The 139208-nt window shown below is 42.2% G+C and overlaps 1 protein-coding gene across 1 annotated transcript; it reads left to right on the forward strand.

The window, feature by feature from the left end:
• Positions 1-27793: 27793 nt before the first annotated feature.
• On the forward strand, positions 27794-115699 carry QSER1 (glutamine and serine rich 1). Its single transcript, XM_065403330.1, has 13 exons — positions 27794-27918; positions 58645-58757; positions 59740-59901; positions 74590-78297; positions 84537-84826; positions 86715-86831; positions 87676-87809; positions 94773-94984; positions 97239-97376; positions 99327-99424; positions 109109-109261; positions 112137-112232; positions 114578-115699. Exons 1-13 carry the CDS (start codon positions 27794-27796, stop codon positions 114716-114718), a joined length of 5487 nt encoding a protein of 1828 aa, XP_065259402.1. The 3' UTR covers positions 114719-115699.
• Positions 115700-139208: the final 23509 nt, after the last annotated feature.

Genomic DNA, 139208 nt, shown 5'->3' on the forward strand with positions numbered 1-139208 from the left:
AGAGAGGTTTGGGGGTTTTGGATATTGATCTGAATTGTTGTATCTTGTACATTTGCCAAAAACATTGCATCATATTTTTTAAAAATATAAATAAAACACTATATGAAATAAGGCCAGAATATTCACTTGAATGTAGAATCTGACTCTTAATTCATAAAAGGAGGAAGTAATTACAAATGGGTGATTGCTGACAACGAAGAAAAAAAGTTGACATAAGCAAATTACAATTTTGAAATATTGTGGGTATTGGTCTACCTACTTTCGTCAACTAATGGATGTCCATCAGTTTCTGCCAGAGTCAATACACCTGGCTTCAGTATAGGTGCCTTCTGTAAATCCATGCTTTTTCAATTATTATACTAAAACTGGATGGAGCATAAACTCGGATTTGGAAAAGAAAAGTTAATACAAGGAAGATGACTCTTGATATGATAAATTCATCCTGAATTCGAAGAGCACCAATTGGTGCAACAGAGATTATAGTTTTGTAAAGTACCACCCTACAGTCTAAAAGGTGAACCACTCTTTTGTCAAACTTCATATGATGGGATTATTAATGAAGTCACTTCAACAATGGGAAGTGATGAGAAGATGTAATTGCTTCTCTAAATCACCTGTTCAACTATTACTGGAAAACAGGCTTAACCCCCCCCCCAAAAAATCTAGTTAAAAGTAGGGCTGTCAAGCGATTAAAAAAATTAATCGGAATTAATCATGCAATTAAATAATTGCGATTATTTGCACAATTAATTGCACTAATGGAATACCATTTATTTAAATATTTTTGGATGTTTACTACATTTTCAAATACTGATTTAAACTACAACACAATACAAAGTGTACAGTCTTCACTTTATATTTATTTTTGATTAAATATTTGCACTGTAAAAAAATAGTATTTTTCAATTCACTTAATACAAGTACTTTAGTGAAATCTCTATCATGAAATCTCTATCATGAACTTACAAATGTAGAATTATGTCCAAAAAAACCTGCGTTCAAAAATAAAACAATGTAAAACTTTAGTGCCTACAAGTCCACTGAGTCCTACTTCAGCCAATCGCTCAGACAAACAAGTTTGGTTCCAATCTGCAGGAAGATAATGCTGCCCGCTTCTTGTTTACAATGTCATCTGAAAGTGAGAACAGGCATTCACATGGCACTGTTGTAGCCGGCATTGCAAGATATTTACGTGCCAGATGCCCTAAAGATTCATATGACCCTTCATGCTTCAACCACCATTACAGAGGACATGCGTCCATGGTGATGACAGGTTCTGCTCAATAACAATCCAAAGCAGAGCAGACCGACGCATGTTCATTTTCATCATCTGAGTCGGATGCCACCAGCAGAAGTTTGATATTCTTTTTTTGGTGGTTCGGGTTCTATAGTTTCCGCATCTGAGTGTTGCTTTAAGACTTTTGAAAGCAAGCTCCACACCTCGTCCCTCTCAGATTTTGGATGGCACCTTAGATTCTTAAACCTTGGGTTGAGTGCTGCAGCTATTTTTACAAATCTCACAAGGTACCTTCTTTGCATTTTGTCAAATCTGCTGTGAAAGTGTTCTTAAAATGAACATGTGCTGGGTCATCATCCGAGATGCTATAACATCAAATATGTCAGAATGTGGGTAAACAGTACAGGAGCCTTAAAATTCTCCCCCAAGAGTTCAGTCACAAATTTAATTAATGGATTATTTTTTTTAAACGAGCATGAAGGGGCATACGAATGTTAAGCATATCTGGCATGTAAATACTTTGCAACGCCAGCTACAAAAGTGCCATGCGAATGCCTGTTCTCACTTTCAGGTGACATTGTAATTAAGAAGTGGGCATTATCTCCCGTAAATGTAAGCAAACTTGTTTCTCTTAGCAATTGGCTGAACAAGTAGGACTGAGTGGACTTCTAGGCTCTAAAGTTTTACATTGTTTTGTTTTTGAGTACAGTTATGTAACAAACAAAAAAAATCTACATTTGTAAGTTACACTTTCACAATAAAGAGATTGCACTACAGTACTTATATGAGGTGAATTGAAAATTATTCTTTTGTTTGTCATTTTTACAGTGCAAATATTTGTAATCAAAATAATAAAAAGTGAGCACTGTGCACTTTGTATTCTGTGTTGTAATAGAAATCAATATATTTGAAAATGTAGAAAAACATCCAAAAATATTTAATAAACAATAGAATACCAATTGAAATTTAACAGTGAGATTAATCATGATTAATTTGAGTTAATCGCGTGAGTTAACTGCAATTAATCGACAGCCCTAGTTAAAAGTTTAAGATGTGCACTGCCTGGTTAAACACAATTTGTCTAAACTTTGTAAAGCCAAACTATTTTTTAAAATTGATTAAAAATGTTTACAGATTACTTCTTTAAAATAAAATACTTAGGGTAATATAACCTTGTTTAAAATACATTACAGGTTATTTTGGACTAAGTAGCAGCTCGTGTAATTTTACAGTTTGTTTAAAGGATCAACACTTATTTGGACTATGAAATATGAAGACACTAGTTACTAATGCTAATTTTTGAATTAGTCACTAGATATTTCAATTGATAGCTGTTGATCTTTCATTTATAATTTGTCAGTTTACAAAACACTAAACTAGTCTCATTCTTTAAATGTTTGCATAGTTGTAGACAATGTAATCAAACTATTGCAAAATTAAAGTTTTTAAAGTAAGAAGTGGGTGGGGAAAATTACTCTAAAAAGGAAGAATTTTTCAAAGTTGATTCTCTCATGCCCCAAGCTTTCCTTACCTTCAGTCCTATCCCCCTCTGATCTTCTGTTTAGGGATATTCATTTAAACATAGATACTATGGGAAACATTTTAAAATATAACTGATACACTAAGGGGGTGGGGGGAAGGGCTCATGTATTCAGAACTATCATCATATTTGTAATTTTACCTGCTCTGCTCTTTAGAAGTACAATTATTATTAGAGGGTGAGAGACTAAATTTTTATTGGAGAGCATTTTTGAAATGGGGTTTGGAGGAGTAGGGGAAATAAAATGCATTGTTGATATTCAATATTATAAGTGCATCTGATTTTTGTCTTTTGGAATAGGCATGTGTGGGGTGGAGGGGGTGATATTTTAAAAGTGAACAGAGTGAGGGTTTGTTAAGAGCTATAAACTCAAGTCCTCATTTCTTACATTAAATTGTATTTGTTGATACTGTGCTTTTACTTCTGTTTTCACAGAACAGATCTATGATGACAATGATACATCACTTCTGTACCCATTGCCTTTAATGTTTCCTTTCAATTGTAAGGCTTTAAACCAACCCAACTTCAAAATCCTTCACCCATCCCTGGAGAGTGATTTATAAAATTGTATTGCTACGCTGTATGAAATATTGGTTGGAGCAAGTTCTCTCAGTTCAGGGCAAGTACACCTGTATTCCCTTTCTGTGGTCCCTCAAGGGCACCTGCTCTAGGCTCCTCAGCCATCACTTCTCTTGTGAGAGAGACATGTCTTTACCCTTCTCACTGGTGTTTTCCCAAGCTGCATAGTTCCCTGCTTACACTCTAATATTCCCAGCAAACCAGACTGCCTAAACAGGCCCCCGTCTGAGTGTTGCTTTCTCTTTGAAAGCTAGGAACAGCTGTAATTGACAGCAGTCACAAGTTACCACACAGCTCTTTAGATAAGCACGCACACTTAAGGTGAAATTACAGAGAAAACATATTAAGAATAAAAACCTACACACATGCAAATAAGCTTATCAGAGGTCACCCATTAATCGTATGGGTGTCTTAGTAGGTCAAGTTCTTCCAACCCTTCCCTAAGGATTGAGGTCCCCCTCCGTTGGATAGAAAGGTTCTGTATGTTTGCTGGATCAGAAAGAAAGCCTTAAGTCAGTTTAATCTCAGACTATCCAAAAGTCCTTTCTTTGTCTGTTGGTCTCTAGAGAATCTGGTTTGATTTAATATATGTGAGCCTCCCCAGGAGGTGATACCTCTCTGAGGTGGTTACAAACTGGCTGATTTGCCTTAATCACCACCCACTGTTTTTAGTTCCTGGATGAGCTTTGGTAATCCTCCCATCTGGAATAACACAATCATACATAAACCATTCATTTTAAACAATGGATCCCAAAGATACTGCATGATGTTACAATCTCTGTCACACTTCCCCCATAAAGAAATTACATACAATCCCGGTACACAATAATACATAAACTTAATACTATAACGTATTTTAAGGACATTGCAGGATATTGCCATATCCGTCACACAAATGGCTGGATATCAGCATTTCTAGGTTCTTTTTCCAATTCTGCCAACTGAATATGTTGGACAAATCCCTTGACTGCTCTTTAGTTGGGTAAAGTGAGGATATCTACCTTTTCATAATGCATTTTGAGATCTAATGAAAGATACTATAAATGTTAAATTATTCACTTTTTTATGGGCATAATGAAGGAGCAAAACCTTAAGTACTGTGTGAAAAGTGAGTCAGAGAAATACCCTCTGACTCATGAGGGGCTTGAGGGGTTAGATCCTGCTCCCATTGAAGTCAATGGCAAATTTCTCATTGACTTCAAGGAGAGTAGTATTGAATGCAAAATGAAATGACTTATCAAAATTTACTGGGTACTTTGAATATGCCTACAACCATGCTGCTGTCAAAATTGCTTAGGGAAGATTGCATGTTTTAATAACTAACTGTGCATGTAAAATTAACTAGAGTTTATTTTAATGGGATAGCTCTTTCCTGAAACAAAGCCCAGCCCTAGCTAGTGCAGCACAGAAGAATTTTACCTTTGGTTAGATTAGTACCACCAGTCTTGGGGGGAAAAAGAGGGAACACTTGTAAGCAAATAATGAAACCACTATATTATTGTGATCAGTAGTTCTTTTAAAACCATGATTATCAACCTTTTTCATATTGTGACCCCATATAACAACAGAAAAGTTTTGGGGCCCCTCCATCTAGCCATAAAAAAGGGATGGGTGAGTTGTGAACCTGATGTTGAGAACCTATGCTTTAAAACATTCTGCCTCATTTGAAGTTATTTCTGTATTCATGTCTGTAACAGATTTATCAGCTATAAAATTTTCATAGCAAGAAAATCCATTTATTAACCTTTCTTCAGAACCTGCACACATTCCCCAAATGTACTGGCTGTTCTAGCTGTAATTTTAACTGTAACTCCTGACTGCTTTGTAATATGTATAATAAATCTGTTTCCAAAACAGTGTTACTCTAGTATGTTTTTATTGCCTAATCTTACTAGAACATTTCACTCTGCCCTCAAACCCTCTGCCATAATAGGAAACTGTACAGCATATTTGACACTGAGTGCTTGCTTTTTTCCCCCCTCATGTAATGCTGAAGATGTGCCAGTCTCCATATTAACAGGAAAAGTAATCTCTCAAAGTAAATGCTTTCAAAACCCAACCACAACAGAAAGGAGAAATACTTATTCACCCTGCAACAGAAACTTTAAGCACAACTGAAAATAAATACACATAAAAGATCTAAGGGCCAAAAATTGCTGTTAATTATAAAGAGTGTTCTAGTGTGTTAACTACCTAATCTCTTCATTCAAGGGATTATTCTGTGACTGCCTAACAGAACAGCTCTCGCTTGGGGGTGATCTGCAGAAAGGTGGTAGGTCACAGGTCGCAAGTTCCATTTCCTTAGTCAAGAAGTTTATATAGCCCTGGTCTACACTGGGGGGAGGGGGTGATCAATCTAAGTTACGCAACTTCAGCTACGTGAATAACGTAGCTGAAGTCGACGTACTTAGATCAACTTACCGTGTTGTCTTCACCGCGGTGAGTCGACTGCTGCCGCTCCCCTGTCGACTCTGCCTGCGCCTCTCACGGCACTGGAGTACAGGAGTTGATGGGAGAGCACTTGGGGGTCGATTTATCGCGTCTAGACTAGTCGATCCTTGCTGCCTCCAGTAGGGATCAGTTATTGCACCAACGAAGGGAACACAGGGAACAGCAAGACAGAAGCTGCTAGCCAACACCAAGAGCTATCAGAGACGGGAGCCAGAAGCAGCAGAGAAAAGTCTACAGATGAGAACTAGCTGGCCCATTTGAGAAAAATGAACAAAGCAGTTGAGGTAACACGTAGAGGAAAAAGAAAAGGATGTCCAGGAGCAAAAGGGAGTAGAAGCTAAGCAGGACACTGCTATCATTTGAGAAGTAGGGGGTATAGCCAGGCTGAGAAACAGAGCAGACCAGGAGGAAATTTAACAAAGATGGACGAGAAAAATGTTTTTCCTTCCTGACACAAGCATACCATGAGAAAAGTTTCAACACATGAAAATATATTTTCTTTATATTAATTTCCATGTAGGTATTTGCTGTATTTGTGACTTCCCTGATATAGTTATGAATGGGATGGAAAAGTGGGAGGGAACAAGGTCCATGCTATGAAAAGCTCAGCACCACTGTCGCTCAGGCCTCCTCTTAGCAATGTATTTTTCACCACTCTAAGGGTATGTCTACACTACAAGAGTAGTTCGATTTCACTTAAATCGAATATGTGGAATCGATATTACAAAGTCGAACGTGTGTGTCCACACTAAGGACAGTAATTCGACTTTGTGAGACTTTGTGAGTCCACACTAACGGGGCAAGCGTCGACATTGGAAGCGGTGCACTGTGGGCAGCTATCCCACAGTTCCCGCAGTCCCCGCTGCCCATTGGAATTCTGGGTCGAGCCCCAAATGCCTTCTGGGTAAAAAAATGTGTCGAGGGTGCTTTTGGGTACCTGTCGTCATCCATCCGTCACTCCCGCCCTCCCTCCCTCCCTGAAAGCGCCGGCGGGAAATCAGTTCGCGCACTTTTCTGATCAGTGACAGCGCGGACGCCACAGCAGTGCGAGCATGGATCCCGCTGCGACCATCGCTGCAGTTGTGGCCGTTCTCAATGCCTCGCAGCTTCTCATCCACCTTTACCAGAGGCAGCTGCAGAGAAATCAGGAGAGGAGGCTACGGCACCACCGTGAGGGCCTGAAGTCGGAGAGTAGCTCAGAGCTCTCAGAAACCACGAGACCCTGCGCCCAGGACATCACGGTGGCAATGGGTCTTGTGGATATTGTGGAACGGCGATTCTGGGCCCTGGAAACAAGCACGGACTGGTGGGACCGCATAGTGCTTCAGGTCTGGGATGAATCCCAGTGGCTGCGAAACTTTCGCATGCGGAAGGGGACTTTCATCGAACTTTGTGATTTGCTGTCCCCTGCCCTGAAGCGCAAGGACACCTGGATGCGAGCAGCCCTGACTGTCCAGAAGCGAGTGGCCATAGCCCTCTGGAAGCTTGCAACGCCAGACAGCTACCGGTCAGTCGCGAACCACTTTGGTGTGGGCAAGTCTACCGTGGGGGTTGTTGTCATGCAAGTAGCCAAGGCAATCGTCAAGGTACTGCTATCAAAGGTAGTGACCCTGGGAAACGTGGAGCTCATCATAGATGGCTTTGCCGAGATGGGATTCCCAAACTGCGGTGGGGCTATAGATGGGACTCACATCCCTATCCTGGGACCGGACCACCAGGCCAGCCAGTACATTAACAGAAAGGGCTACTTTTCAATGGTGCTGCAAACACTGGTGGACCACAGGGGACGTTTTACAAACATCAACGTCGGCTGGCCGGGCAAGGTTCATGACGCTCGCGTGTTCAGGAACTCTGGTCTGTTTAGACGGCTGCAGGAAGGTCTTTACTTCCCGGAGCACAAAATAAGTCTTGGGGATGTGGAGATGCCTACAGTGATCCTCGGGGACCCTGCATACCCGCTAATGCCCTGGCTCATGAAGCCCTATACTGGCGCCCTGGACTCACAGAAAGAACTGTTCAACTACCGTTTGAGCAAGTGCAGAATGGTGGTGGAGTGTGCTTTTGGCCGTCTCAAGGGGAGATGGAGAAGCTTACTCACTCGCTGTGATCTCAGCGAAACCAATATCCCCATTGTGATAGCTGCTTGCTGTGTGCTCCACAATCTGTGTGAGAGCAAGGGGGAGACCTTTATGGCGGGGTGGGAGGTTGAGGCAAATAGCCTGGCTGCTGATTACGCCCAGACAGACAGCCGGGCGATTAGAAGATCCCAGCGGGACGCGCTGTGCATCAGGGAGGCTTTGAAAGCTAGGTTCCTGACTGAGCAGGGTCTCCAGTGACTGTTTAGTTTGTGGACACAGATGCTGAACCTGCCCCCGTTTCTTTACCCAGTTACTGTTGACTATCCTTCCAAGTGACATACCCCCTTCACCACCTTCCCAACAAATAAAATCTGTTCCGTTTTGTTAATGAACAACGTTGTCTTTCTTACTGTTTTCGCGGGAATGTTTTAAACCGGGGACGCAGACTGTGGCGGGGGGCGGGTTTAGTGTTCTGATGCAAATGATGCTTCTAAACTCCGGGAATGACAGGCTCCGCAGTGGTGGATTGGTTGTTTCAACGGAGCCTGCCAGCAGACCTGGGCGGGACTGCGTGTATATGTTGGCCAAGTGACTTTCTGGCAGGGGGCGGAGGGTTACAGACCCCCTGCTGCGTGGCTCTGTGATCCAGGATAAGGACCGCGGCATAAGATCTCTAACTGCCCTCCCCCGACACAAAGTCACAGAACAACCCCCCCGCCCCCCAGAACATGAAAACCACCTCCCAGACTGACCAGGGTAACTGGTGACTGCACTGTGTATGTGTCCTGATGCTGGACCTGCCCCCGCCTCTGTAGCCTGCTAAAGGTGACTGTCCTGTCCAATTACCAAACCCCTTCCCCCCCTTCAGACAGAATCTCCTCTAAAATAAAATCTTGGAAACAGTACTTAACAGAAACAAATATTTTATTATGAACCGCACATGAAAAGGGGGGGGGGGGGGGGGACTTGGACGGGGCCTTCTGTGAGATGGGTAGGAAAGGACTTTTCAAACTTTGTGGAACGAGAGCCTTCTAGTGCTACAGCAGTCTGCAGGGGTTGACTGAAAGTTTTAACGGCCCTTGCCGCCCCTCCTTCTTTGGACTTTGGGTGAGGGGGGTGTGGGACTTTGTGGCGGGGGAGGGCGGTTAGAGATAGACTGCAGCGGGGCTCTGTCCTCCTGCCTCCGGTCTTGCAGAACATCCACAAGGCGCCGGAGCGTCTCCGTTTGCTCCCTCATTAGTCCAAGCAGGGTTTGAGTAGCCTGCTGGTCTTCCTGACGCCACCTCTCCTCCCGTTCCATGACTGCTCGGTGCATTTGTGACAAGTTCTCCCTCCACTGTGTCTGCTGGGCTGCCTGCGCTCGTGAGCAGTCCATTAGTTCATAGAACATGTCCTCACGCGTCTTCTTCTTCCTCCTCCTAATCTGCGCTAGCCTCTGGGAGTGTGATGCCAGGCTGGGTTGGGAGACAGTCGCAGATGTGTCTGTGGGAATGGGAAAAAGGGAGTGAATTCCTGAGACAGATAAATGAAGTTGCTAACAAAGAACATAGTCTTTCTCTGTGAACAACACCATGCACTGCACCTTTCACATGCGCACTCAGGACAAGGTCGAATTTTCGGCCCTCGCCTTCAGTGCCTGGGGTCTTGCAGTTGCGATCTGAGAAGCGTGGCAGGACACCTCAACTTTTGTAGCAGGAAAACATGGTAAGCCGTAGACTTGTGGCTGCTTAAAACTTTAATAGTAGCACTGGGCTCCTTTCGCATTGAAAGCAATGCCACTCTCTGCTGGCAGCAATCAGGGAAGCATGAGCTCTGCCCCTGTCCCACCACCTCGCGGCTGTCCCAGGGAAAGATCCCTGTATGCTGCCCCTCTGCCGCCTCCACCGCGTGGCTGTAAAGCAGTCCCAATACTAACATTCCCCTCCCTAATTCAAAGCAGGGCGTCATGTGCGACATCACGCTGATGAGGATCTCGGAGAGCGACAGGGGACGGATGCTTCGGGAGAGCATGCAGAAACCAGGGCCGTATGCCGCCATGCTCTGCCGTGCTATAATCCCGGACTACTTGATAGAGTCATGGCGTGGGAACGTGTCGTACCACGGTGGACCTAACAAGATCGCCCTGCCAAGGAACCTGATGCACAGGCTTGAGCAGTACCTCCAGGAGAGCTATGCTGAGCTCTCCCATGAGGACTTTGTGTCAATTCCAGGACATATAGACCGTATTTTGGTGTAGCTGTACTGCAAGGGACTACAGAGTGGAGCGTCCTGTGGTTGCCTAATCATGAAAATCCGGACATTATTTGATTTTTTTTACATAGTTGGGACTAAATAGTTGCCTAAGGCAAAGAAATCATGAACACCCAATTGCTGATATTATTAATATTCCTGTTGTGTTATAAATAAAAGTTTATATGTTTAAATGAGTGAATGAAAACCCCATTGTTAACAATATAAATATTCCACTTATGTTAAAAATAAATGTTTAGATGTTTAAAGCACTCACTGCTTGATCCTTCCCCTGATTCGGTGTCCGGGGTAACGGATGGGGACGGTTGGTAGGGGATCTCGGTAAGGGTGATGAAGAGCTCCTGGCTGTCGGGGAAATCAGCGGTGCAAGCGCTGTCGACTGCCTCGTCCTCCTCATCTCCTTCCTCATCTTCCCCGTCTGCTAACATTTCCGACGAGGAACCGGCCGTGGACAATATCCCATCCTCAGAGTCCACGGTCAGTGGTGGGGTAGTGGTGGCGGCCGCACCTAGGATGGAATGCAGTGCCTCGTAGAAACGGGATGTGTGGGGCTGGGATCCGGAGCGTCGGTTTGCCTCTTTGGTTTTTTGGTAGCCTTGTCTCAGCTCCTTGATTTTCACGCGGCACTGCGTTGCATCCCGGCTGTATCCTCTCTCTGCCATGGCTTTAGAGATCTTCTCGTAGATCTTTGCATTCCTTCTTTTGGAGCGCAGCTCTGAAAGCAGGGACTCATCGCCCCACACAGCGATGAGATCCAAGACTTCCCGATCAGTCCATGCTGGGGCCCTCTTTCTATTAGATTGCACGGCCATCTCTGCTGGAGAGCTCTGCATCGTTGCCAGTGCTGCTGAGCTCGCCACGCTGTCCAAACAGGAAATGAGATTCAAACTGCCCAGACAGGAAAAGGAATTCAAATTTTCCCGGGGCTTTTCCTATGTGGCTGGTCAGAGCATCCGAGCTCGAACTGCTGTCCAGAGCGTCAACAGAGTGGTGCACTGTGGGATAGCTCCCGGAGCTATTACCGTCGATTTCCATCCACACCTAGCCTAATTCGATATTGCCATTTCGAATTTAGCGCTACTCCTCTCGTTGGGGAGGAGTACAGAAGTCGAATTTAAGAGAGCTCTATGTCGAACTAACTAGCTTCGTGGTGTGGACGGGTGCAGGGTTAATTCGATTTAACGCTGCTAAATTCGACATAAACTCCTAGTGTAGACCAGGCCTAAGGGTACGTCTATACTTACCTCCGGGTTCGGCGGTAGGCAATCGATGTTCTGGGATCGATTTATCGCGTCTTGTCTAGACGCGATAAATCGATCCCGGAAGTGCTCGCCGTCGACGCCGGTACTCCTGCTCCGCGAGAGGAGTACGCGGAGTCGACGGGGGAGCCTGCCTGCCGTGTGTGGACCCGCGGTAAGTACTTTGTAGTTCGAACTAAGGTACTTTGACTTCAGCTACGTTATTCACGTAGCTGAAGTTGCGTATCTTAGTTCGAACTGGGGGGTTAGTGTGGACCAGCCCTTAGGGAGACTAAATTAAAAAAAAAAATACTATTTTCTATGCCTATTCCAGGTAACGTGTTTAATTCAGCTTTGCTTCAGCTATTCATAGCCCTGCTTTCTAACCTGAGGGTTATCATTCAAACCATGCAAAATCCACTCTGCATGTAATTTGTCAATTCTTCGCATTTTGGTCCCCACGCAACCTTTAATATTCAGAGTTTCAAGTTCAAACAAATCAGAAAACTCAAAGTGAAACCCTGCAGAATCTGACATATTTTGCTTGGTTTTGGGTTACAACTATAAGAAACCTTAGTGTTCTGCATGGTTTTGAACAAAACCATAAATTCCTTCCTAGAATAAACCCACTCCCTGCTCATCTTCTGAAGGACTGTGACCATGTGGGCATCAATTTGGCTTTATAACTAGAAAAGTTTAATCTGCTTTATCCCAAAGGTTTTGCCCAGCTGTTGTTTTTAAAGTCCTAGATCTGTTGGAGACATTACACAGTAATATACTGACCTGTCCTCTGCACATGATGATGAACAAAGGAATTAAAACAATAATATAATCTGTTTATGATACTCAAATTTGCTACTGGCATAAACAGGTTCAAATTAATTTCAAATAAATGAAGATATCAATATATGATAAAGATTCTACAAACAAATTCTGACCTCAGAGCTATAAAACCAAGTGCAGAATTTGTGGAAAATGAGATAGCATTAATGTAACTAATGGCAAAATTCGGCTTGCAGAAAGAACCCAGTTTAATTTTGAAATCCCAGGCATTGTGTTCAGGGCCAGTGTGGAAAAAAATATTAATAGTAAAGGGAGTGGATATGATTTCGAATCGCGGAGACATTAAACATGGAACCCTACAGCCCTATTTGCAGTCTATTTGACACAGAAAGTAACGTAAGTACCAAAGCCTTCACTATTGTCTACGTTTAACAACAAAATCCTATCCTAGCTTGGACACTACTACAATTTAGAACACCCCCTAATCGGCATGGAGTAAAAGCCTAAAAGGAAAAGTTAGCCAGAACTCAGATTAACGTCTTCCATGCAATTCATAACTTTTGTGCTAGTTCATTACAAATCCAATTTATTTTAGTTCAAACTGTAAATACAGTTTTATAGCCTTCACTATCTTCAATAGAATTGGCCTGAACAATTTGACAAAAACTGAAAAGTCAACATGAAACTAACTTCCATCCTGGGAATGGCAGTTCTTATAATGTATCAACAGTGGACCCAATCCTGTTCCCATTGAAGTGAGCTGGAGTTTGACTATTAATCTCAGATAAAGTAGGCCCAAGAAATTTAGATCAAAACATAGCATAGGCATTCTGAAACATTTTTAGTGTGTGGACACTTTTATAGAGAGGATGTCTTTATGTACCACCTACCCACTCCCTCTTTTCCCTGCAGTTCTGCACATGCTCTCTGTTACTTTGCTCCCTTTTCTTCCTCTCTCCTTCCTTGCTGCTTGGTCAGAATCACCTATTACACATGCTTCCCTCTTGCTTAATTTCATTATTTCCTAAACATGCAGCCCAGCCACCGGGTCTCCTCCCACTGCACCATTGGACACATCTTTTCTGATAGTGGACCCAGTGCTACTGATGACTTTGGTCCCTGAAAGCAGCTTGACCTAGAAAAGGCAGCTAAAGTAGCTCTTTTTCCTTATTTTCAGCTACTTTTATAGGCTTCCAGGCTCTTCTTTATGGGGCACCTTGATTACTGTAGAAGCAGCTGAAATAAGGAGAAGGAGCCAGCACCATGTGACCAGCCAGCTGTTTGCAGTCCACAACTTGGAAATCTCTAGAAAACAAATCCTAATTTTAGAGATAACAAAGGCTTGATCTACACTAGTCAGTTATTTCGGAATTAGCCGACTTAATTCAAAAAAAAAAAAAAAAGATTCCGTCCACACGACCAAACCGTTTTTTTCAATTTAAAGGGCTCTTTAATCCGATTTCTGTACTCTACCTCGGCAAGTGGAGTAGCACTTAAATTGAGATTGCAATCCCTGGTTAAAGGTATTGTGGACACAATTCGACGTTATTGGCCTCCGGGAGCTATCCCAGAATGCTCCCTTGTGACCGCTCTGCACAACACTCTCAACTCCGATGCACTAGCCAGGTGGGCAGAAAAAGCCCCGGGAACTTTTGAATTTCATTTCCTGTTTGGTCACCATCAGCACAGGTGACCATCAGCACAGTCCGCCATCACAGGCGACCATGCAGAGTCCACCATCACAAGAGATCACGCAGTCCCGGATTCGCAGACGAGCTCCAGCGTGGTCTGAACGGGAGGTACTGGATCTCATCGCATGTTGGGGAGACGAATCTGTTATGGCAGAACTATATTCCAAAAAAAGGAATGCAAATACGTACGCTAAAGTCTCCAGGGCCATGACGGAAAGAGGCTACTGTAGGGACACAGAGCAGTGTCGTACAAAAATCAAGGAGCTCAGGCAAGTGTACCAAAAAGCCAGGGAGGCGAACGGGCACTCTGGGTCACAGCCCCATACATTCCGCTTCTACCATGAGCTGCATGCAATTATGGGATGTGACGCCACCACTACTCCACCACTGTCTGTGGACACCTGCAAGGGGGGAGTTGCACAGAGCGAGGAGGATGAGTTATTGGAGGACGAAGAGGAGGAGGAGGAGGAGGACAGTGTACAGGCGGCAAGTGGGGAATCCGTTTTCCCCCCTAGCCAGGAACTATTCTTAACGCTGGAGCCAATAGCCTCCTCCCACTCCCAAGGCGGGCTCCCGGACCATGATCCTGGAGAAGGTACTTCTGGTCGTGAGAGCCTGATCGTAGCCACGTGGTGGAGGGTGGGGGGGAAACCCAGCCGCACTGGGCTGTTCGCGTTTAGTTTAAAGGGCTCATCCCTGCTCAGAGCCTCATCGGAGCCACGCGGTAGGTGCGGGGTGTGTGTGTTGTGTGAAGCGATCATCGCAGAGAGCCCGCAGGCCCTCCTTTTATATGGCAAACCCACCAGGCATTACTTGCTATGGGAAAGGGGGCCCAGCAGTTTGAAAGCATTGAAATTAATGTGGAAGAAGCAGAAACCCGCATGCCCCTAGGCTGCCTGAAAGCTGAATTCTGTTGCCCGTATGTGATGGCTTACTCACACCAAAGTGGCAGGCACTTCAGTATAAGAGGCAAAATGCTAACTTGTACAGAAAGAACATGTGCTGTGTACTATGAATTGCCTGTTTCACTGAGAAAGAGTGTTCCCTTTGTTCTCTGAAATGTATCTTTTAAAATACTACCCTCTCTTTTTCTCCTCCCGCAGGTGCAAATGTTTCAATGTGGTCCTTATCTACTCCGTCCCAGAGGCTAGTCCAGATTAGAAGGCGGAAAAAACGAACTCGGGACGACATGTTCGCCGAGCTCATACAGTCCTCCCGCACTGATAGGGCCCAGCTGAATGCGTGGAGGCAAACAATTGTGGAGTCCCGTAAAGCATTACAGGAACACGAAGAGAGGAGGGACGTGCGCGATGAGAACAGGCAGGACACTATGGTCAAGCTCAGGGGTCTCAAACACATGGCCCGCGGGGCTCTTGCGTGTGGCCCACCAAGCTCCCCGCGCGCCCCCCCCCCGCCTGCCCGCGGGATTGCCCCCTGTAGCGTTGCGAGCCCCGCGCCGCTCTCTGAAGCAGCTGGCAGCACGCCCCTTCAGGCCGCGGGGGAGGGGGAAGGAGGCAGAGGGCTCTTGCATTGCCTCCTTCCACGCACTGCCCCCCGCAGCTCCCATTGGCCGGGAACAGGGAACCGCGGCCAATGGGAGCTTCGTGGGAGGTACCTAGAGGAGCGGCAAGAGCAGCACACACACGGAACCCTGAGCCCCTCCCCCAGGGGCTGCAGGGACACGGTTCCATCTGCATCCTGGAGCAGAGCGGCGTGAGGCCGGGGGCCAGGGAGCCTGCCCTGGCCCCCGGTGCGCGCCGCTGCCACCCCAGAACCGCTTTAGGTAAGCAGCGCCGGGCTGGAGCTCGCACCCTGAACCCCTCCTGCACCCCAAGTCCCTGCCCTGAACCCCCTGCCACATCCCACACCCCTCCTGCACCCTAACCCCTTGCCCTGAGCCCCCTGCCACATCCCGCACCCCAACTCCCTGTGCTGAGCCCCCTGCCGCATCCCGCACCCCAACTCCCTGCGCTGAGCCCCCTGCCGCATCCCGCACCCCTCCTGCACTCCCTGCCGAGCCACCTGCTGCACCCTGCACCCCGACCCCCTGCCACACCCCTCAGCCTCTTGCACCCCACACACCAACTCCCTGCCCTGAGCCCCCTGCTGCACCCTGCACACCTCCTGCACCTCAACTCCCTGCCCTAAGCCCCCGCCGCACCCTGCACCCTTTCTGCACCCCCTGGGGGCAGCGTTAGGGTGGGGACTTTGGGGAAGGGGTTGGAATGGGGCAGGGAAGGGAGGGAAGAGGTGGGGCACGGGTGGGGCCTAATGGAAGGGGTGGAGTGGGGCGGAGCCAGAGGCAGTGAGGGGGGGTGTCAGTGATGCGGCCCTCGGGTCAATGCACTAGTCCTCATGTGGCCCTCGTGGTCATTTGAGTTTGAGAGCCCTGGTCAAGCTCATGGGGGAGCAAACGGACATGCTCCGCTGTATGGTGGATCTAATGCGGGAAAGGCAGCAAGACCACACACTGCCGCTGCAGCCCCTGTATAACTGGCCTCCCTCCTCCCCAAGTTCCATAGCCTCCTCACCCAGACGCCCAAGAACATGAGGGGGGAAGCTACAGGGACCCACACACTCAACCCCAGAGGATCGCCCAAGCAGCAGAAAGTTGGCATATGCGAACTTTTGATTTGGTTTCTGGACTTGTCCTTCCCTCCTCCTCCACCCCCCAACCCAATACACCTCCTCCCCCGGTCTACCTTCTGATTTCTCTCTATGTGTTGTGCAACAAATAATTAAAAACCCTTCTTTAACAATTGTGACTTTATTTCCTTTCTCGTTATAGATAGATAGATAGGGTGGGTAGCTTCAAGAGAAACAAACAAAACTGTCACACCGTACCTTGGCCAGTCATGAAACTGGCTTTCAAAGCTTCTCCGGTGCGCAGCGCGCCTTGCTGCGCTCTTCTAATCGCCTTTTGTCTGGTTGTGTGAAATTAGCTGCCAGGCGAGTTGCCTCAAACTCCCACCCCACCATAAACGTCTCCCCCTTACTCTCACAGATATTGTGGAGCACACAACAAGCAGCAATTACAATTGGAATACTGGTTGTGCTGAGATCTAACCAAGTCAGTAAACTGCGCCAGTGCGCTTTCAAATGTCCAAAAGCACATTCTACCACCATTCTGCACTTGCTCAGCCTATAGTTGAACTGCTCCTTACTATTGTCCAGGGTGCCTATGTACGGCTTCATGAGCCATGGCATTAAGGGGTAGGCTGGGTCCCCGCGGATAACTATAGGCATTTCAACATCCCCAACAGTAATTTTCTGATCTGGGAAGTAAGTCCCTTCCTGCAGCTGTTCAAACAGACCAGAGTTCCTGAAGATGCGAGCGTCATGCACCTTTCCCGGCCATCCCACGTTGATGTCAGTGAAACGTCCCTTGTGATCCACCAGTGCTTGCAGCACCATGGAAAAATACCCCTTGCAGTTTACATGCTGGCCACCCTGGTGTGCCGGGGCCAAGATAGACGGAACGCATATCCCTATCGCCCCGCCGCAGTTACGGAACCCCAGCACATTAAAGCCATCCACAGTGGTCTGCACATTTCCCAGAGTCACTACCCTTGATAGCAGCTGGTCAATGATTGCATTGGCTACTTGCAGCACAGCAGCCCCCACAGTAGATTTGCCCACTCCAAACTGATTCCTTACTGACTGGTAGCTGTCAGGTGTTGCAAGCTTCCACAGAGCTATGGCCACTCGCTTCTCAACTGTGACGGCTGCTCTCATTTTGGTGTCTTTGTGCTTCAGGGCAGGGGACAGCAAGTCACAAAGTTCCATGAAAGTGGCCTACGCATACGAAAGTTTCGCAGCCACTAGGAATCATCCCAGACCTTCAACACTATGCAGTCCCACCAGTCCGTGCTTGTTTCCTGGGCCCAGAATGGGCGTTCCATGGGATGAACCTGGCCCAACGCCACCATGATCTCCCAATCGCCACATGCCGTGCTTCTAGGAATGTCTGTGTCCATGTCATCATCAGTATAGTAATCGTGCTGTCGTCACTTCCTCGCCCGGTTTTGCAGGTACTGCACATACTGCTGGATAATGCGTGAGGTATTTACAATGGTCAAAACTGCAGCGGAAATCTGAGTGGGCTCCATGCTTGCTGTGCTATGGTGCCTGCACGGGTAATCCTGGAAAAAGGGTGTGAAACGTAGGAGAGCAGTTCAGTTCAAGATGGCTTATAAAAGGCGGTAAATGGTTGTCTTCTGTAGCTTTCATGGAGGCAGGAAGCTCGCTAGAGCTGCAAGAGCGGGAGAGCAGAGTTTGCAGCGGAAGCTGTGCGGCTCAGTTCACGATGGCCGAAAAAAGGCGGGAAATGCTTAGATAAAAGAGTAGATAGAAAGACGAGAGTACATGCAAGGTGGGTTCATAGTACCAGGAGACAGGCGGTGCACCATACTGCACCATCTGCTGGCAGGATGGCGTCTGCCGTAGCTTTCACAGAGGGAGGAGTGAGTGACAACACACACCCAGAAACACCTGCGAGAATGTTTTTGCCCCATCATGCACTGGGAGCTTAACCCAGAATTCCAATGGGCGGCGGGGACTGCGGGAACTGTGGGATAGCTTCCCACAGTGCACCGCTCCGACATTCGATGCTAGCCTCGGTACTGTGGACGCACTCCGCCGAATTCACACGCTTTAGTGGGGACACACAAAACAGAATGTATAAAATCGCTTCTGAAAATTCTAATAGAATAAGTTTGAATTAATTTTGTACCGTAGACATACCCAAAGATGTTTAATAAGATCAGGAAAAGTATTTTCTTCTGGATACCAGTCTGTTTCAATTACAGTTTAAAAATGGCATCATAGAAACACAAGGTCCCAAATTCTGGGAACAATATCTCCCAACTTCATTTGGGAAGTAACAACTGAGACTACTAAACATAACTTGGTAACAGAAAACCTTACTTGCAGATCTAGTTTAAAAGCCCTAAAGATCTATAAATCTTACTTTTAAATGGAGATTTATTATTACGTATCTAGTATTTGGATATTATACAAAGTATAACAGCTGATAAGTTTTAAAAAAATATTTTCCTTGTTAAACAATGAGCTAACTGCTTTTGGAGAAATGACATATTTCAGCAACTATGCATAAACTTTTGCTGTGAGGGCTACCATTGCTAACCTGGGAGGATTCACAAGGATCTACCTAATTTGTTTAATCAGCTAAATGTGTGTAAGTGCACATTTTACAAAATACACAGAAAGACAAAATCTGCTCCTTGGAAGAAAGACTCCAGGTGTCAGGTTCTTATTAATGGATTGCTAAGCAAAGGTAGACGCCTCTGTGCAGCCCAGATAAGGCGCTTAAATCCAAGAGGAGCAGGGCTTAGCTCATACCCCTCTCCTCCGCATTTCCCATTGGCTATTTTAGGAGGCACCACACCTAGAGCACAGGCTTTTGAGGATCACATTCTTAGGCACCCCTCTCTCCCTATTCATTGTGCCAGGAGCCGAGACTTTTTGGATTGCAGTTTTGTTCCTGTGATTTTTCTAGGCACCCAAAAATTAGGTGCTGCGATGCTCAGCATTACAATACCTAAGTGTCACATTGTTGACTTGAACTGGGACCATGTGGATCATTGTTGCAGCCGGGGTCCTGTGGTGGCACCGAGTCTTGTATAGAGGGGGTCAAATGAGGTATCTAAGACAAGGTTATGGTTTGCTGGTTAAGATTATGCTGTCTGTATGTGTGTGTCAGTTTTGTGGTTGAGGTTGTGAATGTTGGCTCTGTACTGTCTGTATTTCAAACTTGTGCTGTGCTTCTAGGAGACATCCCAGACGGGTTGGTGTTAGCTCTGCCTGGCCTGCTTGATGGCCCATTGGGGACCATCAGCTATGCAATTGACCCATTTGGAGAGGGCAGGTGCACCTTGTAGCTCAGCGGGGTGTGCGGGAACTTGCCCATGTGACTCCAGACTCCATTTTGCTGTGGTTTTCCACAGTGAGAGCAGGGAGGTGTTCTTGCACCTGGAGGGGACTATGGGGGGCTGATGCCTCGTCTCCATCTGGTCTTCAATCCTGCTTCTTACCTCTGGAGGGACTTTGCTACAAATGGAAGCTCTACACAAAGGACTGAATGACCCATCCCAGCTGTGGATGTACTCCAGAGACTTGATTTGAACCTGCAGTTTATTCTATCACTGCTAAAAGCCTGAACCAAGAACTTTGCCGTTACTGAATGTAATTGATTCCATTTAACCAATTCTAGCTCTCATCTCTATCTTTTTCCTTTTATGAATAAACCTTTAGATTTTAGATTCTAAAGGATTGGCAACAGTGGGATTTGTGGGAAAGATCTGATTTGTATATTGACCTGGGTCTGGGGCTTGGTCCTTTGGGATCGAGAGAACCTTTTTTCTTTTACTGGGGTATTGGTTTTCATAACCATTTGTCCCCATAACGAGTGGCACTGGTGGGGATATTGGGAAACTGGAGTGTCTAAGGGAATTGCTTATGTGACTTGTGGTTAGCCAGTGGGGTGAGACCAAAGTCCTCTTTGTCTGGCTGGTTTGGTTTGCCTTAGAGGTGGGAAAACCCCAGCCTTGGGCTGTAACTGCCCTGTTTTAAGCAATTTGTCCTGAATTGGCACTCTCAGTTGGGTCCCGCCAGAACCAGCATCGTTACACTAAATCCCTTCATTAATCTCACTCTAAGCCTCTACTCTGAGAGGATATCATACTCTGGCATTTATACACTTAAAGGAAGCCTGCACAAATAGCAGCCCTCATATAAGTGGATATCTGCCAATCACTGGGCATTAGTAAAGCTGCAATAAGTTTTTTTTCCACCAAACTTGGATCAGAACATAAGACAATCAGTCCTAGCTCAGCTTTGACCTCAGTTTTTTGGAGGTTCAACTGAACATAGGTCTGTAAATAATTTGAATATTTTTATCACCTTGAAAGTCTCTGAATTATTCCAAGGGGAGCACAAAACCTAACTGACTTCAAGACTGAGTTTGATAAGTTTATGGAGGGGATAGTAGGATGAGACTGCCTATAATGGCATGTAGCCAATCTGCAACTGTTAGCAGCAAATATCTCCAATGGCTGAAGATGGGACACTAGATGGGGGAGGGCTCTAAGTTACTACAGAATATTCTTTTCCCGGCTGTCTGGTGGGTCTTGCCCACATCCTCAGGATCTAACTGATCACCATATTTAGGGTTGGGAAGGAATTTCCCCTGGCCCAGATTGGCAGAAACTCTGGGGGGTTTTCACCTTCCTCTGAAGCATGGGTCACTTGGAAATTAAACTAGAGTAAATAGTGGATTTTCTGTAACTTGAAGTCATGTTTGAGGACTTCAGTGACTCAGCCAGAGGTTAGGGATCTATTACAGGAGTGGGTGGGTAAGGTTCTGTGGCCTGCAATGTGTAGTGGGTCAGACTAGATAATTATGATGGTCCCTTCTGACCTTAAAGTCTATGAGTCTTGAAACTTCTTGATCCATTCAGCATAAGGCCAAGAGTCTACAGTTCTGGAGTTTTTGTTCACAAGTGGAAAAGGTTATTCCAGTGGAGCTAACCATTAAAATTCTTGCATTTGTTAGGGTACGTCTACACTTACCGGAGGGTCCGGCGGCAGGCAATCGATGTTCTGGGATCGATTTATCGCGTCTGGTTTAGACGCGATAAATCGATCCCGGAAGTGCTCGCCGTCGACGCCGGTACTCCAGCTCGGCAAGAGGAGTACGCAGCATCGACGGGGGAGCCTGCCTGCCGCGTCTGGACCCGCGGTAAGTTCGGACTAAGGTACTTCGAATTCAGCTACGTTATTAACATAGCTGAATTTGCGTACCTTAGTCCGAAGTGGGGGCTTAGTGGGGACCAGGCCTTAGTAAAGCTCTTCTGATCCCCTAGCAGCTAAAAAGTTATTACTAATACCAGAATATAATATTTTCTCAGTTGTTGAAAGTCAAGCTGTGGTTTCATTCTTGGATATAGTGATAAATATTGCAGTTAGCCACACAATGTGCCTGAGGAAGGATAAGCTCAGTGGTTTGAGCATTGGCCTGCTAAACCCAGGGTTGTGAGTTCAATCCTTGAGGAGGCCATTTAGGGAACTGGGGTAAAAATCTGTCTAGGGATTGGTCCTGCTTTGAGCAAGGGGTTGGACTAGATAACCTCCTGAGGTCCCTTCCAACCCTGATATTCTAGGATTCCACCAACTGCAGCTGAAGACTCTGGATCAGTTTGCCCTATCCAGCACATGCATCCATCTCTCCTCTCCTAATCCCACAATCCACTCTTGTCAATACTCATGTAATAAATTTACTGAAGAGGAGGACCATGGATTGTGCTCCACAGACCCACTATGTCATTTCCATATGTAACTTCTATTATTTTCAGCCCTATTGAATAAATACAATATCTAGATAATTTTGTGAAATGGTAAGTAATGATACAGTTCAGCAATAAAAGGGTTAATAATTGGTGTTCTTACCTGGAAAAGAATTCTGGACATTCACTGTATTCGAGGTATGAAGTATAGTTCTATAAGAATCAGAATATTGTTGTTTTCAGTATATCCCCAACATTTTCCAACTGTTTGGTTTTGTTTCTCTACCATTATTCAGAGCTATAGTTTCAAGCTCCCTCTCTGTAGGCTCAGAAAGACAGCATTGCAGAGTTTCATATTTGTAAGGGCTAGAAACTTTGGGCTGGATAGTCACCTCCACATTCAAAAGCAGAGGGGACCCATTTCCAGGGTATCTTCCTTATGGGGCCATGGAAGGAAAGAGAACTTTACTTGCATGTGTGGAATGGATGAAGCATCTGTGGCACAATCTCTTCAAACCTGATGGGGCATCACTGAGAAAGACAATGTTGAGCCAATAATACAACCTCAGGTAGCGTGGACCCTAGACAGTGACCCCCACCCATCAGTGGCTAGAGGCAGCATTCCTGGGCAGCCCCAGTAGAGTGCAGAAGGACAAAAGGCCTCCATATTGATGTAGTTGCCTCCAATAGTGCTCTCACGATCTGCAGGTTTAGAGAACTGAACCCAACGAATTCCAGGGGAAAGTAAATTCTGTCTTCCCCTGCCCAATAGGACAATTCTTAGGAAAAGCAGAGTCAGAACTCCATTTCCTCTCCCCACACAGGGTTTTTCCCCTGGAAAAGACATTCTGAACAGTATTTTTTTTTTTAAATAAGAAATTAAATTCTATAGAAACTAAGTAGCAACCAATGAGCTACAAAAAAGATCTCAGCAGGCCAAGCTATGGGTTAAGCCTGCTAAACCACAAGTACTATATTACAGTATTTAAATTTCAGCTGTTAAATCTCTTAACTCCATCTAGTTTTCTAATGTATAAAAGAAAGATTTTGTAACTTATCTCCATAGATTCAAAAATTGCTTTGGCACATGTCTCAGAAAAGTATCTTTTGTAACATTAAATACTTGGAGTTGATTTCAGAGACAATGGCACCTGCAGCTCCTACGGTCTTCAGTTTGGGTTGCAAGTGCTCAGCATCTCTGAAAATCAGGTCCCTGTTATATAAAGCCAACTAAAGCTCAGCTCATGTAAGGAAGATAATTGCTGTATTTGAAACTAAAGTTTTACTTGTTAACACAACAAGAAGCAAAATAATCTAAATACTTTACACTAGTGTTTAGGGTTTTAACTTTATATACACTAGCTTAAATCCCAACACATACTCCTTGTCTTTATATGTACATTTCACTATATACACATTTAAATAAACTTAAGTACTGAACATAAAAGAGAGATTAGGACAATCAAAGAATCATTAGAGAGATCACTGAAAGGCCTTTCAGTGAAACCCTGAGAGATAAAATATCAAGATCAGGCACTATAAAGAGCTGATTCTTTTTAAGTAGGATCCTTTCTGAGCCCATTTGTGTTCAAAGACTGAAAAAATGATATCCTTCAAATCAAACAATAATCAAGGACAAAAATGTAAGACACTAAGACAAACACACTTCAATATGGATTTCCCAGATATAGAACAGCAGCAAGCAACCCAAGTCAGTGTGCTAAAAAGCTGCAAAGGTCTCAGGGTTTGTCATTAGAGCAAGTGGATTTATACTGTGTGCATAAACTGCAAACCATTAGATAAATTGACTTTATTCTGCATTTGTGGACCTCAGCGATGCAAATTACACCCTGTTCATTCATCAATCTCAGCTGCAATTACTTCAAAGAAATGAAACAAATCAGCAGATGTCACTCAGCTTCCCTTATAAATGATACCTGACCTACCTCAGCAATATTTTGGGAAATGTTGTGTTTGTAGCAGCCTGATATTTAATTAATGTGGTACACTAGTATGTGTGTTGGACTGTTTTTCTTAACTGTAAAGTCATGTGGTCTTATTTACCATGACTTTACATGGAGAGTCACATGCCATAATATTAATATGTACGTTTTCTCTTTAATACCTGTTTCTAATCAATATAGTATAAACAAAATATACAGTGGGATAGGATACTATAGTTTCTATTGTCATTTATTTGAGATGACCTCCATAATTCACTGGTAGCTGTCATTTATTATTATGTTGCTGATCTATACTTATGGCAATAAAACTTGTATGGGAGCCCTGCATTAGCATAGTTTCTTGACAGCAAACACTGAAGGGCATTGTGTGTGGTATGGGTGTCTGCAATTCCTCCACCTCGCCCCCCCACCCCCACTTTTGAAGGAAACAATGTCTTGTAATTGTAATATTGTAATGGAGATTACTTGAGATCCTGCAGGGAAATCAAGACAATATGTAAATCCTTTCCTGCTGGAAATGCTACTTTCAATAGCCTCTACTGTATATTTACTTGGGCATTAGCATAAAACTGACAGTTAGTTTTTGCCATCACATTTAATTCATATGTAAATAGCAACCTATATCTTCTCCAGTGGGTGACCCATCTCACCCACTGTCTTCCAGGGTGGCTCCAGCAGTACAGGTGCTGTCATATGGAAGGACAAGGAAAACTCACTGTCTTTGGTCCCCTCTCTTTTCCTCTCTACCCTTGCCCCTGTGTGACTTTATGAACTCTCATGGTTTCTTACGACCTCTGTACTGATCACTCTCACATCTACCTCTCCCATTACGTCCAGGACCTCATTTCTTCCTGTCTCCTCATGGGTGACTCGCTGCTTCCTTAAACTAAACATGGCAAAAACTGAACTCCTAGCCTATGATCCTAACTCTCTAGCCTTCTCCCTTTCTTCATTAATACTGACCATTCTACTGTTTTTGTTTTGTTTTGGAATTGGTCACTCACAGACTTGGTTAATCTTTCACTCCTCCCTTCCTTTATCTGCTCATATACAGACGCTTGCCCAATCTTGTTGCTTCTGCCTTTAAAACATTTATAAAATCTGCACCTTTATGTTTCTCTCCACTATCAAAACTGGTTCAAGCCATAGTTCTATCCTGCCTGGACTATTATAAGCAAATTCTTGACTCTCCCTTAACCTCTGCCCAATAATAAGATTATTTAATCTATTTCTGCTGTTTTGACCATTCAACTCCCTCAAATTCATTTCCTCTAAAGTTTAAATTCCTTATCTTCATTTTTAAGGCTCTGCACCACCAACTTGTCAAGTCTCTACTCCTCATTTCATGGCCTGTGCTCTTCTCACCTTGTTTTTCATACTCTCCTCCTTCTCTTGCCTTTTACATGCTATTCCCTACATGTGAAACACCACTCTTATCAGTTCACCGTCCATCCTCAAACTGCACCATCAAATCTCTCCTGAGAACCCCTCTTCTTTTGCCTTACTATACACAGTTGAATCCCGCATCTCTTCTTTCACTAACACCTTTCTCTGTCTATATTCCTGTTCTAGGTTTGTAGGCCCAATCCTGCAATGACATCCATGGGTGGATCTCTGCAGCTGAATGGACCTCCCAGTGAGGCTCTCCACTAGCTCAGGTATCCTAGATTTTACAATCTTTGTAGCAGGAATCTTGTTTTTATTTAATCTCCATAAAACTCCATGCAAAGTAATGGCATTTTATGTTTATTAAGAGATAATAACATGATGTGGTGACAAAAAATACTTGTGGGTGAGGGAACAGGATAGGGGCAAAAATATATTAATTTTATCTTGGGAGGAAAGGGATCAGATATTTTAACAGAATAAATATTATGATAAAAGAACAGAGGAGAAAAATGTGAGAATCAAGAATAACTTATCTAATTGTACTTAAGTTAAATGTATTTTGATTATTATTGTAACAGGTTTAGAAGTTGTCTACACCTTTAAAGCCAATGTAGTACAAAATATGTCAAGGTGTTTGATTTTGTTTCAATGGCTCCTCTCCTTCTCTGATTATTTTATATCTATGCTGTCTACTGGTATGTGAGGAACTGGTTCTTTTTATTATTCCTGCTGTTGAAGGAACAATACAAACAACTTCCAGGAAACAGAACTGTCTGCAACAGAGCTGTTCTCAAACTGGGATAGCAGGGACTGAGGGAAATTTTACAAAGCCTGAGTGAGATTGTAAATTATCAGCAGCAATACACTCACAACAAAGCCTTTCCTGAACAATGGGAGAAAACTGTGTATAACTGCTTTTAAACTAATTCCCAAAAAATAATCTCCCTACCTAGGGATGAGAATTAGGAAAAGTCTGCGGTGGTGGTAATAGCTGTGTTGGGGAAAAGGAAGTTCAGAGTCCTATCATTGCAACAAATCCTTGCTGCTTGGCACCTGCTTTTGAATGTAAACTTCGGAGTGGGACATCTCTCACCTGGTTTGAAGAATATAAGGTACAAATCACCACATTCCCCCGGAGGGAAAATTTGTCAAGGTGTGTGTGTGGGGGGGGAGCGGGGAGGGGGGCATCACGTATGGAGCTGTAGGCTTCACGGGGAAATGCAAGTAGGGAGTTGGGGGAATCATCCCTCCTTCTCCAGGACAGCGATCACTGCCCGCATATGGGGGAGAATAACAACTACCTCACCCGCGAATTTGAGAAACTGTAGGCAACGATCCGCTGGGACTGGAGAAGGCGGCTCTCTCCCCGCCGCCGCCCCCCAGTGCGAACGGCAAAGGAGAACATGCCTCCTCCTATATAACATGAGTGGCCACAGCAAGCTGGCTGGAGGGCACGGGGTGGGCGTGGCAAAGCGCAGGCACTTTACCTGCCACAGCAACGGACCGAGAAGGAAAATTATGTTTCAGCCCTTAATGAAGCTCAATCTTCCCCCAAGTGGGCCCCGCCACCGAGGGACACCCACCTCCGCACACTATTCTGCCTGAGACTCGAGAATCCCCGGGATTAAGCACTCCTCTCCCTCTCCCACACAAAGGGACTCCGGATTATAGTCCCCCCAAACACCGGATTAAATACCTCCCTCGCATTCATGGTCTGGATTAAAGCCCCCCTCTGGGGCTGGTTACCACCCCCCCAATCCGGATTACATCTCACCATATTTTCGACTCACCCCTATAGGTAGGCTGCGGCCCCCTTTCAACCGGGATTAAAGCCACCCCGTTTCTCCGAGGCTAGATTACAGACACGCCCTGCCCCGACCCATCCTGCGCTGCCCTGTGCTGTCTGCCCCGCCAGGCAATCCCCACCCCCCAGCCTCCCTTGCCCCCTGGCCGCGGGAGCCGAAGCCCATCAGTCCCAGTGAGCTGCGGAGGGGGAGGTGCATCCTGGGAAGGAGCAGCCCGACATGGGTCTCCGCCTGGGCGGCTCGCAGCCCTTGCCACCGCCTCCTCCGTGCGCTGCTCCCCTGAGCCGCCCGCCGGCCGCCGCCCGGAGCTGAGCCGGGGGGGAGGAGGCACTCGGCGGCCTGGCCCGGAGCGGCGGGGGGACGCGGCGCTGCCCGCCCCGCATGAGGGAAGGGGGGGCCGTTCCCACCCGCCCTGCTCGGTGCCCGTTGCTGCCGCCCCGCACACAGCGCCCGAGCGCAGCCCCCGCGCCCCGCTCGCTGCCCCGATGATGGACAGGAACTACCCGCCGACTCCCAGCTTCGCCGACCCGCTGGCTCCAGCCGCCGCCGCGCAGCCAGCCGCCACCGCCGCCTGGGCCTACGAGCGAGGCGCGGGCAGCCTCAAGCCCAGGTAAGGAGGGTCCGCCGGGGGGCTGCGCCAGGAAAGGCCGGGGACTGAGACGGGGCCTTCCCCTCATGGGGGCGTGGGGGTCACCGGCGCCCTCTCTGGGGGGCTCCTCCGCGCGGTGCGAGCCAAGCGGGGCGGAGAAGAACTTCTCGCGGGTGGGGAGGGCCTGAGGGGCGTCCCCCGGGGCTGGGCCCTCCAGGGAGCCGGGGCTGCAGGAGGGAGCCGCGGGGCACGGAGCCGGGCTCTGGGGCGCAGCTGGGGCCCGGCGGTAAGGAGCAAGGCCGCGGGGCAGTAACTGGGCCACGGCGCGCTGCTGGCGGGGGCGAGCTGGGGAGAACTGGATCCGGGCTGGCGTCCCAGCGGCCCGGCACACGCACGTTCGCAATGGCCAGGGCAGCTTTTCTTTCTCTTCCCCCAGCAGCAGTGGGCCCCGGGGGGTGGATGCAGGCTGGCAGGAGGCGCCTTTCCTCTAATCTGCGGTCCTAGGGCTGGAGTTTGTACCAGGTTCTGAACAGTCAATGGGGGAGGCTAATCTGAGTAGGGAAAGTTGCTGGCTTCCCCCTTCTCCAAAGGTCTGTGTTAAATCTGCAACTAGGGTTCAAGAGTTCATGTTTTCCTCCAGCGATTCCTAGGGAAGCCCAATATAGCGAACGTGTTTCTCGATCTGTACAAAAGAGTAACATTCTCCTAGTGCATTAAACTGCGAAACGGCAACATTAAAAGCGGCCCAGTGGAAGGCGTGGTCCAATTTGTTAACTGCATGGACTAATGAGAGATGCGGTGACAAGAACAATACTGTGTCTTGTAGGTGCAGCCTCTGAATTGCGAGGCTACAAATGCTTGGACATTGAGAGCTTCTGGTGACCTCATCCTAAACCACCATGGGGAAGCTCCCGTGTTTATGATCTCCCCCCAAACCTCTTCGCTATACTCGCAGCTTTGTTTCACCCTTTATTTTGGATTATAGCATCTTATTATTACTCTCCTGTTGTTCAGGGTCGCCTTTTCCTTATAAATCTCTATTTTCAGAAGTGCAGTGCTCCCTCTGTGCAGAAACTTGTCCAAGAGGATTCAGCCCCTTTTTTAAAAAGCTGGGAGAAAAAAATTAAAAGTAAAAATATTATTTACAAAAGATTTTATAGGGTCAGGTTTGCTTATATAGTGTATAACTCAGGTTAATTTTGTTAACTTAAAAAAATACAAATCCTAAAATTTTCCAAGTGATCAGTCTCTGTTTTGGCTTCTGCTTCTTATTATTTAATAATTATATTATCTGTCTATCTTAGGTATATGTACAGCTCCCAATTACTGTTGTATATAAGGCAAAATACAGTGTTAGTGTAAGCATAACATGAAAATGGAATCTCTTGTTGCTATGCTAATATTGGATCACTTAAACTTGAAATCCCCTTTTTCCTCTCCTCTCCCCCCTGCTGTAATGGGATGGGTTTTCCTGTATTGAGGAGTTTAGGGTTCACCTCACCCTTGTTAAGTGGTTTAAAATACAGCTTGCTCTGTCTACATCCCTTCTCCCTGCAAGAGTCTCATATTTAATGCATTCCATGTTTATATAGCAACTGTTCAATTATTCAGATTACATACAGTGACAATGAATATTGGAACCCACCAAAATGGAGGTTTAGCACTTTGCTGTTGCCATATGCAGTAGGTTTGAAAACAACAAATAATCTATAAGGATTTTTAATCTACACATTTTTTCTCATATAAAGACTGACACCATATTGTAACAACTCAGTGTAGCTGTAGGTCCCAGTCTAGACTCATTGGTTTGCAAATACAATTTTGTATTATAGATTATACAAACTCTAGATAAATAATACATATGTTAAAATAAGCATAAATATAAAAATATATATTTAACCAAGTTAAATTATTGTGAAAGGTATAAACAAATGAGGTATTTGTCAGTTGTTAATTATTATTTTTGTTTTAAGTGTTGTCCATAGTGTAATGATATTTTAGAGGCCTGAAACTAAAGCCTTTTTCTTTACTGAATATTTTAAACACTTACCGTTAAGAGAAAAACACAAACAAATGATTAAATAAACTTTGTAAGCACATTAAAAATAGGTCATATTGGCCAAACTTATTGACAGCACTTAAAACTAAAGTCGAACACTTATTCATGTTGCAAGTTCAACATAGGTAGGGACAGTGTAAGAATCCCCACAGTGCCTTGCTTGTGTGTCCCCACCATTTTTGAAGGCCTGCTTCTAGGGGTGAGCAAGAAGGTCAAAGATTGAAGTAGCAAGGAGACTGAACTGCTCTCTCACCCCATAGCCCTCAATTATCCACAGATCCTGATGTGTGATGGGCTTGCTAGAAATTCAAAATGAACTAAAAAGGAATCTTGATATTACATTGGATTCATCTAGCCAAAGCTTTTAATACCAATTCTCTTATGAATCAACATTTAATGTAAATTTTCAGAGGCAAACACTGAAATAAAACTATTTAAAGGACAGGTTTAAAGAAAGCCTAAGGCTACGTCTACATTGCACACCGCTTTTGGCAGCGTGTATGGTATGTGTAGCTACACATGTCAGTGAAAAGCACTGGCAGTGGGAGGCAGCAGGGAAAGGTTTCAGCAACTCACGGCTGCCAGAGACTTTCATTGCCATGAGGAAAGGCTCTGGTGGAAGAAGGTAGAGGGGAAAGGCTGATCCCCACTGCTGGAGCCTTTCCCTGCAACAGAGTGGCCAGAACCTCCCCCACTGCCAGTCTTTACCTGCAGCGGGGAAGGGATCCAGCAGCCGGGAGCCTTTGCTCACAGAAAAAGACTTCAGCAGTGATGTGGAAAAACTCCAGCAGCTGGGAAGTAGTGGGATACTACACAGTTAAAAACAGCAGTGTAGACAGGAAGGCATGGCTTGGGCAAGCAAAGAGCTGTGTAGGATATGTACTCGGGTACATACCCACAGCCTTCAGGAGTGTCTGTACTCCACTTACTAAGCTGTTCTACACTGCTACTTAAACCCGTGCTAGGGCGGCTAACAAATACCTACTCTACACGCTACTGAAAGAAATATGCAGTGTAGATGTAAAAGGGGAGTCATATACCTCGTTGTGCCCCACCAAGTCCTGAATTGCAGGGAGAACTTCTAAATGTGAGACGGTAATTCAGGTTATGTCTATATCAGGGGTAGACAACCTATGGCACATATGCCAAAGGTGGCACGCGAGCTGATTTTCAGTGGCACTCAGACTGCCCGGGTCCTGGCCACTGTTCCGGGGGCTCTGCATTTTAATTTAATTTTAAATGAAGCTTCTTAAACATTTTTAAAACCTTATTTACTTTACATACAACAATAATTTAGTTATATATTATAGACTTATAGAAAGAGACCTTTTAAAAACATTAAAATGTATTACTGGCATGCAAAACCTTAAATTAGAGTGAATAAATGAAGATTCGGCACACCACTTCTGAAAAGTTGCCAACCCCTGGTCTATACTGTGCACCTTCCAGCCACACAGCTGTGCTGCTATAGCAGTGCTGTTGTAAGTGTATGCAGTGTAGCTGCTCTTTCTGAGCTCTCTCCTGCCGACAAAATAAAACCACCCCCAATGAGAGCATCTCCCACTGACAAAGCGCTGTCTACACCGGTGCTTTTTGTGGGTAAAACTTTTGTTGGTCAGGGGGATGTTTTTTTTTCACAGCCGTGACCGACAAAAATTTTACTGTCAAAAGTGCAGTGTATACATAGCCTCAGTCTCCATGCTAGTTCAGTCCTTGACCTCTCTTTAGAGTACCTACAAAGATGCCAGTTTTAATAGTTTTTATTTCTGGTGTGGGCCTTTGTCCATAAGAATATGAACACTTCACATAGGCCACTGAACAGGTTCCTGAAACAAATGCTTCTAGAGGAGACAGGCTACATATCCTTTTACCAGTGCAAAAAGACATTCAATTCCTAAATGTTTTTGAGTCTTTTTTTTCTTCTTCCTTCCTGCTTCTTTGAAAAATTAATCCCTTTCTGTATTACAGGCCAGAGCAGCAGCCCTTTCGTTTTCTTTGTTTGTTTCTTCTGCCTTTTTTGCCTATCCTTTGTTTGTATTGGAGCATTCTGATGAAACTGGCAGGATGGGCTGTTAGGAAGGAGGGTGGATTTAGAAAGATCACTGCTCTCATTAGGTAAAGACACCTACAACTATTGAATTTTAAATGATGTCAAAGTTTGTACAAAGAATGTACAATTTTTCATCTACGTTCCTTTAGACTTCTCCTCTTCACATCTCCACATCTTCCATGGAATCTTCTGACTCCAGGTTTATTTGCTGTTTCAGTAGTCAGTGAGTGGAAAAGTATATCATTTCTTGTGTAATTTGTTACAGATACAATGCTGAGAAATTCAAAATAGCTGTGGGGTTTCCTTAGCTATCCTGAAAGGTTTCAAAGATATGGGACAGGCCATGAAAATCAGGTGTGTCCTCTGAACTTCAGGATCATGTGGCACCCTTGGCCCCTTCTCAGGCATTTGAGATTGTGTTGCCTAAAGTTTAATACTAGTTGTGGTTGGGAGTGTTCTTCCATTATAAATCATGTCCAGGTCTTCATGAACTTTCTAGTGGGGGGAAGATTAACTTTTGTGGCTGAATTTATGTTTGCGTGTGTGAATGTAGTGTTGACTTGATAATTCTGGAGATTGAGGGCTTCTGTTTATCTAGAGAACAGATACAGCATAGCTCACAGCAATGCAAGCTTCTCCATGCAGATTCACCAGTGTGGCTCATTCCTGATCTGAAAAGACCACTGCTAGGAATTGGAAGATAATTTGTTTTCTATATCCATCCAGTTATTGGACTCTCTGTTGAGACTGCCATGGGTACCATTTAGAAGTGGGGCTCTTTAGGTTTGTGGTCACTTGTCTACTGGCAACAGGAATAAAGATACTACCAAATTGACTTCTCATCAGGGGCAGTAGAACCATGAGGTTTTGGGGGCAAGCACCCCTGCAAAGGAAATATTGTGGAGGCTGATCTATATTTCTGCTTCAGTGCTTGTTGTTCATTGTAAGCTGTGCGCAAGGGGCAGGGGTAGTGAGAGCAGGACTCAGAAGTGCTGGAATGGCCACCTCAGTGCTTTAGATTGGTCTGGGGAGCAGGTAGGAACCACTCCCCATCCTATCCCTGATGTCTTGACATTGCCCCACTGCCCCTGACTCTCCCTGCTGAATGCACCCCTCTTCCTCCCAGTCAAAGTGAGCTTCTGAGGCTTCCTGCTTCTCATAGGCTTTCAGATAGCCATTATTTGTCAACCACTTTTAGTCCTTACTGAAACTAGTAACCTGGAAGTTACCAATCATCTGAGCCAGCCAGTCCCCCCCAGAGTGCTAGGGTTTTCCTCTGATCTTTTTTCATAAAACTCCCACTGTGATTTTTTTTTAAGAGATTCAAAATTTTATACCAGTTAAGGCAATTTTTTAAATTTTATTTTTGTACTCTTAAAATGTTAATTGTTTTTGTTTTAGACATCAGGTTTAAGACATATTAAATCCTAAATGAAGACTAGTGCTTCTGGCATATTTAAGGAATTTGTTTTAAATAGTAAAGTTATTTCTTTCTTAAAATGGGGTGCCATCATTTTTCTGTAGCTTTTGAGCAGTGCACAGCTTCCTGATAGAGCTATAGTGAAACAAACACAACTGATTTTATTTAAATGATTATATACCCAACTAAATGCTACATAGTCTTATATGAATGTCCTGGGATGTTTTTTCTTTTAAGGACCAGGAATTGCAAAAATCAAATGAACTCATCCTGTTAATGCCACATTAAGTTTTAGATCTAAGGAAAATTAAAAAAAAAAAAAATGGAGGGCGAGATCCTCCAACTGGATATGTGGGAGCAGACCCTTAAGAACATAACATAAGAACGTCCGTACCGGGTCAGACCAAAGGTCCATCTAGCCCAGTATCCTGTCTACTGACAGTGGCCAATGCCAGGTGCCCCAGAGGGAGTGGACCTAACAGGTAATGATCAAGTGATCTCTCTCCTGCCATCCATCTCCACCCTCTGACAAACAGAGGCTAGGACACCATTCCTTACCCATCCTGCTAATAGCCATTAATGAACTTAACCTCCATGAATTTATCCAGTTCTCTTTTAAACGCTGTTATAGTCCTAGCCTTCACAATCTCTTCGGTAAGGAGTTCCACAAGTTGACTGTGCACTGCGTGAAGAAGAACTTCCTTGTATTTGTTTTAAACCTGCTGCCTATTAATTTCATTTGGTGACCCCTAGTTCTTCTGCCGTCCTGGGGCTTCCCATTGACTTCCACACCAGTCATTACTCAGCCCTGTTGCATGTACATATGTAGGCAATAGCAGGTTTATTATATACATTTACTATAGGGAACAAGAATTGCCTTGTGGTCAGAAGTGAGGAATTTAAGTACTGGTTCTGCTCCTGGCTTTGCTCCTGATGTGTAGTAGGGTGTTGGCTGTCACTAAGGGCCAGGTTTTCAAAAAAGCTCAGCATGTTACATTCTGAGCTCTTTTGAAAATCTAGCCACGAGTATCACAATGGGAGCTGCTGCATAAAATACTGAAAATCTGACCCTTATTTAGGTGCCTATATAGGATCTAAGCCCTTGAAAATCTGATCCCGATTGTGGGTGCTGACCTCTTCTGAAAATCTAGCTTTTTGTGACTGTCTTGGTTTCCCCATGTAATACTTCACAGGGTGTTATGAGGGTTAAGTAATTGTAAAATGCTTTGAGATTCTGCTTTATGATTAAAGGAATTATTAAATGCAAAGTGTTGTTTATGCTCAAAGTGACTTAGTTACAGTTGATCCAGGAAACATAAATGTGAACATCCCGACCCTTCTGTGGTTAACATCTCTACTTCCAAGTTGCATTAACACAGTATTTCCATATAATTAGAATATAAAGTGTACATTAAGAAATAAAATGCAAAACTTTCCTATGGATTGGTATTTTGACATTAGTGTTCAGTTGCATCTGCTCAAGACAAGTTATGGCACCATGATACTATTTTTTTTTTTTTTTTTTTTAAGTATCTCATGCTGTCATTCTCTCTGGAGTGGTTCATGACTGAGTGCCTACCTCGGGGCAGACTGTCAGAAAACAAGGGCAGATATCCCACACTGGTGGTATGTTCTATAATTAGATTTCATCGAGCCAGTGACAAATGTGAACTTCTGGATCAATATACCAGTCTTGTCATGGAGTCACAGACAGTCGTCCCCTTAGACTCTCCAGTCTATCTTGCCACCCAGGCAAACTGAACTTTGTGATAAAAAGGTCACTTAAAAATCACACTACATCAGGTTTCACCGAGTCCCAAGAGACTAGTCATTTACCAGATCAATTAGTACTTCAGATCTTTCACCAAAGACAACACTAACAGCCAATTATATAGTAAACTAACTATAGGTTTATTAGCTAAGGGAAAAGAATGAGCGTTATTAAAAGGCTATGACAGGTAAAATACATGTACAAGTGAATCACAGTTTGTAACGCCAAATGGTGGCAGTTATGTAATAAACTGCCTGTTTCTCAAAAGTCTTTTCATGGTACCCAGATTGTCTCTGGGAAATCTCGACTTTGCATCTGGCACATGTCTCTGTAAGAGTCCAGATGCTTCAGATAGAGAGAATCTTTTCTTGAATCCATATTTATAGTATCTCACTCAGTAAGCAAGCTTACAGTGTCTCTACCCACCTGGGCTTGTCCTTTGATGATGGTGTGTGAGGAATGTATTTTGACCTCCGACCATTATACATAATGGCCATTTGCTTTGAAATTAGCATTTTCTGTTAAGTGTCTTTAGGTCCTTCATAAGCATTTCACAAGATTTCTTTGATGGGTTATTTAGTTACAGGGTAATGTTTGCTGTTACATTATGACAGGAACAGATAAGTGAAAACAATACAAGTATCATTCCACTAGTTTTCATGAAGTTTAAACATCTGAACGCACTTTGATCTATACTAACACACAAGCGAATTGGCCTGGGCTTGTGACCTGAGCTGGCACCTGGTTTGCCAGCGTCACAATCTCAATTGCTGAAATTCATTTTATTTTTAATAAAATGCTAATGGGATTAATCCAATTCATGAGCTAATGGTATGCTTTTAAAATATAATTTTAAATAAAATTTTACTGATATATTTCACTAATATAATTTTATGCAAGCATATGCACGCCAGCCATAGTAAAATAGGTCTCAACCATTATGCTATATTCCATAGAGCACAATTCCAAATATCGCAAAGTATACTTTTAACAATGAACATATTAGTAATAAATTTTGGGGAAACTGGTCTTTTTACCCTCCCTTGTGCAGCACTTGGAGATATATGAGTAAAAAGTTCTGTATAAGGGCTAAGTATTTATTAATGACATCATAGTTGTTATCCTTGTGGGGGAGTGGGAAGAAGAGCTAATTGATGGAGAAAGGGCAGAAGATAATAAAATGACATGGTAATAAAATAGGGCTGTCAATTAATCGCAGGTAACTCATGCAATTTACTACAGAAAAATTAATCGCAATAAAAAAATTAATTGCGATTAATTGCACTTATAAATAGAATACCAACTGAAATTTATTAAATATTTTTGGATGTTTTTCTACATTTTCAATATTGATTTCAATTACAACACAATACAAAGTGCACAGTGCTCACTTTATATTATTTTTGATTACAGATATATACACTGTAAAAATGATAAAAGAAATAGTATTTTTCAATTCACCTCATACAAGTACTGAAGTACAATCTCTTTATCATGAAAGTGTAACTTACAAATGCAGATTTTTTTTGGGGGGGGGGTTACATAACTGCACTCAAAACCAAAACTGTGTAAAACTTTAGAGCCTACGAGTCCACTCAGTCCAACGTCTTATTCTGCCAATTGCTAAGACAAACAGGTTTGCTTACATTGACGGGAGATACTGTTGCCTGCTTCTTATTTACAATGTCACCTAAAAGTGAGAACAGGCGTTCGCATGGCACTTTTGTAACCAGTGTTGCAAGGTATTTACGTGCCAGATATTTAAACATTTGTATGCCCCTTCCATGCTTCGGCCACCATTCCAGAGGACATGCTTCAATGCTGATGATGCTCCTTAAAAAAAATATGTCAATTAAATTTGTGACTGTACTCCTTGTGGGGAGAATTGTATGTTTTCTGCTCTGTTTTACCCGCATTCTGCATATATTTCATGTTATAGCAGTCTCGGATGATGACCCAGCATCGAGAACACGTTTGTTTTAAGAACACGTTAGCAGATTTGACAAAACGCAAAGAAAGTGCTGATGTGAGATTTCTAAAGATAGCTACAGCACTCGACCCCAGGTTTAAGAATCTGAAGTACTGTCAAAAATCTGAGAGGGGTGAGGTGTGGAGCAAGCTTTCAGAAGTCTTAAAAAAGCAACACTCCTATGTGGAAACTGCAGAACCCAAACCACCAAAAAAGAAACTGAACCTTCTGCTGGTGGCATCTGACTCAGATGATGAAAATAAACATGCATCGGTCCGCGCTGATTTGGATAGTTGTCAAGCAGAACCCATCATCAGCATGAAGGGACATATGAATCTTTAGTGCATCTGGAATGTAAATATCTTGCAATGCCGGATACAACAGTGCCATGTGAACGCCTGTTCTCACTTTGCAGGAGATAATGCTGCCTGCTTCTTGTTTACAATGTCACCTGAAATTGTAACCAACCTTGTTTGTCTGAGTGATTGGCTCACCAAGAAGTAGGACTGAACGGACTTGTAGGGTCTAAAATTTTACATTGTTTTATTTTTGAATGCAGTTTTTTTTTACATAATTCTACATTTATAAGTTCAACTTTCTTGACAAAGAGATTGTATTACGGTACTTATATGAGGTGAATTGAAAAATACAAATTTTTTGTTTTTTACAGTGCAAATATTTATAATCAAAAATAAATATAAAGTGATCACTGTACACTTTGTATTCTGTGTTGTAATTGAAATTAATATTTTTAAAAATATAGTAAATACCCAAAAATATTTTAAAATAAATGGTATTGTTGTTTAACAGTGCAATTAATCGCGATTATCTTTTTTAAACACTTGACAGCCCTATAATAAAATAAAAAAGTTGACCCCTCATGAGGAAAGAGCCCCAGAAAATCAAAACAATACAAGAAAAGTGGGAATTCTTTATTAGTGTGGTTTACTCCACATATAATTTATCCATGGCTTTCCCCAAGATTTTAGGGAAGGGCAACAGGCCAGTCATCAAGAGAACTGTGTGAGCCCCAAACATGAAATTTGAAAATGAAATTGCTTAAATTTTGTGTTATTTTAATCTAAATTAAAGTTTATAAGAGCATGTATTTGGACAAAGGATGTGTGATTTTTATTGCAACACACCTATATCAGAATCCAGACCCTCGTGTTAGGTGCTGCACAAACATAGAAATGGTCCCTGCCACAAGAAACTTGCACTCTAATAAAATAGTAAACTATGTACTTATTAACCATCTTCCTCTGGTGGTGTACCTAATACCAATGACAATCAACTGATTTGTTTTTTCCTATATTACGAACAGTACAAATAGTGACATCTGTGCCACTGCAGAATCGAGTGCTAGTGTTCTTGATGGTTATTAATTGTTTAGAAGTATTGCTAAATACCCTTACTTTAAGAATAATTTGGGGAAAACAGGTCAGAGACAGTCTTTTTCCTTCTGAGAGATTGTGTTGTCCTTGTGAATGCAGACAGTTCAGTCTGAATCTGCCTGATTTTATTTGGAAAGTAATACAGAATTTCCTTACAATTGAAGACACTTGAATCAGCCACTGAGTAAATGCAATGTAGATGAACCAAACTATTTTCCACTCAAAACAGATCCACTGATTGAAACTTTGCAGATATTATCATGGAGGCAAAAGCCCTCTATTTTGACTTCTGTACAGCCACATCATTGGACTTCAAAAATCTTTGCAGTTGGTCAGTCAGATTCAAATTGCAGCTTCTGCTACTGGTGCTCAAGCTTTCTTTCTTCCTGCCTGAGTTTGCATAGTTCATTCATAAACCAGAGTGATTTGGAAAGACAGACTTTGGGAGGAAGGTGACTTGGGGCTATTCTATGGATATTTGAGGCCAAAAAATCATCATAAACTCTTACCAAACAATGGAATGTTCTGTCACAAGCACAATATTCTTCCTCAAACTTCCCTAGAAATGCTCTGGTACCATCAACCTTAGAAGGCCTGGTCAGATGATCAAAACAAATCCTTGACCCTGACAGGAGAGGTGTGCCACAACCTTAAATTACATGAGTGAATAGCCTGATGATGACTTGGGGGAAACTTCCAAATATTAAACCTCCAATCCTATCCCAAACATCAGATCCCGAGCATGGCCAGCTGTATGACCTGAACCAACATATTGGGCTCTGATTTTATAAATTTTCTTGGGAGATTTCTCAAGCTTAAGTGCTTCAGGAAGTCATGTCTGTGATTCATTATATGACATTTTTCTCCTTTGAGAACTAATGTCCCAATGTGGATCAGATTGAATATGCAACTTTCTAAACTAAATTAGCAGTAAACAGGAATTGCCATGATCTCATCAATTTCACAGCCGCCCAATGGGGTTTTGAACAGCAGTAATTAACTGGCTGGAGTCTTATTTCACTGTGTTGCAATACTAGAATACTAGTTTTGGGGGGATGGGGAAGGAAGAGAGCAGTCAATGGGGCTCTCAAGGTTCCAGATGGCCGCAGAGTAAGATATGTGATACTCTAGTCAGTGTCACAACTAATATTCAGAATGGTTATTGGTAGCTGTGAAACTAGTCAGATCTTGCCATCACCTGCCACCTAGGAAAGCTGTGAACGGCAGCAGAGGTACCAATATGATCTGAGGGGGAAGTTGCAAAAATGGGAAGAGGTGAAAGGAAGTTACTTTGAAGCTTTCTGTTCTTTTTCAGCAGCGAGGATGGGAGGGGAAAGAGACTGGAAGTTCTCCCTTTGCAGTGGTTGGTGATGGTGTGGAAGAGGGAGATACACTGTAACTTAACTATTTTTTAAATAAACGGTGACCTTTAAAGGAGAACTACAAAATAAAAGCAAACTAGATTTGTGCCCTTGTTTGTTCATTAATGATGTATAAACAGAGCCTGACAATCACCTTCTTCCCAACATCCCAGCCAAATAAAATAATGCTTATTTTTTAACTTGAAAATATCAGGAGTGTAAAGTCTTCTTTTGCCTGTTTTTGTTTGTTTACCTTGAAGATTGTAACTTTGGGAGATTTCTCAGCCCTAAGTGAAGGGGTCTGGGTGTTTGTTAAATAGGATTTAATGAAATCAGAATTTTAATCTTGGATAAAAATGACTACTTCTCTTTCAATTAATAAATTTTCAGTGTTTCTCTGATGTTATAATCCCACCACTTTTCCAGTTGCTTCCTGGGTAGATAGTCCTGAATTTTAGAGCTGATTGAAAAACAGCTACAAAAATTGTGGAAAATGTGTCCCGTTTTTTCTATTGAAATTTGGAAAATTTTGACCAGCTTTACTGAAGTTTGAATGTGTGTGTTTAACAACAACAAAAAATAATTCAGACTGTTTTTATACACCAAAAAGAAGCCAATAAGGTCAAAAGTTCAAACTCACCTTTCGAGATCACTAATATTGAAGTTTAAAATTAGTCATGTAGATATAAATTATTTTCAAATATATAGTTCAAAATGTATTTGAACTAATTTCACAAAAATGGCATTGTAATTGTCTTTGCTATTAAGAACTCTGTAGGTGGTTTTTTATCTTAAGCAGACAAGCCAGCACTTGCATTCAAGTATTAAAATACTTAGTAGCTGTAAGAATACCTTGGCCTTCAGTTACCATGCACTTTTATTTTAAAGTCAAAGAATTCAGCCATAAGAAAAATAAAATAAAAGGAAGACTGTTTCCTTTTAGCTTTGAAAGTGTTGTTTTGCTTTTTAAAATACAAAATATATTCACTATAAAACAAAACAAACCCACATAAATTATGGAATTTGGCTCTGTATTCAGCCAATCCATGCATCCGTAGATAAGCTCTAGCACTAAACCTCTTTTTATTGGAGGTTCACATCTGAGTGATTGAGAGCTAGGAAATGGTGAAGATTTCACAAAAATGTCTTAAGTGGTGTTCCATCCAACTCACAGGCATCTCAAACATACTCTCCATAGTCGTGCAGGATAATTGAAAGTGGGGACTATTTGAGGTTATAACATTGCCTGGGCTAATAAATTCTAAAGTTGAAAGCAGAGGTGTATTAGCCTAGGAGACAATGATTCTAAGTTATGCTTTAATAGATCATTGAATGCATATCTAGCCAAATAAATTAATTAACTTATAACAGCAAGAAGACCAAAAAATGCCAACATGGCTCAAATAGTAAAGGAGATGGTGAGATACACAAAGACATCCTTTAAAAATCAGAAGTCAGATCCTACTGAGGAAAATAGGAAGGATCATAAACTCTGGCAAGTCAAGTGCAAACGTATAATTAGGCCTATGAAGATCAACTAGTAAGAGTCACAAAAACCAATAGCAATTTAAAAAAAAAAAAATTTAAAAGCAGAAAGCCTGCCAAACAATCAGTGGGGGCGCTAAACAATCAAACTGCTAAAGGAGCATTCAGACAAGGCCACTGTGGAGAAGCTAAATTAGTGATACTCAGACCTCAGTGGCTCAGGAGCCAAATTAGCAATCAAGGTTACCCAAAAGAACCACAGTAGTGTGAATTCATTATTTAATTTGCTATATCTATCTATCTCTATATAGAAATATATATATAAATTTTGCAGTCATTTTACTGTGAGAGTAATATATATAATTCTCACAACAAAATGACTGCAAAATTTTATATATATTTCTATATAGAGATAGATATAGTAAATTAAATAACGAATTCACACTACTGTGGTCATTTTGCTGTGAGACTTAGTTATATTTTTTCCTCACATCAGAATAACGCCCCAAGTATTCAACATTTGGTTAATAAGATAGCCAAAGCATCCTGATCGGTTAATAATTAAATCACAGTGTTTTAATATCATGTGCTGCAAAGAGCCACAGGAGACACATTAAACAGCAACTTATGGCTCCCGAGCCTCAATCTGAGTATCACTGAGCTAAATGAATTCTTTGCAATGGTTGTCACTGCAGAGAATATGGAGGAGATCCCTGCACTCAAATCATTCTTTTTAGGTGACAAATCGGAAGAACTGTCCTGGATTGCAGAATCAGTAGAGGAGGTTTTGGCACATTGATAAATTAAACAGTAATAAGTCACCAGGACCAGATGGTGTTCACCCAAGTTTTCTGAAGGAACTCAAATATGAAATTGCAGAACTACCATTGGTGGTATGTAATCCATTGCTTAAATCAGCCTCTATACCAGTTAGCTGGAGGGTAGCAAATGTAATGCCGATTTTTAAAAAAAGGTTCTAGAGGCAATCCTGGCAATTACAAGCTGGTAAGCCTAACTTCAGTACCGGGCAAATTGGTTGAAACTATAGTAAAGAACAAAATTATGGGACACATTGATGGACATGATATGTTGGGGAAGAGTCAACATGGCTTTTGTAAAGGGAAATCATGCCTCATCAATCTATTAGAATTCTTTGAGGGTGTCAGCAAGCACACGGATAAGAGTGATCCAGTGGATATAATGTACTTGGACTTTTGACAGGGTCCCTCATCAAAGGCTCTTAAGCAAAGTAAGCGGCCATGGGATAAGAGGGAAGGTCCTCTCATTGATCAGTAGCTGGCTAAAAGATAGGAAACAAAGGCGAGGACTAAATGGTCAGTTTTCACAGTGGAGAGAGGTAAATAGTGGGACCGCCAAGGATCTGTACTGGGACCAGTGCTGTTCAAAATATTCATAAATGCTCTGGAAAAAGTTTGTAGAGGACACAAAATTACACAAGATAGTTGAAGTCCAAAGCTGACTGTAAAGAGTTACAAAGGGAACTCAATAAAGGCAGTGACTGGCAACAAAATGGCAGATGAAATTCAGGGTTGAAAAGTGCAAAGAAATACACCTTGGAAAACATTCCAACTATACATACAAAATGATGGGGTTTAAATTAGCTGTTACCATTCAAGAAAAAGTTCTTGGAATCTTTGTGAATAGTTCTCTGAAAACATCTGCTCAATGTGCAGTAGCAGTCAAAAAAACAAAACAAAACCCCAAACCCAACAGAATGTTAGGGACCATTAGGAAAGGGCTAGATAAGACAGAAAATAACATAATGCCACTATATAAATCCATGGTAAACCCACACTTGAATACTGTGTGCAGTTGTGGTCACTCCATCTTTAAAAAAAAAAAATGGAAAAGGGGCAGAGAAGGGCAACAGAAATGATTAGGGTTATGGAACAGCTTCCATATGAGGAGAGATTAAGATGACTGGGACTGTTCAATTCAGAAGAGAGACAACTAAGTGGGGGATTTGATACAGGTCTATAGAATCTTGAATGGAGTGGAGAAAGTGAATAAGGAAGTGTTATTTATAGTTCACATAACACAAGAACCAGGAGTCACCCAATTAAATTAATAGGCAATATATTTAAAACAAGCAATAGGAAGTAAGTCTTCAGTCAACACATAGTCAACCTGTGGAACTTCTTGTCGGGGATGGTGTGAAGGCCAAAAATATAACTGGGTTTAGAAAAAGAATTGGGTTCATGGAGGATGGGTCCATTGATGCCTAGTAGCCAAGATGTTCAGGGATGCAACCCCATGCTCTGAGGGTCCCTAAACCTGTGACTGCCTGAATCTGGGACTGGACTGCAGAGGATGAATCACTCGCTAATTGCCCTGTTTTGTTCATTCCCTCTGGAGCATCTGGCACTGGCCACTGTTAGCAGGCAGGATTCTGAGCTAGCTGGACCATTGCCTTGATCCAGATAAATTAAAATTCAGTAACTCTAAAATCCGTACCCAGAGTATAGCAAATGATGCTGAATTGCGTTACTGTTACAGTAAGCAGTTCAAGTTCATACTGGTTAAATAGTCATGTGATCTTCCTTCTGTCCTAAGCGTCATCTATATTATGTTTGAGTAATGTCCTCAAGTGATATTCTCAGGGACACTGAATAAAAACAGGTTCTAGATAAGGACAGATATCATTATTAACATATTTTCATTCTGGGCATTAAATTTGAATAGTTAATACAAACAAGCTGAATTTATATGCATAGAGATTAATACAAAGGCAGATATATTGGCTAAAGAAAAATGAGTTGTAAAGTATACCTCAATTTACAAATAACTTACTTACATATCTGCTATAATTGAGAGAGAATAGTATTTCTAATTAGATTAGTCAGAATCAAGTTTCTCAATATTTTTCCTAGAGATTGAGAGTCTTTAGTAAATTTTGTTAGCAGTCTCGCATCTAATTGTTGCCCAGAAGAGATTCTATTCTAGAATGCCTTCGTTTTTCAGGGAAGAGGATAGAGGCATCTATAATACAGGGACCCCCTGGTGCCAACTGGCAAAGGGCCCAACGGTACATAAAGTTTTATAGGGATCCCCAGGTCAGATATATGCATAATATGTCACTGAAGGGTGACGTGAGATCTCAACCGAGAGCCAGTAGCCCACTAGTCGTCATAATCATTGCAAAATGTAGCTATTCTAAAAATTATGTTCTTAAGGTTTTGAAGTTTAGGCAGGTTACCGGGCGGTGATACACCTCAAAAACAGGAGGTAACAAGCACCTATCTCCCTGTCTGGACATTTGTGTATTGTTTATTGTATGCCTAGCTGCATACTGAGCCAGGTGCAAACTAAGAAATTTTGAAATCTACAAGAAAGGAAATCTGCAGAATGAAATAAACAACACGGTGGTGTCCTGTTTATGAATAAAAGCTAAGGATTGTCATGATATATCTTGGCGTGCAAAGGAACACACTGAGTCCTTCACCTCGGAGGCAAGCTGACAGTGTGCTTGTGTCAGTGGTTTTCAAACTGCATGTCCAGCCAAGGGGAGCTGGGGGGGGGGGGGGGGAAGGAGTGTCTGGTTGCCGGAACCAGCCAAGGGGAGCTGGGGGGAAGGGGTGTGAGGGGAACTGTCTGTGCCTGCCGGCGAGAGCCACACCGAGCTGCTTGCACACCTCTGCCTAGGAGCTGGACCTGCTGCTGGCCACTTCTGGGGTGCAGCGCGGTCCGCAGTGCTGGGATAGGCAGGAAGCCTGCCTTAGCACCTGTGCTGCGCTGCTGACTGGGAGCTGCCTGAGGTAAGCCTGCGCCCCAATCCCCTGCCCCAGCCCCCCCCCCAAACCCAGAGCCCCTTCCTGCACCCCAAACCCCTCATCCCTGGCCCCAGCCCAGAGCCTGCACTCCCAGCCCAGAGCCCTGCCCCCTCGTACCTCAACCTCCTGCCCCAGCCCAGAGCCCCCTCCCACACCCCAACCACTCATCCCCAGCCCCACCCCACAGCTCTCACCCCCGCACCCCAACCCTTTGCCCCATCCCTGAGCCCCTCTCACACCCCAAACCCTTCATCCCCAGCTCTGTTGGGTCATGGGCATTAACAATTTTCTTCACCTGGGTCGCCAGAAAAAAAGTTTGAAAACCACTGCTCTAAAACACATGAGAGTATCTTGTTAATTAGGTTTCAGCTCTAGAATGCCTGCTTTGATTTTATTTTATATGTATCCATTTGTCCCCAATACTTCTGTTTGCTACTACTTGAATCTCTGTGCTTTTGTTAAATAAACTTATGTTTGATTTCACAATAAACATATCTGTGTTCTGTGTTACCTGGAGCAGTGATCTGAGGTGGAACTGGTAAGCTGAGTGTACTGTTTCATTGGAAGCAGTGAATCTATGAATACTGCGAGCATCGAGTGGACCAGGGGCTGGACACTCCAGAGGAAGGCTTAGAGGACTTGGAGGTTGGAGTGTGCCAGTCATTATACTGTAGAGTCACTGCGGGGTCTGGGAGGCCCAAAGGAGAGTGCTTGTTTTGCCTGGGGTGGATGCAGTTGGGGAGCTGACCCCTGGAGGCCCAGACAAAGCTTCCTCATGCTAAGGGCAAGTGGTAGCAAGGTGCCTCACAGCCTGGGGAAGAATCACAGCATCAGTGTCCCCCTTCTATCCCACCATTGAAATCCTTTTTTGAGAGTAATAATAATTTTTGCTTTCCTGCCCTCCGTGTACCACCAGTCTGGTTAAGAACAAAATACCAAGTGACTCTTTTAAGAGCACTTCCTCTGCCTGTCTAGCTGCTGATATGATTGTTTATCTCTGTTTCAGTGACTTAAAATTAATGGCTTTTGTGTGCATTTATTCATGGTACTTGAATAGCGATCTTCTTGCAATGCATCAAGCCTGTTCAATGAACTGTTCCTGCTTTCAGTAAGTCAGGAATCAGCTGCTCAAGAAATGAGGTCAAATCACCTCCTTCATCTCCCCCTGGGAGTCAAACCATTTTTTTTCTCTTTGATTTGGAGTTTGATTCTGGAGTTCAAGCTTATTAGTCAGAGAGCTTTGTTACCTTTTGTAGACATGCATGGAGCCTGGGAAAAAAATAAAATCAATTTTCTGCTTGTGTGTCTGAGTAGAGGCATCAGCATTAGAAGTTTTAGTTTTAGTGGAGTCTACAAGAGTTTCCAGTGTTGTTACCTAGGCTGATAGTATACTATTTCCCATCTCCAGCAGCTTGTGCAATATTAGGACTTAGAAAATGTCCATTGATTTTAAAGTATCTAATTTTTCCATCAACAGAAGCAAGAATTGTTGCTGCTTCAGAGCAAGGTGGCAGGTTCATTTGACCCACAAAAGGCTCTTTTGCTTTCTAAACGTTCTGAAAGCTTCTTTTTTAATCTTAGCTTGCCTGAAGTTTGATCTGTATGTAGTTCAATCATTTAACTTTTTGATGAGGTTTGCTTAAGAACTGCTAAATTCCCTGGATGTTGAAAGAACAGTAGGTAGCTGTTCTTCATATGCTAGCATTCTCTTTAACACCCTTTAAAGGTAATCTCTAAAAACTTGTCGAAAATAAAATATTAAAATATTTGTTGCTTGTGAATTCTTTGCTGTATGAACTGTAAGAAAGTAGCATTTATTGGGAGAAAATGCTATAGTCTGAAAAGCAGTACTGAAAAAAGCTCCATGTCTAGACAGTGTTTATTGCAACAAAATCTTGTTGTCTTGTAAGTATAAAGTCCCCTGCACTTGCTCCTGAAATTAGGAGACCTACAAAATCTGCCACAAAGAGACTGCGGGGAAACTCTGGAGTGCGGCTAGTGTGATTCAATTTGCTAGCTTTTACCTCTGGAGACTAACTTCATTCAAGACATAGAGATAATAGATTGATGAGTGCTAGGAGTACTTGATGAGTACTATAAAAGTGCCTTTAAATAAATCAAAAACACTAGTATTTAAATTGTGTCTAAAAAAATTTCTTGTAAATTAGGCTAATCCTTTCAATTTGGGATAGTTCGCATTCTTGATGCAAAAGAGGCTCAGTACCACAACAGGATGATGGGTTGTTGTACATCAGGATTGAGGTATTTTAGTAGAGGTAAAAGTAAATACATGAATTTCACTTTCATTAGTGCTGAAGAGTTTTTGTTGTTAGCATTGTTATGGCAATAAAAAGTTAATAATAGTACTTGATATGAAGTCTCTGGAAAGGGACTAATTTAAAATAGTTTTCTTTTCTTTTCTTTTCTTTTGATTCTGTATAGGTTTTTTAAAAAAACCTAATCAGAATTGTTACCCTACCATTCATTGTCTAGAGATGTTGCTATCCTCTTTTAAAACAAACAAACAAACAAACAAACCCTCCAGCAGCCCCTTCTAACATGGTAACCACTTCTCTGTGTGGTATTAAATTCCTTATAATAGAAATGAGAAAGTCGGCATGGCTTACTTAAGCTGAGTGTTAAATATTTTTGGAACATTAAATAGCAATTGAGGCTAAGAAATACAAGTCATGAGATATTATTAGAGGTGTTTATAACCACTAATATCAAGTAAAATTAGCTAATATAGAAGCTGGCATATGAAGGATTATTCAACAAAAGTGAGAACTTTCATGAAATTGTTTAAAATAAGCGATCAAACTGAGTATACAATGGACTAGATGTCCATGGTATTATCATTCAAACTTGATAATAATTTTGCTTTGTACATTAAATATATTATGCATTCATGTGCTTAAAAACCGTATTTCATAAAGATACCCAAGGCCATAATCTTATTTCAGATTGTTGGTGCTTGTGTTCAGGCACAGTACATGAGTTACATGATCTGCAGGGATATGTGTGGTTTTCTGAGATAAGAATTTACACTGTTAACAATTTATTGCACAATAATTGCTAGCTAATTGTTTTTATTAAATACGATATTTGTGTTGAAAGACACATTCATTTTTGAGATTGAGGCTGCATTAACTCCTGACATGGGTGGTTGAGAAAGCATAACAGAAATGTTGGGTTCTTCAAATATCTTCCATGACATACATAAATATGAAACTTTTATTATTCATTATTGTTGGAATATTGTTGACATGCCGATAATAAAGCATTTTAGATAGTGGATATACTTGAGATAATGGTATAATTTCTGTTGTGCTCTTTGTTATGAAGTGTGCCGTTTTGGGATAGCTTGTCATTATACCTCCTGTTCAAGTAGTTTTTGTCATTCAGAGACTTCCACCTCACCAAACTAACATAAGAGGTTGTCTTGCTGTGTTTGGATGTAATGTTACATTTCCATTACAAAAAAGGAAGGGTGGATAAGAGAAGCAATTACTTCTTCTAAAAACAGTCTGCACCCAGGACCAGAATAACCAAATATTGTTTAACACTTCAGAATATTCCAACAGACCACTTTGAACAGAAAGTCACCCATTATGCCAGTGTGGCTTTTTCACAGTATGGAAGGAATTGTCTCTTGCGTAGGGAAAATATTTGAGGCAGTATGCCCCACAACTTTTCCAGGGCTTGCAATGCTTCTAGTGCGCCGGGTCAAAACACATTGCGGACGCAGGACATAAAATTTGAGGTTTTTTACCCACGAAAGCTTATGCCCAAATAAATCTCTTAGTTTTTAAGGTGTCACCGAACTCCTTGTTGTTTTTATAAAATTTCTAAAAAGCAAACCTTATGGGAAACCACCTTTGATTGGCTGGCTCTTTCCTCATTTACCCGCATTTTGGGGAAAAGCAGCTAATAATGTATGCAGCAAGAACGAGGCAGAGCTCTCCTCCCTCTCCACTCAGCAATGTGACATTTTTCTCCCAAGAGGCAAGGGGAAAAAAAGGAGTAGAAAGAGCACAGCAGTTCAAGGAGGCTCCTCTACCTCCTTCCCTTTCTCTTCTATGAGCAACAGGTCAGTCTGCTTTCTGCTCCTCCTCCTTCCCTTCTCCCTGGCCTGAGACGAGGAAGAGGGGACCCCACTGCAGCCTTCCCCAAGCCTGGGATAGGGCCTGAAGAATCGTAGGAGGGGCAGAGGTGAAGTTGGGGGCGGGCAGAATTGATGGGGGTTAGGTGGGGTGGAACAGTGGTTGGGACAGAATTCATGGAGGGCTGGAGGGAGCAGGATTGATTTGGGGATGGAATTAATTGCTGGCAGGGAGATGGGCAAATGTGGGGGTTGATCTTAGAAACCCCCACTTTTTTCAGACCACATTAAACATTGTGCCTGAGGCCTCTCTTAGACGGTTGTCTGCCATGCAGTGAGGGTCCTTTTGCGCCAGAGAATTTCTGCAAAATCAAGCATACTCCTGCTTCTTGTAAATGCTTATAGAAGGAAAAACAAGATATTCTGCCTTAGAAGTAATTTAGTGAGAATTTCTAGCTCGACTTTCAAAAACAAGGAAAAGAATCAATTATGTGTGTTTAGGGATGTTACTGAAAATTGTACTTATTGTAACCAAAGTTGAAAATTCCTTCTTTTAGATCAGAAGATCTCACAAGGTTAGAATTTGTATCACTGAATATAATTCTTGCTAACAATACTTGTATAATTTGAATTGATCAGTTTACAATTGTACTTTCCATTACAATCCAGTCTTGATATATAAATTTAAAAGTTAAACATATGTTTACACTGACTGTGTGTGTATTATAAAATTATCTATTGGGCTGGAAATATAACAGTTTTTAGAATGAGAGAACAGAGAATAACTTCACCCATAATGAAATACAGTTATGTCTGCCAACTATTCTTAACAAGGATACAAATCAATAAACATTTCTTGTGTCACTGCACAAGAGCCACTCAAGTGATTTGTTAGTATTGTCACAACTAAAGGTGGAGCTATAAAAAAGTAATCTCAAACATTTTTTTCAACTTTAATACTTTTTCCTTCATAATTTATAATAAGGTGCCAGGGTGGAATCCTATATATCCCCGAAAGAAATATTGCCAAAGTGGTAGGGTAGAGCACTTAATGTATGCTTCCCACTGAGCAATATGAAGAAATTTGCACAGTGCTCAGCAGTGTGAAGAACTCTCTAGTCTGGTGCCAAATTGAGCATTGATGATTAGGGGAAAATAATTATCACCTGCACATAGGTGATGATGTGCTATGTAGTGAGACCAAATGATGTGCACAGTAGCCAGTTTTAGGATTTTAATTTAATCTTTTGTATGCAGTGTTGTTGTAGCTGTGTTGGTCCCAGGATATTAGTGAAACAGTTTGGGCGAAGTAAAATCTGTTATTGGACCAGCTTCTGTTGGTGAGAGAGACAAACTTTTGAGCTTACACAACACAGAGCTCTTCTTCACGTCTGGGAAATGTATTTAGAGTGTCACAGCTAAATACAAGGTGAAACCGATTGTTTAGCATAAGTAATTAACACACATTTCACCTTGAATAGTTCCTTGAAATATGTGTTAACTATTTATGCTAAACAATCTGTTACACGAGGGGTCGGCAACCTATGGCACGCGTGCCAAACATGGCACGCGAGCCGATTCTGAGTGGCACGCTGCTGCCCACTGAGAGGAGGAGGAGGAGAGGCGGAGGGGCCGGAATGCACCACGCTGTGGGAAGAAACGGGGGAGGGGGAAGCTTGGCTGCCGCAGGATCAAGCTTCTGCCTCCTGGCCCCGCAGGGGAGAGTGGTGGTGGGGGGGGTCCCGGCCCCCCGCCCCACTCAGCCTTCCCGCCCACTGCTCTCCCCTGCGGGGGCAGGAGGCAGAAGCTTGGTCCTGCGGCAGCCAAGCTTCCCTCCTCCCCCGCTTCTTCGCACAACGTGGTGCATTCCGGCCCCTCCTCCTCCTCCCCCCAGAGGAGCAGAGCCGAGCGGAGCGTGCTCGCTGCTCCGTAGAGCAGGCAGAGAGAGGTAGAGACGGGCCTGGGGGAAGGGGGTGGAACAGGTCAGATCCCTCCCAGCCCCCTGCTATGAGCGGCTCATGGCAGGGGGCTGGGAGCACCCCCACGAGCCGAGCACCCCAGCCTTCTGCCCTGACCCCCCCCACCCCAACACACACCAAGCCTTCTGCCCGGCACCTCCCCACCCCAACACACACCCATCCCTCTGCCCTGCAGCCCCCCCCAGCCCTCTGCCCTGACCTCGAGTTGCCCCCCATACCCAGCCTTCTGCCCTGCATCTCCACACACACCCCAGCCCTCTGCCCTGAACCCCCCCCCCATACCCAGCCTTCTGCCCTGCACCTCCACACACCCCGGCCCTCTGCCCTGACCTCGAGTCCCCCCAACACCCAGCCCTCTGCCCTGAACCCCCCCACACCCCAGCCCTCTGCCCTGACCTCGAGTCCCCCCCCACACCCAGGCCTCTGCCCTGAACCCCCCCCCCCAGCCTTGTGCCCTGCACCTCCACACACACCCCAGCCCTCTGCCCTGACCTCGAGTCCCCCCCAACACCCAGCCCTCTGCCCTGAACCCCCCCACACCCAGCCTTCTGCCCTGACCTCGAGTCCCCCCCAACACCCAGCCCTTGACCCTGAACCCCCCACCCAGCAGGCTGAGCAGGCTGGCGGCGTAAGATCAGCATTTTAATTTAATTTTAAATGAAACTTCTTAAACATTTTGAAAACCTTGTTTACTTTACATACAACAATAGTTTAGTTACATAATATACACTTAGAGAGAGACCCCGTCTAAAAAAACGTTAAAATGTATTACCGGCACGCGAAACCTTAAATTAAAGTGAATAAATGAAGACTTGGCACACCACTTCTGAAAGGTTGCCTACCCCTGTGTTACACCTTGTATTTAACGGTGACCCTCTGAATACATTTCCCAGACCTGAAGAGCTCTGTGTTGTGGTCTCTCTCACAAATAGAAGCTGGTCCACTAAAAGATATTACCTCACACACCGTGACTCCCTAGTTACTCTTTTTGGCAGCCTGGACTAGTGGCTACAGGAGAGTGCTTAAGCACTGCATTTGGAAGAAAAACTGAGGACTGACACAATCACAAGGGCCAGCTATGACAGAAATGTGCCTGGAAATTCTAATAAAGCAATATCCCTCATAGGAAGGTGCTCAGTGCCTCATGTTGTGTAGTGGGCATAGTGTTCTTGCTGGCTTACCAAATCTATACACCGTTTGCTCTTGTCATCTTTAGTGAAAACAAAGGAACAAAGCTCACAATAGAAAAGCCAATTCTTGCAATATTTGGTGACTTTTTGAAAGTTTCCCATGATGTCATGATTGCTGGCATCAAACGCTCAGTTTTTCCCTTATACAAAGTGACTGCCTTCACATTGCAGGGGATAGCAGAGTCCCTTTCTCAGCAGCCTCCAGGGAGGCCTGCCTTTATTTTTTTTTTTTTTTTATTTTATTTTTTTTTTTTTGAGGGGATGAGGGGCAGGAGTTTAAGATTGAATTTTATGCTTGAAATAATCAGACACACACAGGTTCAGGCAGTTGTCCCCTAAAAGCTCAAAATCTAGAAGGCAAATGAAAAAGCTATAATTTATTGGCTTAAAAATCATGATATATTTTAAAATAATCTCATGGGTTTTTTGGTTCTGACTCATGACTTTTGAATGCTTGGACCTGGTCATATTGCACCATGGTCAGAAGTCCATTGATGACTCAGGGTATGTCTACACTACGAGAGTAATTCAGTTTTACTTAAATCGAATTAGTGGAACTGATATTACAAAGTTGAACGTGTGTATCCACACTACGAACAGTAATTCGACTTTGTGAGTCCACACTAATGGGGCAAGCATCGACATTGGAAGCGGTGCACTGTGGGCAGCTATCCCACAGTTCCCGCAGTCCCCGCTGCCCATTGGAATTCTGGGTAGAGCCCCCAATGCCTGCTGGGGAAAAAAATGTGTCGAGGGTGGTTTTGGGTAACTGTCATCGTTGGGTAACTGTCAACCGTCACTCCCGCCCTCCCTCCCTGAAAGCGCCGGCGGGCAATCAGTTCGCGCACTTTTCTGGTGAGTGACAGCGCGGACGCCACAGCACTGCGAGCATGGAGCCCCCCGCTGCGATCATCGCTGCAGTTATAGCCGTTGTCAACACCTCGCACCTTATCGTCCACCTTTTTCAGAGGCAGATGCCGAGAAATCGGGCGAGGAGGCTACGGCAGCGCGGTGAGGGCATTAAGTCTGAGAGGGGCACAGACCTCTCACAAAGCACGGGACCCCGTGCCGTGGACATCATGGTGGCAATGGGTCATGTTGATGCTGTGGAACGGCGATTCTGGGCCCGGGAAACAAGCACGGACTGGTGGGACCGCATAGTGCTGCAGGTCTGGGATGAATCACAGTGGCTGCGAAACTTTCGCATGCGTAAGGGAACTTTCCTGGAACTTTGTGAGTTGCTGTCCCCTGGCCTGAAGCGCAAGGACACCCGGATGCGAGCAGCCCTGACTGTCCAGAAGCGAGAGGCCATAGCCCTCTGGAAGCTTGCAACGCCAGACAGCTACCGGTCAGTCACGAACCACTTTGGCGTGGGCAAATCTACCGTGGGGGTTGCTGTGATGCAAGTAGCCAACGCAATCGTTGAGCTACTGCTCTCAAAGGTTGACCCTGGGAAACGTGCAGGTCATCATAGATGGCTTCGCCGCGATGGGATTCCCAAACTGCGGTGGGGCTATAGATGGAACTCTCATCCCTATCCTGGGACCGGAGCACCAGGCCAGCCAGTACATTAACCGAAAGGGCTACTTTTCAATGGTGCTGCAAGTACTGGTGGACCATAGGGGACGTTTTACCAACATCAACGTCGGATGGCCGGGCAAGGTTCATGACGCTCGTGTTTTCAGGAACTCTGGTCTGTTCAGACAGCTGCAGGAAGGTATTTACTTCCTGGACCACAAAATAACTGTTGGGGATGTGGAGATGCCTATAGTGATCCTCGGGGACCCAGCCTACCCGCTAATGCCCTGGCTCATGAAGCCCTATACAGGCGCCCTGGACAGTGAAAAAGAACTCTTCAACTACCGGCTGAGCAAGTGCAGAATGGTGGTGGAGCATGCTTTTGGACGTCTCAAGGGGAGATGGAGAAGCTTAGTGACTCGCTCTGATCTCAGCGAAACCAATATCCCCATTGTTATTGCAGTTTGCTGTGTGCTCCACAATCTCTGTGAGAGCAAGGGGGAGACATTTATGGCGGGGTGGGAGGTTGAGGCAAATCGCCTGGCAGCTGATTACGCCCAGCCAGACAGCCGGGCGATTAGAAGAGCCCAGCGGGACGCGCTGTGCATCCGGGAAGCTTTGAAAGCTAGGTTCCACAGTGAGCAGGGTAACCTGTGACTATTAAGTTTGTTTAAACAGAAGCTGAACCTGCCCCCGTTTCTTTACCCAGTTAATGTTGACTATCCTCTCCAGTTACCAACCGCCTTCCCCCCCTTCCAACACACCTTTAAAAATAAAATAAATGAAACTTTGTTCATTAACACCATTTTCTTTATTAAGGATTTCGTGGTAAAGTGTTGAAACTGGGATGCAGACTGTGGTGGGGAGCGGGTGTACTGTTGGAATGGACGCTTCTAAACTCGAGGAATGACAGGCTCCTGCTCCTAGAGCAGTCCGCAGTGGTGGACTGGTTGTTTCAACGGAGCCTGCCACCCCTCCTTTTCGGGACTCTTTGTGTGGGGGCTATGTGACTTTGTGGCGGTGGAGGACGGTTACAGATCCCCTGCTGCGTGGCTCTGTGATCCAGGCTAAGGACCGCTGCATAAGATCTGTAACCGCCCTCCCCCGCCACAAACTCACATAGCCCCCCCCCCCCCCCCACAGAACATGAAAACCACCTCCCAGACTGACCAGGGTTCCTAGTGACTGCAATGTGTGTGTGACCTGCTGCTGAACCTGCCCCCGTGTCTGTACCCTGGTAAAGGTGACTGTCCTCTCCAATTACCAACCCTCTTTCCCCCCTTCAAACACACTGTCCTCTAAAACAACATGACGGAAACAGTAATTAACAGAAACGTATTTTTTATTAACAACTACACAGTTAGGGGATGACACTGGGACGGGGGCTTGGGTGAGGTGCTTTTGGAGTGAAGGAAAGGACTTATAAAATCTTTGGGAATGAGAGCCTTCTGGTACTTGAGCAGTCTGCAGGGGTGGAGTGACTGTTTTCATGGCCCCTGCCGCCCCTCCTTCTTGGGACTTTGGGTGAGAGGGGGATGGGACTTTGTGGCGGGGGAGGGCGGTTAGAGATAGACTGCAGCGGGGCTCTGTCCTCCTGCCTCCGGTCCTGCAGAACATCTACAAGGCGCTGGAGCGTGTCCGTTTGCTCCCTCATTAGTCCAAGCAGCGTTTGAGTTGCCTGCTGGTCTTCCTGCCGCCACCTGTCCTCCCGTTCGCTGTGTGATCGCTGGTATTGCGACATGTTCTCCCTCCACTGGGTCTGCTGTGCCGCCTCGGCTCGGGAGCAGCCCATAAGTTCTGAGAACATCTCGTCCTGTGTCCTTCTCTTTCGCCGCCTAATCTGCACCAGCTTCTGGGAGGGGGATGCCGGGGTATGTCGGGAGACAGTCGCAGCTGTGGGATGGAAAAAGGGAGTGAATTCCTCACAAAGATACATTTTTATGAACAATGAACATAGTCTTTCTCTGTGAACAAGACCATGCACAGCACCTATCACATGCGCACTCAGGACAAGGTCAAATTTTCGGCCTTCCCATTCAGTGCCTGGGGTCTTGGAGTACAGATCACACAAGCGGGGCAGGACAGCGGAATTCGGGTAGCAGGCGGACATGGTAAGCCGTAGACTTTTGGCTGCTGAAAGCTTAATTTATAGCAGTGCCCTCCTTTCACGTTCAAAGCTATGCCCCTAGCGTTGGCCAGTTCCTGCTGCCGGCAATCCGGCCAGCATGAACTCTGCCCCTGTCCCACCCCCCTTGCGGCTGTCCCCGGGAAAGATCCCTGTATGCTGCCCCTGTCCCGCCTCCACCGCGTGGCTGTAAACCGCCGGTTACAGTTATGTAAAGGAACAGGCAATCAGTCCCAATACTAACATTCCCCTAATTTAAAGCAGGTCACCATGAGTGATATCACTCTGATGAGGATTTCAAACACAGAGAAAGACCGCATGCTGCGTGAATGCGAGCAAAAACCAGGGCCGTATGCCGCCATGCTGTGCGAGGCACTGATCCCGGAGTACTTGCTGATAGCCTGGTGCGGAAAAGTTTCCTACCATGGAGGACGCAATAAGGCCGCTCTCCCCAGGAACCTGATGCAAAGGCTTTCAAATTACCTCCAGGAGAGCTTCGTGGAGATGTCCCAGGAGGATTTCTGCTCTATCCCTGGACATATTGACATAATTTTCCAGTAGCTGCACTGGCAAGGACTAAAAAGTAGAGCGCCTAGGGCAAAGTAATCATGAAAAACCCATTGTTAATATTCCATTCCTGTTCTGATCAAAATAAATGTTTACATGTTTAAAATACTTACTGACTGATCCTTCCCCTGATTCAGGGTCACGGTTAACGCCTTGGGAGGGTTGGTAGGGGATCTCCGTGAGGGTGATGAAGAGATCCTGGCTGTCGGGGAAATCAGCGTTGTAAGCGCTGTCAACTGCCTCGTCCTCCTCATCTCCTTCCTCATTTTCCCCGTCCGCGAACATCTCCGAGGAAGCGGCCGTCGACAATACCCCATCATCAGAGTCCACGGTCAGTAGGTGGGGTAGTGGTGGCGGCCGCACCTAGAATGGAATGCAGTGCCTCGTAGAAATGGCATGTCTGGGGCTGGGATCCGGAGCGTCCGTTTGCCGCTTTGGTCTTCTGGTAGCCTTGTCTCAAGTCCTTGATTTTCACGCGGCACTGCATTGCATCCCGGCTGTATCCTCTCTCCGTCATGGCTTTTGAGATCTTCTCGTAGATCTTCGCATTCCGTTTTTTCGATTGCAGCTCCGAAAGCACGGACTCATCGCCCCACACAGCGATCAGATCCAAGACTTCCCGATCAGTCCATGCTGGGGCCCTCTTTCTATTCTGCGATTGCATGGTCACCTCTGCTGGAGAGCTCTGCATCGTTGCCAGTGCTGCTGAGCTCGCCACGATGTCCAAACAGGAAATGAGATTCAAACTGGCCAGACAGGAAAAGGAATTCAGATTTTCCCGGGGCATTTCCTGTGTGGCTGGTCAGAACATCCGAGCTCGGACTGCTGTCCAGAGCGTCAACAGAGTGGTGCACTGTGGGATAGCTCCCGGAGCTATTAGCGTCGAATTCCATCCACACCTACCCTAATTTGACATGGCCATGTTGAATTTAGCGCTACTCCCCTCGGGGAGGAGTACAGAAATCGATTTAAAGAGATCACTATGTCGAACTAAATAGCTTCGTTGTGTGGACGGGTGCAGGGTTAATTCGATTTAACGCTGCTAAATTCGACATAACCTCCTAGTGTAGACCAGGCCTCAGTGTTCCTGTTGCTCCTGCAGAACTGAGCCTCTAGAAGATTGAAAGTAATTTCCGCCCGCCACCAATTATCTGCTTTTCTAATTGGGAAACATTAGTGTTTCTAATGGAGCTTGATATTGATGTTGCTTTTCTTAGTTTACTTTATGCATTGGCATTATTGATATTGGCAAAGATCTAGACATAGTGTATTTTAACTGTTTGTATCACTTACGCACTTTTGCTAGCAGTAAAAATGATAAAACTGCTTGATAATTCAAATGACTACTCATAAAAGTTAAACACGATCTACAATTTTTATTTAATTCTATTTACTAGTGGAGGTCCAAAAGGATGGGTTTTTTTGGGCCATATTGCCACTTGCTATTGCTATCAGTTTTGTCTTTTTCTGTTTTATTCTAGTAATAAACAAAACCTTTTAAATATTCTTTCATTCTTGCTATTGTTTAGCCATTTTAACATATTTATATTCAAAATAATATTCAGCTTACACAAATGAGTTTAAATTGAGCAAGAAATTGACGTATTATTAGGGTGTAATGACTCACATATAGGTAGTGGCCCACTAATGCAGATAGTGAAGCAGTAAATTTCAAAAAGTGTATACTCGCTCCTTGCCATCACGAAACTAAGCAAATAGCACTTTTTTCTTAAGTTAATGCAATATAGAATTTTTGTTATTGTGAACCCAAGCTTTCATGTGGCCAACTGGTTCATGTAGTACCAATTTTTAATTACCCTACACTTTTTGTCAAGTCCTTGCTCAACCACAAATATCAAGCCTTGGTGTTTTTCCTTTATACAACTTTTTGGCTTCTTGTCAGAGTTTCATCTACTTGTTTCTTTGGTTGTGTGTGTTGTTTCCCACATTTAATTTCTTCCTTTAGCTTAAGCTATGGAGGAGGACATCCATCACACTCGGAAACGGATCTTCTTCACAGACAGACATATGCAGCTTCTCATCAGCTTCCAGGATATGCTACCACCCACCATCCTACTGGTAAATATCTATTGTATGAAAATCAATTTAAATAACTGCTCTGTTAAATACTACATCTTTAAACTGATTAATTATATGGTCCTAAGGAGCCTGTAATGCAAGGTGTGGCAAAGGCTATTTCAAGAGTGAATTTACTATTTCAGCAATTTACTGAGCCTTCAACCATGAGTTTGTCTTGAGTGCACAATGGGGAAGGTAACTAGAAAGTTCAGTGCTTCATAATCTGGTTTACTAGTTCTATGAGCTTTAAATTAAAAACAAAAAAGTCCTGATAAGTCCAAAAAAGTTTTTCTTTCAGATATTGAGCATCAAATTTTCAATGACTGTAAGTCCAATAAGTATCTAACTGTTAACCTATTCTACACGTAAGAGTCAAATATTCAGTTGGTCTCCAAAGCCAGCTGCTGAAATTGTGCCAACAATTTTTGTGCAAATCAGATACTTAGAAGCCTAATTCATGCAAGTTTGGACACACAATTGTTCTTACTAATTTGTGGAACCTTATGGTGTAGTATTAAAGGCTAGCTAAAAATGTAGCTTTAAAATGTGGTAATAGTGAATGACTTATAAGTAAATGATGAAACCTAATTGGTCATCACTTCATAAAAATGTGAGCCTGTGTTCTGCAATCTAGATATCAACTTGTGTTGCATATGAAAGAAGAAAACTTCACAAAAAGAACAGTGGGACAAACCTGGAGGAGAGGGAAATGCATATCAAACTTAAAACTGATTAACTTTGCTTCCTACTAACATAGATTGAGTTATAGTATAGGGTTTTAATATATGCCTGACCGCTAGTAAATTAAAATTTTGAACAAATTTATTGTAGATTTTTAACAGCAAGTGTTAACATTTCATACCTTTTTAAACAAGGTGAAAGGCTTTGTAGTCTTTGGGTAGCAGTGATATCTCTGACTGTGGCTTGCTCTTAAATTTGTAATAGGAATTCATTGTGATTTGTATATTTGTTTTTTTCCAAGGTCTTTCTGGAATATTTGATACCAGTATGCACAGTGCTGGAAGTAACACTAAAGAAACTTCAGTTATGAACTTTCTCTCTGCAATTGAGTCTCGCACTGCTCAGGCTGCTTCTTCAGGAACTACCCTTTTACCACAATTCAGGGCTCCGTCATGGCAGACAGGTGATATTTTCTTAATTTTCAGCACACTTGTAAATTATTATATATGTGTTTATGTATTTAAAAGAGAGTTGTGGTGATGTAATAAATAAGACTGAGATGAGAATTCTTTCTTAAACTTCTCTCTTCATTATTCTTAACTTTATGAAAAAATTTCCTCTTGAAACAAATTTTTTCATATTGGTGTTAGCCCAGTAGTGAATATTTCTTGAGTTTAAATAAAAAAAAAAAAAAAAAAGCTTCTCAGCCACTTTTGAATTTTGCAGTTATGAAAAAATGCACATCTTCCACATCCATTTTATTTTGCAGTATTATAACCCAAGCCAAGCTTTTCATTCAAATTTTCAAAATTGGCAAAACAAATATGGTCAGACCAATGGTCCACCTAGTCCAGTATCCTGTCTTCTGATCGTGGCCAACCCCAGATGCTTCAGAAGGAATGAACAGAACAGGGCAGATTTGAGTGATGCATTCTATGTTGTCTATTTCCAGATTCTGGCAGTTGGAGATTGAGGGATACCCGAAGCATGGGATTGCATCTGTGACCATCTTGGCTAATAGCCATCGATGGCCCTATTCTCCTTGAATTTATCTAATTCTTTTTTAAACCCAGTTTATACTATTGGCCTTCACAACATCCCCTGGCAACAAGTTCCACAGGTTGACTGTGCATTGTGTGAAGCAGTTGTTCTTTTTGTTTGTTTGATACCTGCTGCCTATTAATTTCAGTGGGTGACCCACTAGTTCTTGTGTTGTGTTATGTGAAGGGGCAAATAACAGTTCCCAGTTCCTTATTTACTTTCTCCATACCACTCATATCCCCCTTTAGTCATCTCTTTTCTAAGCTGAACAGTCCCAGCCTTTTTAATTTTTTCTCAGATGGAACAGCTTCTATACCCCAAATAATTTTTGTTGCTTTTCTCTGTACCTTTTCCAGTTCTAATATATCTGTTTTCAGATGGGGTGCCCCAGAATTTCATGCAGTATTAAAGACATTGGCATACCATGAATTTATATAGTGACATGAAGATGATATTTTCTGTCTTATTATCTATCCCTTTCCTAATGGTTGCTGACATTTTGTTAGCTCATTTGACTGCCGCTGCACAATGAGTGGATGTTTTCAGAGAACTCTCCGTGATGACCCCCCAGGTCTCTTTCTTGAGTGGTAACAACTAATTTAGACCCCATCATTAGACATATTTGGGATTATGTTTTCCAAGGTGCATTATTTTGCACTTTTCAACCCTGAATTTCATCTGCCATTTTGTTGCCAGTTACTGCCTTTAGTGAGTTCCCTTTGTAACTCTTTTCAGTCAGCTTTGGACTATCTTGTGTAATTTTGTATCCTCTGCAAACTTTGCCTCCTCACCATTTACCCCTTTTTCCAGATCGTTTATGAATATGTTGAACAGCAGTGATTTAGTACAGATCCTTGGGGGACCCATTATTTACCTCTCTCCACTGTGAAAACTGACCATTTATTCCTAGCCCTTGTTTCCTATATTTTAACCAGCTACTGATCCATGAGAGGATCTTCCCTCTTATCTCATGACTGCTTATTTTGCCAAAGAGTCTTTGGTAAGGGACCTTGTTCAACTATATTCACTGAATCACCCTTGTCCACGTGCTTGTTGACCCCCTCAAACAATTCTAATAGGTTGGTGAGGCATAATTTCCCTTTACAAAAGCCATGTAGATGCTTCCCCACCATATTGTGTCCACCAGTGTGTCTGATAATTCTGTTCTCTACTATAATTTCAACCAGCTTTCCTGGTACTGAAGTTAGGCTCACCGGCTTATAATTCCTAGGATCGCCTCTGGAACCTTTTTTAAAAATTGGCATTACATTAGCTATTCTCCAGTCATCTGATAAAGAGGCTGATTTAAGCAATAGGTTACATACCACAGTTAGTAGTTCTGCAATTTCATATTTGAGTTCCTTCAGAAATCTTGGTGAATACCATCTGGGCCTGGTGACTTGCTATTGTTTAATTTATCAATTTGTGCCAAAACCTCCTCTACTGACACCTCAATCTGGGACAGTTCCTCAGATTTATCACCTAAAAAGTATGGTTTGACTGTTCCTCACTAGCTCCTTCTTGTACTTAACCAACTTCTTTCCTATCCTCTTGACTACAGAATAGAGTTCCCCCTTTAATAGTTTCATCCCTTAGGGATCTCTCTGCCTGAACTGTGTGCTCCTCCGCAGCTTTCGGCTTTCCCCCAGCCCTTAGTTTAAAAAAATCCTCTCCAACCTTTTTAGTTGTACATGGTAATCCTCATTAGGGATTATGAGCAGAATAAATGTGAAAGTACTTGGCTTTGCAAAAATTTATGAACATTTGAAAATGGTTTAGTGGGAATGCTAGGTTGTCCTTTTCTCTAGTGAATTAAATATACACTGCCAGTATCTATTTGGACCTACTCACATTAACAAAAAATATAAATCAATTAGGATTAATCATACTTCCTCAACTAGACCATCCATACACCCTGGCAAGTCATGTATTATCAACCCTCTCTCCCCATACCAATTATTTTCCATAATGTTTCTCCTTAAAATTCATGGATAACTATGACTGCTTCTTCAAGTGATGGTCCCTATGTGTATTCCACATATGTGTACGCGAGCACGCCATGCGCCTGACTCAGGAAATTCTTCAGAGCAGTGTCTGTTGGCCTGCCCATGCTCAGTAGCTCTCCTTGTGCTCCTGACTGAGGGTATAAGAGGCAGTCCGGGTCAATGCCTTGCTAGTTACTTGTTACCATTCCATGGTCACTCCTTCCCACCCAGAACTCAAGAAGCCTGGGAGCTTTGCCTACTGAATCATCTGATGGAGAAGGCTATGAGGACCCTTTCCAATCTGGGATAGGGAGACTGCCCTGTACATGAGCCTTAACTTCCTGGCAGTGCCCCTGCAAGCATGTGCCTTTGAGCTGAGCCATCAATATCTAAGCCCAAGGACTCTTCTTCCAGGTCTCCACATGAGTGTTGAGGGCATTCTCATGGGTGCAAGAACAGATCCCCGTTGAGGACTGTCCATAAGAAACACACTTCCTCCCTGAGCTGGTGTATTGTGATTGGAACCTAAGGAACCAGTTCCGATGGAAAACCCCCCAAGGTGCATAAAAAGAAAGATCCGCCAGTTTTGTCCGTCACCTCGGTGCCAAAACATAAGGATAGACTCTCGCTGGTTCTGTCTACGAGTACTGGTCCAGGCTCATTGTCGGTATTGCCTCATCCACCTCGTCCGGTCACTGTAGATTCACCAAATCCATCAGACTTAACTGCGGGAACCTCTTGGATACTAGAACGTATCAAGATTTATGTAACACCAGAGATTATATTACCCCCTTATCCAGTCTCGACTTCTTTCCAGCCTGGCCCTCTGGAGGAGGAGCCTGCATTACTGTCTCAGGAGCCGTCTCACCTCCAACCATACAGCAGGAGTGCCCTGGTACCAACAGCGCCTCTGCTACTGGTGGAGCAGTTCTTGGACTTGGATGAATCTGAGGATATTGCTGCACTGGTATCTCCGCAGAGGCAGTTGAACCCTGATAGACAGTTGAGTGGTTACGCTCACCATTCCCTGGTTATGACCCCACCCCCTTTCGGGGACCGCTGGTACCAATTTCTTTGGGGTTCCCCCGCAATCCATTGATCCCTCCTTCTGGCCATATTGGGGTCCGTAGGATCCTTGTGGCAAGCATCCAGGCCCCCTCAAGAATTGTGCTGTTCCTTTCCCTCTCAACAGCTAGTTCCGTCGGTGTAAAAGCAGGAAGAGGTGTAACCAGATACACAGGTACCAACGGGTCTGACGGGTGTCTCTTCATCATCCCCAGACAAAGTGATCACTCCTTCACCTTCTCTGTTGGATGATCATTGCCAGGACCACTCTTGTGGACCAGGATGTAGTCAATCTGGCCTAGTCGTCAGCACAGGAGTCCACTCTAGAGGACAGAGCAGGCGTCCAGGTTGGGGAATGAAGCCCAGGGTCAGCACTAGAATCAGTTGCCAATTACCAGAGCCAGGGGTCAAGCCAGAGTCAGAACCAAGAATTGAAATTGAGGGTCAGAGCCAAGGTCTGATACAAAATGCGAGAGCCAAGGATCAAGCCAGAATCGGGGTCATAAGACTGAGGCCGGGGTTGGAGCCAGGACTGGTAACTTATGATTGGAGGTGAGGTGAAAGAGCAGGAACTGGAGGAGAGGCAAGGATCAAGCATGGAGCAGCAGCATGGTGGGAACAGGGGCGAAGGCAGGGGTGAGGCAGGAGCAGAGCAGGAATCAGGAACAGGTTTGGGTGCAGTCCTGGCTCCAACCTGGGCTCAGACTTCTGACCCTGATTCTGGCTTGATCCTTGGCTCTGGCATTTTGTATCAGATCTTGGCTCTGACCCTCAGTTTCAATTCCTGGTTCTGGCTTAAATAGTGTGGTTGGACCGATCAGTGGAACCAGACGAATCTCCAATCAGTGCTCCCATGGGTGGTGCCTTGGCTGATGCTATAGTCCTACTAGCTTTTCAGCCTACTAGGTTTCAGCAGACACCGGATGGAGGCCAGGATGCAGCAGCAGTCTGGGGACACCCAGGTCTGGGTTCAAGACCTGGGACATCACATCCAGGAGCTATTACAAAGAGTGACCAGTGATCTACAGATCCCGTTAGAGGAGGTCCAGGACCCTCAACACCAATTCCTGGACATCTTGCAGCCTCAGGAACCGAGTAAGTTGGCTCTATCCATCAGTGAGGCCATACTAGAACTGGCTAGAGGAGTATGGCACACTCTAGCATCCTGTGTCCCTACGTCAAAAAGGGTTAAGAGGCGGGTTTTTGTTCCTGCTAAATCCTTATTCTCCCATCCTGCCCCCAACTTGCTGGTAGTACAGGCAGCTGCTGAAAGGGCTAGGTCACGCTATCAAAGGGCCATCCCGGCAGATAAAGGGTGTAAGAGACTGGACCTCCTGGGGAGGAAGGTCTTCTCCTCTGCAAGCCTGCAATTTCATGTCACTAACTACCAAGCATTGTTTGTGAAATAAGATTTTAATTTCTGTTCCAGGCTTGTGGACTTCACAGACAGGCTTTCCACAGAAGACAGGGCCCAATTTCAGTCTCCTTTAGATAACGGGAAGTTAGTGGCAAAGACAGACCTCCAGCTGCAGTGGATACAGTGGACATGGCTTCCAGAAGTTTGACCACTGGTCTAGTCATAAGGGGGGGATTCCTGGCTGCAATTGTCAGGGTTTCCTAGGGAGGCCCAAAACACCATCCAGGACCTTTGCATCCCAAACAACAGAAAGCTACCCCTATATTGTTCCAGACGAGACATGGGTTGTGTCTTCCAAAGTGATGCTCTGCTTATGTCTTGGACAAATGGCCTCAGAAACTCCTTTCCTCCCATTCTCCTGCTTCCACAGGTCATAGGGAAGATACGTCATGACAGAGCCACCATTATTCTCTTAGCACCCCACTGGCCCAGACATTTCTGGTTCATGGAACTTCTAAGAGTGTCTTCCCATCAACTGATCAGGATTCGCCCTTTAGACCCATAGACTTTAAGGCCAGAAGGGACCATCATGATCATCTAGTCTGACCTCCTGCACATTGCAGGCCACAAAACCTCACCCACCCACTCCTGCAATAGACCCATAACCTCTGGCCAAGTTACTGAAGTCCTCAAACTCATGATTTAAAGACTTTAAGTTACAGAGAATCCACCATTTACACTAGTTTAAAGCTGCAAGTGACCCATGAGCTCCTAACCCTGGATTGGGGAAAGACCAAATATCCCAATCCAGGCTCATTCCGCCACAGCCTGGTTTTTGGATGGGGTTGGAAATAGAACACTCATGTACAGCCCCTGTTCAGGTGATCCTTAACCAGAATAGAAAAGAGTCTACTAGAATCTGTTATTGGGCCAAATTGAGATGCTTTTCATCCTGGGCACAGCTGCGCCAACATTACCCGGAAACTGTAAGTATTTCAGTTGTTCTTAGACTATCTCCTGTTCTTGAAGACTATTAGTTCACTACGAGTACACCTTGCAGCAGTTAGTACCTTACTCCTCTGGTGGGAGGATCCTCAGTCTTTACTCACCCAGCTGCGGTATGATTCATGAAAGGCCTGCTCAGGACCTTCCCACCAGTGCTTAAACCTACCCCTCAATAGGACCTTAACTTTGTCCTGTCCAAGTTCATTAGTTCACCTTTTGAACCTATGGTAACTTGTACCATGGCCCACTTGTCCATGAAGGTGGCATTCTTAATAGCTATCACCTCAGCTAGGAGGGTCAGTGAGTTTGGAGCCATCATGGCAGACCCTCCTTATACAGTGCTTCTCAAAGAAAAGGTTTCTCTTCGACTACACCCCAAGTTTCTCCCCAAGATTGTTTGAGTTCCATATCAATCAAATGATACTTACCTGTATTTTTCCTAAAACCCCATGCTTCCCCTGAAGACAAGAGACTTCGCTCCCTTGATGTCTGACATGCCCTGGTGTTCTATCTGCAAAGAACCAAACCCATTAGGAAATCTCAGAGAATCTTTATTGCCATAGCAGAGAGGTCGCATGGGCAAGTCATATCCTCCCAGAGGATTTCTAAGTGGGTCTCTGGATGCATCTTAAAGTGCTACAAGTTAGCAAACATTCCTCCCCCTGAGGGTATCACAGCTCACTCCACACAAGGCCAGGGTTCTTCCACCACGTGTATCAGATGTTCTGCTGCAGCACATTTGTGGAGTGGCCACCTGGAGATCAGTTCACATGTTAGCGATGCACTGTGCTCTAGTTTATGCCTTGGCTGTGGATGCAGCGCTGGTATTGGCAGTATTGTAAGCATCTTTGCTACCAGCTTCCTCACAGCCGCCTCCAGTCTGAATACTGCTTGCCAATCATCCACACGTGGAATTCACATAGGGATCATCACGCAAAGAGGAAGCGGAGGTCACTTACTGTAACTGGAAGTTCTTTAAGATGTATGAACCCTATATGCATTCCCCTACTCGCCCTCCATCTTCTCTGCTTCGGATCCTGTTGAATTTGTGGTAAGAAGAGGAACTGGAGAAGGATTGACCCAAACTGCATCTTATACCCTTGGTTGGGAGTGTGAGGAAAGCTATTGAGCATGTGCGGGCGAACAGACGCTGCTTTGAAGAATTTCCAGACTCTGGTGCATGGAATGTATGCATATCCAAGTATAGAATATGGATAAGGGCCACATATCTCAAAGAACCTCCAGTTACAGTAAGTAGCCTCCACTTCCACAACACACAAAATTGTGGGTTTGTTTGTTTTTTTAAGTGTCTCCTAAATTTGAGTCCTAAGTCCATGTTTAGGCAACTAAGTGGTTTGATTTTCTAAAGTGCTGAGCATGTGATAGCTTTGTCTGAAGGCAGTCTGACCTTTTTCTTGCTTTCAGAGGTCAAAACTGCATAGCTATTCAGGCGAGTTCACATATCATGAGTAGGGTATAGAGCCAGCCACATCAACAAAGGCAACCTGAAAAAATAAAGTTGCTGCTCCTGCCTCCTGCTTTTAAGAAACAGCAGCTATGCTGAGATGGTGCTGGTGTGGCTGGCTTAGCATGTCTCCAATGATGTAGGAAAGGCTTGAATCTATCAAAAGTAAGGAATAAAAACAGATCCATTAGGGACCTTTATACATCTACAATTAAAGCAGAAATAAATGAGTTCCTTTCTTAAATTCTTGTTATTGGCCATTATTGTGCCCTTATCCTCATTTTATAGAAGGTGAGGACCAGTTTAAAAAAAAAAAAAAAAAAAGGCCAGCTGCAGTTAATGTTGTTTTAAATGCTAGTGTTTATGCATTAAAATACTATTTATTTATACTACTTCGGACAGGAAGAACTCATAGTTACCGCCCTGTCTTACATGTGAAAAAATCTTGGCATATTCAAGTAATTTAGCTTCTTGAGTGCTTGCTCATGTCGATTCCAAGTTGGTGTGTGCGGTGTCCAAGTAGGTGTCGATTCCAAGTAGGTGTCATCAGAAGGCTTTTCCCCAGCAGTACCCGTCAGGTCGGCTGTGGAGCCCCCTGGAGTCGCACCTTTATGGCGGTGTATATAGGTCCCTACCGACCCGCCGCTTCCTCAGTTCCTTCTTACTGCCAGTGACGGTCGTTGGAGCTGCGTGTCTCTCTTGCTTTGGCAAGCGTTTCCCCTAGTGATCAGACTTTTGATTATCCTGTAAATAGTTTATTAGTTATTGTTAGTCTTTAATAGTTAGTTAGTTAGTTAGATAGAAGCTGGGGGTTTCCCCATCCCCACCAAACCAATTTCCCTCACCTCTTGGGGTTTGGGGCATGCCTCGATCCCAAGGGTTTAAGCTGTGCTGGACTTGCCACAAGCCCATGCCAATGGGTGGCCCCCACGATTCCTGCCTAAAGTGTCTGGGGGAGGCACATCAAACAGATCGCTGCAAGATCTGCAAAGGGTTCCACCCGAGAACAAAGAAAGAAAGGGACTTCAGGCTCAAACAACTCCTTATGGAGGCAGCCCTCCATCCCCAGCCAGCTCCGGGCCAGCCAAACCTAGCACCGAGCTTCTCCGTGTAGAGTGCTCCAAGCTCCGTTAGAGAAATGACACCAAGGAAGGACTCTAAGCATAGAGATCCTCGACACAGTCACTCCCCAGCGCTGAAGCCCACGATGGCAATGCAGCACCGCTAACACTCACCAGTGCTTCATAAATGGCACAAGAAGACAGATAGAGAGCACTCGTCCACAGTGAGAGCAGCCAGGTCTGCCAGCGGTGTGCGTCCCGCGCAGGGGCACCCGGCGCCGGTCTTGGAGGAACTCAAGGAGCTGCACCGTCTAGTGGCAAGCCTACAATGATGAGGCACCGCTCACCTTCCCGTGGCACTGTTCTCTGGCACCATCCCGCTCGGCACTGCTGTGGTGTCCTCGCTCGTTGTCCCTGGCACAGACCTCTTTACAGGCCTCACTTGACGCAGTAGCCTCTGCCACACGAACCATGTCCTCCGCCATAGCCATGAGGAAGAGCTTATGGCTCCAGGTGTCGGGCCTTCCCCCAGAGATCCAACAAACAATTCAAGAGTTGCCCTTCGACTGCATGAGGCTGTTTTCTGAGCAGACAGATTCCAAGCTCCATAGCCTAAAGGATTCATGGGAAACACTGAAATTGCTGGGTCTGCATACCCCCGCCACCCAGCAGAAACACTTTAAGCCCCAACCCCCTCCGCACTTCTACCTTCCCCAGCCTAGGCAGGACTTTTCCAGGAAGTGGGGCAGGCATGGTAGGCATAAGCCTCATCACCATCCACTGCCCAGTCAAGGCCAGGGCTCAGCGAGGCAGTCATAAGGCTCTAAGCAAGCCTTGTGATGGCGCGCTCGGGGGCAACGCACCAGTCCACTCACTGGACCCTTCACCCTGTTTTGTGAATTGTTTGTCCCACTTCTGTCGTACTTGGACCCAGATAACCTCAAATTGCTGGGTCCTTCGCACCATAGAAGTGGGATATTCTCTCCAATTCTGCTCCTCCCATACCCCTTCCTCGTCCCTCTTCAAGGACTCTTCTCACAAGCAGCTCCTCATGCAGGAGTTTCAAATGCTCCTCGACGCGGGAGCAGTGGAGGAGGTTCCACAGGAACTAAGGGACAACGGATTCTACTCCCGATATTTCCTAATCCTCAAAGCCAAAGGGGGTCTCAGACCTGTCGTTGACCTGCAACGCCTCAACAGGTTCATGAATAAGTTGAGGTGCCACATGGTCTCTTTGACTGCCATCATCCCGTCCCTGGATCCAGGAGACTGGTGTGCTGTCCTCAACCTAAAGGACTCGTACTTCCACATATCAATAGTTCCAGCCCACAAATGCTTTCTCCGGTTCGTAGTGCACCATAACCATTACCAGTTTACAGTCCTCCCCTTTGTCCTGTCAGCAGCACCTCGAGTTTTTATCAAGTGCGTGGCAGTCATAGCTGCCTTCCTGAGAAGAAGGCAGGTGCAGGTCTTCCCATACCTCGACGACTGGCTGGTCAGGGGCTGTTCCAAGGCGCAAGTGGAGCAACACGTCAACTTGATGAGATCCACCTTCAACAAGCTGGGTCTCCTCCTGAACGTACACAAATCAACTCTATCCCCTACTCAGAGAATAGAATTCATTGGGGCAGTGTTGGACTTGGGTCAGGCCAGAGCCTTCCTGCCAGAGACTCGTTTTCGGACAATGCAAGACATCATAGAAGGCTTCAAGCAATACCCCACCACCACAGCAAGGAATTGCTTGAAGCTCCTCGGACATATGGCAGCTTGTACATATGTGGCACAATAAGTAAGGCTGAGGCTCAGACCTCTCCAGGCCTTGCTGGCGTCAACTTATCGGCTAGGGTGCAACAGCCTGGACAAGGTGGTCACACTCCCACTGCCAGTTCTTGGGTCTCTCCAGTGGTGGCTCAACCCACAGGCGGTATGCACAGGGGTCCCCTTTACCAGACCGCAGCCCTTTCTGTCCCTGGTCACAGACGCATCAGCATTGGGGTGGGGAGCTCATCTGGAAGAACTCAGGATCCAGGGACTTTGGTCGCAAGTCGAGCTCTTGCTTCTCGTCGACATCAGGGAGCTGAGAGTGGTCCGCCTGGCATGCCAGACCTTCCATGTCCACTTGCGAAGGCATAGTGTGGCGTTGATGATGGACAACACAACCACAATGTTTTATATAAACAAGCATGGTGGAGCTCGCTCCTTTCCCCTATATTAGGAAGCTCTCACACTGTGGGACTTCTGCATAGCCCACTCAATTCACCTGGAAACATCCTACCTCCTGGTTCTCCTAACAAGCTAGCGGACTATCTTAGCAGATCATTCCACAACCACAAGTGGTCCATTCGCCTGGACATGATGAATAGCATTTTCCAAAGGTGGGGAGTTCCCCAGATAGACCTGTTCACTACAAAAAGCAACAGGCAGTGTCTACAGTTCTGTTCCTTCCAGAATCACAACCTGGGCTCTCTCGTGGACGCGTTCCTCCTTCCTTGGACGGACCACCTGCTGTACGTGTTCCGGCCTTTCCCGCTTATCCACAAGATTCTGCTCAAGATCCGCAGGGAGAGGGCCACAGTCATACTGATAGTGCCAGCTGGGCCTCGCCAGGACTGGTATACCTCGCTCCTGGAGCTGTCGGTGGATACCCCAATCTCATTGCCCTTGCTTCCGTACCTGATCACTCAAGATCATGACCATCTCCAGTGTTCCAGCCTCGAGTCTCTCCACATTACATCTTGGAAGCTTCCTGGTTAAACCAAGTAGAACTAATGTGCTCTGATCCCATTAGGGAGGTTCTCCTTGGCAGTAGGAAACCCTCTACCTGGGCCACCTACCTGGCCAAGTGGAAGAGATTCTCAATCTGGTGTTTGCAGGCCTGTACCCTTCCACTGCAGACACTGATACCTCTCACCTTAGACTATCTGCTGTATTTAAAGAAGCAGGGCCTGTCGGTCTCATCAATAAGGGTTGACCTAGCCGCCATTTCGGCATTCTACCCAGGAGTGGCTGGCCAATCAGTCTTCTCCAACCTGATGGTCGGTCGGTTTTTTAAAGGTCTTGACAGATTATACCCACAAGTTAGGCAGCCGATCCCGGTTTGGGACTTCAATCTGGTTCTTTCAAGACTAATAGGGCCCCCCTTCAAGCCCCTAGTGACTTGCTCATTATTCTTTCTGTCATGGAAAGTGGCATTTCTGGTCGCAATAACATTAACTAGGAGAGTGTCCGAGCTTAAGGCCTTAACTTCTGACCCTCCTTGCACCATTTTTTTATAAGGACAAGGTCAGCTTAGTCCTCACCCAGCCTTTCTCCCAAAGGTCGTCTCTATTTCATGCCAATCAGGACATTTTTCTCCCAGTCTTTTACCCTAAGCCACACGCTGCTAACAGTCGGGAGCAAAGACTCCACTCCTTGGACATACAGCGAGCATTGGCCTTTTATATCAAGCGCCCAAAGCCGTTTCATAAGTCGATTCAGTTGTTTGTGGCAGTAGTTGATAGGATTAAGAGCCTCACGGTGTCTTTTCTCAAAGAATTTCGTCATGGATCTCGTCCTGTATCCGGGCATGTTATGATTTGGCAAAGATACCTGCCCCAGCACTAACGGCACATTCTACAAGGGCGCAGGTGTCTTCGGTGGCGTTCCTGGCCCAGGAGAGCTGCAGGGCAGCGACATGGTAATCGATCCACATTTTTACCTCTCATTACCCAGCATGCCAGGGACGATGCAGCATTCGGCAGAGTGGTGCTTCAGTCAGCAATTCCATGAACTCGGACCCCTCCTAGGAAATGCTTGGGAGTCACCTACTTGGAATCGACATGAGCAAGCACTTGAAGAAGAAAAAACGGTTACTTACTTTCTTGTAACTATTGTTTTTCGAGATGTGCTGTTCATGTCCATTCCAAGACCCACCCACCTCCCCTCTGTCGGAGTATCCGGCAAGAAGGAACTGAAGAGGCGGCGGGTCGGCAGGGACCTATATACACCGCCGTGAAGGCACCACTCCAGGGGGGCTCCACAGCCGACCCGACGGGTACCACTAGGGGAAAAACCTTCTGACAACTGTGCACGCAGAACGTGCACACCTACTTGGAATGGATGTGAGCAACACAACCCGAAGAACAACTGTTACAAGAAGGTAGGTAACCGTGTATTTTTTCTTTTTTTATATACAGTAGTCCTCCTGCCTCTATGGCAATAAGTATTTTTATGCTTGGGAGAATCTGATTGGTGTTTGAATGCTACTTAAAATTTCTATTTACTGCATCCATATAGATATATTTACAAATAGTATATAGCATATTTATTTGTACAGCTTGCAAATTTTAAACTGGTGCTAAAATGCTTCTCTTTTTATTATAAGGGTTTAATTTCTGTTGAACTGAAAGGCCATCCAAATGCCCTCCTGAGCTGCCTCAGCTGATGCTGTCTAAGCAATTTTGAGATTAAGCTGTAATGGTGCCCTGCTGCAACTATAAAACTTGAAACAACTGAAATATTTTAAATTATTTTAAATGGAATTTATTTGCTGAGGTAATTATTGTGTCAAAACTGAAATCCTTCTTAGTGAGGATTTTACTTATTCTCAAATAGTAGTTCAAAGCTAAAAAGCTGTCTTTTTCCCTTAGCCACTGAACTGAAAGTTGAACTATATGAATCACTGCCCTATGCCCAGTCTGGTTCCCATGAAAGTCAGTAAGAGCACTGCATTTAACTTTCAATAGCAGCAGGGTAGGGCTCCAGGGATTAATTGACTAATTGCCTGTATTTTTAAATGTAAGATTATATAAATCTATTTGAGGGCTTTCATTATTTGTTAATGGAAGGATAGTTATGTGGATATGGACTGGAAGTGAGGAATAGAACCAAGGTTCTCTAGCTTTTCCATAGATTCCTGTAGGACTTCGGGCAAATCACTTAACTATTCAATGCTTCTGTTCACCATCTCTGAATAAGAAACTATTATGATCCCTATTTTAGTGACGTTGTGAATCTTAATATCCACTGTTGGTAAAGCTCTTTGAACTCCTGAGATGGGAAGTGCTATAGAAGTGCAAGAAGTCATTAAATAATATGATTGTATCTAGGCTTAAATTTAATTATATATATATATATATATATATATATATATATAATTCTTGTATTATAATTCAAGTAATACAGAATTTATATTCCATTGATCAATATTTTTTTTTTATCAGCTAAGGATGGTGCAGCAAAGCAAGGCTGCAAGTAGTGAATGTCAGACCTTTTGATCGGATACTCATATTGTGGATGTCATGGATGCTTTTATTCCATTTTATACATACAAATGTAATATAAATGCATTTCTTTTCCACCTCTCAGAGCAAAGCCTCCTTTTATAAGTATACATGCAGCAAAATAAATGCAGTTTCTCAGAAAATAAGTTGTAAAAACTATTGACAAAACTCCCATTCAATGAATGTTTTGATATAGATTTATAAAATTGCATCTTTTAGGAGTGCAATGTAAATTTTATTCACAGTAACAGGCATTTTGTTCCTTTTAGCCCAGGCATTCGTGAATGACCATCACTTAATGAGAGCTGTACATTACTGAAAGGAGTGTTCTATAGCTTTCTTAAGCAGTTGTGTTCTGTTGTCTGATGATTATTTGAGGTGTTTTAGGGTGGGGAGTGAAGGAGTAAGAAAAGTGCTACTGCTTTGATTTATGTTTTTTAACTCCTATGGTGTATTTAAACGTATATTAAGAGTTGTGGAGTTTCATATAGATTAAAATCAAAACAACTAAATAGATAAAAATAAATATAAAGGTGCCTGAGGTTTCAAACAGGGCTCTCTCTCTTTTTTTTGGCACATTTTGCACCAACAATACATAATTTCAGTTTGTGCTTATTCTTGGCAATTTAACTGCAGTGTGGAGTTCATTATACCTGCAAAAATGGAGGCCCAGTTTGAAAAATAGACCCAGAAAATGTGTCCTTGTATATTCATAGGTGTGCAAGTAAACATTTTGTGATTTATTTTTGCTTAAATCTAAGAATAACACTACTTCTTTCCCTCACAGCGGTGTTGAGTCTGAAGTTACACTTGTAAAGGGCTTTGAGATTGTACAATAAAATGAGCTATGGAAGTACAAAATATTATTACTTATAAAGTTTCTTTACACTTTTTTTTTTTCCACCCCCCAGGTATGCATTCCTCAGCAGCAACAGAACTATTTGTTACTGGAGCATTGCCAACCTCTGGAACATTTCCACCAACATCTGCTTTATCAGCTTATCAGCATCCCAACTCTTTCAGCAGTAGAAACTTTGCTACTACTCCATCTCTCACACTTCAAGATGCAACATTCAGTGCTACATCAAATGGTCTTTTAACTGCTCATGACCCTTTATTGCAAATCAAGACATCACAAGGCACAGTTCCAACTGCTTTGACATTTGAGCGCTTAGGCAGCTCTGTTTTAAGTACCAGCATACCACCTCAGTCATCAACATACCGTTCTGCTCAAGAGTCCGCACCCCATCTCTTGCAACCTCAATTTAGTTTGTTGCCTTCAACACTTGGAGGAGCTCAGCAGGCTTCTCAGGCATATAGCACATCTGTCTTTTCTGGTTCCACTGCCTCCATTGATAGAGCACTTCAGCGAGAATGTAGTGTTATTAAACACCATCAGCGGCCTTCAAGTACACAGTCTGTTCAGGCACAACTGACTGGTTCACAGCATTCCTTACACAGTTATTTATCAAGTACAAGTGGAGTTAATTTTCAGGATACATCCAGGCAGTCAGCACTGTCCTGCAGTCCAGTTGGAGATGCTACTCAGGTGAGCAATGGAGGATCACAACAGAAGACCTCTCAAGTCTCAGTGGAACTTGCTCAGTCTTATACATCTGCAATTTCATCACCTGGTTTCCCATCTACTTCTACAGCAAAAGCAAAAAACTGTTCTACAAAGCAGCTATCAAGGTCAACAAAGACCCCCAAACCTCAAAATGTAGCCTCTCCTGTGCAGACACAAAGCTATTCCAAAACTGCACAAAACCAGAGTTCTGTAATAGCAGGCCAAGCACAAATCTATTCTACAGCACAGCTACCAAGTCTGTTATCAGTCAGCCAATCCCAAAACTATGTTTCCACACAGTCACAGAATATGCCATCTGTCAGTCATTCACAAGTTTTCTCATCTAGCAAGGTTGAGAAGCTGCCCTCATTATATAAAACACTGACTTTTTCTGGGCAATCGCAAACTATAACTTCTGATAGTCAGACAACACTAAGTTACTCTGCAGATCAACAGGTATTAACTTCAGTTCCAAATGAGAACTACTCTGGTCAAACAAGGGATCTTTCTTCAGTTAGCCAATCTCAGAGTTATTCTTCTAATCACTCTCAGGGTTTATCTCCCGTTAACCAATCACAGGTTAGTTATTCATCTCAATCACAGGTTTTGTCAGCTGTTAGTCCTTCAGAAAGTTATACTTCAGGGCAATCTTTAACATTAACTTCACCTTCTCTTCCATTTTCTTCCTCCCCTCGTGTTCAAAATTTGTCAGCGTCAAGCCCAAACCAGAACTATATTTCTTTACATTCTTCTCAGAATTCTCAGACACAAGAATCATCTTCTCCACAGTCTCAAAAGTTTTTGACAGCTGTTCAGTCTCCTACTTTTGCATCCCCAGCTCATTCACAGACACTGCAGAACAATAGATCTTCCTCAGATACAAAAACATATGTTAAAAGGAAATCTGACTCTAACTTGTATGCTTCATCAAAACAGGAAGATGAATTGTCAATGCAAGATTTACAGGCATTGCAACAGCAAGCTTCTCTTGAATCCTCTACCCAAAGGCTAACTGATAGTGAAATTAATGCTCAGGACGCTGCCTATAGGGTCTCAAAGGCAGATGACAGATATTCTCAAAGTGTAATCAGAAGTAATTCTCGTCTTGAAGACCAAGTTGTTGGGCTTACTCTTCAAGGGTCAAAAAAAGATGAGAGGATGGTTGGTTCTGTGGCACAGCTTACTCAACAGATCGGCCATATCACTAATGTAATAAGCCATGATATTAAAAAGGCAGCTAATTTAATGCAGACAACACAAGTAAGTTTAAATGCTAAAGAACTAAACCAGCAGCATTCTCTTATGCATAAAGTACATGAAACTAAGGCCCAAGAACAGCAGGGCCAAGTCATTAGCACATCATCACAGATTCAAGCTCATGCCTTGAGGCATGGCAGTCAACTATGTTTGCCTAATGCACAGGTACTTCTGGAATCTGCCTGTGACTTACAAATTCTTCAGCAGTCAATACTGCAGTCAGGCTTAGGACAAGCAAAGTCATCTCCACATGTGCGACGAATACAGAGTCCTCAGCAGGTAGCACATCAGTTCCTTCAAATGGATAGTCACATTATTCAAAGTAATGGGGGTCATTCTCAGCAACAGCTTCATCCTCAAAATGCAGAAGTTATTAAAATGGACATTTCTGAGTCCTCAAAACCACTACAGCAACATATGACATCAAAAGACCATTTTACTCAACCAAATCAACATGAATCAAAGAATCAGTTTGTTTCTCTTGGTTCGATATGTTTTCCAGAGTCTATGCTTCTCAGTGATGAGAGGAATATATTGTCTAATGTGGATGACATCTTAGCAGCAACAGCAGCAGCGTGTGGGGTCACACCATCAGAATTTGCCAAATCCACATCTAATGAAGAAGAAATCCAATCTGTTGAAAATGGTGATGATTCCAAATCTCAGTTCCAGTCAATAGATGTACGTCACATATCTCCTAGTTTCAGCTCCTCACCCACTGTAGTTGGAAAACCACATAGCATAAATAATATTTCTCTAAATGGAAGCCAAGTTACTATAAACCTTACAACAGTATCTACAATACAATCAAAACATGTGATCCTTGATCAACATATGGAGACTTCTGGTCAAAACGTATCAGCTAGAATGACTTCTCCAGCCCTTGGACCTAGTCAGGAGGAGCAAGAACAAGGTTCTGGCAAAGTTAAGAAACACTCTAGCATTAGTCATGAATCTGAAGAAGACAATGATGTTCCCATTGATGGTACACTGAATGCTAGAGACTCAGAATTTGTTTCAAGTGGTCGGAGTCTAAGTGAAGAGAGCGTTACATCAGATAATGATTTTAATATGGGTTGTGATGATGGCATTGTAGTAGGTAACAAGATTAAAGGTCCATTGCAACCAATATCTGTGCTACAACCAGGAGATGGAAGTGGTAGCAAAACTGAAGAAGAGAACCAAGATTTAAGTCAAGGGAACTTTCAAAAGAAAAAAAGTAAAGGAAAAAGCCAAATAAAAAATTCTACAGAAGATGAAAGTGCAAGCCAGAAACAACTGAAACGAAGTGGACAGTGCAAACGTCAGAATATAAGAGGAACTGACATATGTTTACCATATTCTTCTCCTGTTTCTGAAAGTTGTTATGATATTTATCAACACCAAGAAAGAATGAGGCAAAAAATTAAAGAAGTGGAAGAAAAGCAACCAGAAGTCAAAACAGGATTCCTTGCATCTTTTTTAGACTTTCTAAAATCTGGGCCCAGGCAACAGTTTTCAGCACCTGCTGTACGAATGCCTAACAGGACTAGGCGGCCAGTTACCCAGATAGTCCGTGCCCCGGGTCCCCAGCCACCTTCAAAGCCACAGCCAGCAGCAGCTCCTTTGTCTGTTGAGGGTGGCTGTGAAAGTCCAACCAAAAAAGTTGATGATGAACTTAAGAAAAATTTGGAAACATTGCCTTCATTTTCTTCTGATGAAGATGATTCTGTAGGGGGTAACCACGATCTTCAGAAGAGCATTTCTACAGCATTATCAGCTTTGGATGATACTGCTGACAAAAAAAACAAATCAGGTAAAATAGTTTACTTTCAAAGACATAATTCTGTAGTTTTTGCATATACTTTACTTTTTAATTTTAATATCTTTAGTTTTAGATAAACATATCTTTCAAAAGACCTTTGTTAGGTCACACTAAAATTTAGGAGTAATATTCAAATTATTGAACTGAGATTTAACTAAATTAGTGTTTTCCACAATAGTGGAAGTTATGTGGCTAAATCCTTGTACATTGTTTTGAAAATATATCCTTAAATATTTCTTTTTCAGTATAAAAGATGATTTTGGCATGGAATGGAGAAACTTGTATTTTAGTAAACTGATATCAACTCTATTATTTTCTAACTCAAAATGGTAGATAAGGTTTTGCCTGTAAAACTCAACAGTCTAGTACCAAATGTTCCATCATATGGACAGTAAAGATTGTAAAAATGCAACAGTGTCTTTAAAGAAATTTCATCATGACGACATAATTGAGTTACTTCCAGAAAAGATTGTTTTTACCTTGGTGGAATTGAGTGTGTTCTTTCAGTGATTGAGTTACATAAAGCAGAGTTATGCATAAAAACATTTGTTTTTACACTGGCAAGCTAAGAATGTGTTTTATTGGTACTTTCTAAATAGGAGGAGTTCAGACTTTATACTATTAAGCACAAAGTAGATGACTTTAGAGAAATGGAATTTTTGAAAGGTAAATGTCCTACCTAGTGCAACATGGGTGGTAGTGATGGCACTATTTATATTTTATATATAGTTCCTCTGCTAAATATTAATGTGTCTATTCTATACGTTGTAGAATACTTGTCAAAAATCATACATTTTAATTACTGGTGCTTCCTCTGGAAGTATTTTCAGCAAACTGTTTTCTTTTCTTATCTACATTTTAAAATATTTTGATGTTTTCGTGGTAACTGGGATTTGACAAGTGCTGGACCTGCCCTGCAGACTGTGATGCTGCTAATGTTTTGGCAAAGACAGTGACTACAGTCACTATATGCCGGTGCTTGTGACTAAATTTCTCTGACTTTCCAAGAGAAATCTAGATCTGCCCTTTTGAGGGGCCTAATTTGTTCAATGACAAGACAATGCACATCTTAGACTTTACGATCACTTTCAAATCTCAGGGTCTCTATGCAGCATCTGGAGAGAAACACACTTTCACTTTCAAATGCCAGTCACAGGGTTTCCAGGCAACATTTGGCCAGAAGTTCACAATGAAGAACTCATCAGACTCCAAGAAGCAAAAAGGGCAGATTCTACTAACAGAGGTCAGGGTCTGCCTCAGCAGGCATGGCTTCATCAGCATTTGCCCAAATGCTTTAAAGGTTAACAACATAAAGAGTACCCAGTTACTTTAGTGGTTCTAGCTCCTTTTGATTTCCTGTAAGCAATCTTTTTTGAATGCTTGTCCAGTTTGTGTTTCTTCTGCCCTTTAATATTACATGCATATTAAATGAGATTTAATGCTGCCACACACTTTACATTCAGCTACAATTGTGGCTCTCCAGAGACAAATTTGTAGAACTTTCAGACCCATCCATTAGTTTTGTGGCAACTCTCTATAGCTGGCTCACAGACCCTTGGGAAAAGGAATGCCTCAAGTAATCTTACAGCAGTATCTCTAGCCAAGTCAAGAGTAGAGACATTTATTATTCACAGAGGAACCTTATCCAGACCTTCTTTCCCAAAAGAATGTCCAGGCCATGAATCTTTGGGGATTAGGGGAAATGGTGGATCCATTAAGTTTGTAAATTACTGGATACTGCTTAAGAGACCTAGTTATCACTAAAAATGTATGCATCTCAGAAACAATTTTGACGACACCTAGAGTTCAGTGCCACTTTGTCTCTTATAACAACTTTTTATACATAGAACATGCTTAGAGCATGTTGAACATTGCTTTGTATAGGAAGGTATTGATACTTTAAGTTCACAGAATTAGAATAGGTGTTGTCCTTGAGCTCCATGCTAAACATATATCCATAAAGATCTCTGTGTTAACAGGGATGCTTCCTAGAAGAATATGGACCAGGGTTTCCATATATATGTTAAGTTCAGTAAATTCTTTGTTGCTGTTCACATAAGCTACCTTCATATCTCAAATACAGTGTATTTGGAATGTACCTCTGCCCGCATGTGGCATCTCTGAGGAATCTCTTATAGCTAGTCTTGGGAGTCATAGAATCATAGGTTAGAAGGGGCCGCAAGGGCCATGTGATCTAACCCCCTAACCAAGATGCAGGATTTGTTGGGCCTAGACCATCCAAGACAGATGACTAGCCAGCCTCCTTTTGAAAATCTCCAGTGAAGGAGCTTCCACAACCTCCCTAGGCAGTCTGTTCCATTGTCCTACTCTTCTTATAGTTAGGAAGTTTTTCCTGAGATTTAATCTAAATCTGCTATGCTGTAGTTTGAACCCATTGCCTTCCTTCCTGCCCTCTGAAGCAAGAGAGAACAACCTTTCTCCATCTTTTTTATGGCAGCCTTTCAAGTATTTGAAGACCACTATCATGTCTCCCCCCGCTTAATCTTCTCTTTTCCAAACTAAACATACCCAGTTCCTTCAGCCTTTGCTTATATGGCTTGCATTCCATCCTTTTGATTATGCATTCCATCCTTTTGATCATTGTTGCTTGCCTCTGGATCCTTTCCAGTTTCTCTACATCCTTCCTATACATTGGTTACCAAAATTGGACACAATATTCCAGCTGAGGCCTAATCAGCACCAGGTAGAGCGATACTTTCACCTCCCAGGACTTACAGGCTATACCTCTGTTAATGCAACCTAAAATTGCATTTGGTTGGGTTGTTTTTTTTTTTTTTTTTTTGCAACAGCATCGCATTGCTGAGGCATGTTGAGGTTGTCAGCCACCACAACTCCCAGATCCTTTTCAGCAGTGCTGCTACCAAGCCAGTTATCCCCCATTCTGTATTTGTGCATTTGTTTTTTCCCCTAAGTGTAACCTTACATTTGTCTTTGTTAAATTTCATTTTGTTGTCTATAGCCCAGTTCTTCAGTAAGATCCCTCTGAATTTCAGCTCTATCCTCCAAAGTGCCAAAGAAACTTTGAGCGGTACTTCTTTCCTTCTCCCTAGCTGTGAAATATTTGTCTCTTTTGCTCTTTAATACTATGATAGGGTGTATAAATCCCGCACTGACAGCAAAGGGACTAGGGAGGCAGTGTGTGCAAAGGGAGCCTCAGCCCTGCCAATCATGCATGGTAGGGAGGAGGGCTTTAAAAGGAGGAACCTGCAGTCTGCCAGGGGAAAGCCTGGGGAAAGAGAAGGTAACATCTGAAGTGGTCCTGAAGCAGCAGGAGGAACCCCACATGCGAGAGACCCTGCCAGTTCTGCAAGGAGTCCAGCAAACTCCAGGGGCAAGCCTGCTACGGAGAGACTGACTCAGCTATCTGTCCGTAAGAACTCCAGTAAAGCTGCTACCTAGGCACTCCTGAAGTAAGGTGGTGCTGCTGAACTTTTCACTTTCTGTTGACCCCAGGAGGGGCTTGTTCTTTCCTGAGTTTCTTTAGAGAAATGGAATTTTTGAAAGGTAAATGTCCTACCTAGTGCAACTTTTGCTTTTCCCCACCCATCACAAAGTAAGCAGGACTACAAGGGTGCGGCCCACTGCAAGGACTAAGGGTATGTCTACACAGCAAAGAAAAACCTGCGACTGGCCTGTGCCAACCTACTTGGTCTTGCAGGGCTCTGGCTGCGGGGCTGTTTCATTGCTGGGTAGGCTTCTGGGCTCGGGAGCTCTGGGACCTTAATACCCTGCAGGGCCCTAGCCCGGAAGTCTACACAGCGATGAAACAGCCCTGTAGCCCAAGCCTCTTGAGCCCAAGTCAGCTGGCATGGGCCAGCCACAGATTTTTCTTCGCTGTGTAGACATACCCTAAGGGGCTAGAGCCTGGACTGGCCTGACCTTGTGGTGGTAACTCTGTGTGGCAAGCGGCCCCCACCCAGCAAAGTTGGCACTCCAGAGAGACTCTGTTATAAATATCATCCATCTTCCTCTTCCAGCCACTGGAAAAATTATTTAACGATTTTAAAGCAGTCTGCTCCACAGTTCGTATTTATCAAAAGTAATCTTGTTGAAGATGAATATATGTACTTAGTAAAAGCATTTCTATGTGAAAATGTACATGTGCATGAATTAACTCTGACCAGGGCCAATATAAATAAGATTTGATTTTAATTCTTTCACTATGAATAATTCCTGGATGTTTTTACTGAAATGAAATAAGTGTAAAATGATTTGCTGTAGCTAATGTGTCCCAAAAGTATATTTTTAATTTAAAAAATAATAATTTGGCATAATAAGCTAATACAAAAGGATTTATTGTACTGTGTATTTAGTACAAAGGAAACAATTTTGATTGAATAACTGTCATGTTTGCTTTTGTGGGTACATTTAATTAAACTGATTAGTTTATAACTTCTATTTTGAGCAGAGGAAGGAAACGTCTTAAAATAAAGCTTCGTTCATTTCTCTCAGTGCAAAATTCTGAATTTTTAAAACGTTTAAATAGACGGTATTTTTTCTGAATGTTAAAGCAGTGTGGACAGTCTCCCAGTTAGTACTTCTAGCCAAAGATAATGTGTACATCTTTTTAAATCAAATAGTTACATTTAAGAACTTTTTATAGAGCATATGTACAAAAGGAGTTTCCCTTTTGTTGAACATTCAGAACATTGTTCTGAGAAAAGTAAGTGGAGCTTTATTTTAACCTTTTTTTCCCTTCAGACTTTGTTTAAAAAATATGGTTTTACTATCTTTTCACTATTTTGTATAAAATTATAATACATATGTATACCACCAAATTCCTCTTCTGTTGTAAGGAGAACTATTTGTACCTTATCCAAAATAACAATAATTGACATTCTGCAACATGCTGGTCATGCAGAGTCAGTACTGATTGTGCAATTGTACATCTGTTTATTTTTAGACTCAACAATATAAAAATGTAAAAATATTCACAATTAATATGTAGACCTTTCTACCATGGTAGCACTAGTGTACCTCATACATACTTTACTGCTCTTGGGGAAACTTCTAGATGTACTTGGAAAACAATTGTATACCAACTTTTATTAAATAAGTGTACTTGCAGTCATGTGACATGAAATAGTTTATTCTGCATGCACTGTAACTTCTTTTCATATACATTTTTCAAAATTTGGCAATAGTGATTTTTTTAATGACTCCTCCTATTTCCAGATATGCATGTTTTTGTAATATAGATGCAATAATTTAAATATCCAGTTAACTTGTTTTTGAATTATTTTATAATGATGATTTATATAGAATATTCTTTTTCCTGTATCTCATTGTTTGAAATTTATCATGTGAAATGATACATTTATTTTTTGTATTTTTAAAGGATATGTCCCAACCTTTGCTGCTAATTCACTAAGTGTGATATTAGCAATAAATTTGTGGCTTGCATTGTTTAGTTAGATTAGCAAGACAGAGTTAAAGCAAGTATGTCTTGAGGGCAGATGGTAATACAACATCTAAAAGAAGTCTTCTTTCTTGAGGGGGAAGGAATAATAATCATTTGGGAAATTGGGAATTTACACTTACTAAGTGTGGCATACAGAAGTGGCGTGCTTTTCATTCCTTCACTTTGTACCATTAATTCTCATTGCAAAGCACTACTTTGTGTTAAATTGTATTATAGGATTGTTAAGAGTGTTAAAATCTAATCTGAAACCACCAGTTAATTTATTAGAAGTTGCAAAATGAGAGTGCCGCAGAAGTGCCACTAAGACAATACTTTTTCATATTTGGTTTAGGTTTTGTGTTATACATGGCAGCCACTTTCCTTTTTCTTTATTTGATGAAAATGATGAAGATGTAGTTGCATATCAGCAGAGGGGAGGCCAACAAAATCCAAAATAGTAATCTGTTAGAGTCTGCCATTTGCTTTGTTCCACAGAGCAAAACAGAGTTTTCCTGTTGGTCCACTGTGTAAAAACAATGTGTTCTAAGTCACGTATCACCATAGTGTCTGTGTGCTACAGCTATAACAAAATCAGTTTCCTGCAAACCTACAGACTTAATACTAATTATTTTAATTTTTTAGATATAGGTTTAATGTAGGGTTAGTTAACTTTACTATTTTAACTTATAGAATGGGTGCTTTTTGTATGTATTGTTTGGGAAAGTAAATAAAATAAACATCATTTCCTTCTTATGTTGCTGATCCTTGATGATTTATATAACCGATGCTTGCTTGTTTTTTGCTTCAGAAACTGAAAAAATGGCAGTTGCTACTACTGCCAACACCACTGCTCTTGTAAAGCAGGAATCTCCAAACACTACTGCTCCTGTGGTAAATGTTCAGGAGAAAACAAGTTCAGCAGAACTCCTAAAGATAGCTGACCAGGATGGTGTGACTTCAGACCAGTTAGCAAAAATACAGGCAGCTGTTGCAATAGAAGGATGTACTGATGAGGAGAATACGGACAGTGGAGGAGAGGGCATGTACAGAGAACGTGATGAATTTGTAGTGAAGATTGAAGATATAGATATGCTAAAGGTAATCCAAATGTTTGTTCTGAGTAATTACCAACACACACCCTGAAGCAGACATCAACAATCAAACTACCAAAGAGCAGAGGCATAATAGTCTACTGCATAGCTCAACATATTTGTGATGCTGCCAAGATGGCATACAGGTGTGGTTCTAGTTTTGGGTAGGGAATATGCATCACTTTAATTGTGTGTCAAGCATTCATACTAGTTAAATGATAAAGGTAAATAACTGTAGCAGATAATCTCAATTAGATCTCAAAATTGTCTATAGACATACATACATTAGTTGACAGGAGTCTTCCAGATTTGATGCATGTCTTTTAACCTTTTCCAAAAGAGCTAAAGTTTTCAAGGATTCTTGACCTCACCAGAATACATCCTTATAGAAGACTTTGATAAGCTTTCCGGAGTATGGTGTTGAAGAAGTATGTGTCTTAGGCCATGTCTACACTACAGCCTATGTCAGCATAATTTATGTCGCTCAGGGGTGTGAATAAACCACTCCACTGAGCGACATAAATTATGCTGACATTAAGCGCTCGTGTGCACAGTGTTATGTTGGTGGCAGAGCTTCTCCCACCGACATAGCTTCTGCCGCTCACAGAGGTGGTTTTATTGTGCCAACAGGAGAGCTCTCTTCCGTCAGCATAGAGTGTCTTCACCAGATGTGCTGCAGCAGTGTAGCTGAATCGGTACAGCTGCAGCACTGTTCGTGTAGACGTGCCCTTAGCTTTTTGTTTCAGGATTTTCTTTTTTTTATTTTTGTGGAGGCTTTGTTTGCTACTCTAACAAGGAGTGGCTTCCATGTGGATCCACTACAACTCTTCATAAGATCTGCAGAGTTTAAGGAAACCTAATTTGTTTTCTCCATTTCTAATTCTTCTTCCTCTGTTTTGTCTTCCGCATGTCCACTCCTCTGCTACTGTTCTAGCTCACAGATTTGATTATTACTTTTGCATGTCACTTTAAAAATCATTCCTAAATATCTTTATTCTTTGCCTTCCTATGGACCCTTTTGAATTTAAATTTTAAAATAAAAGTTCTGTTAATAATTTGCTAGGTTTGTCAGGTAAGTTAAGGAATAACTAGTTTTAAAATATTCTCACGTTGCAATGTTGGATCCTAATCTTGTAGGGTTTTTCTCATTTTATAACCATTTGAAAATACACTTTTTAAAGTTTTTTCTATACTTAAAATATTCCCTTAAAATATGAGAATCTTTATAGATTAATATTTAAATGATGGATTTCGGCTGGGCAATGGTAATTATTACAGGCATGTTTAAAATATTTAAGACACAAATGTTTTAAGAGGATAGTCTATTTGAGCTAATTGTTGTTGAACTAAAAGTTGAACTGCAAATGTAATCTTTGTCCAGTTCACTAGTTATTATTGAACTTTTTGTTTTCACGTAACTGCAAGTATCATGCTGTAATGTCAGGTACTCTGGGAACTCTACAGTCACAGAGAGCTAGCACTAGGGAACATGGGAAGTCATGTTTCTGGTATTTGGTGGTTTTGTTTTTAAAAATTATTTTCATACTACCAAAGGCATGATGATAAAAAACTTTGAAAAAAGTGACAAATTGCTGAAATGAAATTTGTCAGGATTTTATGGTTTGATTGCATGGTACAGTAGCTGTGGCATCACAGCATAGATGGAGCTGGCTAGGTCAGCTTCAAAGATCTTGAAGAAATAAATTTTGAGGTTTGGTCTATAGATCTGTGCTGAATATACCTCGTAGTTAATATCGTGGTACCATCAGCACATAATAGTGGTGTAGTTGGAATCTGGAGAATTTATATCCAGTTTATCTCTAAAGAAAAAAATTAATACATTTTGGAAAGAAAATAAGCACAATTTTTAGCTAATAATTTTTTGGTTCTTATAGATGGCTTTACAAACGGGAAAAGAGCCTCCAGCAATCTGGAAAGTACAAAAGGCTTTGTTACAAAAGTTTGTTCCTGAAGTTCGAGATGGACAGAGAGAGTTTGCTGCTACTAATAGTGTAAGTATGAAGATTCCTTGTAAAATGGCAGTGACTTCTGGTTGGGCCCCTACTCGCACAAAAGAAAATATCTGACCCTGGAGCATTAAAGGAACATGACATTTCTGTTTACTTTCTGCAAAGATCTCCCTAACTCTAGGGCTAGAAATGAGTGATTAGTGGGTCCCTCTGATACTTTCAGCAGAACGACAATAAGAATTGCTGTCGTATATTCAGGGCCAGTTCTCATTTTCATTCTTGTTTCTTTGTGCCATGCAGGTCATGCAAAGGAACCAGATTCTGGTCTCAACTGCCCAGTTTAGCATTCCCCCAGCGAGGAGGAGTTCTCAGCTGGGATAAAGCTGGTGGATCTGGGTCCTGTGCTCTTTCCCCATACTTGCATCCTGGCAGTGTTTATGGGACAAAGAGGTAGAGAGGAGGTAGGGTGGAGTGGAGCTCCACTCTGAAGATCAGCTAGTGTAGGACCCCTTATGGACCATACATTGACAGTATAAAGTAGGATATCCCCCCAGTTGCTCTTCCATGCAAGTGTAAGTGCAGACCAGCCAAGTAACCCGCTCCCTGATGGTACCCCTCACCCTGTGCCTAGCAGAGCTCAGATGCAGGAGAAAACCAAGCCTAGTGTCTATATTGTCTTATTTTCTCATTTATATTTTAAGGATATTTAAAATCCACAGTCAATTCCCTCCCAAATTCCAGCAGTTTTAGAGTAGATCGCTTTTGTACCCAAATAGATGGTCTTAGTATTTGCATGTGTAAATGATAAATTGAATAACTTTGCTTAGCAAAATAACTTTAATTGGAAAATCTGTGTATTTATATGTTTTTGTTTTGCTTTTCACAGTATCTTGGGTATTTTGGGGATGCAAAAATGAAATACAAACGGGTGTATGTGAAGTTCATTGAAAATGCAAACAAAAAGGAGTATGTCAGAGTCTGTTCAAAAAAACCACGAAGTAAACCTTTACAATCTGCAAGGTATTTATTTTCAGATCACTTTTTATTTTATTGCATTGATTTGGCATGAGCCACACACGTGCGCTCATATTTCAGAATATCTTATTCAAAAATGACATTAATGCAGCATTAAGTGGAAACTTTGAATTACTTGCTTTGAGCAATTAGTTAAAGTTTCTACAGCAGCTAGTAACTCTTCCCCTTTGCTTCTATGGATTACAATAGTTTTCCATTACAGCTATGAAGGATTTGGAATGCCACATGACTCAAATGTCTATCTTGCCTTACTTCTTACTCAACATAAATGGAGGCCCCCAGGTGAGATAATTTCTCAACACTTAGTAATATATACGTATGCTGTTGGTACACAATTACATATCTATTCCCTTGTGGACTTTGCAAGTTAAGTCTGTGTTTCCAGATTGCTTGGATGACAATGCTGTCTGGATGCCTCAGAAGTAGCATACTTTATTCTCAACTCTCGGAAGACAAAAGTTTGGCTCTTGGGTAGTAGAAATGGTTGTCAGAAAGATGCTCTTCCTTCTATTATATCACTGCTCATAGAGGGGGCTTGTTTGGCAGTAAAAAGCAAACTAAAGAATTTTGTCAACACTTTAAATCATGTTCTTACCAAGGAAAGCCATGTATCAGACTTAGTCTGAAAGTATTTCATTTGTACATTTTCACAGACTGCTCCCTTATATATCACATGCCAACCTTGCAACAGCAATACATCTCCTAATGCCCAGAAGTTCAATTATTGTATTTCTCTCTTAGTAGAGCTACACAGTGTTGCTCATTGGCTCATAACTTGTTATGAATATGACCGTATGTTTACTTACTGATTTGAGTAATCATGGTCACATTATGCCTCCTCTTCACATTATTCTTTACAATGGCTGTCTATAAAGTGACCACCCTATTGGTGGGTAAAGCCTTTTATCATGTAGGCCCTGGCTATGTTTTAAGGCACAACAGCAATCCTGATAAAATAGTAAGAGGCCGTTATGGCTCCTATCATGAATACAAAAGAATAGCACAAATATGTAGGGACAAAATCAGAAAGGCTGCAGGACAAAGTCAGTTATACATAGCAAGCGACATAAAAGGAAAGAAGAGGTTCCATAAATACATTAGGAGCAAGAGAAAGATGAAGGAAGGTATAGGTCCACACCTTAGCAGGGAAGGAGAGCTGATAATGGATGACAACAAGAATGCTGAGTTATTTAATGCCTGTTTTGCTTCAGTATTCTCTAAAAAGTATAATTGTGGCTAGATACTTAAGACACTTCGTATTAACAAAGGGGAAGGAACACAAGCCAAAATAAGGAAAGAACAGGTTAAAGAATATTTAGATAAGTTAGTTGTACTCAAGTTGGCAGGGCCTGACAAAATTCCCCTTAGGGTACCTAAGGAAACAGCAGAGGTAATCCCAGAATCATTAGTGATTATCTTCAAGAACTCAGAGAGGACAGCTGAGGTCGCAGAGGACTGGAAAAAGGCAAATGTAGTACTTCTTAAAAAAGAGGAAAAAAGAAGACCTGGGGAATTGTAGACCAGTCAGCCTAACTTTGATACCTAGAAAGATATTGGAACAAATTATGAATCAGTTTGTGAGCACCTAGGGGATAATAGGATTATAAGTAATAGCCAACATGGATTTGCCAAGAACAAATCATGCCAAACCAATCTAAGTTCCTTCTTTGATAGGGTTACTAGCCTACTGGATAGGGAGGAAGTGGTGGACATGACATATCTTGATTTTAGTAAGGCTTTTGACATGAGTCACACATGACATTCTGATAAAAAAAAAACTAGAGAAATGTGATCTAGATGAAATTACTATAAGGTGGGTGCAAAACTGGTTGAAAGGCTGTACTCTGAGAGTTATCGAAGGTTTGCTGTTTATCTAGTGGAGTCCTACAGGAGTCTGTCCTGGATCTAACACTAGTCAATATTTTCATTAATGACTTAGATAATGAAGTAGAGAGTATGCTTATACAATTTATGGATGATACCAATCTTAGAGGGATTACAAGTGCTTTGGAAGACAGAATTTGATTTCAGAGGCCTTGACAAATTAGAGAATTAATCTGAAATCAACAAGATGAAATTCAATAAAGACAAGTGCAAAGTACTACACTTAGGAAGGAAAAATCAAATGCACAACTATATAATGGGTAATAACTGACTCGGCTGTAGGGTGACCAGGTGCCCCGATTTTATAGGGACAGTCCTGATATTCAGGGCTTTGTCTTATACAGGCTCCTATTACCCCCCCACCCCCTGTCATGATTTTTCATACTTGCTATCTGGTCACCCTACTCGGCTGTAGTACCGCTGAAAAAGATCTGGGGGTTATAGCGGATCACAAATTGAATAGGAGTCAACAATGCAATGCAGTTGTGAAAAAGGCGAATATCATTCTGGAATATATTAACAGGAGTGTCATATGTTAGACACAGGAGGTAATTGTGCTTCTCTACTCTGCACTGGTGAGGCCTCAGCTGGAATACTGTGTCCAAGTCTGCGCACCACACTTTAAGATGTGGACAAATTGGAGAGAGTCCAGAGGACAGCAACAAAAATGATAAAAGGTTTAGAAAACCAGACCAATGAGGAAAAAATTAAACTGGGCTTGTTTAGTCTTGAGAAAAGAAGACTGAGGGGGGACCTGATAGCTGCCTTCAAATATGTTAAGGGCTGGTACAAAGAGGACGGTGATCAATTATCCACGTGCACTGAAGGTAGGTAGGAAAAGAAGTAATGGGCTTTATCTGCAGCAAAAGAAATTTAGATTAGATATTAGGAAAAACTTTCTAACTATAAGGTTAGTTAAGCTCTGGAACAGACTTCCAAGGGAGGTTGTGGAATAATCATCACTATAGGTTTTTAAGTACAGGTTGGACAGACATCTGTCGGGGATGGTCTAGCTATACTTGGTCCTGCCTCACTACAGAGGGCTGGATTAGATGACCTCCTGAGGTCCTTTTCATCCCTACATTTCTGTGATTCTATATCTGAGATCTCCTTCTTGAACTTCCTTCTGATGGAGTTTTTAACTGTGATTCATCTGCCCCTGAGGGATTACACCATTGCATTTTAGGTCATCAGGTGACTGTGCCTTTGTGGAGGGTTCTAGGTCTAAAACTTTCCCTCTCCAATGTTGGAGTGTGATGACTATATTTAAATATTTTCTTCTTTGTATTCAGTTTAATTCCTCTTACTTTTGTTTTATAGTGTTTAGAAATGTGGTTTTATTTTATTTTATTTTTTTATATTTAAATAATTTTAAATATTGCAGTGTATTGTTCTACAGAGCCACTGGGGTAGTGATGAGAGGATAAATAAAATTCTCATTCATTACATTAAACCTCACCCAGTATTTATGCAGGAATATAAAATGTCACACATTCATATATGGTTGTGAAAATTAAAGTACAGGAGAGTCTATTGATAGAGATTCTCTAGGTTTTAGTCAGGAGGAGAGGATGGAAGAGGATAAAGTAGGGGCCAAATCAGACAAGAAACATTCACATAAAAAAGAATCTGACACCTCAGAAAAGGGCAGACAAATAAACAGTGACAAGTTTTTAAAGTGCTTGTACACAAATGCTAGAAGTCTAAATAATAAGATGGGTGAACTAGAGTGTCTCGTGTTAAAGGAGGATATTGATATAATAGGCATCACAGAAACCTGGTGGAATGAGGACAATCAATGGGACACACTCATTTGGGGGTACAAAATATATCGGAAGGACAGAACAGGTCGTGGGGGGGAGGGGGAGGAGTGGCACTATATGTGAAAGAAAATGTAGAATCAAATGAAGTAAAAATCTTAAGTGAATCCACATGTTCCATAGAATCTCCATGGATAGTAATTCCATGCTCTAATAAGAATATAACATTAGGGATCTATTGTCGACCACCTGACCAGAACAGTAATAGTGACGATGAAATGCTAAGGAAGATTAGAGAGGCTGTCAAAATAAAGAACTCAATAATAGTGGGGGATTTCAATTATCCCCATATTGACTGGGAACATGTCACCTCAGGATGAAATGCAGAGACAAAATTTCTCAATATTTTAAATGACTGCTTCTCGGAGCAGCTGGTACAGGAACTCACAAAGGAAGAGGCAATTCTCGATTTAGTCCGGAGCGCAGGATCTGGTCCAAGAGGTAACTATAACAGGACCGCTTGGAAATAGTGACCATAATATAGTAACTTTTAACATTCCTGTGGTGGGAAGAACACCTCAACAGCCCAACACTGTGGCATTTAACTTCAGAAAGGAGAACTATGCAAAAATGAGGGGGTTAGTTAAACAGAAATTAAAAGGTACAGTGACTAGAGTGAAATCCCTGCAAGCTGCATGGAAGCTTTTCAAAGACACCATAATAGAGGCCCAATTTAAATGTATACCCCACATTAAAAAACACAATAAAAGAACTAAAAAAGAGCCACCATAGCTTAACAACCACGTAAAGGAAGCAGTGGGATATAAAAAGACATCTTTTAAAAAGTGGAAGTCAAATCCTAGTGAGGTAAATAGAAAGAAGCATAAACACTGCCAAATTAAGTGTAAAAATGTAATAAGAAAAGCCAAAAAGGAGTTTGAAGAACAGCTAGCCAAAACCTCAAAAGGTAATAACAAAATGTTTTCTAAGTACATCAGGAGCAGGAAGCCTGCTAAACAACCAGTGGGGCCCCTGGACGATCGAGATACAAAAGGAGCACTTAAAGACGATAAAGTCATTGCAGAGAAACTAAATGAATTCTTTGCTTCAGTCTTCACAGCTGAGGATGTTGGGGAGATTCCCAACCTGAGCCGGCTTTTGTAGGTGACAAATCTGAGGAATTGTCACAGATTGAGGTGTCACTAGAGGAGGTTTTGGAATTAATTGATAAACTTAAAAGTAACAAGTCACCGGGACCAGATGGCATTCACCCAAGAGTTCTGAAAGAACTCAAATGTGAAATTAGGGAACTACTAACTATGGTTTGTAACCTGTCCTTTAAATCGGCTTTTGTACCCAATGACTGGAAGATAGCTAATGTAACGCCAATATTTAAAAAAGGCTCTAGAGGTGATCCCGACAATTACAGACCGGGAAGTCTAACGTCAGTACCGGGCAAATTAGTTGAAACAATCATAAAGAATAAAATTGTCAGACACATAGAAGAACATAAATTGTTGGGCAAAAGTCAACATGGTTTCTGTAAAGGGAAATGATGTCTTACTAATCTATTACAGTTCTTTGAAGGGGTCAACAAACATGTGGACAACTGGGATCCAGTGGACATAGTGTACTTAGATTTCCAGAAAGCCTTTGACAAGGTCCCTCACCAAAGGCTCTTACATAAATTAAGTTGTCATGGGATAAGAGGGAAGATCCTTTCATGGATTGAGAACTGGTTAAAAGACAGGGAACAAAGGGTAGGAATAAATGGTAAATTTTCAGAATGGAGAGGGGTAACTAGTGGTGTTAGTCCTAGGACCAATCCTATTCCACTTATTCATAAATGATCTGGAGAAAGGGGTAAACAGTGAGGTGGCAAAGTTTGCAGATGATATTAAACTGCTCAAGATAGTTAAGACCAAAGCAGACTGTGAAGAACTTCAAAAAGGTCTCACAAAACTAAGTGATTGGGCAACAAAGTGGATAAATGTAAAGTAATGCACATTGGGAAAAATAACCCCAACTGTACATACAATATGAAGGGGCTAATTTAGCTACAACTAATCAGGAAAGAGATCTTGGAGTCATCATGGATAGTTCTCAGAAGACGTCCACGCAGTGTGCAGCGGCAGTCAAAAAAGCAAACAGGATGTTAGGAATCATTAAAAAGGGGATAGAGAATAAGACGGAGAATATCTTTTTGCCTTTATATAAATCCATGGTACACCCACATCTTGAATACTGCGTACAGATGTGGTCTCCTCATCTCAAAAAAGATATACTGGCATTTGAAAAGGTTCAGAGACGGGCAACTAAAATGATTAGGGGTTTGGAACAGGTCCCATATGAGGAGAGATTAAAGAGGCTAGGACTATTCAGGGGGGATATGAGGCTAGGAGACTAAGGGGGGATATGATAGAGGTATATAAAATCATAAGTGATGTGGAGAAAGTGAATAAGGAAAAGTTATTTACTTGTTCCCATAATATAAGAACTAGGGGCCACCAAATGAAATTAATGGGCAGCAGGTTTAAAACAAATAAAAGGAAGTTCTTCTTCACACAACGCACAGTCAACCTGTGGAACTCCTTGCCTGAGGAGGTTGTGAAGGCTAGGACTATAACAGAGTTTAAAAGAGAACTGGATAAATTCATGGAGGTTAAGTCCATTAATGGCTACTAGCCAGGATGGGTAAGGAATGGTGTCCCTAGCCTCTGTTTGTCAGAGCGTGGTGATGGACGGCAGGAGAGAGATCACTTGATCATTACCTGTTAGGTTCACTCCCTCTGGGGCACCTGGCATTGGCCACTGTCGGTAGACAGACAGAATATGGGCTGGATGGACCTTTGGTCTGACCCAGTACGGCCATTCTTATGTTCTTATATTCATCTGTATTATATTTCAACCACAAACTCTTGATTCATAGTCTGCCAAAAGGATTATAGAATTTCCATCAGATATTCAAGCTTAGTAAGACCACCAATATCTTAGTAAAATAAGTGATTGGAATACACCTGTAGCTCCCCAATACTTCCATGACTCGCCGTAACCTTGGACAAGAGAGTTTAGCATGTGCAAATTGGGAATACTGCTACTTAATCACCGGCTGTTGAGGATTAATTAATGTGTAACAGCACTTCAAAGATGTAAAACTAAGTGCTAAGTATTAATGAAAATGATCATACTAGAGTGCAATGGAATAAACTTACATGACTCACAAAAAGTACCATGATTCTTTTTATTAAAATTAGATCTTGTGTGAATTTATTTAGATATAAAACTGTTCATTATAATATTGCAGGCCCATTCATTACAAACCAAGTAACAGCACCAGCAAAGCTCCTGATCCTCCAGCACCAAAAACTACAACAACAAAAGTCTCTTCTGTGAAACCCAAAGCTAAACAGCCAAAGCTAAAGGCTGAACCACCACCAAAGAAACGGAAAAAATGGAAAGAAGAGTTTTCATCTTCCCAGTCTGATTCTTCTCCTGAAGCCCAGAGTGATGAGGATGGTGAGTGGTGCTCTGTTGTCAGGCTTTTATATTTGTTTTTAACTGAATTTAAACTGAAATCATAAGTACATTATAACATATAGTCTATAAATGTTGTGTGATCTGCAAAATTCCCTTAGAAGGCAGGGAATTTGTCATGAAAATTTAACACCCTCCACATAAAGTTTATTCTTCTAGCCCTTTACCATGATGATTATCATTATTAAAAATCTAATATTTTACTCTCCCTTTGGGAGTGGGCAGATTTTGCAAGGTTGCTTCAGAATGCAGTTCTGCTTTAAAGAGCAATAACGTAAGAATGACACATCTTAATCTTACCAGATCTGTTCTTTGTGTGTATTCAGAGTCATATTTGCTTAGTTGAGTGAGAGGAATACATTTTTAATACTTAGCTCCTTTTAGTCCCACAGAGCCAGGACATCTATTGCGGAAGAAGTTGATTCTATTCTGGATCATGTCTCCTTAACAGAATTGCTTACCAATTTCCTTATTATGTCCTCAACCACATCTGTGACACCCACTGTCTGCACTGACGTTGCATGGATGTAAAAGTCGGCAGAATTTGGATGCACAGAATCTTTATTACTGGTGGTGATGCATAAACCAGAACAAAAAGGAGCTTGATTTTTCAGGTGCATGTTAAGTTTGAACAACTGGCAGTTAGGAAAAAAAAAATCTTTTGATAGAAAAATCAACCAGATTTGATCTGGAGTCATTCACACAATACTCATGGAACCTTGAGATGCTATTTTTGCAGTAATTTTCTGGATAGACCAACCCTTTCAAAGGTTGTTTTTGCCATATTTAGATTACTTTGAGAGAGTTTCCATAGCTTTGTTTTTCTCCGTTTGTTGTTTAAACTTCACGTGCATATGAAGATAAACTTGGCAGCACCCTGATCCTGTACTATTGGATTTCCAAGGCACATTGGCCACTGGATTTTAGACTACTGTACCTCTTTCAGCAGTCTGATTTGTCTTGCATACCCCAAAGTTACATCTCATTTAAACACTACTTGCTTACAAAATCAGACGTAAAAATACAAAAGTGTCACAGCACACTATTACTGAAAAATTGCTTATGTTCTCATTTTTACCATATAGTTATAAAATAAATCAACTGGAATATAAATATTGTACTTGCGTTTCAGTGTATAGTATTATAGAGCAGTATAAACAACTCATATGCAATTTTAGTTTGTACTGACTTTGCTAGTGCTTTTTATGTAGCCTGTTGTAAAAGTAGGCAAATATCTAGATGAGTTGATGTACCCCCTGGAAGACTTCTGCATACGCCCAGGGGTATGCGTACCCCTGCTTGAGAACCACTGATTTAGACTAAAGATGAGTTACTGCAGATAGTCTAGAGCCCCTCTGCTGAAGGTCACAACTAAAAATAATTTTAATTTTTGATCTAACTTATCATGATACCAATCTCTCTAACACATACAGCTGTGAGTTTATTAGATTAAGGACTACTCTGGTGGTGACAGTCACCCATGGCAACTTGGAAACCTGACAGAATGGAGCAATCTCACTACCTAGTTTGTTGCAAATCCTAACATTGCATGCTGGAATCAGTAAAGTGCCTCAAGAAGCTGAGCAAACACTAAGTTTAGAAGTGTTAATGACTTCTGTATAACACATGCGTGATTGAAATGACTGACTACAAAACTTCTGAAACATCTTGGAAAGTGACAGTAGCTATACATATATCTGCTAATGTAATTGGTTATATGTATTTTCATGAGCTCATGAAAACATGACATTTACTTTCCGTGGTACTTATGATGCTTAGTGACTTTGGTGTTTTTGAACGTTTTACCCCTTGACTCAGCTGAATCAGTTGGTCTCAGAGAATGTCTAAGTTACCACTGGAAATTGGTGTTTAGTCTAGTTTGCTTGATGGGAATATTTCATCCTCCCTTTTCTCCAGATATTTGTCTGCCTCGGAGTTTTAGAAGGCTCCTATAACTATCTAAATGCTGATAATGCAGATAATTCTGCATCTTTCTGAGAAATATTGCCCTGCTTCTCTGATACACCATAAACCTCCCTTGTTTTGATAAATGCAAAGTTTGACATTATTTCTGTTGAGAAATAACATGTGTTGTAGTCTCTTGGGATACCACTAGAGGTTGCTTGTGTTTAACAATGAAAGCCTTTTATTTCAAAATAGGAACATATGCTAATATACAAATATTTTCAGAATATCAGAGGAAGAAAACATTAATTGTATTCCAATTACTTTTCAGAACTTGTCCCTCCATCTCCTTTTTTCACCCGCTTTTTGAACACAAGAGCTATGAAGGAGACCTTTAAGAGTTATATGGAGCTGCTTGTTAGCATTGCCTTAGATCCAGATACAATGCAAGCCTTGGAAAAGAGCAATGGTACAGTGTGTTTTACATTAATTTCTTTGTGCTCTGCTTTGTTTTGTCCCATGATGATCTTTTATTTTAAGATGCACTATGTACATTTTTTTTATTAATAAAGCAAATGTGAAAACTCTTCTTGTTTAACAGCTGTACCTTAACCTACATTTTTTGATGCAAGTAATGTACTAGGTGTAATTTGTATTGGTTTCAGGTTGCCGCAAATTCCTGTTTTCCCAGATTCAGCATACTTTGGTACCACATCAGGCAGTGTTTTGAGTTTGTACTTGCTCTGTATCTAAAAGTTCTAAACAGGGAGATGTTCAGAGCAAATAGTGTTTTTGCCACAGTAGAGCAGCCAGAGTAGTAGTATTGCCACGATAGCGTCTTTGACCACTTTGCTCCAAATTCCAGTTGCATCACATCATGACTTTAATGAGAAGTGGACACCAATATAAATGAGTGGGTGAAATATTAATGTATCTGAATGAGTTTACCATACTGCCCTAATATTACTGTATTGTTAAAATGCAGATCAGGATTTAATGGAAGAATTTTTTAACTTTACATTTTGTTTAAAATATTACTGTATTATTCCGATTGCTTTAAACTACTCCAGAGGGATTTGTCATCTGGTTATATTGGACCCCTCTCCTGTTAGCAAAAAGAACAGGAGTACTTGTGGCACGTTAGAGACTAACAAATTTATTTGAGCATAAGCTTTCGTGGGCTACAGCCCACCATCACTAATGAACCTCACTTTTTTTTTTTAAATCAAGATCACCATTACCAATAATAGACCTACAAATGCTAATTTTATTTAAAAACCATTTCAAATGTGTGCCTAGTTTTTAATGCAGAGACATACTCATTACTTTATGAAGTTCTGATTTCTGAGCTGTTTGGGTTTAAGATTAGTGTTTGAACACACATGTCCAGATTGTCTTCAAGAGAATTGCTGTTTGATGGGCGTGTCATTTGAATTTCAACTTGTTAGAACTATGCACTATAGTGGACTGTAGCATACAAATGTCAGTTCTGTGTCTTGGAAATTTAACACAGAAAGCATTAGACTTGAGACACTGATAGAAAGCATGGGTTTCACATAGTATACAGCTGCTACGACATGGGGCTCTGTGCTGCTAATTTCAGTTTATCCATATTTCAAAAGCTATTTCCTGTTTGAGACTCTACCCTCTCTCTCTGTACACAAAGGGTGCAGTCCTGCAGCTGTTATGTCAGCAGTACCAATGAAGGCAATAGACTGCTGATGCGAGTAAAAACTGCAGGATTGAGCTGCAAATTAAAAGCTAATGAACAATCTTCTCAAGCACCAGTGGCCACCTACCTTGCTACCTAGGTTCTAACATCTCTTATGCAATTGTATAACTATATATAATGGTAAGTGTTGGGAAACCTTACTAATAGGCAGTGCTACTACCCCTACCTATAATAAATCCAAGCTAAGAGGGGATAATTTGTAATATATGACAGCCAGTTTGAAACACACACACACACTCTTCAGCTGAGAAGAACCTGTCTCTGAACTGAAAATTGTCTTGCATAACAGGGAGAGATTTAGAGAACAATTTAAAGTTGTCTGTAAGGTTCATTCTCTGCACTGCCCTGTCCATCTCGTTTCTGAACTTTTCATCACAAATCAAAGAACACAATAATAATTAGATTTACATTTAGCTGTTGGCCTGGATATTATAATGTATGTGGCCTTTGCATATTTGCCAAGTTTTCGAGTCAAGTACTGAGTTCTGTATCTTAACATGTAGATCTTAATAAGTAATTTCCCTTTCCTATTTAAAGCTAGGGTATATGAGCAAAATGTATTATTTTGGACTTTGATTATTTTATGCTAATAAATAGGGTAAAGTGGCCCATCTGGCATAAGGGTTTTATGTAAATAATTGCCTTACATCTGTACTTAACTATTATGTTTTTTTTCATGTCTTTCAGATGAGCTTCTTTTGCCTCATATGAGAAAAATTGATGGCATGTTGAATGACAACAGGAAAAGACTGCTTTCCAAATTACGTTTGGAGCATACGTTCAAGGTATTTCCTTTTAAAATTTCAGATTATTTAAAACAAAGTCCTAAACAAGTCACTAATTATATACAAGTGTACAGTGAGATGACAAAATTTGTACCTGGAATGGAATGAGGTTTGAAAGATACTTTGAATTAAATGTTAATATATTCCACTTAGCAAACATTTTATGGTAGAGATGTTTCTACTGTAGAACTTAAAGTTCAGTTTTACTTCCTAAGCTTTAATGTTCATTTTAAAGCATTTTCTTTTCTAAGCTTCTCAAGTTTCTCATCAGAAAATCAAACTACTGTCCCTTTGGAGCTTTTTTTTTTTAAGGATGCCTGTATTTCTGCCCCATGATGCTGTCCCATGGTACATCCCAGCTCTTCAGCTGTGGTGAGATGCAGAGAGCAGCACCAGGGCTCCCTAGAGCCAGAGGTGAGGGATCAAGGAAGATGAAACAGTCAAGACCCTTTCATACCCACAGTCCCGAGTTAAGGGGTGGGAGCAGCATAGGTCAGACAACCACAGTGTGTCTCATCCTTTGAAACAGTGGACAATAAATTGTTGTGGGCTGGTCAGGGTCAAGAAACACCAGCACTAACACCCCACAGGCTATAGTGCCACCTACTCTGCTCCCTGTCCCAAACAGCTATGCATAACCCATCCAAAATAGACAGGAGGGATGGGGTAGAAGGAGGGGCAAAGAGAAAAGAGGCTAATTTTACTGCTTCTGGAAACTGGCTACCCAGGCTCTGACCTCCTGGTTATTTATAAGCAGGACTGTCCCAATGCTGCTTCACTTTTCTGCCAAAACAGCTCCTTGAAACACTGTGGGTAAAGCATAAGAAGTAGGTTTGTCTCTGGACCCCCTCTCTCTCCCTTCCCAGCTCAGTCACAACAGGTGTTTAAAATGGAGCTGGTAAGACACAGTCCCACTTCCTGTCTTACACTTGGTGCTTCAGCAGAACAGAGCATCACTGAGTGAAATCCGGTGACCTGCGTTATGGATGGGTAAGACTAGATGATCATAATGTTCTCTTTTGGCCTCAAAATCTATGAAGAAAGAAGCACTGTAGCAGCCCTCTCTGTAGACAGCAGAGAAAGTCAGGGAGATAAAATCCTGAGCAGGCAGTTTCCAGCATCAGTGAAACTGGCTGCAGCTGTCCTGCCCTACCTTCTTGAATCTGCTCCTGCCCACAGGACTGGGGCGCTTTTTTGGAGAGTTGTTTGTTCCATCCCTACCACCTGCCTATCTCTGGGGGTGAGTGCATATGTGTCTGTATGAGGAAGAGAGCAAGGGTAAACATCAGTGTTATTTCTGCCCCCTTATGCTAAAAATTAATAAGGGGTAGGGCTGTTGATTAATCTCACTGTTAAACAATAGAATACCAATTGAAATTTATTAAATGTTTTTGGATATTTTTCTACATTTTCAAATATATTTGATTTCAGTTACAACACAGAATACAAAGTGTACAGTGCTCACTGTATATTATTTTTATTACAAATATTTGCACTGTAAAAATGATAAACAAAAGAAATAATATTTTTCAGTTCACCTCATACAAGTACTGTAGTGCAATCTCTTTATTGTGAGAAGGCAACTTACAAATATAGATTTTTGTTGTTGTTACATAACTGCACTCAAAAACAAAACAATGTAGAACTTTAGAGCCTATAAGTCCACTCAGTCCTACTTCTTGTTTAGCCAATTGCTAAGACAAACAAATATGTTTACATTTACAGGAGATAATGCTGCCGCTTTTTATTTACAATGTCACCTGAAAGTGAGAACAGACATTCGCATGGCACTTTTGTAGCCAGTATTGCAAGATATTTACGTGCCAGATATGCTAAACGTTTGTATGTCCCGTCATGCTTTGGCCACCATTCTAGAGGACATGCTTCCATGCTGATGACGCTCATTAAAAAAATAATGCATTAATTAAACTTGTGACTGAACTCCTTGGGGGAGAATTGTATGTCTCCTGCTCTGTGTTTTACCCGCATTCTGCCATATACTTCATGTTATAGCAGTCTCAGATGATCACCCCACCATGTTGTTCCTTTTAAGAACACTTTCACTGCAGATTTGACAAAACACAAAGAAGGTACCAATGTGAGATTTCTAAAGGTAGCTACAGCACTCAACCCAAGATTTTAAGAATCTGAAGTGCCTTCCAAAATCTGAGAGGGATGAGGTGTGGAGCATGCTTTCAGAAGTCTTCAAAGAGCAACACTCCCATGGGGAAACTACAGAACCCGAACCACCAAAAAAGAAAATCAACTTTCTGCTGGTGGCATCTGACTCAGATGATGAAAATGAACATGAGTTGGTCTGCACTGTTTTTGGATCGTTATCTAGCAGAACTCATCATCAGCATGGAAGCACGTTCTCTGGAATGGTGGTTGAAGCATGAAGGGACATATGAATCTTTAGCGCATCTGGCACGTAAATATCTTGCAATGCTGGCTACGACAGTGCCATGCAAATGCTTGTTCTCATTTTCAGGTGACGTTGTAAACAAGAAGCGGGCAGTGTTATCTCCTGCAAATGTAAACAAAGTTGTTTGAGTGGTTGGCTGAACAAGTAGTAGGACTGAGTGGACTTGTAGGTTCTAAAATTTTACATTGTTTTATTTTTGAATGCAGTTTTTTTTGTACATAATTCTACATTTGTAAGTTCAACTTTCATGATAAAGAGATTGCACTACAGTACTTGTATTAAGTGAATTGAAAAATACTATTTCTTTTATTTTTACAGTGCAGATATTTGTAATCAAAGATAAATATAAAGTGAGCGGTGTACACTTTGTGTTCTGTGTTGTAATTGAAATCAATATATTTGAAAATGTGGAAAACATCCAAAAATATTTATATAAATAAAATTCTATTATTAACAGCACGATTAATCGCGATTAATTTTTTTGATCGCTTGACAGCCCTAATAAGGGATGTTTATTTCCTAACTGATTCCCCTGCCTATTTTGTGGGTGTCGTCATGGCTTTCTGTTCCAGGGATGAAGGCATTGTTGACTAGGGTGGATTGATTTAAATCATCACTTTTAATCTTGTTTTGTATTTGCACTTTCCAGTCAGTTTCCTAAAGAAAGGTTTATTTGCATTGGTAGGTAGCCATTAAAACATGTTGATTTACATCTGTGTATATATTTTTTGCTAACCAAGAGGATATCTATACACCTTTATTTAAGCTGTTATATAGCTTTACATACATTTATTTAGATTCTTAGTTTTCATTTTTTTATTACGTTAGAATGGCGCATTTCTTATTTACTAGATGATGGGGTGTTTGGGGTTTTTTTTACTCTTGGTTTTTGTCAAGTTTTATTTGGAGAAATTGGAATTTTTACAAATGTACAAACACAACATTTAAAATTGTTTTTTATTAGTTAAATAAAATACTTTAATTAACATAAATGTGCTGGCTGCATAAGAAAAAAAGGTTTTGTCAAACTAGCCCTATAACATGTAGAAAATTAAAATGGATTCATCAAAAATACTATTATCTGTAATTAGTGAATTGAACTAATTGTTTCTGGTCACATGTCCATCAAGACTTTAGAACTAAGAGATCTCATCCTCTCTCACCCAGTTTTATTCATCAGTTGGAAGAGGAAAACAAGCTTTTCAGCCTTTTCATCTCCCAATCTGTTTCTTAACTTTGAAAGAACAGTCATTAAACTGAACTAGTTAAATAAACTGAAAATAAGTAAATATACACTCTGCATGTGCAGAAGAGGCTACTGCTGACAAACGCTGATTTAGCAGCACGTCATCAAACTCTGGTTCCAGGTGTTTAGCCAGTGACTTCCACCTGTTCAGTGGTTTGACTTTCTTTAAAACTTTCGCAGCAAACATATGCTGCTTAGTATAGTTTTTTAGTTTAATTTAGATTATTTTAATAGATTCTACTAAATTTAAACCTTAACATGGGCTGTCATAATTTTCAGATTTAATTTAAATAGGTTTATATTTAAAAATATGAATTTATTTAATTTAAATTTTAAAAAAATAAATATTTTTAATTGATTTTTATCCACCCTGTTGTAGGCACCAGTCCTGTTATCCTCTCTTCGTTAATCTAGGACTTTGGGGCAAGAGGGTTAATTACCTCCCCATCTCATCACTGCTGAAAAGCTGTTCCCTGCAGAAGCGGTAGTTCCTGCTCCTATCTTCCCAGTAGCCCTCTGTGGCTCCCTCATGGCAACAGCAAAGCTCCTGGAGGGTGTCTAAATCTCTCTGATACTTTTCATAATAAATACAAACGGTCTGTTTAACTGACCCTGAGCCTCCATTTTTATGGTTGTTGTTTTTACAGTGAGAGTTAGGGACATAATGACAATTTGATTCCCACTGTGCTAATACTTCTGTAGCTGATCATTACACCCAATGAGAAGAAAAGCATCTTTAGCATGCACAAGATTGTCACAGTTATATAAAATTATATCCACTTACTCACTATATCATGTTACAAATTCCAGCTGTATAAAGAAGCTTTTGCTTTCTGTTCACCCAATAAAAGAAAATAAATGATGTCTCTTAAATCAGATAACGTAGGCCCCATCCTACAGCCTGATCTGTATGGAAGTATATAGAGCTCCAGGCAAGCCCAGGGATCTGCCCATATGGGTCAGATTGCAGGATCAGGGCATATGTTTGTAAAATGGCTCATTATGTTAGTATGTCTATATTTCTAGTATAGAAGCACAAACCCGTATCATGTTTGTGTTAGCAATTTTGTAGTAATGAAAGGCTAATTTCCTACCATGAACATCTCTGTTGGTTTGATACCAAATAGGTTACATACTTTTAAAATCCAGTTTAATCGATTATTTAGAATAAGAAAGCCTGTTTCTATAATAATGTTGATAAAAATGAGTAGTTCAGGTGTTAGAGATTCAGACTAGGCAACCAACAAGTAAAAGATGGAAATATGTTGGTTACTCATGAGCACCATTCATTTCAGTATTTTTTTTAATTTTTAATTAATGGAGATATCCTATCTCCTAGAACTGGAAGGGACCTTGAAAGGTCATCGAGTCCAGCCCCCTGCCTTCACTAGCAGGACCAAGTACTGATTTTGCCCCAGATCCCTAAGTGGCCCCCTCAAGGATTGAACTCACAATCCATTCATTTAGCAGGCCAATGCTCAAACCACTGAGCTATCCCTCCCCCCATGGTTATTCTGTACTGATAACCATGTATAGTAATTACATATTAATTAAAACTGAAATGGACAATATGGGATATTTCAGTGTAGAATTGCAAACCAAATCATACAGTAAAATCACCAATCAATAATCAAATCAGCAGCTTTGTCTAGACACTTTTCTGCACAGTTCTAAGAGCTATAAAATCCCACTCTGTCTGCTCATAATCTTATTTCAGTGAACAAAATTAAACTAGTCTTTCTATGTTAGTTTCATCTCTGTAAATTAACTCTCAATCTTTTAGATGCAACTCACCTATGTACGTATTTGGTAATATATTAGACTTATTACAAATGTTGTTCAGAATAGCATTGTTAGTTAACGTCAATTGTGCTTCATTTCTTGGAAGTTTCATTTTCTTTAAAGTACTCACCATTCAAAGTCATCTGGCTCTTTCCACTGAGCAAGTCTGATTTATAGCTTGTCCTCTTGACCCACCAGAACATGGAAATGACTAGTATTTTCTTCCTCCTCCTTCCAATTCAAAACTAGTCCTGTTTTGGGTCAGTGCTCCTGTTTGAAGTCTGTTCTACTCCATAGGAATAGACAATAGCATTGAGCCAGTGACAGATGAGGCAGGACTTCCTGACATAAGACAGAAATTCAGAGAATGCAGTGAAACTCTACAGAGAATTCTATAACAGGTAGAAAATTAAACTCATGGAGGAAAAAACAATCTGCTGGAGTCGTTTTTCTTAACTGGAAGGCTGCTGCTATGACTAGTCTACATTTTGGTCCCTTGAGGTGATTACTACCAAAATGCAACTGTCTCTTTTGCACATGGATTTTTAGTTTCCTCCTGAGATTGTTACTAAGGCAAAAGTAACTGATCTGTTAAAACACTAATTAAGCACATTTTGTTTTCAGGGACACAGTACCAGGTGCCTGGTAGGAGTCTGGATAGGAGAGTCCTTGAATTCAGTAACTGTTCATTAAAAAGTTCATCTTATCATCTGTAGACTATATAAGGCACCATTAGTTTTAATTTGAACATTTTAACCCCTTAATTTCTTGCAGCAGTAAGTCCAACTGTATGCTGAATTCTTTCCTGTAATTTGTTATAGTCACATTTCCCTGAACAATGTAGTAATTTATGCAAGTAAAGAAATATAATCAGTTAAATGAATATATTCTCTCTGGATGAAAGTAAGATATTACATAATACAATGGAACTTTTAAAAATTATTTGTTAAAATAATTCTACATTTTTTCAACAACGTGTTATTCATTTAACACATAATGCAAAACTGAAGTTAGTAAAAATAAAATACAGCACCATTTAGTTAGTGTGTGTCTCGGAAATGATCTCATGCTTTGCTGGAGATCTATAGATGCATCTATAGCAGAATGATGACATCTAGTGCCATTTGTTGCAAATGTAGTGACAACACATCTTTCATGTGAAATTCTATACATCCAAACACTTCTCTGAAGATGAACTGTAGGTACTCTTTCCCCATGAAATTAACTAAGGCTTAGCCTACTCTACAAAGCTTTGTCAGCATAGCTATGTCAGCTAGGGGTGTGAAAAAATTACATACCCTTGCTGACATAGGTATGCTGACAAAACTCCTGGTGTAGATGCAACTGTGCCAGCGGAAAAGTGCTTCTTTTGGCATAGCTAATGTCATTCAGGGAGGTAATGTAGCTATATTCCAGCTGAACTCCTTTTGTTGGTTTATGCTGTGTCTCCACTGAGGGGTTCTGCCAGGATATAGCTATACCAGCAAGTGATATAGAGGAACGAGTACTGGGTTGGGAGCTGGGACCTCTAAATTCTAATCCTGGCTCTTCACTTACTGCATGTCCTCGGCCAAGTTACTTAACCTCTCTTAACTTTGTTTCTCTATCTGTAAAATTAGACTATTAATACCTCTCCTTACTGACCTTAAGGCTCTCTTAAACCAAATAAGAATATCTGCACTAGGGGATGCACCAATTTAATTATAAACCAGTTTACTATTAAAATCAGTATAATTTTCTGGTATAGATAAGGCTTAGATGTTAATTTAACATTGCAGTGATTCCATCTTCTAGATGAAGATTCCGTGTTAGGGTAGTTGTTTCAGGAATCCAAAGCATGCCGTACTCATTCCTGTCACATGCTCCAACTAAAGCAGCAGCAACATTTCGGGGAGGGAGTTTGCATTTTTTGGAGCCAGCTGCAGTGTTGCCAGCAGTCATGATTTCATCACAAGTCTTGCAATATTTGATGCTTTTCTTAAAGCTCCAGCTCCTGAATTCATGTGATTACATGAGACTCTCAGCTTTCACTTTAAAAAAATGTTTCTAACCCTTGTGTTTGCAGAGAAAAGTTTGAAAACATGAATCCTAAAATACATCAGAAGGCAACTAAGAATAAATTAAAACGATATTATTTTTTAAAATTGTGTGGAATTTAATGCCAATTGCATATATTTTGTTGGGCCTCACTCATGGTTTTTGAACATGTGGTATTGGCAGTACTACAAAAACAGGGACCTGAAGGATACTTTCAAAAGCTTTCTTAATTAACGAGAACACATGCAGTTAAGGAGAGTTACTATGCTTCACTTTAGGTTTTGTTCTAGAGCTACCACTATCTGAACTTGAAGGACAGTTGAGTGTCTCTACTCTTACAACCCTTTGCATTCGGCTATCAAGGGAATTAATTAATTGTAGGAATTTTGTTTGTTTTGTTCTGTTTGTTTTAGGAATTGGATGACAGAAACCTTCTAAAGCATGTTACAAAAAGGGGAACTGAAAGGCCGATGAGAAAACTGCTACATATAATTGCCATTCACCTCCAAGTCAGTAGTTTGACTAACTCAGATCAAGAGTGCCCAAAAGTCACTACTGTTTTACAGCTTTTTGGTGACCCTGTATAAAATGGGATGGACAGATCCTCATTTTAAAAAAGGAATCACAACAAAACAGCATGCCACAGCAATACATTATTTCTATACCCTGTAGAGAGTTCAGGGTTTTTTTTTATGGTGGGTGAGGCTCACTACTTCACCTGGAAATCAAATTTTATGATTAATAAAATCTGTCTGAAGAAAATATGGGAACATATGGAATTAGTTGGGTGTCAGCAATTAGGGCTGCTTCAGATGCTGCTAATAGACTTGGGAAGGAGGGGAAAGACGAAGGCACCTCTAAATCTTAATTAGGATTTTCAGGGATTTTTTGTTTTCATTTAAAGAAGTTTAGGTCAAGGAATGGACCTATGTGAAGGGCGGGGGGGGGGCGGTTGACACTTTAGAGGATATCTCAGACCCCTTTGGCTATCTAGCTACTACCATTTCCTTCTTTAATCTTAAAATGTTTAAGGCTTGCTCTTTACTGACCTCCCCCTCCCCCCATTCCAATTTTCTAGTAACAGACAGTGCTTTGTGTTTGTCTCCCTCTGTGACTTATTTTTCATTCATGTGCACCCTCTGACTAACCAATGTATTCATTTAAAACTTTCTTAATTGTAAGTTCTCAAAATTGTATTAAATTTTTGAACTGATGTCAAAGTTCAGATTTCTGTGTGCAGATTTGGAAGGGAGTTAAACAAAGACAGCCCTTGATGAGGTTTTCAATTTAAAATAAATAGGGTTCCCACATCTTAAAACATTTGCAGTATTCAAACTGTTCTTTCAGTGAGATTAAGTCCTATCAAAAGACTACCTTGAAATGGAGAATTTAACTCTGTTAATTCAAAGTACCTATATTACAAAGCAGTAACTTTAATTACAATGCAAATTTATCCTCCTGTAATGGTGTACGCTGTTGTCTAAAACAGAAAAGTTTATTTTTGAAATATTCCCGACTATTGTTGGATAACAAATTTGTTAATGAGATTGGGTGTGTTTTCCTTTCTGAGCAGTGTAGAGAAAATAGTGAGTAGTATGATAGCTAAAGTACAGGACTAACAGTCAGAAGTCTGGGTTTTATTCTGGGCTCTTATAGACTGGCTGTGTGACACCAAGGTGCGTTGCTGTAAAACTTCTCTGTGACTCAATTTCCCCTTCTGTAAAATTAAGGTGATAATGCTTCCTTACTTCATAGGTGTATTGAGGCCTAATTATTGATATTTTTAAAGTGCTTACAGATTCTTGGATGGAAGGAGCGATAGAATGCAAAGTAAAATATAGAATTGTAAGCAATCAAAATTGCCTGCTGGATTCCTTGCTAGTTTGTTTTTTTCATGAAGGAACACAAAGATGACAGCTGTGATATGTGAAAGGGCCTGATTCCCTTGAGACATTACTTTTAAAGCCAGTCAAAAAAAGTCTGTATGTGTTTTTATATTGCTATCTTATAGCTGATTGACTGAGTGAGGCTTTTAGACTTGTATGTAAAATATTTTATGATTGGTTGCTTTCAATATTTTAACTTCTCTGAAAATAATGGTCAACTTTCCAGCGGTCTGATTGATTGAGAAGTTCTCTTTTGGTGGAATTTTTGCATAATTCAAAATCCTTTTTGCTTTTATGCTCTGTTTAAGAGTGCTTTGGAAAACTTTCCTGAACTGACAGTAATCACTCGCGATTCTAAAACAAAAAGTGGAGGAGCTGCTCTTTCTAAAATCAGAATGAATGGTAAAGCTTACAACAAGAAAACACTGAGGACTTCTAAATCAACCACTAAGTTAGCACACGTAAGTGTTTAGAAGATTCATCACTGCTGCCATCTTATTTCTAACATGATAGATGAAAAAAAAAATACCTTAAAGGATTGCATTTTGTTGGTAATTAGGGGTTTTTTTTGCAAATATATAAAAAAAGATAAAATTGTAAACCTATTTAATAATTAAGTAATTTTGAAAATAATGATTTGTTTGAAATCTACAGCATATTAAATCACTTGTCTTGGTGGCCTGTTTCCTTTTATTATTAAACCATTATAGATATAGGGTTGCCGGGTGTCCAGTTTTCAACCAGAACACCTGGTCAAAAAGGGACCCTGGCGGCTCCGGTCAGCACTGCTGACAGGGCCATTAAAGGTCAAGTTGGCATGGGGCTGACAAGCTCCCTACCCGGCTGCGGGTGGCTCCCAGCAAGCGGACAGCATGTCCCTCCAGCTCCTAGGCGTAGGGGCGGCCACAGGGGTTCCGCACACTGCCCCCACCCCAAGCAATGGCTCCGCAGCTTCCATTGGCTGCGGTTCCTGGCCAATGGTGCCTGCGGGTGGGAGCAGTGTGGAGTCCCCAGGCCGCACCTCCACCTAGGAGTCGGAGGGACGTCACCGCTTCCCGGTAGTCGCCTGAGGTAAGCACCACCCGGAGCCTGCACCCCAACTCCTCTCCCGCAGCCCTGCCCCAGCCCTGAGCCCCTCCTGCACTCTGAATCCCTCAGACCCAGCCTGGGCCCCCCTCCTGCACCCCAGAGCCACATCCCCAGCCGGAGCCCTCACCCCCTCCCACACCCAACCCCCCTGGTGCCCCCTCACACACCCTGAATCCCTCATTTCTAGTTCCACCCTGGAGCCCACAACCTCAGCCCAGAGCCTGTACTCCCTCCCACAGCCCAACCCCCTGCCTCAGCCTGGAGCCCACACCCCAAACCCCTCATCCCCAGCCTCACCCCAGAGCCAGCACCCCCAGCCGGAGCCAGCACCTCCTCCTGCTCCCCAACCCTCTGCCCCAGCTCAGTGAAAATGAGCGAGTGAGTGAGGGTGGGGGAGAGCGAGTGACGCAGGGAGGGGGGATGCAGGGAGGGGGGGCGGGGCCTCAGAGAAGGGGTGGGGCCTCAGGGCAGGGGGCAGGGCAAGGGTGTTCAGTTTTCTGCAATTAGAAACTTGGCAACTCTATATAGTTTATTCCAAATAGGTAAGCAAAATGCATGTATTAAAATAATAATCCACACAATAATTAAAATAATAAACTAATGGAGATATCTTATCTCCTAGAACTGGAAGGGACCATTGAGTCCAGCCCCCTGCCTTCACTAGCAGGACCAAGTACTGATTTTGCCGTAGATCCCTAAGTGGCCCCCTCACAACGCTGGGTTTAGCAGGCCAATGCTCAAACCACTGAGCTATTCCTCCCCTCCCCTTGAATGGAATCATGTGTATATGTAAATAATGTATTTAGGGCCACATTGGGTACATCTACACAGGGATAAAAAACCCACAGTTGGCCCAGGTCAGCTGAAACAGGGCTCGGCTTTGGGGCTGAAAGGTTGGCTATGTAGATGTTCCGGGCTTGGGCTGGAGCCCAAGCTCTGGGAGCCTGCAATCTTTAGCCCCACAGCTTGATTCCCGCAAGCCCGAGTCAGCTGACCTGGGCCAGCTACAGCTGTGCCACTGATCTTTTATTCCTGTGTAGACATACCCATCATGGCCTGTCCTGTATGCCAAAGCAAGGAATTAAGGAGGTATAAGGCAACCTCTTACTCCCCTGTGCAATCTATTCACATCACAGGTAGCAGGAGGAAACAGTCTCCTTGGAGCTGCTGCTCCCCCTCTTGCACAGGCAGGAGGAGGGAATGGACTCAGCCTTAGATGGTGGCCCTTCCATCTCCATAGTGTAACAGGCAGCACAGCTGTGCTAGCCGGCAAATGTTAGACCAGGTCTAGGTCTGGTTCAGGGTACATTTCCCCCTTCCCCCCACATCCCTCTCCCACCAGAGCCAGGGGGGAATATGGGACAGCTTCTGGCAGAGCACAACAACATGTTGCCCCTACATGCGGCTTGTGGCAGTTTAGCCTTTAATATTAACGTTTGATTACATTTTCTACTGTAAACTGTACAATAGCTGCTAGACAGTACATGGAAAAATAAATGTTTCCATTGGAGAAACTTTAATTTGATCATAAGGCACATCATAGGCCAGGCATATAAATAAATTAATTCTTTGTTGTAGCTTCTCATTTATCTCCAGTGACAGAAGTTGTTTCATATCTTATTGTTAAAAAAGAATATTGAAAAGAAATATTAGAGAAATACATATAACTCCTATTTGTGGCTTTTTCAGGACAATCTTAACTAGATTTTACAGGATACTGGAAGACATACCTAAAGCAAGTTTAGCTAACATCAGTAGATGCAGGAGATGCCACCAACCAGTGAATATATTCCACATATTTTTGTAATTTTTAGAAAGAAAAAACTATCGCAGCAATATATGCAAGCTCTTTCCACAGTTCCTAAGACAAAGATTTGCTCTTCTCCAAAAATCTATACAGAATTTGATAGATTAAGTGAACGCCAAGAAATAGCTACATCTTTTGCTATTTTTAGAGATGTCAGTAATACTTGAAAAATGGCAAGCTAACACACCTTCCATATATTCAGAGTCATTGAAAGAACTATTAAACCCAGCTTTAAAGAAGACATTACATTTACATGAGAAACAAAGTGGGTAAAGGTATACTAATTTTGATGTCACATATCTCTTGATGCAGTTTCAGACATGACGATAGTCACCTTTTATTTCTGAATTGCTAAAATTGACATGATCCATTTGGTAATAAGAAGCCTATCTTGGAACAGATATCATTAATTTGCCTAAAAATAACTCTCTTCTCTGCAGGAGTTTACTGTAGATCCAGAAAAAATACAGTTGTACTCTTTGTATCACTCACTCCATCATTACAAATACCACATATATCTGACATGTAAAGAGGAGGTGAGTATTTGTTTTCTGCTTCTTATATGTGGCATTATTTTTAGATTAATTAAGAAGTAGTGCAGAAAGTTAAATTATCTGTATATAACAGCATTATCAAAACATCAGTATGAGGCAGCTAAATGTGTTTCTGATTTTTAACCCAACCAAAGTAATGATTCTATTGGAACTGTTAGAAACTTTTTCCAGCCAATACAAGGTAATCAACAGCTGACATTAGTGGGTGATGATTTTCTATTCTGCACCATGCAATATGTTAAAATAGGGAATATTATGGAAGTATTGTAAGTGACTCCACAGTTGAGCCTGTGTTGTTATTAGCATATAACTTGATTAAAATTTTCTCTTTTGTATTTTAGTAATTGAAATTAAACTGTACATTTAGGACAGTAACTCTTCCTAGGACAACTGGATTTTCTATATAACTTTTTTAGTAGACTATTAACTTTAATAGAAGAAACATTTAAAAACACCAATTTTAAAAAATATTCTGTTCTTCTCCCAGTTCTTCAGTCCCTCTGACTAAACAGTCACAGTCCCAACAGACTCCAAATTTCTCTCTCTCTGTCTTGCCAACATACACACTTTGCATCCTCATATACACACATTCTGATAACATTTTGGACGTAAGGCTTTTTTTTTTTAATTAAACACATATGCTTATTAACCTAATTGAGTTTCATCAAGATTAACTGACAAAACTGTTCAGACCAGCAGCTGTTTCTGTTTTATGACATGTCTCACCACCTGTGCTTTGCACAAACCCTTGGTGAGGCATGCTAGGTAGCCAGAGGCATGAGGATTGTGCTCTGTGGATGAGAGGCACCTTCAGAGACCCATGAGGTTTGAGTAGGGATGCTGGAGGATAGACTGAATGGGACTTTGGGAGACACAGGGTGTTTTAGCAGACATGGGGGGGGTCTGGAGGGAAGAGGCTTTGAGGCGGGGGAAGGAGAGCCTGAGATTGGGGTGTTTGTGGCTATGCAGAGTGTCAGGGATAAGAGGTAGCCCATTGCCTCTGCATAAGGCATTGGCATATCAAGGTTTCCCTATGATATTTCTTCCTCGGTGAACAGAGGCCACAGCTACCAATAGAGCCCTTTGGTGCCAGTGCCTGGATGCAAATGCACTGAGTTGCTTACACACATGCATACACTTTCTCACACACCCAGGCCATGTACAGCCTTGGTTCCACCTCCAAACACACTAATAAATCACCACTCAGTTCTGCAAGCCCACTGTTCACAGCACTGTGGGGACCTCTGAGAGAAGCAGAAATACTATGAGCATTAGGCTATCTTGTAACAAGGTAAAAGGGAGAGAGGGAGGGAAAAAGCATAGTGTGAAGGGAGCATGGAAGGAAGTCGGGATTGCCCTAGATTGGGTCTGCAGCAAGAGAAGTGGAGTTCAATTCTGATGGTTTATGAAACCCTGGACAATAAGGTTGCAGGGGTTGGTGAGGACTTAACTATTGATATCCTGCCTCTTTTATAGATGTGTTGATGTTTTGTACACTAGAACATTTTTAACTGGTTTTTAACAAAAAAAAATTTGGGGGAATATATAATAGTTTAAACGTAATATAAAAAAATCGTATTTGTGTATTCATAATAATTCATTTGCTTTTAAGTTCATTCTTCCTAATTTTGCTAAAGAAGGCACAACTGTTTTTTATTTTTATATTTCCTCATGCTGTGTTTATGGAGAAAAATTTGAATAGTATACTTTATTGCTTGAACTTTCTTTCAGACTAAGATCTTTAATTATTTGTATACTTCCTCTTCAAGTATCCTAAAGCCAATTTTGAAAATCAGTTGACAAGTTCTGTCTTTATCCCTGCTGGCATTGCATTGTTACAGTTCTATTGTAAACTATAGACCAGTTATCAAACTCTAGCAAATAAGTCAGTATTGCCTTTTAATTGTGCATGTTTTTAAATATATATTTAAAATATCTTAGCATTTATTTATATTATTGGATCTTCTATTTTAAGAGTGTTAAGTCGACACGGCATTGTTCACATGTATGGCATTTCTTATGACCATTCCTACACATTTCTTAAGATACCAGGAATTGAAGGTGTTTAGCACATTGGAAAATCAGACCCTAGATTGGTATTTTTTTAACTAGATCACTTCAGTAATGAATAATAGACCTGGACTTTAGCTAGCCGTGTCTGCAGAAGAGATGGCTCTGGACAAATAAAGCTTGGCTAAGAATTTCTACCACTTTGCAGACATTAGCATATGGATCAAGGAAGTGTTTAAGAGCTGCATGCTACATTTTAAATGAGTAACAGAGGCAGGCTAATGTTTTTTTTCTCTCTCTTTCTCTCTCTTAAATAGATTTCTTCTGTTCAGAAAAAGAGTGCAGATCTAGGACAGGAGGAGATTGTTCAGCTGTGCATGAAAAATATAAAATGGGTGGAGGATCTTTTTGAAAAGTTTGGTGAACTTTTGAATCATGTACAGCAGAAGTGTTCATAACAAACTTTCTTCAGAATCTCACATTTTTCTACAGCACTAACCTGATGGAAAAGAAAGCTCAGAGAGAGGCTCTGATTCTCTTACAATACCAGACTACGTTCTTATTCATAGGCATTTTATTTCTCTATGGAACTTTGTACTTTGGCTCCTGCTAAGGAAAAGTGATGCTGCCAAGGAAACGAGTCTTTTAGAGATGGAAGTAAACATAAACATCACCACATTTTAACCTGAATAATGATTTTTCTATTTTGTAAACTATTGGGTAACTTAGTTTTATTTTCAGAAATGTTTTTGACAAATGATAAAGCATGCACTAAGTATAATTTTTTCTTTATTGCTACAGAAATAACACTTAAAATACTATGGCTTTTTCTGACTCTGGTGAACACCAAAAAGAGTCAGGGCTGGGGTAAACTAATATTTGCATTTCTGTCTGGCCATGAAATTTAGAGTATTATGCATTTTGTAAACAGAGCTGGTGTGACATCAAATTCTGTATACAAATATTGCCATCATAAAATTCAGAAATGTAATTATGCTTTATGGACTCCTTTTACTATTATCATGTTCAGGAGACTGAACATGGAGTTGGTGCAATCCGATGACTGCTTTTTGTGTCAAATTATATTGTAATGAAAGACAATGACCTTAACTATTTTCCCTGTTTTGAAGAAAAATATTTTCCTTTATACTGTGTTTTTTGTTTTTTTCTTTTGGAAAAAAAATTCAATTGTACATTTTATCTCACTAATAGTTGTATTTTTCACAGAGAAAATATTGTGGTTAAAGTTGTTTCATGTATCTTTGTAATACACGTTACATTGTTTTCAGTAAATCTTATTCATTTATATGTTGATTTCATATTGTAAACTATATATCTTGAGGTAACCCTTTTTGTTTATACAGGTTTTCTTCAGTGTTAACCAGAATAATGCATAATAGACTAGTTTTGCTTTAAGTGTAGTTGTGTTAGACACTGCAGTTATTTTCTCATACGTGAAAATAAATTTCTTACTAAACTGGCCCCTGATTAACTGAGAGTTTAAATGAAAAGCTACTATACTTTATCTTCTGGTCAGCCAAGATTTATGATTGTGAATAGACTCTATGCAGTGTTAAACACAGCTTACATAGTTGTTTTTAGAAGTCGCAGTGGCAGAGCTATTCTCTTTTTGGTGCCTTTTAGATCTTCAGACATACTTTTGTAGCTTCCCTCCCATCCAGTTTCTTAACAGTTAATAGTGCCACTAGTCCCACTCAGACAACGAATGTCATAGGCTCAAAACAGTAGAACATTTTCTTTAAGTTTGCCAACAGAATGCCTTACTTTCAGTCATTCAAACTGTATACATGCTGGGGCCCAAAAGAAAGAGACATGTCATTCTTTCATCAGATAATGGTTTTGGGGTTGTTTTTTTTAATTCTTTTATCCTTTAACTGCCACTTAGTGCCTTAATTTCAATCAGGAAAGCAGGGTGCACCATTGATTGGCCAAATAGGACATGCTTGTATACAATGTGGTTTGTTTTCCAGTTTTCTGTTTTGATCCTATTTAGCTGCTAATATATTCATTAGACCTTAGAATTGTAAAGAATATAATGAAGAGATGTGAAAATGAAATACCACCATCTTGAGTAATCAAATTAGGGTTTCAAAAATCAAAATGTATGTCATTTTAACTGATAGAGTTAGATCCTTGTTAAGTTGGATGTTTGCCATATTTCCAAAGGTTTTCACCTTGTTAAAAGCAATAATTCTCCTTTAAAGTTTGTACCCACATTACTATGAACAGACTGACTGAACAATGGAAGTTGGTAAATGCCCCTTGTTTACTTTAAAGCTTCTTCATACTGTACCTGCTTTTAAAAAGGCAGTTTATTACCATGATAGGAGGTGCGTTGTGTTACTGCTATGCATACCATAATCAAGGGGAGCAGTATGGATTTTGACTTAGGAAGTGTAGAATGTTAAGAAGCATCATGCAGGTAATTTGCTCTTTCAGTGAAAAGGAGGGAGCTGAGGTGTGACGGGGTAGGAGATCTGCTATATTTCTCTCATGCAGTACTGAATCTGGAATGAACTGCTTCAACACCCCCACCCCCACCCCCCGGTTTTGTAATTAAACTAATGAGGTGGTACCAATCAGCAATGTTACAAACATTAATAGTATTCATTTAAAATCTGTTAATTTAAATATGAACACTAAAGTATATAGACATTTATCCAGAATATACATTAATCTATCATTTAAAAATAAAAGCATGATGACATAGATTGAGCGAACAATATGATTGGCTCTTTGGTTATACAGCAAAGTACTAGTCAGAACTTGTTAGCCACAGGTGCCTTCCTAATACACCCATTGAAAAAAACAAATGGAAGACGTTTCTACATTTTTAATTTTATATGTTTCTACTTTATGCTTCCTGTAGGAGCCTGAATGGAAGTTTTAAGAAACCAGTCATTTCGCTCCAAGCCCCAGGCTAAGCCCTCAGACTATTGGAAACTAAGCAGTGGCTTATGGAGAAGCTGGTCTTTTCATAAAAGCAGATACATTGAAAAGAAAAAGGGATGGCCAGTCATTTGCAGTGCTCTGCACTGCCATGGAGGGAGACCTGGCTTCAATTCCAGCTCTGTTTCATTCCCAAGGCCAGTAGACCGAGCACTCTGCCTATAGAAGATAGGAAGCACTCTGCATTGCTCAAAAGTGACCACTCCAGACTATTAAAGAGCAATATAAAGGAACTCCATGTCATCCTGCCCTTGGCTAGAAAGATGGTGGTTGGGTTACTTAGGCCATCAAACTAGGATGACTTAAAAATATTGGAATCTTAGGAAAGTGAAGGACCATTCAGGCGGAATAAAACTTAGTCAATGGAAAGTTAGAAGTAATGTCAATGTACAAATTACTTTTTTTGTACAAACATCTTGCTTTGTTTTGTTGTGTTGCAGTTTCAGATATCTGGTGGGTAAGAGTGAATTCTGCACCCACACCCCAATGTCCTTTCCTCCTTGATCCTGCAGTAGGGTCCAAGTCCTTTAACCTCTGTTGCCAATGAAAATTCAAGCATTTACTTGACTGCAGGAACAAATTGGAAGAGAAGATGCACTAGGAAAGAACAAACCCCAGTATAGACATTTCATTAGCAAGTAGAGAAACAAATTAAATCAAATCCATGGTAAATTATTCAGGTTTTAATTGTTCCCATTCCTCCCCCAACCAGTATGGCATCCCCCTCTCTCTTGTTTTTGTTTTAATTAAAGCATAGTATTTCAGTAAAGGCAGGGTGCTCTCCAAGCTGCTAATTCCAAAGTTTTGCTAGTAAAAACCAGTGAAACCACTGGGTTGAAAAATTGTCTCTGAAAACCTCTAATGGCTTTAGGGCCTCTAGAGTCTTATCACCTGTGTCATATTTAATATATTGTTTAAATGATATACTTTTAGAAAAGGAAAATCTTCCAGTCTGTCTTCCAGTAAATGCTTTCTGTAGGGAAAATATATTTTAAATATTAAATATTTAAAGCAAATTTAAAACAAAACAAGCTAAAAATATCATCCCAAGATGTCAGTGTGCAATCACTTCTGATTTTTGTTGGTAGCACTTGACACTTGGTTTCACACCGTATCACACACCTGTGCATTATTATACAATGCACACCTTAACATATGTTATTGTTTAAGTTAATGTTAACATATCATTGTTAACAAATGCATGTTTCTGTATATCTCCTCTACATATAGCAAAAATTAGGTTAGGACTAAAACACCTTATGCATTTTTAGTCCAGATTTTCAGGTGGTCCATAATACAATGTATGGAAATGTGAATAAGGACACAATTTTGTATCATTCATTTGATGTTATTAACTAAATCCATTAAAATGAAAACACTTTTTAAACAAAAAGTCATAATGTTCAGTGATTTATTATTAAAACATAAAAACTTGAAAAGCTAGACTGCCAAGAAAATTGGCATGTTTGAGGCATAATGCATTCTGATCTCTCACTTAATATGAAGAAGTCTCTATAACTGATCTAGTGTGTTTCATCATACTCTTTTAGTTCAGACACATGCTATCATGTTTAACTCTGTAATTTTGTTTAACTTGTGTCTGGTTTCCAAATGTTTTAAATCTACTTCCACTGTAGAACTACCAGCAAGGCAGTCCCAGAACAGATGTAAAATAAGGAGATAAAAGATTTTGGACCTTGGTAAAATGGGGAGAATATATCCTCTTTGTACAGAGTGGATAACTGTATAAAGTTTTACAAATACGTCATGCCTACAGAAAGATATTGCTAGGGGTGTGCTTGTCTAGTTATGGTAAAACATCATGTTTTAAACCCAAATCATCTCCCATGCATATTATTTCCATACAGGGGACTGGAAGGCCCACAAGTTTTGAGTCTTTGGTCAGGAACCATGGTCTGCCCTTCTCCCAACTCCCTGTGAGCAGAAATGGGTGGCTCTTGAGAGATCTACTGGAGGCCTGGGACATCTTTGTGAAGGCCATATGCATCTGCACTGCTTCCCAACCCCTCTGCAGCACAAGTACTGCAAGACCCACGCTTCCATGGAGGCCTCAACAGCTGTTGTCCTCCAAACCCCCTTGGGGAGCCAGTGGGTGAGGAGGGCTTCATGTTGCAAAGGAGGGATGCAAATATTTTAATTCTGCATTCAAATATAATGAAGCTATATTTTACAAAGGAACTTTTAAGAAAGAAGGTGTACCGAGCCAAATGTGTACAACCCTCTTAAGGGAAAAGAACAACAGGGTTGCAGCTCTCACTATCAATAGTTGTGAAGAATAGGTGAATAATTCAAGCTTTCAAAGAACGTATTTTCCACTGGGAATTCCCCCTCACTTGGATATCATAGCAGATCTTTTATTCCTTTCCGGAGAACAAAAGAGCAGAACAAAATTTCTTAAGGCTTCCTATATAGTTTGATTTCTTGGAACAGCAAAATGATGAATACAGAGAGCAAGCAACTCAGGCCTGGTCTACACTTGGAGGCGGGCGGGAGGGGATCGATCTAAGATATGCAACTTCAGCTACGAGAATAGCGTAGCTGAAGTCGGCGTATTTTAGATGGACTTAGAATCACTTCGCGTCCTCGCGGCGCGGGATCTACGGCCGCCGCTCCTCCGTCGACTCCGCTTCCGCCTCTCGCCGTGGGGGAGTTCCGGAGTCGATGGCAGAGCGATCAGGGATCAATTTATTGCGTCTACACTAGATGCAATAAATAGATCCCCGATAGATCGATCACTATCCGCCAATCCGGCGGGTAGTGTAGACGTACCCTAAGAGAGAAGAAAAATAAAAGGTGAGTCAGGAAGAACAACAAACACAGACTTCTCATAGCCATCAAAAATCTTAAGGAAAAATCTAAACCATAAAACTTTTTAAAAAACAACAAATGATGAGAAGCAGGATTTTTTTATTTTATTTTTTAATGTGGATGTTAAGATGTGTTGGATCATTACTTTGAATGATGAGGGTGCTTTTCATACTTGTCAACTGAAGATTTATTAGTTTTGAAGTGTGAGTTGCAAAAATTACAGGAGAATGCAGTGTAAATGGGTCAGTCTAAGAAAATACAGAATTTAAAAAACAAATTTGTAATAAATTTCAACACATTTGAAAAATACAAAAATTAACTCTTGCATATCAGTCTCATTTTAGAGATTAGTGTGAAATGGAGATTGTATCAATATTCCCCGATCTTCTCCTAGGGTAAGTGTTTGTACTAATTTAATTAGGTATAACAGCAATTTATGACCATAAGGTAGCGTTGACTTATCTGGTAGTTAGTGGACATTCACAATGAAGGACCTTCTCCTCTTTCCCTCCACCCCCCGATTTTATTCCCTCAGTGTTCCGCAAGAGTGCAATGAGCTTCAGGATAACATGGAAGAATATTTATTAGATTTACCTTTGTTTGATGTGTTTTTTGATTTTTTGGATTTGTCTCTTTTCAATCCTGAAAATAACTTGGTTGCCAACATTTCTTCAGAGAGAAGCAAAGGTTTTTCAGTGCTACCCATTGTAGGTAGTTTAAATATGTATATATCATGTTATGTGCTAGAGATTCTGGTCCCTGCTCTGGCTGCCTTGTGGTGTTCCAGGGAGTGCAAAGCCGTCAGAAAGCCTGCTTATCTATTTACCTGGGAATTCGCCTTGCATAAATTGAATCCCTGTCTCTGCATTTTCTACATGGGTGGTGCGCTCTGGCTTTCATCTATACTACTGCAAGCACTAGAGTAAGATCATTAAAGGCCTTCTGGCTAAGTCTAAAGGCCTGCTTTCCAATCTTTTCCTCAGCCTTTCTCTCACTTGCAATATACTTGATCACATACTGAATGGTCTCTCCTCCTTTTGGTTTCCAGGCATCCATATTCTCCTGGTTTTGCTCTTCACTGATCACTTCTTTACTGTCTCTCTCTCATCCTTAAAGTCCAACTGCATGCCCAAGCTCAGCTTGCCAAAAACTGGATTTCTCCTTTTCCCACTAAACTCTTCCCTGTTCCTGTCCTTTCCAGGCCTTAAACTCACGATGACTGTGTCAATCAACTGCTCTACCCTTAATCTCTTACATCTAGGTTTCACTAAATCCCGTCAGTTCTTCTTCTTATTATATATCTCCAAAATCTATCCCTTTCTGTCTCTCCACCTCTTCCCATTCCTTTGTCCATGCCTTCTTCATGTTGCCTTATGATTGATAGTAGGAGTAAATATTTGGGGTCGTCCCATATTGCTGGGCTTTGTACAGTCATAGATAAGAGGGAATTCCTGTTCCAGAGGCTTATAGTCTAAAAATCTTGATTCCAGCCTCCCTATCTTTCACCTCACTCCCCCCCCCCCAGTCTAGTTACTGCGTTACTGTGAATCTCCTCTTCCTCTCCTGCTTATATAACCATATCATAACTTTCTAGAGTCTCTCCCCTTTCCTTCTTCCCATCTCCTTGTGCATCCAAGACAAACTTGACCTCATCTTTTCCAGGAAGTTTCTGTAAAAGAAGCTCACCTTTTGCACATTTAGACTTTGACCAGCCCAAAAGTCAGTGGGGCTCAACATGGATGTCTTAAAATTTCTCAGACTGGTATCTCCTTAGTTAATTAAAAAAAAAATCTGTCCTTTCTAATAATTTCTGTGGACATTTAGATTTTTATCAGTTCAGCATTTACATTTCACCCCAGATTTCCACTTAAAGGGACAGTAAAAACTCACTACATCAGGGGAACGTGTTATAACATAATTTGATTTTATCTGTGTAGCAAGGATCAAATAGTGTTGTTGTTATCCCATGTTACAGAACCATGCTACTGCCCTGTGAAAACTAGGATTATGATACAATTAAGGCAATTTAATTCACAGATGCCTAAGTCATTTTATAAATAATGTTTTAACAATGTACCCAAGTCCATTATGGATGTGAGTATATCTGGCAAACCATGCATTGAAATTGCTATTTAAAAATTACATTCAGTTAAATGCACATTTCTTAGAATTAGCAGTCCTATAGGAATGTGTGAATACTGCTGGTAATGTTAGATTTCAAATCCATAGATTTGGCAAATTTCCAGCTATTCATGCAATTAAAATCTCCATCATAACATAGTGAAATTAACTGCAAAAAATAAAAACTGGTTTTGTTTTTTAAATAAAAATTCTTGGGGCAGATTCTCTGCTGCTGTTAATTGTCATAGCTCCACTGAGGTCAACAGAGTAAATTGTATTTTCCAAAGCAAAGTGCTTGTTGGAGTTGCATGAGTATAAACGAGGGCAGAATTTGGCCATTTCTCTTTCTTTAGTGCTCTCAAAGTACAAGTATTATGTTTATTCATATTATCTGCTTTTACTCTCATCCAGGCAACAATGAACCCCTTTAATATTAAATTTAATGCCTTACTAGAAAAGAGCTCTTTGTTTTTTGCACCACAAGTTGCCATTGTTCTATACAAAGCATTCCCACTGAAGTCAGTGAGAGTTCCGCATGTGTAACGTTGGCAGGCTAAATGAAGAGTCTGGTTTGTTAGTTCATAGCTTAATGGTCTAAGCACCGGGTTTGAAATATCCAGACTCCCTGAAACCATGTGATCATATCCAAGCAGACTAGACTCAGCTCTTCAGCTTTGGAAGCTGAATATGTGTACTAGACCCAGTCCAGTGCCCATTGTAGTCAGTGGGGATCTTTCAATTGTTTTCAGTGGGTGCAAGGTTAGCCTCATTGTATGCAGGTTTTTGGGTGAGACTTTACAAATGGAGACCCAGATTGCTCTGCATGAACATTAAAGATCCCATGGCACTTTTTCATGAGACAAAATATGCCTGTTTGTACTCGACCAACATTTCTCCTCCTTTGCGTTCTCTATACCACTTGGTTGCAACCCTCCACCCCAGGAATGGCTGCATGTCAGAGATGCTGCAGTTATTTAGGCCCCAATCCTGCAAACTGATCTGCCTGTTTAGACCTTAACACCCAGTCCAAAAGTCAGTGGGGCTCTGCAGGGACACAAAGGTCTGACTGTATGGATCCAATTGCAGGGTTGGGACCATGCTTTGTAAAGTTGAGAGCTCCCATGATGAAAGGTGGTGTATAAATGTAAATTTAGTTTTCATTAAGTTTTATTTTGACTTATAATTTGAGTGGCTCTCTGCAGCTCTAGGCACCTTCAAAAATTGCAGAGTACACCAAATTCTGGGGCAGGATTTCCCCTTCCAGTGGTGTCTGCCTACCATTATAAGGTAACAAACATGTTCATGTGGTAGAAATAAAAAATACTGACCCTGTCCTCCATGTAATATATTATTATAGAATGAGAATTTGCCTGGTGTGTTTTATGTATTTAATCAATTTTTCTTGTTTTCTGAACCTGGTAACTGATCAGTGCTTTAATTTTTTTCTGTTCTATTTGTTGATTTAATGACACTTTTGCCCAAGCTGGGCAAAGCTTGTGGAGAGAATACAAAGACTGCTTTCAGAGAACAGTGTACCATATGGATAGTTCTAGAAGGCTTTTCCTGTGTAATCAGTGAGGGGATGGGGAGATTGCATGTGGTGACAATGCAGTGCCCACCAAGGGCTTTACAGTTGTCATTATCCTGCTCATAGGACACTTGAAATTTCACTGTAACAGCAGGCATAAAACCCCAGTCCTTTTGCTCCAAAAACATAGGTTCCTGTCAGCAGCATAGTGCCTGTGAGACACAGGTCTGATTCTACCCAGTACAGAGCAGTAGTCCACATACCTACTCCATAGTTCTCTGCAATACCATGTAGAGAGGGCTGGCTCTGAACTGGGAGACTTGCAAAATCCCTGCAGGATATACAGTAATTGAGAGCATGCTTTTAGACAACTCACATGTCACTATTTCACATTCTACCTGACATGATGGGTGTGTCTTCACAAAACAGTTAGCTTGAGTTATAACTCGGGTGTTACCCCCTAAATTGACTCCAGTCCACACACAAAAATCTTTAGATTGAGTTAAGTGGTGCTTTAAACTCAAGATAGCTGGCCCATAGTTGCAGGGGGAGAAGAGCAGGGACTGAGGCTGGAGAGCTGTTGATGCTCAAGCTAGCAATTTAGTGGAGATACAGCAACTCTTTGTTGCTGATAAATTTTTGTAACTATCCAGTCACTCTGTGCTGCTAATCCAATCACTCTTTTACTGCCATGTTGTTTTGAAGTGTGGTTGCTCTCTCTCAAGCTAGAGTGCAGTATGAGGAAGTTATCTACCTTATAGTAACTAGAGGTTCTCCGAGATGTGTGGTTCCTATCTGTATTCCACTGTAGCTGTGCACACGCACTCCTATGTGCCCAGAGTCGGAGAATTCTTGCAATTCTCTTAGTCCACACGTGAGGCTTGCATTCCTTGTGCTGTCAAATGACGGCATAAAGGGTGGAGGGGACCAATCGCCTCTTCAGTTTCTTCTCTACTCTGGATCCAGTAGTGGAATGCAGATTGGGACCACACATCTCGAAGAACCTCCAGTTACTCTAAGCTAAGTAACTATCTCTTTCTTCTTTGAGTGCTGATCCTAATAAGAATTCCATTGTGAGTGTTTGGCAAGCAGTACGCAAGTAGGAGGAGGATTCAAGGATGCAGATTGTGCCCTGTAAATATACCAAGGGGATAAATACTAGGGAGGGAGAGGAATTATTTAAGTTAAGCACCAGTGTTGGTACAAGAACAAATGGATATAAACTGGTCATTAGCAGGTTTAGGCGTGAAATTAGATGAAGGTTTCTAACCATCAGAGGAATGATTTTCTGGAACAGCCTTCAAGGGAAGCAGTGGGGGCAAAAAACCTAACTGGTTTCAAGACTGAGCTTGAGGGGTTTATGGAGGGTATGGTATGATGAGATCGCCTACAATGGCATGTGGTCCATCTGTGACTGCTAATAGCAAATATTCCCCAAAACAGATGAGACACTAGATGGGGAGGGCTCTAAGGGTACGTCTACACTGGCAGAGTTACAGCACCGGCAATTACAGCGCTGCTCAGAGAGCGCTGAAGGGAAACCGCTGTTGTGTGTTCACACTGTCAGCTGCCTGCGCAATAGCATGTTCACACTTGTGGCACTTGCAGCAGTATTCGGAGCAGTACACTCTGGGCAGCTATCCCACAGAGCATCTCTTCCTCTTCTGCTGCTAAAAGTTGTGGGTAGGCACAGGGGGTCACGGGGCATCCTGGGTCCTGTCCCAATGCCCCAGGATGCATTGCTTCGCATCCCAGAAATCCCTGTGCTTCTGTCCGCTTTTGGCGCCATCTTTCAATGGTTTATATACTGCACGCTCTGCCTCTTCGGTCTGCAGGAATGGATCCTGAACTGTTGACCAGTATGCTGCTCACTCTGACTAACACGTCATGAGTGGCAATGTAGTTATTCCTTAAACTACAAAGGCAAGAGGAGTGCAACATTGATCGCGCCATGCATACTAGCTATGACACGAGATTGCTTGTGGCATTCATGGAGGTCCTGATCACAGCGGAACACCGCTTTTGGGCACGGGAAACTAGCACTGAGTGATGGGATCAAATTGTCATGCACGTCTGGGATGACAAGCAGTGGCTGCAGAACTTTCGGATGAGGAAAGCCACATTCATGGGACTGTGTGATGAGCTCACCCCAGCCCTGCGGTGCAAGGACATGATAATGAGAGCTGCCCTCTCATTGGAGAAAGGCGTGGCAATTGCACTGTGGAAGCTGGCTACTCCAGACCTCTACTGATCGGTCGCTAACCAGTTCAGAGTGGGAAAGTCGACCGCTGGACTCGTGTTGACGGAAGTGTGCAGGGCCATTAATCGCATCCTGCTCCGAAAGACCATGACTCTGGGCAACGTGCATGACATTGTGGATGGCTTTGCACAAATGGGCTTCCCTAACTGCAGAGGGGCGATAGATGGCATGCATATTCCAGTTCTGGCACCAGACCACCTAGCCACCGAGTACATTAATTGGAAGGGGTATTTCTCAATGGTTCTCCAGGCCCTTGTGGATCACTGTGGGTGTTTCACAGACATTAGCAGAGGCTGGTCCAGAAAAGTGCATGATGCATGCATCTTTCGGAACACTGGCCTGTTCAGGAAGCTGCAAGTGGGGACTTTCTTCCCCGACCAGAAGATCAATGTAGGGGAAGTCAAAATGCCCATTGTGATCCTGGGAGACCCTGCCTACCCCTTAATGTGATGGCTAATGAAGCCATACACGGGGCACCTTGACAGCAGCATGGTTGACCGCTGTTCAACAACAGGCTGAGCAAGTGCAGAATGACTATTGAGTTTGCTTTTGGCCATTTAAAGGCCCCCTGGCGCTGCCTGTATGGAATGCTGGACCTGGCCGATGACAATATTCCTATGCTTATAGCTGCGTACTGTACGCTCTATAATATTTGTGAAGGGAAGGGTGAAAGCTTCACTCAGGGCTGGACTGCTGAGGCTCAGTGCCTGGAGGCTGAATTTGAACAGCCAGAGACCAGGGCTATTAGTGGGTGCAACACAGGGCCATAAGTATTAAGGATTCTTTGAGGCAGCAATTTGAAGCTGAAAGCCACTAATATTTGTTGCTATGCCCAGGAGTGCAGTGCTTGTAATGCTAGGAGGTGATTGTGATTTGGTGCAGACGATGCAATATGAAGGTTTAAGAGCAATTGTCTGTTGCTTTGCAGGTCTCTGTTTGCTTTCAATTAATAGAATAAAGATTGCTTTGAAACCAACACAATTCTTTTATTAAAAAACAACAACCGGAGGAGAGAGTCAAACAAACAAACACATCAGCAGTGAGGGGGATGAGGAAAGGGAAGGTCCCAGGAGGAGGTGGGGTCCCGAGACAGTTAAAGATTTGAGTATGTCCAGGGATCATATCCAACCTTCTCCTTTGGAGTACAGTGCAGCAGGTACTGTACTTCAGCAGGGCTAAACTGCAGAGGGATGAGTGTTGAGTGCAGTGAGTACTGGGAGTCTGTAGTGCTGGACTGTGATGGTGGAGGAGTGGAATGCCATAGGTACAGACTGGAGCCAGGAAGTTGATAAGAGTGTGTTGATGGTGTGTGTGGGGCGCATGGGAAAGAGTTTTGCGACAGAGGCTGCAGGGGAGGGTGGGCTGCTCAGTTTGCAGTGCTAGTATCGCCTGGAGCATATCCACTTGGCACTCCGTAACGTTTAAGAGCAACTCCGTGGCTTCATTCTGGTATGTTGTGTTCTCTTTTCGGTCCCTCTTCTCATTGTCCCGCCACTCCTTTGTTTCATGGTTTTTGGCCGCAGAGTGCATCATAACGTCACGCAGAAAGTCCTCCTTAGTTCTTTGTGGCTGCTTTCTAATTCTGCGCAGCCGTTCAGCCAGCGATAACAAAGAGGGAGGCTGGGCTCCCAAGGTCATCTCTGTGAAGCCAAAACACAATATTTTTCAGAAGCAGTATTGTTTGCAACACACAGAACACTGATTCAGTGATTTAAAACACAGCCACTATTCACATACCTGTCACTAACTGGCGGACCCCAGGCAAACACACATGAGCCACAAGACCCCCAAAATGGTGAATAGCCGCAGGGCAGGGTAAATCAAGTGTTCCCACTTGTGCTCTGGGCACATGGCTCTTAGGTTGAGTCAGCACTGTGAGGGGGAGGAGGGATTGCCTCTGGGTTCCCCTCCACATCCTCGTCCAGGATTTCCTTCTCCTGGCTTGGTCCACTCTCATCTGGCACGTGAGCCACCGAAGTATCCACAGTGGCCTTCATAGTGGAGGTGGGGTTGCCACCGAGTATCACGTCTAGCTCTTCATAGAACCAGCAGCACTGGAGTGGTGGTTTGCCTCCCGCGCCTTGTGGTTGGCGTTCCGCAGCTCCTTCACTTTGACCCTACACTGTAGTGTGTGCCAGTCATGGCCCCTTTTGTCATGCATCGTGAAATCTGTCCGTAGCTATCATATTTCCTATGGCTGGAGCGCAGCTGGGACTCTCCCCAAATGCAGATGAGGTCCAGCATTGCTCCAAGGGGGGATTGCTGGTGCGTGGAGCAGGCATGGCCAACGGAAAGATGCGCTGAGACCACTGCACGCGTCACTGAGCAAATAGGAAGGGGACTTTCGAAATTCCAAAGGAATTTACAGGGTACGGATGACGGTTGGTCACCCGAGGGCAGGACAGTAGAGTTCAAACTGATGACCAGAGAGGCAACAGGCATTGTGGGACACTTCCTGGAGGCCAACCAGAGAGCTGTAATCGACCAGGGTGTCTACACTGGCACCGCGGCGCTGTAGCCCCGGCGCAGAAAGCTGTACGCCTCTCGGGCGGGTTTTTTTACAGTGCTGCAACTGCGCAGTTTCTGCGCAGTAAGTGGCTTGGAAATATGTACACCTTGGGAGTTACAACGCAGAAAGCTGCTTTACTGCACAGAAACTTGCCAGTGTAGACAAAGCCTGAGTTACTACAGTGTGTTCTTTCTCACATGTCTGGCTGGTGAGTCTTGCTGACATGCTCAGGGTCCAACTGACTGCCATATTTGAGATCGGGAAGGAATTTTCCTCCAGGTCAGATTGGCAGAGCCCCTAGGATTTTTTCACCTTCCTCTGCACCCTGGGGCACGGATCACTTGCTGGTTTAAATCAGAATAAATGGTGAATTCTCTGAAACTTGAAGTCTTTTTAAATCATGATTTGAGGACTTCAGTAACTCAGCCAGAGGTTATGGGCCTATTACAGGAAAGGGTGGGTGAGGTTCTGTGGCCTGCAATGTGCAGGAAGTCAGAATAGATTATCACAATGGTCCCTTCTAGTCTTAGTCTATGAGTCAGTGAGATGGCAGCGTCTTTTTGAGAATCGCTGTCCGAAAGGATGTATCGGCAAGGGAGTTCTGCACTAGAGCATAATGTCTAGAGAATGTGTGGATGGAATTCCACATAGCTACTCTGTAAATGTCAAGTAAGGATATTTCTTGAAGCGATGCCACTGAAGTTGCTTGTGCTCTTGGAGAATGAGTTCTCACCCTATAAGGGAGAGAAAGATGCAGTCATTGGTGACAGAGTAGGATACAACTCAAAATCCAGTTAGAAATCCTCTGGGAGGATATAGTTTGACCTTGGGCTCATTCTACTATAGAAAGAAACAGTCTAGGTGATTTTCTGATTAGGGTGACCAGATAGCAAGGATGAAAAATCGGGACGGGGTGGGGGGAATAGACATCTATATAAGAAAAAGCCCCAAATATCGCGACTGTCCCTATAAAATCAGGACATCTGGTCACCCTATTTCTGATTGGGTTTGTCCTTTGCAGAGCACATCATACATCAAGGGAGTGACGTCTCCTCTCTTCTTCATATGCAAGGGGTTTCAGGAAAAACACAGGTAAGTGAATTGACTGATTTATGTGAAACTCCAAAACTACTTTGGGGGTGAATTTCAGAGATAGTCATAAGGAGACTTTTTGTCCTTACACAATATAGTGTATGGAGAATCTGCCATCAGGGCTCCCAGATCACCCACCTTTCTGGCTGAGGTGATGGCCACAAGGAATGCAACTTTCGCTGATCAGTGAGGCATGGAACATGTAGCTAATGGTTCAAAGGGAGGCTTAGTGAGTGACAAAAGTACAAGGTTTAAATCCCAGTGAACATAAGAATGGCCATACCGGGTCAGACCAATGGTCCATCTAGCCCAGTATACTGTCTTCCAACAGTGGCCAATGCCAGGTGCTTCAGAGTGAATGAACAGAACAAGTTATCAAGTGATACATCCCCTGTTGCCCATTCCCAGCTTCTGGCAAACAGAGGCTAGGAACACCATCCCTGCCCATCCTGGCTAATAGCCATTGATGGACCTATCCTCCATCAACTTATCCAGTTCTTTTTTTAACCCTGTTATAGTCTTGGCCTTCACAACATCCTCTGGCAATGAGTTCCACAGGTTTGCTTTGCTTTGTGTGAAGAAATATTTCCTTTTGTTGTTTTAAACCTGCTGGCTATCAATTTAATTTGGTGCCCCCTAGTTCTTGTATTATGAGGAGTAAATAACACTTACTTATTTACTTTCTCCACACTAGTAGTGATTTTATAGACCTCTATCATATCCCCCTTAGTCATCTCTTTTCCAAGCTGAAAAGTCCCAGTTTTATTAATCTCTCCTCATACGGAAGCTGTTCCATACTCCTAATCATTTTCATTGTCTTCTCTGTGCCTTTTCCAATTCCAATATATCTTTTTTGAGATGGGGTAATTAGATCTGCACACCATATTCAAGATGTGGGCGTACTATGGATTTATATAGAGGCAATATGATATTTTCTGTAATATTATCTATCCCTTTCCTAATGATCCCAACATTATTAGCTTTTTTGACTGCTGTTGCACATTGAGCGGATGTTTTCATAGAACTATCTACAATGACTCCAAGATCTCTCCTTGAGTGGTAACAGCTAATTTAGACCCCATCATTTTGTATGTATAGTATGTATGAGGAATAACCAATGGTCCTGAGGTAAATGTTGAGGTGGAGATTGGTATCGGAATGCTCTGGATCGCCAGTCTGGACTAATATTTTTTGGAGGAGAAAGTGATGGCTCCTCTGGATGTTCAGATTCTCCTGAGGAAGAGAAGTAAGGGTCCGGATCCAACAGCGGTACTGGCGGCTCTAACGGAGGAAAGGCATAGATGAAATAGGGGACAGGTTTCTGTCAACACCATTCCCGATGGAGTCACAATTTCCCTAGTGAGAGAAGGTCCCAATGAGAGGGTAAACTGAGGCTCAGGAAGAGCAAAGATGTCCTTCGGTGTAGTATAAGTCTCACCTTCCTGGAATGTAAGGGGTCCAATTCATTTGTGCTGATGGGATTGGAGGAAGGAAGCTTCATGTGGCCGGAGTGTGGGACAGTGATGGTACCGTCAGTTGTAGAAGCTCTGATCATGCCAGAACCGATGGATCCTGACTTTGTGACTTGGATGGTACCAGTGAAGTGGGTGTCACTGATACAGGGTCCAGTACAGGCAGAGCCCTGGGTTTATGGGCTTTATCATCATGGCCCTGGGACTTAAGACTTACTAAGGGTATGTCTATACTACCCACCAGATCAGCAGGCAGCGATCAATCCTGCGGGGGTCGATTTATCGCATCTAGTCTAGACGCAATAAATCGCCCCCTGAACACTCCCGTCGACTCCTGTACTTCGCCGCCACGAGAGGCGCAGTCAGAGTCGACGGGGGAGCAGCAGCAGTCGACTCACTGCAGTGAAGACACCATGGTGAGTAGATCTAAGTACGTCGACTTCAGCTATTCACGTAGCTGAAGTTGCGTAACTTAGGTTGATCCCCGCAGTGTAGACCAGGCCTAAGTCTTCAGGGGTTGAATGTGCAGATTTGCTCAATTTATGCAGAGTTGTGTTTGAACATCTTCAGCCTTAGAGAAAGACCTGCTCATGCTTGTGTGAGCATTCTCTGCCTTCCTGACAAGACACTGATGGGGGGGTCTATAGTTATGGATTTCCCTGAAACAGAGTTGGACTTTGTGTCATTTCAGGCCGATGCATGGGGAAGTCCATCGGCCTGGATCCAGCTACAGTCTCATGTCTGCTCCATGAGATGTTTTCTAAACTGGAGTTCCCTTGCCTCATGGCAACAGCTAGGGAAAGAACAGCAGATATTACACCTAGCTGCAGTGTGTGTCTCTCTGAGACAGTACAAACAGTGCTGGAGGTTGTCACTGACCAAGTGGGAATGGAGGCAGGATGCACAGTTTTTGAAGTCCAGAGTTCTGGGCATAGTCCAATACCCATAATGGAGTACGGGGAGCAGGGAGTCTCTGAGGTGGGGAATCTATCGAACTAGAAAATTCTGCTAAAAGCTATACAACTATTAAAAACTTAGTAACTACAAAGAACTGTATACAAAGGGCACTGAGCAAAGTTGGAAATATTTACAGATTGAAGAAATGGAAGGAAAGCTCCAGACACTGGCGGTTCCAACCCAGGCCATGCGGTGGTAAGAAGGAACTGGAGAGGCAGTCGGTCTGCTCTGCCCTTTATGCCTTTGGTTGAAAGTACGATGAAAGCAATGGCACATGTGTAGATCAACGGACACTGCTTGCAAGAATTCTCCAACTCTGGGCACATGGAGTACTTGCACACACCCACAGTGGAATACGCCTAGGGACCAGCACTTGAGGAAGAACTTGAGTTTTGTACTAACTTGAGCTAGTTGTTGCTGTAAAGACAAGCCCAGAGAATTTGCATTTGTGTTTGAGCCAGAATGTGATTCATATATGAATCTGATTTTTCTCTAGCACTCTTATTATGTGTACATATTTGATGTTCCTGTATTCAATCTTTATCCTTCCTGCTTATGAGCTCAATTCTGAAGTTTCAGACCAGAAAACTATTAGGTTAATGGATTTTGCCAAGTGAAAGGTAAATCCTTCTATAGTGTAGAATTAGAAGGTATTAAGTGCCATTTTCAACACTAGTCCCTTAATGTGTTTAAAATACAGTTCAGTCTCATGTACGCTGCAAGACTGAAGTATGTTTTAGTTGGGTCAGGGGACTTGCGTATTGTCTGACATATTACATATTGTCATTGATACAGTATTATGTACAGTGTAGATGAGCTCTTAACACTTTTCTACAGTATGCTGTACTTTTGTGACTGCTATGCAGATATTTTGCTAGTGTAGAGCTGTGAGCCTGCATGAGAGTTTGGGGCAAATTGGCAGCTAGACGGGAACAAATCCCTATTCAGCTGAGCCAAAATTTGCTGTTTTGGGGTATATCTACGCTGCAATAAAAGACCCATGGTGCTGAGTCTCAGAGCCCAACTTCCAGCCTAGGGCGACTATATTTTACTCATGTTATCTAAATCCCAGAATGTAAGTAAGTGTGTCACTATCTGACTCTATATGATTTGAATTATCTATAAAAGAGACTAGGTAGTTGAGGTAATATCTTTGAGGACAAGGACTCAGGTCAAGTACAGATTGACTGTTTTGTGAAAAGTATTAATTCGAGAGCGTAGTGATTGATTGTCTGGTTTCTCCCACGTAGTTGTTGTTGGGGCATTTTTTGGGCTACGTCATCCAGTGCATCAAATGCCCCAACAACAACTACTTGGGAGAAACCAGAAAATCACTGTGCTCTCGAAACCTGCATAACAGCTTCCAAAGACAAGCCTGGGAGCTTAAATTCATAACTTTCCTAGATGCTAAAAATCATAGTCTTAATAAAGATGTCGGATTTATGATTTATTACAACAATCTGTAACTCACTAATCCCCACCCCTGTTTGTCCCATGATTTCAGAGGTATTAACAGACCACTTCACCTTGAATAGTCTGTTACAATATGTGTTAACTACTTAAGCTAAACAATCTGTTCCCCCTAGTATTTAGCTGGGACACTGAGTACTTCTCCCAGACCTGAAGAAGAGCTCTGTTCAGCTTGAAATATTCTCTCTTCCATCAACAGAAATTGGTTCAATAAAAGATATTACCCTACCCACCTTCCCTTTCTCTACAGTTAATTTTAAACAGGTTTTTAAAGACACGCTCTATCTATGCTAATATCTTACAACATAAGGAAATAGTAATTAGTATTAATGTTTAGCATTTGCACGAGCTTTGTCTCTGCCTCCAAAGTGGCATTCAGATGTTAATTAACTAATTTCTTTATGGTTTCAAGACAAAAATTATTGCTTTCCTGTAATCTCTTGTGTGTACATGCACCCGCGTAAGAATGTTAGTTGTGTGTCTCTCCGTCATCCTATGTGATATCCTGAAGATTGATGGTAGAAACTACCCTTGGCACATCTGCCTCAGACTAATCCTCTTCACTTGAAAAATATAAATAAAAGTTCTAAAGCCATTACTTTTTCACAGTGTTTCCTGTTCAAATCATTTTCTGCCCTTGATAGGAACCCCCTTTCTAGTGATGCTTTTAATATTCCATTTAATTTGTTTGCCTTGATGATGTTTTAAACACTGTTGAATGAGGTATGCATGCAGTACTCTAAACACCTCAGAAGGTTGTGAGGGGAGGCTTTATAAATAATTTTATTTTATTTTTTATGCTTGGCATCATCCTTTCTTTTCTAAGGTTGGTGTAATTCTGGCATGACTTACCCCTGCACTATTGCTATAGTATGTCTTTACAATAGCAACAAAAAGTAAATGGTATAATAAATGAAATCCTTTTTTAATGGCAGTGTCTATATTGTAGACAAGGCTAGAAAGGCCAAGTGACTTGCCCAAAGCTGTTTGTTGGCAGAGCCAGGATAAGGAATTATGTATTGCCGGTTCCTTTTCACATGATTTTTCATGCTATCCGCTTTCCACTGGTCCCTAGCAATTGCATTTGAATCTACTGTTAACGATGAATAAACCCCCTGTGAGTCTAACTTAAGCAAGGAATCTCAAGTATTGCAATTCTGTAGTTTGACTGACTTTAAACGCACATTCTCCAGTGCACATGCTCACTGAAGGTTGCCACTTGCCACCCATCCTCAACTCTGCAGCATCTCAGCAGTTTTACTGAGGTGATCCCACTTTCTATAAGCAGTGCTTCTAGGATCATTTTACCATTCTGAAATATTAGTCAGACCAAACATCATGTGATTATTTGTTTTAATGACATCATCTCATTGCATTGCACAGTGATGTACAAAGGGATAACCCTCATACACATTTAGCAAACAAGACTCTTTATATACAGCAGGACCGATTCTCTGCCCTGTAACAGTAGCTTTACACCAATGTAACTGATGGAATAACAAATTACACTGGTGTATAGCTGGTGTGTCAAAGAGAAGAATCTGGCCAAGTGGGTCAGTTACACCAGGAAAATACAGGCATATTTTGTGAGCTTTTTACTCTTTTATCAGCAATAAATGTTAAAGTTTTAATCTGAAGAACTGTTTTGGACCTTTTAAATAAGCCTCCATAGAAATGTAAATGCTTTGGAGTTTATTCTCTTCTAGCTCCCCTGAGCCCCTCTCCTTTTCTGTTTTTTGAGTAAGTTTTTGTAACAATCACTAGCATTAAAGTTGTCTGTGTCTCTGCATGTGAATGCCACTTGCATCCACTAGGTGGCAGGGGCAGCTACATTCCTTCCATCCTATAACAGCATTGTTTGTTGCTGTGTTTCTAAAACTTGTGGGTCAACTTGTGGCTATGAGAAAAAAATCACATGTAAAATGGGTCTTAATAGAAGTTACTTGCATCAAGTAAAGTTTAGGATGGAATAGTTAATAAGGAATAATAGAGAGCTTGCAGTTTGGAGCAGGAAGGTCTTATTCAACCAATGTGGGCAGTAATTGCTCTGAATGTTTGTCAAGCACTTTGTAATGTATCTTGTGTGGTAAGAAAGATAATAAGGTTTAAAATCCAATTGACCCAGAGATGATTGTGTCCTGATTTGGTGTGGAATTCTTGCCTACTTGGCAGCCAGGGTGAAATTGCTAAAGCTCTTGCTTATGTTGTGGCAAGTTTGAGCTGGAGTTCTCACTAGTGGCATGCTGAAAGTAAGTATAGCCTCAATGAGTAATATGCCTTTTTAGAAATGTGATGTGACCATACTGAGCACCTGCATAGAGTTAGGGATTAGGAGTCTGCAGAGATTAGATATTAAAGGAAAAACTCATCTAAATAATCTTGAGCTACCCTCAAAAGAGTTTGTATATTATATAGTAATCCTCCCTCTATTCATTGACCAGCATCTGCCTTTGGAATAACACAGCCTGTCTTATCAAACGGGGCCGTAATTCTGAAACCAAAAACATGAGCAAGAATTTGAGTACATACATGTTGAAAACAGTGACCTTTCTCAAATTAAAATGTCTCTAAGACGACGTACCGCAAAAAAGAGAACTAGGTAAAATGAGAATCACATTGCATGTTCCACCTTATGAAACATATTAACCAGCATTGACTATTAAAAACAGTCAACAGAGAAGTAACCTTTAACCACATAGACTGGCAAATAACATAGTTTGCAAAACTCAACATATTCAACAATATACAAAAAATATGCTTAAAGAACATAAATGCCTGGGCTTCACCCAAGCTTAGGAGAAATATCAGGTCTTAGATTTACATCTCCCTTTTCACCAAATATTACAACTATTTATAGAAGGTATCCTCAATCAAAACACAGAAATCAGCTTCTCTTTGAAGATACGATGGTCAATTTATGGGCCAAATCTCATTTTGAGGCAACTGCTCTAGTTGCTGCGAAGGTTCTTCTACACTAATTTCCTTACAAACAAATGATGATGAACTTAATCTTACCATGTTGGGTGAAAATTAGGCTAAGATCCAAGATATGAAAGGTGCATCTTCATCACCTACTTTCTGCTTATTTCTAAAACAATATCTCAAATTTTGTTGAACTCCAGCAAGAATCTGCAAATGCTGAAGAGATCAACACTCCAATGTCTCTAGTCTATTGCACAGACTATGGTATTGTGGCAAAATTACTCCCCTGCCACTAAGTTTGCAAGCTTGCTTCTACATTCTATCCTCCCTCTTCACGTCATTAGGCTGGTTCAGTGTGACCTTTTATCTGTCTGGCTTGTATAGTGCCAGTCACCATATAATATCTACGGGTGTGATCCACAGAGGGACTGAGGTGCCTAAACGCCAGACTTAGGCACCTAAGTCCCAGTTTTGGCTCTACTGTGCCTAAACTTACTCAGCACCTAAGTTTTTCAGAGTAAAAATTCCTTAGGCCTGGTCTACACTATGATTTTAATTCGGATTTAGCAGCGTTAAATCGAATTAACACTGCACCCGTCCACACAACGAAGCCATTTATTTCGAAATAAAGGGCTCTTAAAATCGATTTCTGTACTCCACCCCGACGAGCGGAGTAGCGCCAAAATCAATATTGTCATTTTGAATTAGGGTTAGTGTGGCCGCAATTCGATGGTATTGGCCTCCAGGAGCTATCCCACAGTGCACCATTGTGACCGCTCTGGACAGCAATCTGAACTCGGATGCACTGGCCAGGTAGACAGGAAAAGCCCCGCGAACATTTGAATTTTGTTTCCTGTTTGCCCAGCGTGGAGAGCACAGGTGACCACAGATAGCTCATCAGCACAGGTAACCATGCAGGCTGATAATCGAAAAAGAGCACCAGCATGGACCGTACGGGAGGTACTGGATCTGATCGCTATATGGGGAGAGGATTCAGTGCTAGCAGAACTTAGTTCGAAAAGACGAAATGCCAAAACTTTTGAAAAAATCTCCAAGGGCATGATGGAGAGAGGCCACAATAGGGACTCAGATCAGTGCCGCGTGAAAGTCAAGGAGCTCAGACAAGCCTATCAAAAAACAAAGGAGGCAAACGGTCACTCCGGGTCAGAGCCGCGGACATGCCGCTTCTACGCCGAGCTGCATGCAGTTCTGGGGGGGCCGCCACCACTACCCCACCTCTGACTGTGGATTCCGAGGTGGGGGTAATCTCATCAGCTACACCTGAGGATTCTGCAGACGGGGAAGAGGAGGAGGACGAGCTTGCGGAGAGCACACAACACTCTGTTCTCCCCAACAGCCAGGATCTTTTTCTCAGCCTGACTGAAGTACCCTCCCAACCCTCCCAAGCCAGTATCCAAGACCATGACCCAATGGAAGGGACCTCAGGTGAGTTTACCTTTTAAAATATAAAACTTGTTTTAAAAGCAAGCGTTTTTTAATGATTACTTTGCCCTGAGGACTTGGGATGCATTCGTGGCCAATACAGCTACTGGAAAAGTCTGTTAACGTGTCTGGGGATGGAGCGGAAATCCTCCAGGGACATCTCTATGAAGCTCTCCTGGAGGTACTCCAAAAGCCTTGCCACAAGGTTTCTGGGCAGTGCAGCCTTATTCCGTCCTCCATGGTAGGACACTTGACCACGCCATGCTAGTAGCAAGTAATCTGGTATCATTGCATGACAAAGCCTGGCAGCGTATGGTCCCGGTGTTTGCTGGCATTCAAGCAACATCCGTTCTTTATCTCGCTGTGTAATCCTCAGGAGAGTGATATCGCTCATGGTAATCTGGTTGAAATACGGGAATTTAATTAAGGGAATAGAGGTGGCCATTCCTACTGGGCTGTTTGCCTGTGGCTGAAAAGAAATCCTTCCCTGCAGTTAGCCAAGCGCAGGGGGTGGGGGGGGGGGAATTGGCCCTGAGCTTTTCGCGTTTGGCTAGCAGGGATCTTCCCTGATACCAGCCACGTGGTCGGGGGAGGGGTAAAGCGATCATCCCAGAGAATTCATGGCGGGGTGGGGGGTGTTAGTTTGGTTCCCACAGGGATCTTCCCTGATACCAGCCACTCGGTGGGGGGAGGGATAAAGCGATCATCCAGAGAATTGGATGCGGGGGGGAGGGGGTTAGTTTGTTTTCTGCTGCTGAAGGTTAACAGGAAAACCACAGCACTCAGCGGGCTTTGCTTGGTATGTGGGAAAGGAGGGCGCAGAAGCCGAAAGACAATGGCTTACCATGGCCGCATGCAAGCCGAATTCTGTTGCCCGGACCTGCGTCTGTGATCTCTAGCAGCAAAGTCACAGGCACTCAATATTAAGAGGCAAAATGCGACCTTGCACAGAAATCACATGTGCTATGTAATGTGAATAGTGTTGGTCACCGTGAAAGAGTATAAGCCTTGTTCTGTAAAATGTATCTTTTTAAAAAATTCTCTCCTTTTTTCCCCTCCCTCCAGCAGCTGCAAATTTTTCAAGCCTCCCTCCTCCGTCCCGAAGGCTATCTCAGATAAGGCGTCGGGAAAAAAAAGACGCGAGACGAGATGTTCGTGGAAATCATGGAATCCACCCGCAGCGAAAGAGCTCATCTGAATGAGTGGAAGGACACGGTTTCAAAGTATAGGAAAGATGCCAGTGAACGTGAGGACAGGAGGGACCAACGTGAGGACAGGAGGGACCAACGATGGGAGAGGAGAGACGCTCGAGATGAGAGGTGGCGGCAGGAAGATCAGAGGAGGCAGGATGCAATGCTGGGGCTGCTGCGTGAGC

This window comes from Emys orbicularis, chromosome 4 (genome assembly GCF_028017835.1).
Source record: "Emys orbicularis isolate rEmyOrb1 chromosome 4, rEmyOrb1.hap1, whole genome shotgun sequence".
NCBI classification, from domain to species: Eukaryota; Metazoa; Chordata; order Testudines; family Emydidae; genus Emys; species Emys orbicularis.

Bases quoted from the DNA above. Each gene is read 5' to 3' on its own strand.
- QSER1 (XM_065403330.1), top strand. From the start codon at position 27,794: ATGATGGACAGGAACTACCCGCCGACTCCCAGCTTCGCCGACCCGCTG. The intron at 97,377-99,326 runs GTACAGTGTGTT...CATGTCTTTCAG, and splicing joins AGCCTTGGAAAAGAGCAATG to ATGAGCTTCTTTTGCCTCAT. The intron at 112,233-114,577 runs GTGAGTATTTGT...TCTCTTAAATAG, and splicing joins ATCTGACATGTAAAGAGGAG to ATTTCTTCTGTTCAGAAAAA.